The sequence below is a fragment of the Cryptomeria japonica genome, chromosome 5 (assembly GCF_030272615.1).
Source record: "Cryptomeria japonica chromosome 5, Sugi_1.0, whole genome shotgun sequence".
Classification (NCBI taxonomy): domain Eukaryota; kingdom Viridiplantae; phylum Streptophyta; class Pinopsida; order Cupressales; family Cupressaceae; genus Cryptomeria; species Cryptomeria japonica.
In genome coordinates, this window is record NC_081409.1 from 450,052,982 (window position 1) to 450,197,160 (window position 144,179).

The 144,179-nt window shown below is 37.4% G+C and overlaps 1 protein-coding gene across 6 annotated transcripts; it reads right to left on the reverse strand.

The window, feature by feature from the left end:
- Positions 1 to 16,666: 16,666 nt before the first annotated feature.
- LOC131060756 (sister chromatid cohesion protein PDS5 homolog D) lies at positions 16,667 to 117,916 on the reverse strand. 6 transcript variants are annotated; one of them, XR_009110437.2, is made up of 5 exons: positions 117,640 to 117,916; positions 115,957 to 117,543; positions 94,115 to 94,259; positions 69,669 to 70,417; positions 37,444 to 37,764 (listed from the first exon to the last, which is right to left on the reverse strand). XR_009110437.2 is itself a non-coding variant. In XM_057994171.2 (4 exons), exons 2-3 carry the CDS (start codon positions 117,498 to 117,500, stop codon positions 94,115 to 94,117), a joined length of 1,689 nt encoding a protein of 562 aa, XP_057850154.1. In that variant the 5' UTR covers positions 117,501 to 117,543; positions 117,640 to 117,916; the 3' UTR covers positions 16,667 to 16,690. The 6 variants fall into 6 exon arrangements, 5 of the variants coding, with proteins under 5 accessions (XP_057850154.1, XP_057850139.1, XP_057850119.1 ...); XM_057994171.2 differs by lacking the exons at positions 37,444 to 37,764; positions 69,669 to 70,417 and adding an exon at positions 16,667 to 16,690; XM_057994156.2 differs by lacking the exon at positions 69,669 to 70,417 and having other exon boundaries at positions 37,444 to 37,802.
- Between the last annotated feature and the right edge of the window lie 26,263 nt (positions 117,917 to 144,179).

A 144,179-nucleotide genomic window follows, 5' to 3' on the forward strand; every position in this document is an offset into this window, starting at 1 on the left:
TTGAATTTGTCAATCAGAACAGATACTTATTTCATATTTTTAATTGTGAATTTGAATTATTAGTAAACAATTGAATTATTAGTAAATTGGTTTCACATTATGTTGAACACGAAATGCAACAATTTGTGTCACAAGATCCATAAAATTATTTATATTGCAAAATTGTTAGAACCTTTCTACTATTCTACATTAAATGCTTAACATGATGTTAGAACAACATTTTTTCCATTTTTCCAAAATGCCAACTCCTATTAGGACTGCAAAATGTGTGGCTAAGTCATGTCGAGCTTTGATTCATGTCGTGGGTTTATCCTCTGGTTTTATGGAAGTATCTTTTCATGATTTCTGGTCATGTTCATGGTGATTAGGGTTTTGTGTTTGTTTTTTGCCTTAGTTGGCTAGTAAACTGAAGTTGTCGTGCATTGAAAATATGAGTTGTCCTCTCTTTATTTGTCCATGTCAACGTCTAGTGTGGTCAAATGGTTGGTCAAACATGTTTAATGTTTCATCTCTAACTCGCAGATCAATTTCATGTTTAACAATCTAAGTGGCAAGTTATCGAGTGTTGGTTTGGGTTTAAATCGTGAGGTCTCTAGCTTTTTGGGTGTTAGCATTTTATGTTAGCGAGCTAGAGATTGTTAATGAAATTGATTTGCTCGCGAGGTCTCAAGTTGGTCTGATGTCATGCATTATAACCACAAGAGTTAGCGAGTAACTCATTTCATACAGTTGTCGATGACTCTCATGTTTGTTTAATGCTAGCATCTTTAGGTCATGAGCTAGCTGTGTGTGTGAAAAAGTGAAATAAGTTTGTAAGTTGCAAGACACAACACTTCAATTAATTAATTACATGTATGGTTAGACAGATATAAGCATGAATATGAAACCATAACAAAACGACTAATTGCCTTCTAAAAGATGTGAGTATAAGATTGCTCTCAAATTTGTATAAGCAATACCAGTGACTAGACTACACCAAGACGAAGGATTTAATCTATATGAGTATGAGATTAAGATAAATGGATGCAAGATGGATGAATAGATTCAAGCAATATGGATTCAAGCAATCATGAGTAAACTAAATATGCAAATAATCTCAAAAAGCAAGCACAAAATCTTCAATGACTCCAAAGAAAAAAATTGTATAATAACAATAAATCTCCAGGGTGTTTTGAATGAGAGATGAAGGCTGAATTTATAGAGAATCACAAGAGAGATCAAGAAAAAGAACAATTTAGGATTAATTGAAATAATTGAGAAATCAGATTCAGTTAAACTTGAGATAGATTTTAATTATAGCTTAATTGAAATGCATTCAAATTATAAGTTCGAGTTGCATTGGTGATAGAATTAATTAATTCCATGCACTTGTGATAAAAATAGGTGATTCCATGTGATTCTTTGATTTATTCAAGAAAAGAGTCTTTTCAATGCAACTAAACTTCTTTTTCTCAAAAGCTTTGAGTTCTAATTTTAGAGAATGATTAATAATTCAATTTAAATGTTTTTCTGATTTCAAGTTGTTGGCCAATGCACACTCCAATGAGAATTTGTAGGTGATTGAAGGTATTGTCATTGATGGCAACCTTAGAATCATATGATACTGGTAGGCACCGGCACCGGCGGACTCTACATCGGCATACAGTTCATCGACACCGAAAAAAAAGATTACTGACACCATGGCTGACAGGAATTTTGTTTAATTATATTTTGTATTTAATTGTAAAATCCTTTTGTAAGCCGACATGGCGGATTGTAATATGATTCATATAAGTATGAGATCTTGTAGATCATTTAGGATGTAAGTATGGAAGGATTATTGTAGACCTAATGTGCAAATTGTAAGGCAGATTTTTGGATAAGGGTTTTTAATTATTACAGAGCTTAAACTGGTACTGAACCTAGCATAGCAGATGCTGATCTGAAGCAATACATGATATTGGATTTGTATAATCCATTTTTGTAAGTCAATGTGACTTCTTTTGTAACTGAGCAGTGAGCTCTAGGCACTTGGCCTTCCTACATGTGCAGGCCCCTATTGTATCAGTAATATTCTCTTATTGGCTAGTAAGTGAATATTGTGGGTCACAAATCCCACCGAGGTTTTTCCCACACTGGGTTTCCTCATTAAAATATTGTGTTATGGTGTGTCTTTGATGTTGTGCTTGTTGTTCTCATTTATTGCATTATTTTTGGTTTACCGGTACACAGTTTTGAAATGTTTTTCATGTTATAATTCAATAAAATTCATATACCAGTCAGATACCGATTCACACACCCCTCTCAGTATCTTTGGGAATCCTAACAATTGGTATCAGAGTCTGGTCCTCTATTTTCAAAAGCCTAACAACTTGAGGAATATTCTGACACCGGTAGAGATGGAAAACTTGAGAAAGCAATTGGAAACAGCTCTTTCAGACTTTGATGCAGAAAAGGTGAAGAATATCAAACTTGAAGGTGATCTGAAGGCTGCACAGGATATCATTCGAGGACTTCAAGAAAATATCACTATTGCAAGGAATAAGATGAGAGAACTTTGTGAAAAGATGCAAAATGATGATGATGAAAAAGAAACTCTTAATGACCTGGTGAACAAACTGAGACAAGAAAATAGTACAATGAAGAATGAGATGCAAGATATGACTATGAAATTTTGCCAAGAGACTGAAAATCGGAAGAAGAATGAAGATGACTTGACTAGAAGAATCAATGATGCTGCAAATGAAAATCTAAGACTCAGTCATGAGAATGATATGCTAAAGATAGATCTAATTCACTTAGAACATGACAAAACTGAACTCATGAGACAGAAAGATTTCTTGGAAAATGAGTTGGCTACTGCAAATCAACACAAGGAGAAATTCAAGAAAAGTTCAAAAGAATTTGATAGCATGCTGAAGAATTAGAAACCTAATGGTGATACAAATGGCCTTGGCTTTGAAGTTGGTGAAAGCTCTGGTACTGCAAACAATCATGATCACAGCAAACTGGTAAGACAACCTAATGCTTACAAATTTAATGGGAAATGCTTTAACTGTTACAAGTATGGTCATAGAGAAAATCAGTGTAGATCTAGAAATTATCACAACACTAATGCACCCACCAGTCAATGTTCTAAATGCAACAAAGTTGGTCACAATTCAGAAAATTGCAGAATGAATGTAAGATGTTATGTTTGTGGAAGATTTGGACACTTATCTAATCAATGCAGAACACATACCGGCATAGGATATGGGAAAGCTATTCAGAAAAACAATGTGACTTGTTATGCTTGTAACAAAATTAGACATATTGCAAAATTTTGTAGAAGTAAGACATCAAAGGACCCAAATTGAAAGGAAAAGAAAAGGTTGAAGAGGTAAAGCGATAATTCTCAAAGCAATGGATCAGAAAGTCAGATCAGAATGTTGATGGGAATACTCCTCCACCGGCAGAATAGAGTATCACTCCACTGGTAGGAGAGACTTCATCTAACTGAAGGAAAATCCTTTGGGGGTTTGGCAGCTAAATGAAAAACATGCTAATATACCCTCAGTTGATGGTAAGAAGTTAAATTACTTTTTTACCGGCAGATGAGTTAAGTTTGACTTAACCGGCAGGCATTAAATGTGGTAGTTGAAGAAAATAACATTATAAAGTAAGTGTTTTGGCTCCTTTTTCCATTCACCGAGCATTCAAATCCTCGAGAGCACAAAAATTTCTGACCGAAGGCATCCTTAGCGAAAAGTGAAGCAGTTCATCCAAGCACTCATCCTAAAGGCGGATTAAGGTATTTATAACTATGGCTTTGTCATTTGCACCTGAATTTATTGCAAACCCTACTGTGATTGAGGTTATCAAGCGTCCTAGACCCGTATTCAAACTGATTCCCGAAATTGCGAAGAAGGATGATACTCTAGGAGCATTTTCAAAAATACCTAATGGAGAAGTTTATGCAGAGGATCCTAGAATGTATATACATTGTCATATTGAGGAATTAGGAGATGATGAAATCAAGAACATGTATAGGACTATAATCTATGATGAAAATGGTAATATCAAACCGGAACACAAGGTAGTGGAAACCCTAGGTTTTGTGGATATTCTTAGCATCCCAAATATTCCTGAAGATGTAATAAGAATAGTCCTAAGCAGAGTACATAGCAAATTATTTTGGTTGGATTCCATCCATAAGATCACTAAGGAAGTTGTTAGGGCAGTAACGGGCTTACCTTCCACCGGTAGCAGGCCTGACAGAACTAAGAAAGTTTCAAATGACACTGTGATGAACTTAACCAGCACAACATTTGACAAAAGATCCCTAAGAGTCAATGATGTGAAGGACATCAATGTCAGATTTGTCAGTATGATTCTTGGCTATAAGGCTACACATGCAAATAGGTTAAACTCAGTATCCAGCCTATGTATTAAAAGTGCATATGACATGGTGAACAACAATAAAAGAATTGATGTATGTGAATGGCTTAAAGATGAATTGATAGACAACCTAAAGAAAATCAAAGGTGATAAGAAGGGAACTTTCAAATTTGGAAATCTACTTGTATGTTTAATGCTATACATTACCAAGGAAGTACCCGGTATTGGTAAGAAAGACTTTGGTTTTGATATACCGGTAGGAAAGCAATTGTTGGACATATTGAACTACATGGGAGATGACAGAGAGAAACATATAAATGAACATTTTCAATCACTAAAGGCTTGAATGAAAACAAGAATAAGACTATCTCAAGAAATTATTGACAAATATCAAAAGGAGATATGCTTTGTAATTAAGAAAGATGAAATTTGGATGGAGGCAGTTGTCCCTAGAACTCTTTGGGTAACCGAGATGGGATATGAGACTGATGATAACATAATTGAGACCTATGCAAAAGCCCTCCTTGAAGCACCAAAAGAACCATCTGAGGAAGTTTTTGGCAATGCAGAAACAATTGAGAGTGGCATCCAATCTCAGAAAATAGTCAAGAAAACTGAACAAATAGTTAGGAGAGGTTCAAGACAGGCAAAAGAAATAAAGGAAGATATTTTGAATAAACTGTTATCAAGGAAAGTGAGTTGGAAGGACTTCAACCGGAAGCTCATCTTTCACCGGTTGCAACTTCTTCTTAAAGTGATATACGATCTGAATTCAAAAGGGTAGTAAGGAAAAGAAAACCCTCACCGGCACCCTCACCTACACCCAGAAGAACAAGACAAAAGCAACAGGCAGTTAGGCCTCCAGCTAAGAAGTTAACTCCAAAGAAAAAAAAGGTAAAATAGGCTATTGCTCCACTGGACAAACCTCTAAATGAAATAACTGAGGATGGAAAATTGAAAAATATTAGCAAGTTGTATGGCACACTTTCTAATGATGATAAAGAGAGAATAGAGAATAGTGTCATTTTACACTTAGACATTTACAAGAAATTTCTGATGGAAATTGTTGATGATATACCCAATGATTTATACAGAAGGGTAGCTATTGTTGAGTTAGATAAAAAGATAAAGATAGAAAAATTACTTGCAGTTCACCCAGTGAACTCCACTAAAGAGATAGATGAATTAATCAGTAAAACCGGACAGTATTTTCAACCGGTCACCGACATGTAGCACTAATGGCAGGTAGAGTGAATGAAATCATTGAAGAAACTATAGATCAATGGGATATATTCTTTGTTGAAAAGGAGAAACAAGAAGAACTTAAAAGACCCAAGACTATCAGAGTCTACCAAAAGGACAAGGATAAGGGGAAAGGTAAGGTAGGTGGACCTCTGAGCCTAAAGATAACTGATAACTTGCCCCACCTCTTTCTGATACTCCACCGGTAGAAACTGTTGACACACAACCGGCAATAGAGAGTATGGAGACTCCTCATGAGGATACAAATCCGGAATCTAAAATTTTGTACACTATGAACATAAACACCCAAGAGGTAAATATTGTGGTAGATAAGGAATCAACTGAGAAGGCGGATGTGACAACAAAGCCACCAGCAAAAAATGTTGAAATTGATAACATTGGAATTGGGGAACAACAACAAACTAAAGAATCAAATGATCCCCCGGACACTAAAAAGGAAGAGACCATAGCTGTGTATATTGTTGCATCTACTGAGCCACCGGCTACAGATGTTGAGATTGGGGTTGAGACACAAACTAAACAATCAGTTGATCCCCTGTCTACTGGAATGGTGACTGATACTAAACCCACTGAGCTAGAGCAACCAGCTGACAACACAGAGAAACCAATTGAGATATCAACAGTGGACAGTACAGAGGTGTATACAAAGAAACCGGCAATGGATACCACTGGTAAAGCATCAGAAACACTGGTAGATAACATTGAGAAACAATCAGAAAAACCGGCAGACAAGAGCACAGTGAAACAGACAGAGACAAAAGTAGAGAAATAGTTAGAGTCACAGATTCAAAAAGAGACAATGCCACCTTCATCTGAAAAGCCCAAACCTTTGGTAGTGAAAATGCAAACTCAAACAGATCCTCCTAAGAAAGAGGAAAGCAAAGCTATCACTACAACCATCGTACTACAGATTGTGAGGACAGTTGGACAGTCATCCGGCACATCAATGATTGATTTTCAACCAACAAATGTGACAGAGGTACTCTTCAACTCAATAAAGAAAATAACAGAGTGTAATGCACAAGCTTACAAGGCTATAGATGACACATTACCAATTTTGAAAATGATAGCTCCAAAGTCTAACATAGATAATAAAGATCCTTTGAGCCAATTAGACACATTGTTTAAATATATAACCGGCAATCTAATTACACTGGACCAAATAAATGAAGACACATTCAAAGAGAAAATGAATAAGGAGAAAGAAAAATTCTTTGAGGAAATAGTGAAGAAGAATAAGGAACAAATAGACACCTTATTACCGACACTAGGAGAAACAATTTTGGATTTCAAGAAACTGTACAAAGATACCTGCAAAACTGATATTTTGACAGACATAGATTCAGAGATCAGTAAAGCATAAAAGGAAATCAACAATATTGTTGACAATTTAATAGGAACATCAGATTCATTTTTGGAAATTGAAAAGAACATTGTAGTCCTTGAGGAGAAAATTGAGAAGTTAGAAAAAGATAAAGAAAAGATAAAGCATAAGGCAAAGGATTTAAAATGCAAACTAGGCCCTAAACTAGATTACCTCATTTCTTTGAGAAAAGAAATTTTTGAGGCTCTAGTTCCAGGTCTTAAGACACCAAAAGAGAAAATGTACATACTCACCAGTACAATTCAAAGAACAAAAGTGGCATTAAAGGACAACGAGAGGTTCAGCGGCAGTCAAAATTTTGCATTGGCGGAAATCTATCATATTGTAACCCACCGATTACAAGGATCTAGGCAGGAACCACACTCCACTGATAGTGAATGAAAACCTTTGTCATTGATGCCAAAGGGGGAGTAGTGGAGATGATAAAAATGATCAGAAGAAAGACATCATCAGCTTAGGGGGAGCACACATTTTGATAACACAGTTTTGGTAAGGCAATTTTGGCAAATTCTTTTTGGACACTTTTTGGATTTTTCTCATGAGTGTTGCCATCAATGCCAAAGGGGGAGTTTGTTGGCAACTGCACACTCCAATGAGAATTTGTAGGTGATTGAAGGTATTGTCATTGATGGAAACCTTGCAATCATATGATACCAACAGGCACCGGCACCAACAGACTCTACACCGGCATACAGCTCACCGGCACTGAAAAGAAAGATTACCGGCACCATGGCCGACAGGAATTTTGTTTAATTATATTTTGTATTTAATTGTAAAATCCTTTTCTAAGTCGACATGGTGGATTGTAATATGACTCATATAAGTATGAGATCTTGTAGATCATTTAGGATGTAAGTATGGAAGGATTATTGTAGACCTAATGTGTGAATTGTAAGGCAGATTTTTGGATAAGGGTTTATGATTATTGCAGAGCTTAAACCGTTATTGAACCTGGCATAGCAGATGTTGATCTGAAGCAATACATGATATTGGATTTGTATAATCTATTTTTGTAAGTCAGTGTGACTTCCTTTGTAACTGAGCAGTGAGCTCTAGGCACTTGGCCTTCCTGCATGTGCAGGCCCCTATTGTATCAATAATATTCTCTTATTGGCCAATGAGCGAATATTGTGGGTCACAAATCCCACCGAGGTTTTTCCCACAACGGGTTTCCTCGTTAAAATATTGTGTTATGGTTGTCTTTCATGTTGTGCTTGTTGTTGTGATTTACTGTATTATTTTTGGTTTACCAGTATACAGTTTTGAAATACTTTTCATGTTATAATTTAAGAAAATTCATATACCGGTCAGATACTGATTCACCCCCCCCGCCTCTAGAGTATCTTTGGGAATCCTAACACAAGTTAATCTCAATTTAGAAGAAGAAATAATATCTCAAGTCTGATTTCTCTCAATTCAATTCTTTTATTCTATTTTCAATTTAACTCTTGCTTTGCATATTGATTCTTCTTTTGTAATAAATTAATTCCTTTTTTGCATGATTAAATGAAAAATTTATTAATTAATTAAATATGCTAGGATATTTAATAAATTAAACAGGATAATTGATCAAAATGATATTCTTGGAATGATTTAATTAAAATTGAGTTATTGATTTGTCATGTAATATTTGATGATTGAAGAATTAATAATGTGCTCAAGATTGATTTAATTGTCTTTGGTTAGGACCTTGGTGATGTTGTCGAGATTAGGGGCCCATCATTTAGGTGACCATTTTTAGGCTATTACATTTGCCCCTCTTTGGAATAATGTGTGAACAGGGCGTTGGTTCAAAGAATAGTTGATGTCTAGGAGATACTAGTTCTGAACTTGATTGATCACGAATCAGATGAATAGCGAGGTGTTTAACTTGATTTGAGGTGATGAAGCTAAACAGAGTTGATTAAAGCGATATCGATCCCAAACTTGATTGAACTAGGGTTGATAGAGAGCAAAGATACCGAACTTGAACTTGATTGATCAAGAAGCGAATCTTACTGATCTATAACTTGAATGAACTAGACACAGTGAGCGAAGATAAAATCGATCTTGAACTTAATGGATCAAGACACGATGAGCGAAGATAAACTATCCAGCTTGATTTGAAGCGATGAAACTGAACACCTGCTTAGATTGAGCGTGTGATCAAAGATACTCTTTAAACTTTTGATTAAGTTTAAAAGAATAATCAGCTTGATGAAAAGCGATGAAACTAATTGACATTAAGAGACTGCTTCAGATGAAGATGAATATCAGCTTGATTTGAAGTGATGAAACTGATAATACCCCTAGAGATTGATTTGATTCAGATGATCGAGAAATCTCAACTTGATATGAAGCGATGAAGCTAAGATGACCCTTAGCAATAAGAATTTGTTTTTCTTTAGTTGAAAAAGAATTTTTTTCTCGACTTTTGATGAAGATTTGAAAATTTTCTCGACTTTAAAGATGTGAGGTCATAAGGTCACGAGTATGCCCCCTCCAGAGCGAAATCGAAAGATAGCAAGGGTACACAATTATAAGCAATTGTTTAGCAATGATAATGATTTGAGCACAAAAATGATTCAGAGGAATTTTTGAAAATTTGGCGATGATTGATGAGAAATTGAGCGCAAAGTTGATTTATAGAATAAAATTGAGATTCAACATTGATTCATTAGAAAATGAGCTCAATTTGAAGAAAGAATGACCTTTTAATGAAAGCGCTAAGTGGTCCAAATTATATTGAAATTGACTAGGAGAATGATCTCAGATTTCGATTTCAATCCTGAAAAATGGAGTCAGGACAGGCAAATTACCTAAGGGTAAAATTTTCATGTCCATCAGAGCAAGTTGAAAAATTAGGGTTTTGGCTATATAAGGGGTAGAAGTGTCATTTTCAATTCATTTTAACCCTCCAAGCTTGAAAATTAAAAAAGCCTTATGTGAAGAAAAATGGTGGTTCCCACACAGGAGCATCGATTCGAGCGCAAGAGACGACATAATCGACCTCAGAACTATGAGCCAGAGGTAAGTGTCCAATCTTAATCCTCTTAATCATTTCATTTTTGAATATTTTTTTGTTGACTTTTTGAGTTTTTAGGCATGTAAAAGTTGGGCTTTGTCAATTTGTCGTGCGAGACGACATCCTGTGTCGTACAACAAACTACTTTGTATTTTTTTATCGTTTAAGTCCACTAGTTTTGTCGTTTCATACCTACCCTTGTATCATATGAGCTTATGTAAAAGAGACCATTTTGTCGTTCAAAGGCTTGTTTTGTGTCGTTTCAGAGTCTTTTCTCGTCCTATACCCAGTCTTGAATCATACGAGTTTCTGTCTCTACTGTGTTATGTCATTTGAAAAATAGTGAGCATTTTTTAGGGTGCAAACTTGAAAATTTGATTTTGCAATTGATTCTTCTAGATTTGCGTGATGTTTTACTTGTCTTATAGCATAATCTGAAATGTTTTCTGATGATCTTTTGTTTGATTCTTCCAGGTTCGACTACCTCACATTCTTTTTCAGATGTGTCTATCCACCGACTATAACATTAGTTCACTAGTTATTTGATGTGGATAGGGCACATATCGATTTATGTGGTTTTACTCATCTCCTTGACATGCCTGATATCGGTGTAAATCATGGGATGCTCACTGCGCTTATAGAGAGATTCCATTCTGAGCATAACACATTTCATTTGCCAGTTGGGGAGATGACTATCACTCCTGAGGATGTATATAGGATTCTCCAGATTCCATTCGCTGGGGATAAGGTGGATTATGATTCAGCACAACGTCCTAGCCTAATAGCTCTGAGATAGGTATTTCATGATGCGAACATTCTTACACGGTCTATCAGCTGGGATGACATGATGGCCAGGTACAGTGATCAGTTTCCACTGGCATGCATCTTAGCAGGGTTCATCAGTTGTTTTCTTATGCCGGATAGGGGACAGCAAGGTTTCTTATGCAGCTGGGGCAGGATTCTAGAGAGGCTTGTGGAGCACCCTCAGATATTAGGATGGTGTTCTTGTATTCTAGTGCACATATATCTTGAGATGCATGAGGCGGTTTACCGGGAGGGGAAGAGTATGGCTGCAGGGGTTTTGATATTATAGGTATGGGCTTGGGAGCACCTCCCAGTTTGCAGACCGATTATGGATGACACTAGAGATCCACGGCAGCCCATTGTTTATAGATACTTTGGATACATTACTCAGCCCCATCTGGGCAAGACAGAGTACTGGAGACGGTTGCTGGACAATTTGATAGTTCATATGGAGACCGTATAGGGGTCTTGAGCCTTGGGATGACTGGAGAACTGTGTGCAGAAACCTTTTCATGACTCGACCTCTCATCGGCAGATCAGTGATAGTGGTCGAGCAGTTTGTGGTTACTCGAGTGACGAGGCAGTATGGTAGACCTCAAGAGATCTCATAGGAATTTACTACATATGCGCGTTATGCAAAGGAGGAGAGACAAGGATGGGGACCTAAATTATCATACGCCCTGGGCATGCAAAAGTTGGCAGGATTGTAGCGGCTCAGGTGGGACTATTTAGAGGATATTGCAGATGCGGGGGTATTGCCCCAGTATAGGGATTGGTTCCAGTAGCATCCATTGCCTAGATTCATAGATCCGGCGGAGCAGGCACCTCTAATAGAGGAGATTGAGGATGATGCCCCTGCGCAGGCATGGGGAAAGGGACAGAGGCAGGGATAGAGAGTCGAGGCTCCGAGGAAAGCAGCAGGGTACCAGCTAGTGATAGGCAGCAGCAGAGAGGAGAGGGTGGATCCCTAGGGGATATTGGTGTCAGACTGAGTGGAGCTAGGGTACCAGAGGGTGGAGGTGAGGAGGAGCGAGTAGCTCCTAGGAAGGTGAGACAGAGGAGAGATGAGCAAGGGGGAGCCAGAGGCGGAAATGGAGGCAGTGATGGAGGTGGAGAGCCTATGAGGGAGCAGGGGGTGGATGTGTGGTCGATGAGAGAACGTTTGGCAGGTCTACAGTCACAGTTGACAGTGGCTCAGACACAGCTTGCAGAGTGAGACCGACAACTGGTGGAACTTAGAGTAGAGAGAGATCGTTAGTTAGCTAAGGTCATATCTAAGTGTGATCGTCAGCTGGTGGAGCTCAAGGCATAGCACAATCATCAGGTCGCAGAGATGAGGGCAGAGCGATACGCTTTGTAGCAGCAGTTTTTGCATCAAACCAGTCGGGCGGCTTATTTCGTTGCGGCTTATAGCATAGCAGTTCCTGTATCGAAGAAGGTTGTTCCATATTCCCAATATATGGCTCGATCTGAGGGATCTCGGGCACTGAGACAAGATCCTGGTCAGCAGGCTCCACCTCCTCCACCACCTGGCGATGAGGGAGAGGCAGAGAGCTAGATTTTTTTGTAGCTCTTAGATTTTTTGTAGACACACCCATTTTTTGTAGCCCTTACGATTCTTGCTCTGATGGTGTCATGCCCAAATTTTTGGGCAAAAACAGAACAACAATTTTTTTTTAAAACAACATAAATACATTAAATAATCTACATTAAAAATGGAATAGATAAGTTTTGTCTTAATTAAGGGTTAACTCAATATTAAAGAATGGTTTACTAAAGTTGATTTAATTAACTAAATCAATATGGCGACAATAATTAGAGAAGACTAATTATTCCCTAAAAGGGGTCATCACAACTTAATTAATTAATTAACTAAATTAATTAATAACCCCTAATTAAAATTTCTCCAACAATTGTTCAAGAGACATTAATTATCTCAACAGTATTTAAAATACTCAAGGTTAAAATAAATAATGTTAACTTATATTAAAAATAATTAATTGAACGAACGCAATTACACTTTTAAATATAACTAATAAAGTTAACCAATAAATTGAAATTTTGCCAAATAAATATATTTTATGCTAAAGTCAAACTTTTAAGTCCCCTTAGACATTTAAATTTCAACTATTTAATATTCGGCCAACAATGATCTCATAGGCTAAAATTTTACATTATACATTTATAATAAATTTCATTAATAAAATCCTCCAAAAGAATTTTAACCCAAACATCCATATTTAGTTAAATATGAAAGCTAACTAAAATTCTTATTAATAAACCTTGTTAATGAGATTAAATCACTTATGAGAATAATATTGCTATATAAATATGAATCCCCAATTTCAATTAAACCTTGTTAATAAAAGTCTATATTAACAATCAATTTTACCCTAGTCAATATTAGGGGTTAATTAACCCCACATATTGACTATAGATAAATGGGGGGAAAATTCTTTTTCAAATTTTAAAATGAATTCCCCTTCATTTCATTTTAATATTATTTAATTACAAACCCTAACTAGGCTTGATCTATTCTTATAACTTAATTTATTCTTTTTATTTCTTTATTATCAAGCTAACCCTAACCCAAAATTGGGTTAGGGCTGCTTGTTCTACATTCTTCTCTTCTTCTTTTCTTTTTTGTTGTGTGCAGGTGAAAGAGGGAGAACCAAGGGCCAAAGTTCTCGTGGGGGCCGAAGGGTTCATGATGGCGGATCTAAAGAAACCGAAGGAAGGAGGGCTCGGGTGGCCAACTGTGGCTCACCACAATGGCAGCCATGGTCGTCCACTATGGTTAGCCACAGTGGCGGCTGCAACTGCCCACTGCGATTTAACCGCAATGTGGCCACAGTCGCTCATTGTGGCTTAACCCGCAGTGGCGGCTACTAGCCGTCCACTGCGGCTTAACCTGCAGTGGCGGCTACGGTCGTTCACTACAGCTTAACCCGTAGTGGCGGCCGCTAGTCATTCACTACGGCTTAATCCGCAGTGCCAGCCGAGCCATCCACTGTGGCTTAACTCACAGTGGTGGCGGCTCCGCCAAAGGTAGCCCCCAAAAAAAGACAGACTTCATCCTTTTTTTTATTTTATTAATATTATTTGTTTTCTTACTATTTGATTTAAAAGTTGATATATATATATATATATATATATATATATATATATATATATATATATATATATATATATATATATATATATATATATATATATATATATATATATATATATATCTGTGTGTGTGTGTGTGTGGACATGCATAAATTTAGTATGAACCAGAAATTTAAAATGATAAAGTATTTCATTTCTAGAATATAATGTATTATATATATATATATATATATATGAGCATTTCTTTTTTTTAAATTAAGATATAAATATATATGTATATATATTGGAGAATATATATATATATATACTCTTAAATAGTTCATTTATCAAGTATTTTCAGATTAGAAAAAATTATAACAGTAATGGAAATTATTAACAGCTGCTACTATCTTATTCTAATAAAAAAAAATGTGTCAATAGCAGCAAGATGTAAAGCGGATTTATAGTAACTCTAAAATGTCTGTTTATTTATTTTGAAAATGTCTATTCATTTATTTCCTACTTAACATGCATTTACAGAATAGAAAGATTAGCAAAAAATGATTTATTTACAGCTGCAACAGAAATCTTTCTACTATACATGTTTTTTGGATTAAAAAGAAAACAACGGTAAAGATTTTATTTACTACTACAACCATTTTTTATTTTTTTTAAATCCAATCAAACAATAATAGCAAGATACAATGCATTATCAATACTAATTATTAAAATATCTATCTATTTTTCCTTTGTATTTGAACTATAGACATAAGCAATATTTCCTTTCTTTACTAATAACTGCATTACATATTTGAATATATTTCATTTCTTTCTGCATTAAATAATTAAAACAAAATAAAATATCATTTTCCAATCTTTTTCCAGCAACTATATCAACACATAAATAATCCAAAAATGCATTCATCTCATTTAAAGGATAAATACTTCAGGTTACAATACATTGCATTTTTTTTATATTTCATGGCAAAATTTAGTCAAATAAATACATTTTCTTTTCTGCAACTTAAATACAATAAGAAACTATTTTTCTTTTCTGCAACTAAAATACAATAGTAAACTCTTTTTTTCTTTTTTGCAACTAAAATACAATAATAAACTCATTTTCTTTTCTGCAACTAAAATACAATAAACAATAGGATCATCTCAAGCTTTTTTCTCCAATATTTTCCCAAGCAAAACCTGCAATAAAACTTGAAGGTTGTGACCATGGAGGCTCACCTCCCAACCTAGGCTTACTAGAAGCCACCCCCGAGCTAGGAGAATCAAGGCTAGACGGGAAACACACATTCAAACACATACAAGAAGAAAACTCATAACAAAAGACACTCCCAACCCAAGGATTAAACAATGTCACTTATGTGACTTTTCAAGTGGGGTGAAAGTGAACTAAGTACCTCGAGGAGAATTTTGCAAGTAGAGAACATAATGTCATATCAAGGCTGCAAATATAACACATCCACAAGTTCCAAACTTGTCCCTATAATCCCTTATGACCCGCAAGGCATACAAGCCAACAAAACTCCCCTTATGACCCTCATTGCATAAACAAATCACAATGCAGCAAGGGTCACAAAAATCTCTTGTGATTCACTCTCTTCCAAATAGAGTCTATCACTTATAAGTTGTCAAACAGCCCTTCACCCTAAGGCCACTCTACCCTCCCAAGGGTGAGTTTGGCCTTGAAAACTCTCAAAACAATAACATAAAAAAAAACTCAACCAAAACACATAAGGAAGAACTCTACATCTTCTTACACATATAAAAAAAAAATAATGGAAAACAATTACAACAACCTTTTCAAAAATCAACATCATACATGAGATAGGAGTTCAACCAACCTTAAATCTGCCAAAAGAGTAAAAAGAAGTTGTAGGAGAGCTGTCCAAATCCACACCTTTTTCCTTCAAGACTTAGCCAAAATCCTGCCAAAAGCTTACAAAAATTGCTCCAAAAATCTAAGTCTCGAAAATGCATAGTGGATGATCAAACTTCTCCCTCCCAAACTATTCCCTATGAAGACACTCCTCACTCTTTCCAATGCACTTAGGAAGGGTGAAGGATGTTCATTGGTTGGTCTTCTCAATACCTTACAGACTCTCTAACCAAGACACCTCAAAAAAGTCAAAAGCAATGGGGAAGAGCAATGCCACTCATGAGGAGGGTTATCTAACTTAGGAAGGCTCTTCTAAAGATGAAATTCGGCCAACTTGAGAAACTCAATTTTTGGGGTGGCTAAACAGACCCTAGGGAATGGGCACGTGGCTAAATTTGGCCTTCATCCATAGGTACATCATATGGTCCACTAAAAATGACCCTAAATTGACCCTAGGAGTTAGTTTAACCCCCTCTAAGTCCACCCAAAGTTTACCTACGGGTCAACCTTGAGTTGACCTTTTTAATGGCTCCCTATCCAAGGCTTTCTTGGGACCATTCTAGGATAACTGAAAAATAATATGTATTGGTAAAAACAATTCTTCCAAAAAGGGACATGTCATTGCCAACTCATCTTACAACACGTGTCAAGTGACACCACAAAAAGAATTACACATCACTAAAATACGCATGGAAAATGCCCCTTCTTTTTGAAATTTATAAATTAAACAATTTCCAAATTAAATATACATCCAAGCATAACATTTACAAATTAAAACACATTTACAAACGAGGTGTTGTCTCTCCAAATAGACAACCCTTGGTTTCACAATCGCACATAGGCCTAGGCTTGATTCTCCAAATAGTTTCCATGGTCACATGGAATAATTTTCCTGCACATGTAAGTTGCACATTAGTAATTCCAAAAATCACATATAATATTATCAAAAAAAATACAATTCAGACATCGCATACAATTTCAATTATAAAAATCAAATATCCAATTATCTGATAACATCCACATAAATAATCTACTAAATGGCATCATCATCATAATCATGGAATTAAATCACCTATAGAGCATACATCCATAATTGATAGTATAAATTTGAAGTACTACAAATCAAAGTAAATGACATAATCATATCAATGTTATCCACAACACGAGATCATATAAAATTTGAGTCCATAATGCATCAAAATATAGTATCCAAAATAGGTCCACCATAAAAATAACAGAAATGCTATGTCGGCTTGGGGTAGGGCCTCATAGATGGGAGTTTGTATATGTCAGTTGACATTATTTTGTACCCTGAGACTTTATTATTATATATACGAGACCTTGATTTAACTTCATTGTAGTTGTGTCAATCGATTATGAGATGTTTTCTATATGCTTTATTCTATATGTATGCATATCTTTTTAGTATGGATGTAATGCAAATGAATATAGATGTTTATTTTTTGTTTCTTTTCATATGCAAATAAAATGATGAAAATGAGTAATGAGTAATGCAAATTTTTCATTTTTCTATGCAATAAGATGAATGTAAATGAATGTATGAATCTATATAAAATGCTTGTGTATGCAGCTAACATTTCAATACACAAGTACTCGATCGGAGAAATGATGATACTTCCAACTCTCATTCAGAAGATAAAGAGATCATTGTTACCATACCGAAATCACTCTAAATTCACAAAATGCAGAATGAAATGCAAAATGAGATGCAAAATGAAATGCAACCTAAACCTAGTCACTGGATTTGAAATGCTTAAGTTTCATCACTGAGCGTTAACAAACATAGCACGCAGATCAGAATTCCTTTCTTTTCATGTGCAATATTAATTATCTTATCCGCAATGACCCTTTTTTCGTTCATATCCTTGGACAGATTGTGCATGGACCCGGATTGCACATTTAAAGAAATTCCCTCAAAACAGAAAAAGAAATGATGTGAACCTCCATGTAGCATACAAATAAGCGGAGTCGAAGTATGTGTGGCGATTTCACCTTGATGTGAACGCACTTATCATAGACACCTAGCTAATTAGATGTTTCCAGATCATCAGAATCATTCCTACAAGAAGAAAACAAAGAAAATATTATGCCCCCAATCCTTTCTCCTCTTAGTCAACATAGACTTCCTCGAATTACTCAGAGGAATAATAATCGAAAACCAATATAAAAGACAGCACACAAAAAAAATTTCATTCATATCTCAAATTGTTTAGTGATTATTTTCCGTTATGTTGTTTTGCTTGTTTACTCAGTGATAAAACTCTTCAGTAGTCAGGAGACAAGTGACTGACTCAAAGTGGACGACCAGATTTCACTGACGTAAAGTTGACTTAATTGATACTGCTTAGGACATGTAATGTGCTTTATCGATTAACCTAAAACTAGGACATTAATCAGTTTCAAGCCATTAGGGTTCCAACGAACCAGGATGTCACAAAAGTGACTATAAGATATGTACAAGCGATAACGAAGATTAATGAAAGTGGAAATGTCAACGTTGCGTTGATAGATGGAGTGCTTGAGAACAAAAGGTGTCTGTTTGCCAGGTTTTCACTTGCTTGACAAATATATTCTATTTTTTTACCAAGGTGTCTGTTTACCAGGTTTTCCAAGGCATTTTCTCTCTCTTTTTTTTCTTTTTTTTTTTTTTCAAGGCTTTTTATGATTTTTAGAATTTTTTAGGACGTTTTAGTTGTACAGGTTGTTGGAGTAGAGAATGTTAAGTGAAAAATTTCTTCAAATGGATGGTGTTAATCGGTTCACGGAGTTGTTCTCCTTCCGATGTTAAGAGTTGATAAGCACCAGAGCCAAAGACTGTAGTAACGATGTAGGGACCCGGCCAATTGGGTTCAAACTTTCCTTTGTTGTCTCGAAACTGTTGATTTTTAGGATTTTCTCTCAGAACAAGGTCATCAACCTGAAATTATCGTTATCGAACCTTCTTGTTATATCCTCTGGACATTCTCTTTTGATACACTCTCACATGATCAAATGCCACTTGCCGACGTTCATCCAGCAACTCGAGTTCTTGCAATCTAGATATTTTGTAGTCTTCGTCACTAACAAGACCTTGCAAAGAAACTCTTAGAAATGGTATTTCCATTTCAATAGGTAATATTGCTTCGAACCCATAAACCAAAAAAAAAGGTGTAGCCCCAGTAGGTGTTCTAATACTTATTTTATAAGCCCATAATGCAGGATTCAGTTGCAGATGTCAATCCTTCCCAGATTTATTCATTGTTCCGTGTAAGATAGTCAGCAGGTTTTTGTTATATATCTCAGCTTGTCCATTACCTTGAGGGTAATATACGGATGACCAGTGCTGTTTAATTTTGAATTTCTCACAGAGCTCATCTACATCTTTATTCTTGAATTGTCCTCCATTGACAGTCACGATGGATGAAGGTATCCCATACCTGCAAATGATATGGTTTAGGATGAACAGAGCTACTTTTTTACCAGTTGCTTTGATGAGCGGAACCGCTTCTACCCACTTAGTGAAATACTCAGTGGCAATTATAAAAAACTTGTGTCTGTTAGATGATGCAGGATATATCTGGCCAATGAGATCAAAGGTCCATTGCTGAAAAGGCCAATATGTAATGAAGGGTATGAGATCCCTAGATGGAGCATGTATAAGATTCCCATGTAGCTGACACTTCTCACAAGTTTTAGAAAACTTTATAGCATCTTTCTCCATGTATGGTCAGTAGTAGCCAGCCCTTAGTAGTTTCCGAGCTAAAGTAAGACCATTCGAATGAGATCCACAAATACCTTCATGGACTTCCGATAATGCACATTGGGACTCTTCAATTTCTAGACACCTAAGAAAAGTACTATCCAAACCTCGCCTAAATAGATCGTTAGCGATGATGACATACCGTGAAGCATTTTGGGTTAGGTTCCTTTTCTCATTAGGGTAAGATTTTCAGGGATAATTTAGTCACGCAGATAAGAGTAAATGTGGTTGTAGCGAGATGAGTCGTGTCTGATAATAGAACAGAATATTTGGGACTCAAGAGAATCATAGGCAGGGTAATGTAACTCTTTCACCAAGAACTCAAAGCGAAAATTAGATTCTTGTAACTTTGGTATGGATGCCAAGGTGGCCATAGCATCTATTGCTCTGTTTGCGGATCTAGGAATCTGCTGGAATGATACAAAAGTAAAATATTTCTTGAGATTATCCACCATTCTCTTATAAGGCATCAGTTTCTCATCTTGAGTCTGATATGTATCATTGATTTGATTGATGATTAGTTGAGAATCTCTATAGATGTGTAATTCTAGAACCTTCCATTCGATAGCCAGCTTGATCCCGTTTACCAGAGCTTCATACTCTGCAATGTTGTTTGTGCAAGGGAAAAGAATCTTGTAAGCCTTCGGGATTGAATACTTTTAAGGAGTAATAAAAAGTATTCCAGCACCGGAACCATGTTGAGTGAAAGACCCATTAAAGAACATCTTCCATGGTTGTTGAGTAAGGTGCATTATTGATTCATTTGGAAATTCTAAATGCAACAATTGAGTGTCTTCAAGTGGAGCATCAGCAAGTTGATTTGCAATTACCTATCCTTTGATTGATTTGTGTTCCACATATTCAATATCAAACTTTGTAAGAACCATGACCCATTTAGCCAATCTTCCTGTAAGTGTTACTTTGCTGAGAAGATATTTGAGCGGATCAATCTTAGCTACTAGCTTGATGGAATGTGCTAACATGTAGTGTCTCAATTTTTGTGATGCAAAGACTAATGTCAAGCATCCTTTTTCTATTATAGTGTAGTTCATTTCATAGGACACCAATGTTCTGTTGATGTAATATATAGCTCTTTTTTTAATTTTCATCTCGTTGTGCTAGAAGTGCCCCCAATGATGAATCGGTAGCTGATCTGTATAGAACCAATGGTTTGCCTTGAATAGTTGGCATCAATATTAGCGGATTAGACAGGTACTCTTTGATTTGTTGAAGGTGTTGTTCACATTCCTGATCCCAGTTGTAGATTACCCCTTTTCTTAATACTTTTGTGAAAGGTTGAGCCTTGTCTACTAGTTGAGAAATAAAGCGTCTGATTGACTGGAGACGTCCTTGTAGACTTCTCATTTGACTGATGTTCTTCGAAGGCAGCATTTTCATTATAGCTTGGACCTCTCATGATCAACCTCGATTCTCTTGTTTGAAATAATATAACCAAGTAGTTTCTCTGATGTTACCCCGAATGCACACTTTTTTGGATTTAACCGGAGTTTGAATTTTTCCATTTTGTCTAATATGAGGCCTAGCTCTTGAATATGGGTGGATCTCTTCATAGTCTTTACTAAGGTGTCATCAACAAAGTCTTCCATGTTTTTATGCATCATGTCATGAAATATAGTAGTTACCACCCTTTAATAAGTTGCTCCTGCGTTCTTTAGCCCAAATGGCATGACATTCGAGCAAAAGGATCCCCATGCACAGGTGAAAGTTGTCTTTTCTTGATCCCCAGGAGCTATTTTGATCTGATTATAACTAGAGAATCCGTCCATTAGTGAGTACATCTCATACCCAGTAGTCATATCGACTATCATATCAATGTTTGGCAATGGAAAGTCGTCCTTCGAACAATCTTTATTGATATCTCTGAAGTCTGTGCAAACCCTAATAGATTTGTCTGCCTTTGACACAGGTACTATGTTTGAAATCCATTCCGCATAGTCTATAGCTCTGATAAATCTAGCTTTTAGCAGTTTTTCTAGCTCAGCCTTGACTAGCAGTGCCACGTGAGGGTGCATCTTACGAAGTTTTTTGCTTGACTGGTTTAACTCCTGGTGTAATAGAAAGATGGTGCATGATAAGATCAGGATCCAGGCCTGGCATATCAGAGTATGTCCATGCAAAATTGATCTTCTTTTCTGAAAAGAGATTAGTGAAATCTTTCAATTCTTCTGTTGATAGCGATTGAGCTAAGTCAATGATGTGTGGTGTCTCTTGACTCTGAATGTTCACTAGCTGAGTTGAATCAATCAATATAGAAGACCTTTCCTGAAAATGACTTGGCAGTATATCAAGTATCTCACCTTCAAGCGCCTCAGAGAGGTTTTCACCCTTAGGTACGTCCTTTATTTTCTCTTTTTTAGATTCTGACACCGCCACAATGTGGTTTTCGCCATTAGATCTTTTATTTTTATTTATCTAATTTTTGCGACTAAGATACTTGATGTCTGTTTCAGCCATATTTGCACTTCATTCGCTGGTGGAAGAGTCCATGGGTTCAACTGCGTTGAGGTAATAGGCTAGTGTGTAGTCATTAACAAAAGTAGGTACGTTCATAGGTTGCTCTTGTAGACTACAGTCAATTAATTCAGGGTGTACCAAAGATAGAGTTTGGAGAGGTTCGAGTGAGTTCACGGTATTGTCATCACAACTACGAATTGAAAAGTCGCGCTCTAGAAATCTACCTTGTGCAAATGTCTCGAGACCAGGAAGAGTCAGAACATGATTATTAAAGTGCACGTTAATATTTGGTTGACCTAATCCAATAGACCTACTTGTAGCATCGTTCTCTACGCCAGACTGGACTTCATATCGTGGTTCGACAGTAACAAGATCAGTACACAGATTCTCATCATTTACATCAAATGATTCAGAGTTTTATGCTGAGTAGATATTGTCATAAATAGTACTGTTGTCAGAGTCATCAGAGTCATCGGATGAAGTTTCTGAGTCTTCTTCAAGTGATTAAGTGAATGTATGTATGGTATCAACACCAACATCTTTAATTCCGCAAGTTCCCTCAAGATTTGGTTCATTTATCATTTGTATCTGACATAGCTGTTGACATAACCTTGATGGTTTTGTGAGTGCTTGTCGTCTACTTTATTTATCTTCCTCTGGACTAATGATTGGTTCTGCTTCTATAGCTTCCAATTCTTCTTGTGTAGTCTCATACTTGATTTGTTCTGTTTTATTAGAGGAGTATATAATAAATGAAAAAATTTCTTGTATTCTTCCTTCTTTCAGCCTTCGTTCATAGTTTGCCTGTCTTTTTAGTCCGATTTCCTATATCTCCTTTTTTAGCTTTAAGTGCATCAACTCTTGAGTGGCATCTATGATATCACTGGAGTCTTCTAGAGTTTCTATAATGGATGTATCTGAGAGATGGTATGGACCCCATTCATACTCATTTGAGTCAATCTTTGAATCTTCTACTTGTTGCCTACCAGTGTATGTGATTGGAACTTTCAGGGGTGCAAACAATTCTCTAATTCTTTCTACTTCGTCTCTCATATCTTCTAGAATTTCAACTCCTTGTATTGTTGTAGCTGATACCATCGGAACTTGAGTACTGACTGTTTCTTCTCTCTTGATTGGTAGTTCCTCTTGTTCTTTTTCACACTCTGCTTGAGTGTTGACTTCCTGTGATGTTGAAGGCGATATCCTTTTCTTCCACTTAGACTTAGAAGCATGTTTTTGGTTTGATGTCTTTTCTGGATTGTATCCGTGTCCAACCTTATCATTTGTGGACTTTGTTTGCAGCTGAATCGATTCAATAATACCCTCTTTATGTTTGCCTAGGGGACCGGTACCTGAATATCCCATGTGTTGAATCATTTTGTAGTCAGGACCATATTGGGTTGGAGAAATCTCACAATGTCGTACTTCCTTGTTTTCACTATCCTCCTTGAAAAGCCATTTAAGAACAGCATCTTCTTCTATTTCATCTACCAGGCAAGTAGAAGACTGTATAAAAACGACCATCATATATGATATTCGGAGTTGCAGTCTGTGTCCTCATAGCCTTTGATGGTTTGCCCAAATGTTTTGGTGATGGAGGGAGAGAGACTAATGAAAGTATCGGTTCTATCTTGTAGCCATCCATACTAGTATTGGTAATTTTCAATTTCTTTTCCAAGTTCTTCTTCAGGGCTTCTGGACTTTCATTTGTAGAGGTTGTTCTATTATGAGGCACAAAGGTATCGGCACCTTTTGTCAATGCATTGCAAGGGAGATTTGTATCAGCAGGGATACTGACTTCAACTCCGTTATAAGGGAATTTTAAGCATTGATGGTATGTAGATGGAACTGTCTTCAATTCATGAATCCACGGCCTGCCTAGTAAGATATTGTATGACAGAGGAAGATCAAGTACCTAGAAAATGACATCTCTTTCTACAGTCTCACCCTGATTGGTAATAATACCAGACCTTTAGAGGTCCTTTCTTCTTCATCATAGGCTTTAATTGTTATTTTCTTGGCCGGATCAATGACATTTTCAGAAAATCCTAGCTGTGTAAGAAGACTGTAAGTACAGATATTCAACCTCGCGCCTCCATCTATCAAAACACATTTAACTCTGTGTTTATGGATCATGGCTTCAATATGCAATGGTTGGTTATGTGGATGATTTAGCGAGTTGGCATCTTCTTCAGAGAAGGTCAGATAATGAGGTGAACTCAGGTGACCCACCATAGATTGAAACTAGTCGATATTTAAATCTTTTGGGACATTAGTTGTGAGCAACGCTTTGTCCAGGATTTCTTTATGAGCAAAAGAGATTTTAAGCAATTCAAAGATGGAGATTCGAGCATTCGTTCTTTTCAGTTGTTCGACAATGCTATATCCAGAGGATGATGATGAAGTTAGTTGTTTACATTTATCAAATGTTGTATCTTTTTGTTTGTTTGACGAGGTTGGTAGGTTTGATGTTGTCTGAGTCAGAGTTGAAGAACTAGCTCCTTTGAGAGTGACTTTCTTTTGAGAACGGGTCATAGCATTTGCATGTCGTGATTCATGTTTTTTGTCTTTGATTATAATCATATTGCAATATTCAAGTTGGGAAGACTCAATCATGTTGATCACATTGTCATTGCTGGTATAAGTGTAATTTACTTTGGCACCTCCTTTTGCCTTTGAGGAATCACCTTGTTCGTAAACAGGTAAAGGGTCCTTAAAAGCTTTGTGATCAGCATTTGTCGGGTGATTCCCGACAACAATTTTACCAGCATCTATGAGATCTTGAATCTCATGCTTGAGCTTCATGCAATTGTTTGTGTTATGACCTTTGTTTCGATGGTAGTCGCAAATTTCATTTTCTCTCCGCGATTTTGTTTTGACTTCGAGATCATATGGCCTAGAATTATCTGGTAACGTTATCAGATCGTTTGCCAATAAAGTTTTGAAAGCGGATTTGTATGATTCTTCCAAAGGAGTGAATTCACGTCTAGGTTTCTCTTTAAGCCACTCTTTTACTTTCTTCAGAGGATTTTCTATTGCGGTTTCAACTACTTTGAGTGCTTGCATGCCACTAGCCAAGTTAAATATCATGGGCTTCGAGTTTTTTTTAACTATGTCTACTACTCCATCATTAACAATGTTTTTGTTGTTGTCTTTGCCATATTTCCAATATTTGTTCTTTTCTTTGGAATTAGATCGTGGTTGTGTTTCTTTCCAAAGTGAGATATCTCCCTTCTTTATAAGCACATCTTCCATCCTGAGGGCATTATCTACCATTTTGTTGAATGATGGGTGCACTTGCATCTAGATACTGTATTTCAATTCAGGGATCAGATTGTTGATGAATATCCATTTTCTTGGAAACTGGAATAGGTCATGAATATCTAGAGAACATTTTTCTCCATCGTTGGAGAAAAGTGAGAAAGGGCTCTCCTATTTTCTGTTTGGTATTGCAAAGTTCTATCATAGTGACTGGGTGACGAATGTTATAGGAGTATTGTTGTAGAAATAGTTGGATTAATTCTTCAAAAGTTTTTATTCCCATAGGTAGGCTTGAGAACAATTCCATAGCTTGTCCTCCTAAACTTCTTGGAAAAAGGTGCATGAGATACATTTGGTCGTGCATGAACTCCATACATAAAGCACAAAATTCTCTGATATGGTCTTGGGGATCTGAGTTACCATCATATTTGTCAAATTTTGGGATCTCCACTCGTAGAGGAAATGGAGGCATGTAAATGTTTTTGTCAAATGGAAATGGGCATATTGTGTCCAGAGAATATTGTTTTGGTGATTTATCCTTGTTTTTCAGTTCTGTGATCTCAGTTCGTAAGGCATGTAATTGTTTGTCTACCATTCATAATGGTGTCTCTCCTCTTTAGTGACGAGGGTCTCAACATTATAACCAATAGGAAGTTTAGCGCCTTGTTCTGCTAGTTCTAGAAAATAGTCTTTTTTTCTCTAGCTATGATAACCTTCATCATTTTTCGGAAATCTTTATCCTTTTGACATTTATGAATATTAGTTTCTAGAGGTTCAGAGGCTTCAGATTCACTTGATCAGGAGTCACTGTCAGTAGTATGTATACTAATATCATTGCGAGCAGCGTGTTTAGCAGCTTGTCTTTCTTGTCTTGTTCCAGATGTGATGGGAGATAAGGGTTGATCACAAAACTGGCATATCTGATGATGAAGATTTATTGTTGAGCGGGTCCTTTACGTAGAATAGGTTATCTTGATATGAAAAGGATTGCCCTTTGCCTTTGGCATCTTTCTTACGAGAACTTCTGGTTTGAATAGGCATTTTTATTGACTCATGTGACCTAAAGTTGTTTGTGATGCAGAAGTCAAGATCAAATTTAGAGCTAGTTGTTCGTTTAACGTACTGATTGAGAGAAGCAACTAAGATTTAGTCTGGTTTCAGGAAAGATCTATCTTGTGTAAGACGTTTATATAAGTTATCTAGTTTGATTTAAGAGAAGTGACTAAGACTTAGTCTGGTTTCAATAACGATCTATCATGTGTAAGACGTTATCTAAGTGACTCAAGTTTGATACATGGTTGATTGAACTAGTTGAAAGATGATCGACAAAATCATGCAACACAAATGGCAGAGGTACACTGTTTTGATCTGTTTATGCTCAGGATTATGATAACCAGTTTTATGTTCAATGTAGACTGTTTTAGGCAAGTTTGGTTGTTCTGTACTGACAAAATAAGAGATTTGTACGACAGGTTTTACAAGACTAGACGACAGTGTAATAGCTTCAAGACGATGACAATAGTATTTCGTACGAGTTGTTGCCTAGTACCATACGACATATGGGTATGTCTGAAACGACAAACTGATCAATGAAATGGTTTATCGTACGACACAGGATGCAGGCTCAAACGATAGTTCCCTAAACAAGACGACAGATAATAAGGTCTCATACGATACAGAATGCAGGCTCAAACGACAAACTGTTAGGATTGATGGAATTTCGTACGACATAGATATGTAACAGGATGATAAATCATAAGACTCATGTGACTGTTTACTGGACAGAGGCTAAATTCTGAGTTTTCAATGACTGAGTATGACAAGTTTTGAGGTGAACTGAGTTTCGACTAAGATAGACTAGTTTTGACACAGACAGAGTTTTGATCACTGAGTTTGTTTCTTGTTTTCTCCAATTTTGGTATTCTAGTTTTAGTTTTAGGGATGAAAACACGGAAAACATGTAATATGAATAATAACTCCAATCACAGCATGCAAACCCTATGGAAATTGGTGAGAGAAGAAAACATTTGCTTGTAGACTCAGGTACACACACAATAGCTAATCAGAATACGGCCATTGAGTCTCACGCAATGGATTCTCAACGCCATATTAGCCGAGTCCAAATGCTAATGGGGGCACGAAATGACAAGTATCTTGGGAGAGTTACTATCTCTCTTGCACAAAGATTATCCCCCCTTTTGGAGGTGAACCGGGTAGCTTCTAATTTTAATTAGAACTAGTAAGGGATTCTTTTGGCGCGTCGAGGTATAAACTCAATTAAGAGGTCTCTCAACCTTGAAAACCAAGGTTTAATATACCCGAAGGTACAGAGGAGAGCTATTCCCGAGCACTGCCATTGACTTGATTTTTATCAAATCACATTTATTTTATAGTGGGTTGAAGTACTTGGCGTTTAGTCGTTCCCATTTGGGTCGTTCCCTTCTCACCGGTCGTAATGACTATAGAGTTATTAGCTCCTCGGGAGGGCAGGGCCGCTAAAGATATACAAATCTCAAACTTAAAGAAAACACCTCAAGGGTATAGATTTCTGATTGTCTATAAAGACAAGAGCATACTCTCTTACCTCTCTGAATTTTCTTAAAACACAAAATACATATTTTTTCTTTAACCAGATAGCAATTTAGGTGCCTAAAAAATAATAATTTAAAAAATACATGATGTTTGGTTGATTCTCCCCAGGCAACCTGCAAAGACAACGAAACAGTAGTCATATTGTCTTTGTGCAACAAGCATATTCTTCGACAGGCGTTCTGCAAAAACTAATTAGGCTGCAAATATTTCTCAGATAGATAGATAACAAGCTAGGGTCAGCGTCAGTATAATCAAAATTGAATAGAGAGCCTGAAGAATGAAACCTGCTTTTTAACCAAAAATACAAATTCGTACGACAATTCTCACCTTGTCGTACGATAATCCATACCAAATCGTATGATACCTGCAGTTTGTCATTCTGGCATGTGAGAGATGTCGTACGATATTTCGCTGCAACTGTACGGCAAAAATCCGAAAAGTCAAAAATCCGAAAAAAAATAAAAATAAAAAGTTAGTCTTGGAGGCCGAAAAAAAAAGTAGTCTTCTGCCCCACGGTGGGCGCCAGAAATGTCTGTAAAAAAGTGAAATAAGTCTGCAAGTTGCAAGACACAACACATCAATTAAGTCATTACATGTATGGTTAGACAGATATAAGCATGAATATGAAAATCATAACAAATCGACTAATTGCCTTCTAAAATATGCGAGTATAAGATTGCTCTCAGATTTGTATAAGCAATACCAGTGACTAGACTACACCAAGACAAAGGATTTAATCTATATGAGTATGAGACTAAGCTAAATGGATGCAAGATGGATGAATAGATTCAAACAATCATCCGTAAACTAAATATGCAAATAATCTCAAAAAGCAAGCACAAAATCTTCAATGACTCCAGAGCAAAAACTGTATAATAACAATAAATCTCCAAGGTGTGATAAAAATAGGTGATTCCATGCGATTCTTTGATTTATTCAAGAAAAGAGTCTTTTCAATGCAAATGAACTTCTTTTTCTCAAAAGCTTTGAGTTCTAATTTTAGAGAATGATTAATAATTCAATTTAATTGTTTTTCTAATTTCAAGTTAATCTCAATTTAGAAGAAGAAATAATATCTCAAGTTTGATTTCTCTCAATTCAATTCTTTTATTCTATTTTCAATTTAACTCTTGCTTTGCATATTGATTCCTCTTTTGTAATAAATTAATTCTTTTTTTGCATGATTAAATGGCAGATTTATTAATTAATTAAACATGCTAGGATATTTCATAAATTAAACAGGATAATTGATCAAAATGATATTCTTGAAATGATTTAATTAATTAAATAAATATTTAATTAATATTGAATTATTGATTTGCCATGTAATATTTGATGATTGACGAATTAATAATGTGCCCAAGATTGATTTAATTGTCTTTGGTTAGGACCTTGGTGATGTTGTCGAGATTAGGGGCCCATGATTTAGGTGACCATTTTTAGGGTATTACACTAGCGACTTGACAGTTTGTGGTTAAGTTTTATGGTTATTGCCAACTCGCAAGGTTAAATGTCTTCAAACGTGATCAAACCGCGAGCTAGCAAGTGAAGTGCTAGCAGCAAAAAATTTGTCTTGTCGCCAACTCACGAGCTCAAGAATTGCTAAGTGCTATCAGAACGAGAAATGGAGATGTGCCACTGCCACGTGTCTCATCTTTTTTTAATGGACATGTAAATGATGTGCCATTGCTCGCACCTGTTTATGAAGGTAACATAAAACATTAGAGAGTGAGCGACTATTGATTTTTGTTGGTACTTGTTGGGTCGTTGTGATTAAGAGATAAATAGTTTGAGATTTTATGGTTATCGCTAGCTCACAAGTCCTTTGTCATCAAGTCAGTTTAAGTCGCGAGCTTGCGAGTACTGGGAGATTTTAGTTGTCGCTACCTCGCAAGATGTTTTGCACTTGACCATTTTATGTTACGAGGTTGCGACTGGGTGTGATTTTATGTTATCACAAGGTCGTGAGGTGTTCACAGTTAGTCGTTTTAATTTGCGATCATGCGATGTGGTTGGTATCGCAGCTTAGTTGGTTTGGTCGTTTGCTTGCAGGTTCCGAAGTTGTTTAGCATTTTATGTTGCGATCTAACAACAGGTAAGTTTTGGTCTGATTTTGTGGTCATCGCATGCTCGCGGGTTTGGAAGTCTTAAGTCAAAAAGTGTTGCGAGCATGCGATGGCGGTTAAGTGTCTTGTTGTCGTGGGCTCGCAAGGGTTCAAGTCAAGTTAAGTTTTGAATTGCGAGGTTGCGATGAAATAAGTTGTTTTGTTAGATTTGTAGTGGTCGCCAGCTCGCAGGTAAAAAAAGAATATTTCAAATGTTGTTGCGAGGTTGCGACTGAATGGCTTGATGAAGATCAACGGTTGTCGCTCACTTGCGAAATTCTTTGAGGATTTGTAAAAGGGGTTGCAAGCTTGCGATTAAGAGGATTTGGTCTAATTTTGTGGTCATTGCATGCTCGCGGGTTTGTAAGTCTTAAGTCAAATAGTGTTGTGAGCATGCGATAGCGGTTAAGTATCTTGTTGTCACGGGCTCGCAAGGGTTTAAGTCAAGTTAATTTTTAAGTTGCGAGCTTGCAATGAAATAACATTGTTTTGTCAAATTTGCAGTGGTCGCCAACTCGCAGGTAAACAAAGAATATTCCAAATGTTGTTGCAAGGTTGCGACTGAAGGGCTTGATGAAGATCAACAGTTGTCGCTCACTCGCGAGATTCTTTGAGGATTTGTAAAAGGGGTTGCGAGCTTGCGATTAAGAGGATTTGGTCTAATTTTGTGGTCATCGCATGCTCACGGATTTCTAAGTCTTAAGTCAAAAAGTGTTGCGAGCATGCGATGGCGGTTAAGTGTCTTGTTGTCGTGGGCTCGCAAGGGTTTAAGTCAAGTTAAGTTTTGAGTTGCGAGGTTGCGATGAAATAAGTTGTTTTGTTAGATTTGCAGTGGTCGCCAGCTTACAGGTAAAGAAAGAATATTTCAAATGTTGTTGCGAGGTTGCGACTGAAGGGCTTGATGAAGATCGACAGTTATCACTCACTCGCGAGATTATTTGAGGATTTATAAAAGGGCTTGCGAGCTTGCGATTAAGAGGATTTGGTAGCATTGTCACTAACTCGCCAGTTACTTTCCAAATTGTTATAACAGGTTGGTTGCGAGTGTGTGATTAAAGATGGGGAATGGCTTGGTCGCTAGCTCGCGAAGGAGATTGAAGGAAGTGCAATTCACCATGCAAGATTGCGAGTTGTTGCCACATGCCTAAGTGACTCCGAAAACTAACTGAGATAGAAAAGAGAAAAAGGGGTGTTAAGCAATCAGGGATTGACACATGGACTTGTTTGTTGGGTTTTGTAAAAGTTTTGAATGACAATTAGATAGAAGGGCATGAATTCAAATTTCACACCAGTACTTCAGCTTTGAATTAATGCCACAGTATCTAGTTCATCCAACTGTGCCAATTAATGAGAGAAGTGACAGCGCCCAAATACCATAAATTGCATGATCGAGCCGAGATTTTGTATAATTGCATTCTACCTTCGAGGTAATCCAGTGAATTGAACTCTGCAGCAACGTTGGAGAATTTGGAGTGTTGGGTGTGGGAAAATTTCAAAAAATTGGTTAAGTTTTTCTCCTGCAGCTAAAATGAGCAAGGCGATGACAAGTGGAGGTTCCAAGGCCAAGGCCACTGAGGAAAAGAAGGATAAGAAATACAAAGAAAAATTTGTAGATTTTCTGCCGGGGACTTCCATTGCTTTCAATACAAATGAAATGGCATGGAAAGATTTATGGAGCCAATGCATAAACCTGGCCACACTTTATTTGCCTAGTACTGCTCTGTTTCACTATTTCTTGAATAATAGGGTTAAGGGTGTGCCGATGTCAAACCCTTGGGATTTAAATATGGCAAAGTTAATTGTGCCAGATGTGTATGTTGATGTGGATTTGATCAAAGGGTTGGCCAAACACTATTGCCCAGTATCCAGGGTAATCAAAAGAAAGAACCAGTCTGCACTAGTTTCAATTAACAGAGCTAGCTTCGTTGAAGCTTTCCAGATTACTGATGTTGCATGTACAGATATAGATTTGGAGCGAATCGCAAAAGATTATGACAAATACAATGTTGTTATCAAGAAGCATGCAATGCCCAGATACATGCCTAGGGTGGATGGGAAACTAGTTAGAATTTCAGATAGTATCGAGCCACCATTTTGTAACACCCTAAAAATGGTCATCTAAACCATGGGCCCCTAATCTCGACAACATCACCAAGGTCCTAACCAAAGGCAACTAAATTAATCTTGAGCACATTATTAATTATTTAATCATCAAATATCACATGGCAAATCAATTACTCAATATTAATTAAATATTATTAATTAATTAATTAAATCATTTCCAAGAATATCATTTTGATCAATTATCCCATTTTAATTTATTAAATATCCTTGCATATTTAATTAATTAATAAAATTGTCATTTAATCATGCAAAAGGAATTAATTTATTACAAAAGAGAAATTAATTACAAAACAAGAGTTGAATTGAAATTAAACAAAATAAAGAATTGAATTGAGAAAGAAATCAAACTTGAGATATTATTTATTTTTCTAAATTTAGAACTTGAAATCAGAAAAGCAATTAATTGAATTATTGAATTGTTCTCTAAAATTGGAACTCAAAGCTTTTCAGAAAAATAAGTTCAGTTGCATTGAAAAGACTCTTTTCTTGAATAAATAAAAGAATTATCTATTTTTATCACAAATGCATGGAATTAATTTATTATTATTTCCAATGCAATTTGGACTTCTAATTTGAATACATTTCAATTAAACTATAAGAACACGCTTGGAGATTATTATCACGCTAATTTCCCTCTGGAGTCATTGAATAATCATTGTGTTTTTTAGATTATTTGAATCCATTTTACTCATCTATCATTGCTTACATCAATTATTGCTTAAATTGATTATTTGCTTGAATTATTCATCCATCTTGCATCCATATAGTTAATATCATATAAATTAAATCTTTCGTCTTGGTGTAGTCTAGTCACTGGTATTGCTTATAAAAATCTGAGAGCAATCTTATACTCACATCTTTTAGAAGGCAATTAGTCGCTTTGTTATGGTTTATTATTGATTGATTATTATTTACTAACCATGCATATAATGACTTAATTGAAATGTTGTGTTTGCAACTACAGACCACTTTTTCACACACACATTCGACATCACACTTTTCCACCATTATATGCATTGTACAATCTATGGATTATGCAGAGTGTTGGGTTTTGATGGAGATTCAACAGTGTCAGTTGAATTACTAATGATGGCTATGGACATTCAACACCCAGAGGTTAACAAAGATTATGATTATGTGGGCTATGTGGTTCAACACATTCATAATGCTCTAGTTGAAACTCAAAGTGGTGTACCCAACCCTACATTTAAGCATTATTCATTGTTGATGCATTTAATCTTGTTCTATAATGTTGAGTTCATGGATAAAGAATTGGAGTTGATCAAAGAAGAATTTGGTGTCTTAATGTCAATACAAAGATGGGCCCAGATTTGGGACAGTAGTTCTCCCCGTTCTTTCCTTTACTTTGAAAATTGGATTGTTTTGCCAATTATAGAAATGCTATGAATAAATAGGGAAAGATTGTCAATTAATGTTAGGAGAATTTTGAGACCTTACCAGCTTGTTCCAAACTGGTCTACAAAGTAGTCTATTTCACATAACTGAGGGAACTTTTTCTTTTTTGATAACTTTACTGTGATCAGAGTTTATGGGTGTCCACGGCCTCCCCATATTTTACCAAAATTTGTTCCAGTTAGGATTGCTTTTATGGAGTTTATTTGACAGTTGACCCTAGTTGAAAAAGAATTCCTTGAGAAACACAGGAAGAGTTCTTTTCTTCCTAGGCTTTGGGTTGTGTCTGATTTTACCATTGGTAGGAATTCCTTTGATGAAGTAAACAATTTCCTTAAACAGTATAGGTTGGTTAATGATGTGTCTAGATTCTGTGATCCTGAACAATTTATTAGACGTGCATTGGCAAAAATGACACCTTGGGCCACAATAAAGGACCATGAACCATTGGATGATGAAGATGTGGTTAGAAATTTGCTGAGAAAAGAGGAAGTACAAGAAAGGAGAAGAAAATGGAACAATTTGATGAGAGTTGAAGCAGAATTGAAAGATGCTGACCCTAGTTTTTCAGGTTTTTGCCCTGATAACTCGTACCTGGACAAGATTAACAGAATGTTGAGTTTATATGAAACTTTAATGGATCAAATGCCTCAAATTCCAGAAGTGGTTGCTCAGCAGCAAGACCCCCAAGATGGACAATCTTCACATGGCAAGAGGCCACTTATTGTGTTTGTTGATGATGTAGAGAGTGGGGATGAAGTTCAATATGTCCAAGTGCCCCCTACAAAGAAACAAAAAACCAAAGAAGTGGTTGCAATTGTGAGGAGAGACCCTGCTAGAGCAATTGTTACAAAACAAGGACACTACTTTCATCAAATAAGGACACATCTCAAAGAAGCAGGGCAGAATGAATAACAAGGAGAAACAAACGAAGCCCTTCCTCAAGGCTTTGATGAGTGTGTGATGTTGTCAAATGAGTTCATGAAAGATGATGACTTTATTAAGTCAGATGAATTTAAAAGTTTTTTGAGAAGGTTGAAACAAAATCAATTAAGACAAAATTTGATCATAGAGGAAGGAAATGTAGAAAAGAATGAGGAGATTGTCAAGGCACTGGAGGAATATGATCCTAACAGGGAGCAAATAACTATGGATCAGGCCAGACAATTGGTTACTAGTATGATTGTGATGCCTGACTGGGATATCCAGTCTATTTTTATTATTGATCAGATTAGGAAGCAAGAGGACCCATTGTTTAAAACTGAATTTGAAATTGGAGATGTAATAAGAGGATCAAGATTTAATCCTAAGTCAAAGACACTTGTTGCTTGGTTTTTGGCCCCTTCCACTCAAAAGCCCCACCTTGTAAATATTCAAGTAGAAAAGAACGCTGACAGAATGATCTGGAATTTGCAGAACATAAGTGACACGGAGATTGCCTCATTTTTTACTCAAGTTTCTTTCCTGAATTTATCAAAAACAGAGGATTTGTCAAGAAGATACACATAAGTATATAACCAATTGATTGCATTAGCTAAAAAATATGAAGAGACACTGATGAAGAAGTCCGCTCTGGAGGAAGAGTTAGTGGAGTTGAAAGAAAAAATTGCAAATGAACCCCCACAAAAAAGATTACATAACAAGTACAAGAAATACCAGCTGATGTGATAGCAAAAATGGAGGAATACATAAAGAAAATTGAAAAGCTTGAAAAGAAACAAAATGTCAAGGCTATCTCTATTGTGTCAAAAATTCTGAAACACAAGATTAATGTATTGAAAGAAAAATTGATGTTAGTACATGAATTGCACATTTATTTGAAAGAGGCAAGTAAAAACTCCTCTGAGGTTGTCACTTTTCTTGGACCTTTGTTCAATGTTTGGTCGAGAAGCAGATTAATGGATAAGTTGGATGATGTATAGTGACGAGTTCCCTCCCAAGATCAGTGACACTAAAGACATGGTGGAGGTAATCAATGCAGCTTATGCATTTTTTACAGGGAAGGATGTGCTTATAAATGAAAAAATTGCAAACATTTGGGGAAGGTTATAGTACATTGGTGCCTTCAATTTATGGTAGTAATGGAGAATTGAAATCGGTTTTTGATTGGACCGGTGAATTTGATTTGATTCTGGAGGGAGAAGAATAATCAAGCATATAGATGATCAGGTTGATGTTGATTTCCTTAACGGTATGCTTGATTTGTTGTTCAAGGTTGAGGTTGACCATACAAAGTTTATTGTTGAGGCCAATGCAGTTACAGATGTCAGATGGACAGAGTCAGTTGCAAAGTTAGAAGAGGTAAAGGCATTCAGTTGGTCAACAAACAAAGAGGTGGACAGGTGGCAAGTCATGCTAAAGCAAAAGAAGACATGTCAGGTTGTTACCCAAGATTCCTCAAAGTGATCCTAAGCTTGTTGCATCCTCATCTTATAAAAGGATTCCAAGATTAATTTGAGAGGGATGGCCACTTTTATTGATGTCATGCACCTAGTAAGGCTTTACCTTATATCATTGACAGTCTCTCTTAATAAGGCTTTACCTTAAGTCATGAATTGATTTAAAATTCTTCAATCAACTTTTCATTCCATGTTTGTAATATTAGTGTGATAGTTTATCTCATGGTCCACTTTAAGTTGCAGATCAATGAATGATATAATTCGCCCACAGAATTAATTTAATGCTTTAAAAATTATTTTTATTTGCCAATATATATTTTTTACGTTTTGAAAGAAGGTTGAAATAGGTTGAAATCGCCAATATATTTTTTTATGGTTTCAAAATAGGTTGAAATCGCCAATATTTTTTTTTTTTATGGTTTCAAAATAGGTTGAAATCGCCAATATATTTTTTTTTATGGTTTGAAAATAGGTTGAAATCGCCAATATTTTTTTTTTATGGTTTGAAAATAGGTTGAAATCGCCAATGCAATTATTATTTTGGTTTTAAAAACATTACAATTCACCCATGCAAATATTTTTTTTTGTTTTAAAAACAATACAATTCGCCAAGATTTTTCACAAACTTTGAGCGATCACGAATGATTCACCAATGGAGATTATTAATTTTTCTCCGTAAACCGCAAAATCTCACCAGTAAAATTAATATTTTCCTCGGCAATTATACACCTTTCGCCAGGTTTTTACACCTTGTCTGAGGGGGGGGGGGGGGGATGAGGGAGGTTTCTTAAAGTTTTCCCTAGATATTATTTTTGAGCTTCACTACCAAAGAGGATGACAATATTTGCAATAAATACACTTCTTACAACATTTGACTCTACTTCTCTGAGATTTGCACTAGAAATTTAATGTCATTTTCCCATATTTATGCTTGTTATGATTTTTACTATCAGAAGTGAAGATTCAAGCTTTCAAAAGGTTGGATGTAACTTCTCGATAAGTCTCTATTCAGGATAGGAAAGCCAGATCTAGCCAAAACAACTTAAAACAACAATCGGACAGGTATGCAGAAACCACTGGATTTAATCTAGTACCATTTCTTATAAAGAAATTGAGAATTGTATAATGAAGACTGTTTTCCTCCTCATGTTTTCCATATTTCCCATAAGGTAGCCAGAACAACCTTGATAGAATATAAATATCTCAACATATAAACAAAGCAATTCACATCAAGTATATTGCTTCCAAGTAGTTGCTCTCTTTGTAAACACTCTAGAAACGGAACTCCTTATTGCAATTAACATGTTACAACTTACAAGTCTTCGCAGATGATCCAACAAAATCCAAAGCCAATAGTGCATATATTTTTACAGAATTGTAAGACAGAAAACAATTCATAACTAAAGGCTTATCTGCAACCGAGTGCTCCTCTAAACAAGTACTAGTTTTGCATTTTATGCCTAGCAAATTTCAGAATTTACAATTTATTAAACATGCTGGAAAAAATTGCAAGATAAAAAGAAGAGACATGATTTTAGATAGAAATGGATAAGTGCTCAACTAGCTTGAAAGGCTAACTAAACAAGGCAAATATCAGATCCCCTAAATTGTTACTGAGGAACTTGAGGCAGCCTTTTAATTCAATACACTTTTTGTTCTATTCTGTATATATGGCAAAGGTATATTAATTGTACCATAAGAGCATTGGCTCACACACAATGGTTGTCTCAAACCAGAATAAGACATATATATTGGAGGCGTGGTTCGGAAAACACACATGTTGAGTGTTTTCCTACATGTTTAACATGCTACTTTAGCCACCCTCATCATTTAGTACCTGGAAAAGGCATCATCATGCCGTCATCACATTGAAAACTACACAACCATCATCAAGATCTTAATAGGCAATACAACTACTAAAAAACAAGTAAATTAAGAAATTAAGATACCATTAATAGTTAAAACCATAGCAAACTTCTGCAAGACGGAACAAAAAGAGTCACAATTCATATCAAATACAATGCTGATACATCTTCCACATTACTTATTTCACAGTTTTCTAGAATACAAGGTGCTACATTTTGAGTGATTACTTGCATTTGATCTGGATTAACTTAAGTGAAAGATGTCAAACAGTTATAATATATTTGAGAGGTTAAGGACAATCGAGGGTAAAAAGCTAAAAACTGTGAATAAAAAGGATGGATGAAAATAAAAACCAAATATTTGGAGCAAATTTTTTGATAGTGAGATGTGATACAACTTCACATTGCATCAGAGAATCAAACCAGAAAAAATCCACATGTTGCAATCATCTCACCAATGAAACCAAGTTCATAATATGTTTAAGTGGGTAGATTAAAATCAAAGGATAATGAGGATTTGGTAGTGAGGTGAAAATTTGCAAGCTATGATCTTAACCAAACTGTATTTAACAATCACAAGATTAGAAACATTCTACTTGTGTAAATGAATTTTTTGTACTCCTTTCAGTTGTTCAATATTACAAGACTAAATGATGTCACGCCAGTACGTATTGAAATTATAAGCAACTCTAAAAGTCGACCAAAAAAATTCAAATCTCATCTCCAATGTTTTCTTTAGCATTAGAAAACCTATCTTTTAACTGCCTACACTATTTCATCATGAAAACATGTAAACATCTTATCTGACCAAAAACAAAAACAAACTGAAACCTTTTTCAAAAATCCACAGGCTTTGGCAAGCTTTTTGCAAATAGTTAAGGCCTGAGTGATCCTGAGTTAATTGTCTTGGCTAAGTCATGATTTGATTATGATTTATCGTCAATCACCATAGAAAAATAAGTTCATACAGCTTCTTTAAGAGATGACAGAAATGAAATGATGATGTGGTATAAAAGATAACCAATTCACTTTTTGTAGAAGTAAATATATAGTTACATCATATGGCAGAAATAAAAATATATAACAATTAGAAAACAAAGATATTGAATGTAAAAGAAGGTTTGGTAGTCAATATGGTTAGGCTTATTTTGCAACACATATTCTATGCATGGCTGGGGAGGTCTCCGCCAACCTTAGTTTATTAAATAGTTCCACAACTTCAGTAAGCTAAGGCATTCATCCAGTTGCTTTCACATATTAAAGCAAATGTCAAGGCACACTAGTTTATCTTCATTACCTAAAAGTAAAACACATCACAACATTACTATCTGCGGAGATTTTTTTTAAAATGATCAAGCTTACACCTTGGTACTGGTGTGAAGGAATACTTAACTCTTGGAAGGTGAACCATAATTGTGACTTGAAAAGTCATGAATAGGAAGTGAATAGGAATGAGTGTGAGGAGTGAAGCACGTGAGAAAAAGTGTCAGAGAAGATGAATGTGAGGATGACTGTGCACTGGCAGGGATGGTTGGGCAGAAGGAGCTAGCTATGGATTTGTTGGTGACTAAGAATGGCGCAAACAACATGAATCCTGTGTAGGGATTCACCTGTACTGAAAGTAAAGAAGGTTGCATTTCACAAGAGATAAGAAACAAATGGCTAGGAGGATGTGCATAAGAGGATGCAAACATTGGACACATGGAGGATCATGACAGAAGACAGACAAATGGACACCTACAGTTACATGGGAGACATGCCACTTTGCATGGAACATGGTATTGGGCTTTTTCCCCAAAATAAAAAATCAAGTTATTTTTCTATTAAAATGACCCTTCGGAATTTAAATGGCAGATAAAAATAAAGGATGTTATGCCCCTTTGGAAAAATAAAAAATTGCATATTGTTTAGAGGTGTGATGATATGTTGTTTTACTATTTCTATTTCTTGTGATGGTGTGTTTCTGGCTGCTCTCTTTTATCCGTTCCTATTTGATTGTTGTCATTCTTCGATTTGAGAAGGAAGACTAAGAAAAAGGTAGGAAAGTTTAATAAGAATGCAGACTCTGCATTTTTTTCATTTGCCCATTGAAAACTTAAAGTTTTATGCATGCATTTTATTTCAAGGCCTTTCCAGGTAGAGGGGAATAGGTCTCAACTCAAGTACGGTACGTGTTAGTCTTGGGAGGAGGAAAACTCCTTTGGTAACAACCCTTATCTATTATTATGAAGTTAAAATTGTGATGAGTATGGAGAAGGGGAAAAGCACAACTGCCACCCCTTATTTTTTTCATACATAGGAAGAAGTTCTATTTGTTTATGTATTTAATCTTGGTATACAATAATAATAAATTAGAGGATGGGAAGTAGTAGGTTGCAGCCCATTTGAATATTCAATTAGTTGAATTTAATTTTATATATACTATGATTCGGTTGAATATTTTTTTTATGTATACAAACCACAAAGGATCTTTGTTACTTTCCTTGCCTCTTTCATGGGCATGTTTTCTACTTAGTGAATGTGTTTTATTCCTTGTACCACCTACGTTACTCTTCTTTATTGACATTAGGAAGCATGAAACCAAATTTTTGGGTAGGCAAGGTAGGATGTTGATGGTTGTAAATTACAAGCAGTTATATATGAACAGCAGGTATAAAAGCAAATATATTGTATTCTCTTAAAGTTTGGGTAGTTATGAGGGTGGCCAGCTGGAAAAACAGCACACACCCTCTAGTTTGGTATAGTATTAGGATGGATACACACTTCAAATGTTGGTTTTCTGCGTGAAAGTTCGTATTCCTATCTCATCTTCTTCATTGCTTTTAAAGAAAATAAGACGAAAAAGAAAGATCTGTTTAAATTTCTCATCTGTAAACATGTTACTGTATTTCAAGATTAGTGATTTTCTGCATGTATCTTCCAGATCATATACCTTTTGGATTCCATATAGGAAATGGCTTCTCGCCTTAATCAAAGCCTTGCATGGGGGAGTTTTGACAATATTTCGCAGCTTTTAAGATTGCTGCCATTCCTTGGTGAAGTTTGCATATTCAGATTGTGATATTATTGTGTTTCATTGGCTTAAATGTAACAAATCTAGTATTTTGATAGAAACTTATTTAATTTGCCTTTCCTTGTAAGAAATGGTAAGACTTTTGGACTAGATTGCAGCTCATGGGACTGCTGTTAAAATGTATTGGTTGATTTTAAATTTCAACTACAAGGATGAATTATAATTCCGTGCCTTAGTGGGAAATGTAAAGTGGAATACTACAGATTTGATCCTTGTTATGTGAAGTTTACATTTATCTAGAAGAGACTGTTTCCTCTATTTTTCTCCACAATTTCATATAGAAGTCTCCTTTGTCCATTGATGGCATCATATTGAGTTCACAATCCCTTGTAAAAGTGGAATCTTCTGTATTTCATTTTTGTTATAAAAACTTGATTAAAAGAAATTATATCCTCTTATTTTCTATTCAATGTTGTTTACTAGCCTCTTTTGGCCATTGAAGGCATCATATTGAGAAGCTGGCAACTTTTCGGCTTTCCTTTCTTCTAATGTAATGCTGCATGAAATTGGTGAATATGGATGAAAAGTTCACACTTTTTCATGTCTTGTTTGTACTTGTATTATTGCAAGAATGCTTTGATTTAATAGAGATGGTTTTAGTTTTACATGTGTTATGCTTTTGGGGAAACACAATTTTTAACTCTTTGATATGAGATGATTTCATAAGACTAATCATTATGAATGAAGGAGAGGAAGAGCATGGGAATGATTAAGATGAACAGTCATTCTCCAAGAGAGTTCCTCGAGCTTCCTCTTACCTTGGACAACTTAATTAGAATGGTGTTTTTCAGCTCCTTTATCATATCGGTTTCTTGTTTTCTTTTCATCATTTATCTTTATAGGTCTTAGTGGCATGTTTGATGGTTTCTTTTCTTTTTTTTCATTTTTGTTGTTTTCATTGGTTTCTTTTTCTTTGGGTTGCGTGAATAGGAGGCTTTAATATTAATAGCTCCTAGGAGATTGATTTGAACCTTGGACAGACTCCTACATTGGAAGATTGGAGTTGGAGTAGATAGTGGCAAAGAGATTAATTCAAGTATGAAGAAACAAACTATTGTTATCAGACCTAATCCTAATATGAATGGAGTTGGTTTCTTCTTGCTTGAAAACTCTTGTTATCCAACCTAATCCTAATATGTTAAGTACAGTGAAGAAGGATGAAGATAGAAAATGTTGCTATTTTTTTCAGTTGTTTATATAGAGATGCGTTGCCTTCCAAGAGGTCTTTTGATGATTAGTTGGCTTCTATGTGGAGCGAAAAAATGACAATTTATGTTTTGTTTTGTAGAATGATACACAAGAGTTATGTGTGGTGGTTTTTGAAAACCCTAACATGCAAAGGAAGATGTTGGCAAGGCCTTTCTGGAACATGGATGCATATATTTTTAAGGTTTTTGCCTAGGACCATGGCACTAGCCCTATACATGTGCCTAGTAAGACTTCTCCTAAATGGATAAAGGTGCAGAATGTTCCTTTAGAGTTGTGGTTTCTACTCCATCATGACCTGTTGATGTGTTTTTTACACACATGCAAACACAGAATAAAATACCAAGGTATCTTATCCTCTATTGAACAAAGTTATTCGAATGTTGAAGATTTGCCTAAGGATCAATCGAAATAACTCCAAGGTTCTGGTATGTAGGGTCTCTACGTGTCGATAAGCTTTGTTGGTATGATGTGATTATGTTGGGATTCACAAAGGGGACTTACATTCAATTGTCTGAATGCTTGATTAGCTGGAACTTGAGTCCTAACTACTCACTACGAGATGAACGACTAGGTGGAGTCCTACTGGGCTAGGTCTCACCATCAAACTAAACAATTTGACACCAGCTTAGTGCAATCTTCTAAGGGAATTTTGAAGATGTTCAAATCATCACCATCAAACACTGATCACCATTCAAGTTAATGCATAAACAATGGACGCATAACAATTTGAAGTTAAGCTCATTCAATGCCAGTTGACCACGTGTTGTGACCTTTTTCACACATCGCCCCATTGCAAATGGGGACCCTCTCTTTTCCTGCTTTCTAGGGTTTTTGTTAGTGTCCTGTGACCTTTTGCTGCAGTTTCACCAAGCCTTGTCCAGTTCAGAGCATTTCAGGCCTTGACATAAGTTATGTGATTCCGAAATGCGAACACCACCAAAGTGCTTAGAGAGGCCAAAGGACGAAGATCGCAATTGATTTAGAAAATTTGCTTTTTTTGCTTTTTCGGTTTTTCCTATTTTTTAGGAAGTTTCGTTTTTGGCATTTTTAGCCCAATCCCCGGTATGGCTATTTTTAGAAAGTTTTCCCTATTTTTTAGCGATGTCTGCTTTTTGCTTTTTCGGAATGGGAACCTAGGGTTTGCACTTGCACCACTGACCAGCTTCGACCGGGACTCAAAAATTCCAAGTTTGGACCTAAAAAGCTAAATCCCTAGATTTTAGGCTTTTTGCTTTTTCGGGATGCAAACCTAGGGTTTACACTTGCACCACTGACCAGCTTCGACCGGAACTCGAAAATTCCAAGTTTCGACCTAAAAAGCCAAATCCCTAGATTTTAGGGGGTGTGATGCCTCAGATGATCCACCTAGGCATGGATTTCAAATTTCAAGTTAATCCGGTTAAATTTGATTAAGCTGTGAAATTTTGAATTTTTTCTAAGAAATTTGGCTAAGTCTGGAATGTCATCCTGATCCTGAAATTTGACTAAGTCTGGAAAATTGGAGAATCCTCCAAAAACTAGATTTTGCATTATAAGTCTTGGAGACGTGAAACCACTCTCAAACATCCTGACAATATATATATGAAATATAACTTAAAGTATAAAGAGAAAAGACATATTGAAATACCACTTATACTTAAATGTTATATTTCATATATAGTCCGCCCTCTTGAGAGCCTCCAAAAGTCCGCCTTGAAGAGCAAAGGTCTGGAAGTCCGCCCATGTTGGAGGTGTCTAAAAGTCCGCCATGTTGGGAGGTAGACCAAAAGTCCGCCATGTTGAGAGGTGTCTAAAGTCCGCCATGCATGTTGGAGAGGCTATGAAGAGGGAGCATAGAACTCCGCCCTCAAGGAGACCTTCCTAAAACCCGCCTTGAGAGGCTTCAAAACTCCACCATGTCTTGTGGACTCTCCAAAGTCTGCCCAAACTTGTTGGTGAAGATGGTAAGGACATCAAAACTCCGCCCAAGCATGTCAATTGGTGGTCATGCCTCTTAAACTCCGCCCTATGCCTTGTGGAGTGAGAAAAGAAGATGTGGGAGCACTCTCCAAAGTCCGCCCAGCCTAAAGAGGCCAAGGTGGCCAACATTCTAAAGTCCGCCATAGGCTAGGAGGGTTATGTAGGAGCTATGCTTAAAGTCCGCCCAAGGTGGAGAGCCTTCTAAAGTCCGCCCAAGGCTAGAGGGGTCATGTGGGAGCACTCACCAAAGTCCACCAAGGCTAGAGAGGTCATGGGGGAGCTAACACCAAAGTCCGCCCAAGGTGGAGAGCCCTCCAAAGTCCACCCAAGGGGAGGTTGCTTGAAGTCCGCTTAGGGGATGGGTTTGAAGTCCGCCAAGGTGGGAGCCTAGCCTAAAGTCTGCCAAGGTGGAGAGCCCTCCAAAGTCCGCCAAGGTTGGGAGGCTAAGGAGGAGGAGTGATAGAAGTCCGCCCAAGTTGGGGACACCACCAAAGTCCGCCCAAGATGGGAGCCGCCACCAAAGTCCGCCCAAGATGGAGGTCATGTAGGAGCTCTCTCCCAAGTCCGCCAAAGTAAGAGAGCAAGGTAGGAGGTGCCAAGTTTAAAGTCCGCCAAGGGTAAAGAGAGCTATGAGGAGGGACCTTTAAAGTCCGCCCCATGCCTTAGCCAAAATTCCACCTTGATGAAGAGCCATGAGGAGAGACCTTCAAAGTCCGCCCCATGCCTTAGCCAAAATTTCACCATGTAGGAGCAAAGGCTAAAGTCCACCCCATGCCTTAGCCAAAAATTTTGCCTTGAAGAGAGCCATGAGGAAAGGTCTCCAAAGTCCGCCATACCTTGGAGAAGATGGAGATGAATTTCAAAAGTCTACCTACGCATTAAAAGTCAAACAAAATCAACAAGATGCCAGTGATGTCACAAAATCCACTGAGATTTCAAAATTAAATCCAAAATGAAGAAAATCTCTAAGGATTATTAAAAATCCTCGAAATAAATCCAAAATAGAAAGTTTTCAAAAGGAGAATATTGGAAGATTGATAAGGATTTCGAACTTAAATCCAAAATGGAAAGTTTTTTTTAAAGAGAATATTGGAAGATTAATAAATGTTTCGAACTTATAGCCAAATTGGAAACTTTTGGAAGATATTTTCTTCGAATTTGGAAACATGACAACACTTTCCAAAAGAATGAAGTTAAAATTGGAAACATGATTTGGAAGATTTTAAGGGTTTCTGATTGAGGATTTAACTTTATTTACAAATACTTCGTTGTAAACTTCATTTCTACACCAAGAAGTTCGAAAATATTAAGGAGAGCATAGTAAAATACTTTCAGTTTGGAGTTCATCTGGAGAAAGTTTTGGATATTGCTGGAAGTTGGATAAACTTTTTTGACAAAAGTTTCACAGATTTTTGGAGAAAGACAACCAGTATAAGGACGAATTATTGAATCTCTCCTGAATTTTTGAGTATTTTTGAAGGTCAAATTAAATTCATGATGCAGATTTGTGTATTTTCTGAGTTTTTCCAGAGTTTGAGAAATGATTTTTAGTGAATTTGTTCAAATTTCTAAGGGAGGAAAATCAATTTTTTGGCCAAGTATAAGAAATTTTCGGGGTTATAACACTTGGTGTTGGATTGTGATCACAGTTATCTTGAAGGTTGGAGAATTTACATGTGAAATCCCATTCTCATGGCTAAGTATGAAAATGAAGTGAAATTTTCCAAACACTTAGCCGTTCGCAGCCTCGATTTTCTTTAATCCAAGATAGATTTCTAACTTTTTTTCTTTGGTTTTACAGGTCGCAAGAGGAAATAGAAGCAGGATCATCATAGAGATCGCAGTTGGAGTTTCAAGCCAAACGAAAGATTGAGGACAAGTTCACAGGCAAGGTTCATCCGGGCATGAAGATAGCCAAAATTTGGCTAAGTATGGGAAATGTTTCACAAAGAAAATTCCAATTTCCTCAATCATGATGAAGGCATGTCAGGGTATCGAGAAGAAGGACATGATCACAGCGAATGCCTGAACAACTTGATCCCATCCTTTCATATTTGCAAGGGGTTATCTAGAGCTTTTACCCTCCTCCCACGCAACAGAAATTGGCAACTAAAGGCAGGATCATCACAGAAAACACAAATGGATTTTCGAGCCAAATTCAGAATTGAAGACAGGACCACGAGCAAGGTTCGTCTGAGTATAGAGAGGGCCAAAATTTGGCTAAGTATGAGAAAAACTTCACGATGGGATTTGTTCTCCAAATTCGAGGCACTTGAAAGAATCTCAAGGCATCAAGAAAGAAAAGTTCTCAGACTTGGTGAAAATATGGAAAAGTTAGATAAACTTCCAACTTCTTGAAGAATTTCATCTCCTGAAGGAATTAAAAAAAAAAAAGGACAAGCTCCCAAGCAGAATCAAATGGCGACAAGAAGGAATCAAATTTCCATACTTAGACGATTTCTTGACACAAATTGGAGAATTCAAGAAAGACATCCAACACGTTGAGGTGGCGCCTCGTCATTTTCCAACCAATCAAATCGCTCCAAGTCAGCATGTCCAAGTTCGATGAACCTGACTTATCCAGAAGCTTCTAGAAGGGCGCACTTCACAATGCAACAACCTTCTATTTTCATTGATGGTTCATATTTAGCAAGAAGGACAAGTGTCCCAAATGTAATTGGTCGAGGGTAGTTAGTTTGAGGAAACCCTAATTAGGGTTTATAGCTTTCAATCTAGGCCCTTGATCACTGTTTGATCTCGGCCGTTCATTTATTCATGAAAACTATATAAGGCTACCTCCTCTCATTTGGAGAGTGTGAGGTTTTTGATGTATTGTTGCTTAAGGTCATTTCCAGATAATATATTGCATGTGCGCTGCTTTCTAATCTCTATTATTTGAATGATTTGCATGGTTTCAATTGCCTCAACACTTAGTTAGAAATAATTTAGATTTGCTTTCATTGTTGTTAATTTTAATGAAGGATTTGATAAGTATCAATTGATGGTGTGTCTCCGCTCATACTTTTGGTAAATTGATGATTTCCATTCTACCGTGCAAAGTTAGTCTGAGCCCATCCACTGTGCATCCCAACATCTCGATCATAAGCACAACCCATTGAAGATTGCACCGGCCTTGGGTAGTTGTCCCTAGTGTGGCGAAGCAAGGTTTGGTTTCTCAAGAGCACCCAGTTGATACTGTCTCCAGAATTCGTAGGATTAGATTAGCCTTCCTAAACCCTATCTCTTTTTCCCTTTCTTTTGAAAGTCTAAATCCCAGAAAATTCCCCAAGAAAAAAAGAAGAAGAGCCTAAAAATTGCTAAATCCATCTAAATCCAGCAGTTCAAGAATACTTGTCAAACGTAAGTCCCCCTTGAAAATTTCAGCATACACTACCCAAGAAGCTATTCCACTAAAGTCGCTTGTTCGCACATATAGACCTTGGAATCAGTAGTGATTTTTCAAGAAAGGATAGAATACGTTCGGGTATCCTATCCTAATGTTTGGTAGATGATAAAACAGACACCAACACCACGCAAGGCGCACTTACAATTAGTAAGAGGCTAGTGGTATGGACTAGGCACATTCCACACGAGTGCACTCAACAATTTTCTCCATTCAATCTAATTATCTACCATCTAATATGAAGATCCAACAAGAAACCATGCATATTGCAAAAAAAAAACACATTTCACCATAACTTCAATGAAAAATGAGGTTTATTTACAATTTTGGGCAACAATCTCTTGCCTTCTCCTCCTACTCTATTCTAATTGCTATCTAAGCTTCTATTCTACTATCCTATTCACAAACTATTTACTATTAACCTTTACAAATGAAGAGCCAGAGCTTTATATAGAGAGCTCCTTACATTTCAATGGCTCAGATTAATGTGAGATCAATGGCCAAGATTTTACAATGAAAACCTTGATTAGGGTTTGTTACAACAAAACCTTTTAGCCAATGAGAAAATTACATTTAGTTTATGTGGACCAATAAATGTTGAGGGTAGGTACATCAAAGTTTGTGCGTCTATGCATGAGCTTTGTTCACTGAATCTAGACATGCCAATGTGAACCTTTCTGACTGGAGGAACAGTGGTTGGGATGCCACCTTGTCTAGTACTCTGCGATGGCATTGATTGATCCTCCATCGTCTTTAATGTACTTGATGAATGATGTACCCTTTCTTGACCCTCTTGTGCTTTATGAAGCTTTCTCTTCATCTCACATAGTGGTCATAGGAAGTCACGATCAAGTCACTCCTTCTCCTCTGGTAGCTCATCTCACCTTGAAGTGTTTGCATGATCTTTCTTCTAAAATCTTGTGATTTCTCTATGTGATAGAATGAAGACCTTGAGGATATCTCGTCCTATTGCTTGTAGCTATTGAGCACTTGAAGTCTTTCAATCTTAGTAGCGCTTTGAGTACTCTTCCCTGCATTTGAAGTATCCATGATGATAATGAAACTTGAAGAGGTCCTCCTCGTCCTGGCCTAATCTCCCTCCAACTAGATCTTGTTGACCTGAAAACAAACAAACGATAGAGTTAGGTGCACATAATATATTCATTCTAATATGGAATTTCTCATTTCACATCATCAACAAGAAGATACTTAAATCAATTTAGCTTGAAGTTAAGAGGAAAGAGCATGTTTATTGTCCTTGTTCAATCTACTTATTTCCCCCCTTTTGTCATTATAACCTTAGATTAGAACCCTCAGATGTGAAGGTATCATCATTTTAACCACCAAAAGGCTTAAGAGTAGGTATTGCTTTGGGTGCCTTGACAAGGTATATAGTCTCTCAGAAAATTCGCTTTGGTACCTTTGGAAGGTACATGCCCTTATCACCAAAGTCGCTCCTGTACCTTTGGAAGGTACATGAGCGAACTAGGGGTTGCTTGTAGTTTCTTCACCTCTTTGATGAATGCTTGTGATTTGAATGAAGCTTAGAATGTGGCAAAGCTTAGACCACCCTCAAGGAGGCCTTTAGATCATCTTCATTAGCAAAATACTCTCTCTCAAGGAATTTCGCTCCTGTACCTTTGGAAGGTACATGAGCGAATTTCTTCTTTGGCTCAATTCAATCCTCATTTCATTTCAAATCACCTTAAACTTGACTTTCCCATTCATTTCTCACCATGATCTTGCTAATTTGCCTTCACTATTGCTCAAAATGATATCCATTCAATGCCTTAGGTGAAAAATGAAGCCCTTCCAAGAATTTTGCTCCTGTACCTTTGGAAGGATCAAGAGCGAATTTGGCTTAATTGCTCAAATTCTTAACATTTTGTAATCACAATCCATTCAAATGCTTGTCTAAGGGTATATCTAAGTTATGTCCACCTCAATCAATGCTTTGTAGCATAAGTTTGATGCAAATTAGGGGCAAAATGGAGGCTTCAAGAGAATTCGCTCCTGTACCTATGGAAGGGACAGGAGCGAATTTGGCTTTATGGCTCAAATTCCTCACATTTCTTCATTCAATCTTGTTGCAACTTCCTTCAAAGACACGGATAGATCATTCTTCTTCAATTAAGGCGTGGAGCAAAGATTATGATCCAAGTTAGGACTAAGAGAGGAGATCTAGGGAAATTCACTCCTGTACCCTTGGAAGGGACAGGAGCGAACTTGACAATGTTGTTCAAATTCTCAACTTCCTCATGATCCGAGTGCATTCAACTTCATCCCCAAGCGCGAGTTCAAGGTAATCTTTCTCCTTAGAATGAGATTTTCATCCAAATTTATGAACAAGATGGAGGGTTAGAAGAATTCGCTCCTGTACCCTTGGAAGGGACAGGAGCGAATTTAATGTTTTGGCTCAAATTCTCCAATCTTCTTCAAGTTTTAACATTTAGGCTTGTTCAAATTCATTCTCAAGGGTGAGTTCAAGCTGATTTCTTTCCAATCCAAGCCTTAGAGTGAGAGTTTTGTCCACAATAGGAGCCAACAAGGAGCTTTTAAAAGAATTCGCTCCTATACCCTTAGAAGGGACATGAGCGAATTTGACATTTAAGTTCAAATTCTCGACTCTTTGACAAGTCTCCAAGTCTAATACTCATAATTACCCTCCTCCAAAGGGATAGGCAGGTGAATTCACATCAAAAAAGGCCTTGAAATGGAGGGGTCCATCCAAATTAAAGGAAGAATTCTCTCATTTGAAAAAATTTGCTCCTGTATGTTGGAAATATGCCTCGAATTCTCCTGACCAGTGTTCGGGTTGATCGGTGTAACTTACCCCGATGGAACAGCTTGTGGGAAGGTATCGGGTTGTGGACTTTTCCTATCAGTATAACTTTGGCCGCTGAACATGTTGCAGACAAGTATCGGGTTAGGTCTACCCGATGTATCCTCATTGTTTGGTTATCGGGAAGCAATGTTCGGATCCACTTTTGTGGTCATCGGGTTAACATCGCCTATCGGGTTAGCCATATTGAAGTCTTGTCGATGTCCCGATGTAGCCTGCTAGATGTTGTCCCGATCACCCGATGAAGTCGCCTTCACGTGCTTCGTCTATCGGAGGAGCACTATTGGAGTCTGGTCAATGACCCGATGAAGTCGCCTTCGGTGACTAGGTTGTCATCGGCTATCGGTGAAACAAGTTGGAAGCTACGCCGATGTCCGATGAGTTCAACTTCTTCTGACTTGGAGTGCATCGCTCATCGGGGAAACAGTTCAGGGTATGTTTCGATGACCCGATGAAGCTGCTTTAGGTGATCGGGGTAACTTTGCAGTACTATTGCCGATGGCCGATAGGGCCGATCTGTTTGGAACCTTCTTCCTGTGATCGGTTAACAGGTGAGCAAGTTTGGGATGATCGGACGATTGTCGCTATACCGCTATGTCAAGATGCACGAAGTTTATCCTCCACGACTTGGCGACCAAGGTGGGGCCCGACAAAGAAGAGCTTCATTCCGAGCGGTTAGTGAGGCCGTGCTAAGGTGGCAGGGCAAGGACCCTGGAGCCAATCAGGGGGTGCCACGTGGCAGAGCGCAGAAAGAGATCAAGGAAGATCGGACGATCAGGGTAGCTGTTTTGTTGTTTTGTCAATGACCCGATGGAATTGCCTTCGGTGATCGGGGTATCATCGGAGATCGGGAGAACTGGTTGTTTGCTACACCGATACCCAATGAGGTCGCCTTCGGCGATCGGGTTGACTAGATGAAAGTTACGCCGAAGTCCGATGAAGTCGTCTACTGCTGATCGGATATCGAGGTAACTTTTTAGTGCTGGTTTTGATGGTCGATGGGGAAGTATCTGACAGTGGATGGTCGCCCGGACCTGTTGACGTGTTTTTTATGACTACGTCGAACACAGAATAAAGTTGCCTAATGGTCACTTCACCCTCTCTTGATCAAAGTACGATTGCATGCTAAGATTGCAAAAAGTTCAAACAATCGACTCCAAGGTTCCTTTATGCTACGGACGTGACTCAGTTGGCTGATGTGATTGCTGGTAATCCAAAGGGCCTTACGTTTGCATCGTTCTTCCACTTCTCTGTTGTGGCTGGAACTCCATCATCGGATATGGCAATTCTGCGACGCTATTGCTTCGAACGGACTAAAATGAACTGAAAGTAAAAGGGAAAGGGTTTAGAAGGATCTAAATCTACTCCTAAGGGCAGTGATAACAATGAATAGTGCTTTGGTGGACAAATTCCAAATAAACCAAGCTCTGCTTCGCCAAGATCAACCACAACTCCGCAAGAACCAGTGCAATCTTCTGGGGATGCTAGAGGATTTTCAAATCAAGAAAGTACATTTGAATACCCAAAAATGGCGCAATCCAAACGACCATCCACAATCAAACTTAGCACAAATTTAAGGGGTTCAGGCTAACTTTACACTGCAACTTACAATCAGCAAGATGCAAAAAGTATGAACGATGGAAATTCATCAAAACACCATTACATTCTCCATTGAAATCAAAGCACTACACTACTTCTACTCTAAGTGAGGAAGGTGAAACCATGCAAGCTTTGAAAAAATAATTCAAGTGGACACCATCAGAGAACAATGTTTCACTATTATTTTCTCAAAAAACTTATCGCAACAATTTCATACAAAGCTCCCTCCCCCACAAATGAGGGGGGTCACCCCTTATATATAGGCCTCGGGCCATGATTACATGCAAACCCTAATTAGGGTTTTCCCTAAAAGATTCTCCACACATGATGCAACAAGGTGGGAATCTCCAATTAATAACCCATCATGCCCATATACAATTAATTCAAAAGTACCCAAAATAGCATCCACTGCGCATTAAATGCACCACCTCCTTCAAATTCGCCCAACGTGCGTTGAATATTCATCCATGCAAAAATCACCCCATTATGTCGTAAATGCTCCATCATTTCCACATGCGGCGGCTGCATGCAAAAGGAATCTGCCATAAATTCAACATGCAATGACCAGGTTGCCATTTGGTCAAATATTCTGGCAATGAATGCGCCACCATACTGCCATGCGTTCAATAGATCCTCGCCATGCAAATGGACTCTGTCGTCGTATATCCGCTCCTGCACATCTAGAATTGTTGGAGAGGGAAAATTCGATTCAGGAAGAATTTTCTTGAAGTCTCCTCAACTTTCCTTGCTTGAAGAAGGTTTTTCATCAATTCTGCACATTTCCTATTTTTTAGGAAAATTTCCAAATTAGGGTTCCACGGTCCAGGAGAGAGAAAATTATCCTACGAATCGAAATCTGTAAAACTTTTGAAATTTGGATGTGATTTGATGCCCGAGAATGGATTTTTCAATTTTTTTGCTGGAGGGGAAATTTCTTGTTCAGTTCATCCCTGATTCCTTCCTTGCCTTAGAAATTTTATGTTCAATTCATCCTTGGGTGTATTTCTTCCTTGCTTGGAATTTTGTCCCGAAGGAAGGAATTTCCAATACTTAGCCAAATTTTCATCTTTCTTGGAATTCTGTCCTGAAGGAAGGAATTTCCAACACTTAGCCAAATTTTCACCTTTTTCAAGAACTCTGTCATGAAGGAAAGAATTTCCAACACTTAGTCAATTTTTCACCTTTCGTGGAATTATGTCCTGAAGGAAGGAATTTCCATTACTTTGTGAATTGTCCATGTCTCCTTTTCAACATCCCTATTTTTTAGGGATCCTCCTAAAATTTAGGAGTCAGTTCATTGGATGGAGAATTCTGCCACGATTCCGAATCTATAAAATTTTCCACTCTGTTGAGATTCGGTGTCTAAAAATAGCAAATTCAAAAATTTGCTCTGAGGGGAATTTTGTTTTTTTTATTCCCTCCTTGACTCCTTGGATTCCATGCCTTAGGCAAAATTTCAATTTTTTTAGCTTGGGTGGAATTTTCATCATGTCCATGGATTCATGGATTTTTCCACTTGTGAATGCCTTCTTGAATTCAGCGCCCCAGCCCAGCCTTGGGCGCATTTTGGCTTTGTCCATGGACTGGTAGATTTTTCCACTTGTGAATGGCATCTTGGTTTTGGCGCCCCAGTCCAGCCTTGGGCGCATTTTCACTTTGTCCATGGACTGACGGATTTTTCCACCTGTGAATGCCTTCTTGGTTTTGGCGCCCCAGTCCAGCCTTGGGCGCATTTTCACTCTGTCCATGGACTGGCAGATTTTCCCACTTGTGAATGACATCTTGGTTTTGGCGCCCCAGCCCAGCCTTGGGCGCATTTTCACTTTGTCCATGGACTGACGGATTTTTCCACCTGTGAATGCCTTCTTGGTTTTGGCGCCCCAGTCCAGCCTTGGGCGCATTTTCACTTTGTCCATGGACTGGCAGATTTTCCCACTTGTGAATGCCTTCTTGGTTTTGGCACCCCAGCCCAGCCTTGGGCGCATTTTGGCTTTGTCCATGGATACATGAAATTTTTTCACAAGTTCCAGGCTCTTCGTCAAGATATAGATATGAAATATAACATTTAAGTATAAGTTTATACTTTAAGTTATATTTCATATATATTGTCAGGATGTTTGAGAGTGGTTTCAGGTCCATAGGAATCATAATGCAAATTCTGGATTTTGGAAGATCTTCCAAATTTCCAGACTTGGTCAAATTTCAAGCCATTTTCGGATCAGGATGACATTGGTGGATTGATGTGAATTTCTCGACTTGGATGATTTTCCATGCTTTCCTCTTCTGGAATAGGAGTTCCAAACTTAACCATTTTTTGACCCAAATTGTTTGCCTTCTGACTCTTCCGGATTTAGAAATGGTCTTCAGGAACGTTCAGTCTTCAGAGATATTCAGCTTTCAGTGTTTTCCTGCCAAAAATAGATTTTTCCAAATAGTAAGTGTTTCAAAATGTCAAGGTTTGGGAAAAATAGGTCAGAAAAGCACTTACTAAAAATAGAAACTTACTAAAAATAGAACTTACTAAAAATAGTAAGTTTAATTTTTGGCAAAATTAGACCAATCCGAGACTTAGTAAAATCCCTAAAAAATAGGAACTTTCTAAAAATAGAAAGTTTCTCCGTTTTGGCTCAAATTTTACTGGGAGGTTCCTTGAAGGGTCCTGATTCCAATTGTATGTTCATTTTTCTCGAAACCCTAACAGAAACCCCTAAAATCTAGGACAAAAGGCAAAAACCCCTAAAATTCACAAAACGAGTCCTAGACTTAGCCGAATTTGCTCAAACGAAAGGCAGACTTGACCAATATGACCCTCGAACACCTGCAAAGCAAAGAGACTGACGAGACTGCTGCGAAAAGACCACAAAAACGCAAGCCAAAAAACCAGGAGGGCCTAAAAAGAAGGGGGTCCCCATTTGCAATGGGGCGATGTGTGAAAACGTCACAACAGGACCGAAGTCCAAAAGACTAGTAGGCAGACACTTGGAATGTTTCTGTCGGTGTATTTGAATACGAACCGACCTGACTTCCAAATGAATGTGGGATAATATGTTTTCCACGAGTTCATGAATGGACAAGCTGGTACTCGATGGTTTTGTTCCAAGGCCGTTATACAAACTGACAGAGGAATGTTTGGTTTGACAGATGGCGGTTGCCAGAGATGTAATCGATGAGCAAAGCGAAGAAGGGTGTGCATGAAGGCTGTGTGGAGATGATGGTTTTATAAGCAGCCAAGTCGATGTGTATGAGGAGGTGAGAACAGAAATCTGAGATTAGGATCCGAAAAAGAGGATCTGATAACTTTATTGTAATCGTGTTGTTTACTGAATAAAGTGATCTCTCTTTGGTGGTGGGTTTTTTACCCGTAAGGGTTTTTCCCACGTATATTTGGTGTCTTTCTCTGGTGCTATTCTGTCTGGTTCATCTTAATCTTATGTCAGTGTTTATTTTAATGTACTGCAAACTGAAATTGAAATACTTCCTTGCTTGCTAATCCCCTTAGAATTGACGATAGGAGAGCATTTTCCACGCATGGCTTTCCTTACACTGTACCTTTGGAAGGGTTAGGAGCGAATTTGGCTTGATAGCTCAAATTCTTCACATTTTGTCAAACTTTCGAGTCTAGACTTGATATTAGGCATTTTCTAAGGATAATAGGTCAATTACATACCAATCGAAGCCTAAAAGTAAAAGAACTTCATCAAACTAAGGTAGGAAGTCTTCACTTATCCTTCGTGATTGCACTTGATCTTTGCTTCATCATCCATCAACCTCACCAACTCAAAACCCTTAAGAAGGCTCTTGACGACACTTGTTCTAACAACTCTCATCTTTATTCATATCCTTGACTTACTCTTAACTCAATCTCACAGGTTTCAAAGGCAAGGCTTATGCTAAGATTTACACCTAGACTCTTGGCATGATGCAATGACCTTATCTCCAATCAAGACTTAAACCTAAGACAAGCCCATGGAGTGATCAAGAGGAGGTTGTCAAAAGAGACCTTGACTTGGACCACCTACTGACCCACTACTCAAGGAGACCATCCTATCCTAATGAGCCTTCTGGAAACTTTTCAATGCAAAGATTAATAGCAAAGACCTAAACGACTACGCCAGGAAGACTAACCCTAGGAAGCAAAAAGTAGGGGTCCCCATTTGCAATGGGGCGATGTGTGAATACGTCACAACATGACCTAGGTTCACTCTTCCTCATATGAATACTAGGGTTGAGGGTTTTGTGCTGCCAAAGATTGATGTTCCTAGCATTATTTGCTTCCACCTGGAAGACAATTTTCATCTGTGAAATTATGAGGTTGGAAAATCTTAATTGTTGATTACTCTCCAAACAAGATGGTCATTTGAGAAAGGATCGTCTAGTTCTGAAATCTAACAGTCAGGTTTCTAGTGTTGATGTTATTACCCCCATTGAAGAGGAGGCCTTTATGAAGTGTATGATGAAAGTGTATAAAACACCCACATGGCACTAATGTTTTTTACTTTGGCAAGAAAGATTCAGCCTTGTTTGTTGAATATAAGGTCATTCTAGTTGCTTCTAACCCTCTCTTTGTTCCTTCTACAACGAATAAAGATAATAGAGAAGCTTTTGATTTTGAACCTAAGTCTAGTCTAAATCCTGTTGGAGGCTCTAGTAAGTTTTCTAGGCCTATTGTCTCTATCCTAAGTTCTTCCCTCCTCCCTAAAAGATGGAATCCCTACTACTTATTTACTTCAAGTTTTAACCAAACCAAAAGGTGGTTTTAAAATATTGAAACAAACCTATGAGGAGCCCCCTAGAGATGTGGCTAGCAAAGGAGAAATTTATGTATTGGGTGAAGAGTTGGGCACCCTATTAACCTATGCAAGTGTTGATAAAGGAAACTTGAAAAGTTAAGGAAAATAGATCTTCGTTATGCCCCTCCTCTCTTCTTGGAGTGGTGATGAAAGAGGAAAGATGAAAAAATTCCCAGTTATTTTAAGAGAATATACAATGGCCCTAATCCCTCGCGACCTCCCTCAAAATAAGTTTTTATTTGTGTTAGCTAAAATGTAAGGCAGGTTGGGCGTTGAGCTAGGTCGTGGAGATACCTACTGAGGGTATCGAAAAAAAATGTTAGAAGTTTGGACGTATTAGACAAAAGGGATGTTGTTAAGATGTTTTACAACTCTAGGAAAGGGATGGATTCTTTGTTACTTTAGAAAATTAAAGTTGTTGTATTTGTCTTGGATTGTGCCGTGAACTATAGTTGGCATAGTGCTTGTGTCTTTTCTATCTCTCATGCCAAGGGTAGATGAGACGATGCTATTACTTTGCTCCTTAATAGTATTTAATTCTTCTACTCGTAACAAAATGATTTGGGTTATTTTGTCTAGTCGTTTCTCCTTATATTCCCCAAACAACTAAATAAAAGGCTAACTTGTGGTATTGGCTAGCCGATAGTCTTTAGAGGACTCGCTAGATTTAATGTGGTGATTTCAATATGGTTGAGAATAGAGAGAATAATATTAGTGAGGCGAAGTTTGGATTGAAGAGAAATGGGCTTTTCTATTAGTCTAGGTTGAGGAGGGTTATTAGTGTTGTTGATCCCTTGTTCAAGAGAAGACTTGGAAGTTAGAGTATCTCGTTTACTTGGCATTGTACTTAGTTTAACGTACTTAGTTTAAATATCAAAGTCTCAATAAGAGGTTGTACTCTAGTCTGCATAGATTTATATTGATAGAGAGAATAATATTAGTGAGGCGAAGTTTGGATTGAAGAGAAATGGGCTTTTCTATTAGTCTAGGTTGAGGAGGGTTATTAGTGTTGTTGATCCCTTGTTCAAGAGAAGACTTGGAAGTTAGAGTATCTCGTTTACTTGGCATTGTACTTAGTTTAAGGTACTTAGTTTAAATATCAAAGTCTCAATAAGAGGTTGTACTCTAGTCTGCATAGATTTATATTGATAGACTTTTTTCTATCTCTAAAGTACTCGTTAGCATTTTGTGCCCCTCTACAACCCATCAATAATAACCAATCTAGGAAAATAAAAATAGGGTTTTTGATGCAAGGATGTACCACCAATGCTAATGGTTTTCCCTTCCCTGTGCTTCATCAGTCCCCAAAATTCAAAATCCAAAATTGGCTAAGTTGGGAGGTGGTCAGAGGTTCCATAGGAACTAGGTTCCCAATCCCCAATCCCAACTCAAGCTCTGACAAGAGGTGGAAGCAGGAGGAAGCAAAGGAAAAATAAAAGAAAATGGTTGGAGATTCCCTGGGAACTAGGAACCAATTATTCTCGATTCCCATGGAACCAAACAAAAGAAGTCAAACAAGGCCGAACAAAGGTGACAAAGGGGTATTCAACGATGCTCGATAAGTTTTTAAGGTGTTGAGAATCTCTAGAAAGGTAGAGACAACAAACCACAAGCCAAGAAAAATGGAGAGGAATTAAATGGGTAATGGTTCCTATTCCCAATTCCAACATAATAGCCCTGAGGGTCAAGGAAAAGCTACAGGGCAACTAGGGCAAAAGGAAGTGGAGATGAGAGAATGGAGACAAAAGAAGAATGAAAAAGGAAGAAAAGAGGAGAAGCATCAATGGTTCCGGTGGTTCCAAAAACCAATGAAACCTCTAACTAGTACCCGATTCCTACCCACCCTTAGGCAGGTTCTTGATGCCTTTTTCTTGTCGACACTATCTGCAGTAATTTTTGTGTACCTTTCTACAACACATTTAAGGCTCAATCCATCATGTTTGTAATGGATTTTAAATGTTTTTGGGCGCAATGTGAGGAAGAATGACCACACATTCTTATTTTGTTGTTGCAAATGCAAGATTTGCCACACCCCCATCCCCTTGATCGTGATTTTGCTGCAGTTTTTGAGGGCACATTTGTAGGTTCATTTATGTTGAAGCACACACGCCTGTAGCCTCTGACGCCCTTCGTGATCACTGTTTCACTTCTAAGATGAAGCATGTAGGCTATTAAGCCTCATTTAAAAGGGGGTTCTTCTTCAGTTTTCGCTTTCAAAGACTCACATTTTTTGTAACTCTGCAAATGTAAAACAGGCTCCATGCATAAAGCCTGCTATTTTACCTTCTCTCACTTCAAATGTGTTGTGCAAATCCTCTTGCCTTCATATTTGCATGAATGTTTCTATGTTTTCTAAGGTTGTATACAGTGTTAAATATGTTTGCAGAAGTTAATTATGAAGAAATTTGTCCTTCTTGGTGTATGTTAAACCCTAACCTCTATGCAATCCTCTAGGAAATAACATAATAGAGAGTTGTGTGAGATTCTTTAGCAGTATCGATTAATTCATTGTGTTGTAGTGAGCTGGAAGAATCACATTTAGTCTAGGTGCATCACCATTCATTCCCTTTCATGCAGTCCTCCTTACCCATTCCCTTGGAGAATCAGGAGAATAAAATTAGCCATAGGATTATTTAGTGTTGGGTTGGACCAACAAGTTTGATCTCACTTGCAAGGTCCCACAACTTGAAATCAATCCCAAGTTTCACTAGAGCGTTGAACAGTAGCTTCAACAAGGGTGCCATTCTAAGTGATAACAATACCTAATAAAAATGGACTTGAAGTTCAACCCTTTAACTTGTCTGATCACCATTTGGTGGATATTCATGTTGATTTTAACTTTGCCCCTAAGACTCTTGGAGATTGTTTTGAGGGGTTATTTTAAACTCAATGTTTCCTTGCTTGAAAACAAAATTTGCATGGATGGTATTCTAACTAGTAAGAAGACGGTGGATGCTCTAAATCCTTCCTCTTCCTTCATCTCCTAGTGGAATTAAGTAGTTGTTGCCTTCTAGAATTTTTTTGGGGATCTTACAACGAGACCAAAGCTATACAGATGAAAAATGCTATAGAGCTAGAGGAGTCACTTGTGAGGATTGAGGATAGACTTCAAGCTAATCCTAGGAATGTAAAGCTCCAAGCCCAATTAATTGAGGCCAAGAATTCTTTTAGGCATTATGAATCCTATGTTGCTTATAAAGCCAAGGTCAAATCAAGAGATAAAAGTTCAAAGTATTTCTTTAGGATCCTCAAGGCTAGGTGAGTTAGAAAAAGGATAGATGCTATTGAAGTTGGAGGAGTTCTTTGCTCTAAACATTTGATTTTGCAAAGCTAACAACTTAGAGATCTTTGCAAAGGAACTATCACTTGCAAACTTAATGACGAGGATGCAGGGTCTCTCGAAAAGTATATCTCTTGTGAGGAGATTGATTATGTGATTGAAAAGATGAAGAATGATAAATCTCCTAGGGATGATGGATTGCTTGTTCAGTTTTTCAAGGTTAAAAAGGATTGGTGCTCCAATAACCTCGTAAGTATGGACAAGGGGGCTATGCAAGTTGGGTCTTTGGCTTACAAGATTAATAAAGGTATCATCAATCTCATTACTAAGGAGGTTGAAAGACCCAAGTGAAGAACTAGAGATTTATCAATCTTCCTAATGTTTCATATAAAATCTTGGTTCAAGTGCTTACTATCATACTTCTTGAGATTCTCTTGCACTCAAACTAGATTTGTTCAAAGAAGATACATTCTTGACAACTTGCTCACTCGTTGGGAAGGGACATTTTGGGCTAAAGATTCAAGTCAAAAATGCCTACATGTTGCTTCTTGATTTTGAGAAACCATATGATATAACTGAGTGGTTGTTCATTATACTGATGTTAAGAGCTTTGGGTTTTAGGGACAAGTTTTGTAGAATGGTTGAGACTATAGTTACAAGAGTTGCCCAAAACTCATCAAACTTGGTGGGCAAGTCTAGAGGAGTCTTAGAGACCAAGACTCAACAAAGGCTCATGACTAAAGAAAACCCTAAAAACTCAATTGCAAATGCCATTCCTTCTGCCCACAACTGGAAATGATGCCCTTTCCATGAGGACATGCCAAATATGACAATAAAATAATGTCAAATGAGTGCAAAAAATCAAGTGTCGATTCGAAGTCAAAAATCAGCCAAACAAGACTAAATCAAATCCAAGTCCTATAATTATGGTTGAGACTCTTAACTTTGCTTTTGCATAAATTGATGTCAATGGTGCTTTAACTGAGCCCTTCTCCCTTCAAAGGTCATTTGACAAGGCTGTTGCTTGGCCCCAACTATTTTGTGATTGCTTCAAAAGTCCTACTTTACTTTTTAAGGGATTCCTCTATTGGACCCTCTATTAGAGCTCTCAAGTTATTGGATATTCAGTTTGCAAATAATACTTACTTGTTTCTTACCCTTGAGGCTTATAATGTTCATAATTAATCTATAGACTTAGCTTCTATTGTTCTACTTCTGGCTCTAAGATCTCTATTAGTCATCTTAAGTTCTTAGTTGGCCTAAGATACCTCCTCAATAGTTTGGTCTTTTTGGATGGTAGCGAGGAGAGCCTTCAAGATAGTCAAGTATTTGGGTATTCCTTTTCCCCACTCTCCCTCTTTGTCTGATATCTAAAAGTGTATCTTTGATAAGATAAACAAAATAATCATCAAGAGGCAGGGGCATTGGGTCTCCTTGGCAGGTAGGGTACAGATTTATCGAAAAGTGTTGTCTTTCTTGCTTTGTTTATTATGCTACAGCCTAGATGTTTTGTAATTCTCAGCTGAAGAGGATTCATATGATGATTAGAGACGTGTTATGATGGAAAGGGGCACAAGAAGAGGCATGCTGTTGCAAGGAACTACTGTTGTCTCCCTCAGCACCCAGGTGGTGTTGGGATCAGAAGTCTCAGAACTCAAGGAATTGTCATAGCAATCAGATGGATTCTCAAATCCATTGAGCCTTGGAAAATTTTAGTGAGAAATAAAATCAGCAGGGGTGTTCACAAGAAGACGAAGGATTGGATAGGGATCTACTCCCTTGATCTATTTTTTGGTGCATTTTTTGGTTAAGCTGACAGGGTTTGCAATTTTTGGGAAGATTTGGAAACCTTGGGAGAGTGTAAGACAACTTATTTCTGTTTGTGAGGTCTTTTCCAAGGGGATAACAGTTGTCAGGTATTTTGATCTCTTTAGTGGAGTTTATCTTCAAATAATACTACTCTGGCCCTTATTAGAGGATGCTCTGCAAGATTTTGGTTTGCTAAGGACATTAAAACTTTTGCTGATGTTTTCTATCAGAGCTCTCTTCTCACTTAGGAGAAATTGAGAGCTAAGTTTCATCTCCCTGGTACACATAGAAGAACCTACTCCTTGTTCGGCAGATCTTTGGATAAAGTGATCACTCATGTTAACCTTTACTTCAATATAGAAATTTGGAATACTGTCAAATGGACAGAGGGTCCATGCTTCCTCAAGGCCTGTGATAAGTTTCTGTATAACAGACTTTCTCCCAGGAGCTGTTTAAGTCTTTGAATGCTAAGCACAATTGAGTTTTTCTTGTTAATCAATGGTAACTTAGATCAGATTTGATTTGGTCTTCTGCTATTGATCCTTAAAAAAATATTGCTTTAAATGGTTGCTTGCCCATCAGAAGCTTTTTTGATAGGTTCCTGATTTTTTTGTAGTATCAATGAGCCCTGTCTGCATCTTTTTCTCTTGTGCAATTATGCTAGAGCTGTGTGGAGCAAAGTTTTCAAGGGTTGGACCACTGGACTAAGTGTCTTGATAAGTACTACATTTCTTGTATCCACATTTTGTTTGGCTGTATCTGATGTGATAGAAATTTGATTAAGTTTGTCGGGAAGTTTTGGCTTGTTTTGTCTAAAGTTTTGTGTTTTTTATGGAAAGCAAGGAACAATGAGGTGTTTCAAGGTCAAATAAGGTCACTTACTGATTTATGTCATGAGGCCTCTCTTTCTTATTGTTGGTTGCAAGATGACTGTTGCTGAAAGTGCCCAAAAAAGGCTGACATGAATTCCTTGATCATGCTTCTATATAAAGATGTCATGGGGCCTCTCTTTCTTGCTGTTGGTTGCAAGTTAAAATGTTGCTGAAAGTGACCAAAGAAAGACTTTCAGGTGTTCTTTGACCATGGTATTATGCTTCTATATAAAGATGTAATTCAGTAAAAGGGGCAGCTGAGGAATCTTCCTGTTATGCCTGGCACTGGCTCTTCTAGCACGGATCCTTTACTTCAGAGTCCTGAGAATGAAACCCATCTTCTTGATCTATTAATTGCTGCTGTTGATGATGCATGGAGTCAGCTTCCTAAGGATGAAGCTGCTCTTAAAAGTAAAGAGAAATGGATTATCAGTCAGTGTATCGTCCATGAAGCTTGTGTTTCTTTCGTTGATTGTTGTGATGATGAGGATGGAATTAAAATCCTTGATAATGAGTCAAGGGATGTATATATAAAAAATTCTGTGACAGAACTATCAAACAAATGAGCAATATCTAATTTTCTTTACTGTTAATTATCTGCTCCTGTTTTTTTGTCTGTATCTGATTTCCTTTGGGTGCCTGTACAGACCCAATTTTATTGATAGCATGTCCTTTATTTTTTTGTTAGATTGAGTATCTTTTTGTTCCTGGTACCAATTTTGTCTTGTCTACTATCTGGGGCTTCCCGTGGGCTCATATTGAATGAATATTTTATAACTTTCAGCCATATGGTAAAATAATCATTACACATGTTTTGGGGCAGCTGCTGCGTAGTTGACTCACACAGATCACTTTCAACCAGTTAAGTTAAAGGAGTTTAGAAGATGGGACATTCACAGTGATTCCTCACCTGGGACCCATACATTCAACACATAAGCTTCTCCTTAGTGCAGATGTTCATCCTTCCATGGTAGAGAGTGAGTAATGAGTTGCAAAATTGTGACAGCTTTTTGTGAGGCAGCTTGTTTCCCCTTTCTCATTCTAAAACACACACATATGTATGTGAATTGGATCTCCAAGGAGGGAATAAAAGTGTAGAAGCATGAAATGCTCATTTATTTAAGTCATTAACTCCTAAAAGTGTTAGCCTTGACTGCTAGAATAAAACACCTTAAAGTTACCCTAGCAAACTACCTAATTTTCTAGTCAAAGAAGGGTGATTATTTGCAGAATTCCTTGTGCTGGGTGAGAACAGTTCATTGTAGGACCCTAACACTTAACATGGGTTGGGTGAGAACAGTTCCTTGCAGGACCCTTACACTTTACATGAAGCGTAATGAGTTATAAATACACATTTCATCTTCAAACCTCAAAGGCCCATCTGTCCAAATTGCACCTTTTTCCTTGCAGTTATTAGTGTTTGTAAAAATTAATGAAGAAAGTGGCAATAAAACTCAAACTGGGAAAAAACAGCTTAACCCATGAATCCAAAAATTTGAATGAAGCTCATTCCAGCAAGTTTGACTGAGTGGAAGCTGTTGGGACTTGGAAAAAAAATTGAAAAATTTTGTTTCAAGAGTTTTAGGGAAACTCATCCCGTCATGTTGTGTTTTTCAGCGTGTTGGGGATGCTCTTGTTCCCATCCCTGTGGTTGATCAGCATCAACATCCCCAGCGGCCCAATAACCCGATAGTTTGCATGGTTCGATGGCAGTGCCTTTGGTATTCATTGGATGGCACTTGGTTTCTCTAGGACCTTGATGTTGTTTTTCAATCACCAAAATGAACAAGCACTATTCTAACTTCGGGATTTTAGCATCCCTCATCCTTGGTAGACAGACGTATGGCTGGGACCAATACTCCCATAGACAAGCATTATATTTCAAACTTCAGAGTTTTAGTCTCTCATCCTTGGTAAACAAGTATGGTTGAGCCTGGTAGACCAGTAGACAGGCATTATATTTTGGACTTTGGGGGCTTCGGGATCTCTCTTCCCTGGTAAACAAGGGCAGTCAAGCCTAATAGTCCAATAGTGTATGGATGTAAAAGTTTGTTTTGAGATAACAATGAGTTGTAATGTTCCATGACATTGGCAGGTAAGCAAGGAGGGGCCAATGACCCAATGGCAAAGGTATTTTATTGTTTTCTCAAGTATCGAGGATGGGTTTTCCTAGATCCCTCATTATCATGGTATGCATGTATGTGATCACCCAACGGTGTATTTATTGAGCCCAACAGTGGTGTGTCCTTAGCCTTTGTCAGAGGTAATTAGATCATAATGCCTACGTGCTATAGTGTTGACATAAAGTGAGCAGTCTATTTTCATCAGGTATGAAAATTTTAATGCCATTACCTCTCAGCTCTGGTAAGTGCCTTGAGGTCATTATGCTAAGAGGCAAGCTTGACAAGGGAATACAGGATAGAAACATTTAGAGCCAACTTTGTGCCATGGAGATGCACCAGTGACAAAGGATGCACAATGTGAGTGTTCTAAATGGCAAGCGATTTATGCTATAAGGGTGCTCATTTATTGAAACGTGCAGCATTATAAACAGCATTAAAGTAGAAAAGTGAAGTTCACTAGTGAAGAGGGATTTATTAAATGCTCAAGACACAAAAGAGGTGGTGCCATTCTTTTGCTTCCCTTATCTGCCAACATTGAATGTTGCTCTTCTCTTCGGGTACCACAAAATCTCTTTTGGCAAGATCTTCATCCCAGGCATCCATTTTGGGTGCAAACACATGGAGACCACTATTTTTCGTAATGCTAAAGTGTCACGGGCTAGGGTTTCACCTTGCTATGTATATGGCCGATATTTTTGGTCCTCTAAGATTCATTGGACAATAACAAGGCATAGGAATAGTAGAGGAATAATCCAAAAGGTATAAATACACAGAAAATCAACTTCAGAGTAGCTGTAAGGAGGCAAGGACAATGTCAAACCATTAAAAGGTTATTGTAAACATTGTTCATTTTTGTGTCTCCATTGATGTATGGGTAGATTCAAAAAACATACCAATTCTTCAATGTTTTCTTCAACGCATTTGTTGTTGTAAATGTAAACTCCATTTGATAAATGTGATAGGATTCTAAATCTATTACAACATTTTGTAATAGATCATCTTGTGTTTGCATATGAACTTGTTCAACTCATTAAGGGAGAACTAAGAATATGGAAATGGAAATAATGTATTCTACTTGCATTTAGATGCTAGATCAAGTTGATATTTATTAGTCTCTAGCCATCTCTCCTTGTCAACTAAGACTTTGTTACCCTTGGATTGGCACCGATCTTTCGTGTACTTGCTCCAGTGACAAATGCAAAACAAATCACTAAACACTTCCTTTTTAGTTTAGTTTTAGTCTATGCATTTCATGATATCATTGCATACAAGGAATAGAATTTATCAGTTTCTATAAAATCATGGAACTTGCCCCCACCTTGCAATAACTACAGTGAAGTCCAATCAGCTATAAGGAGGTCATATGGTAACTAGTTGCTCTCATGCTCAATGACTATATTACGAGTTGCCTCAAAAGTTTGGGTTTAGTTACCGTAGTTTTCAAATATTCGTTTTATTTATAGAAACCTCAAGGAATACCCTCTTGAGTTTTAGTTAAGCTCAAAGTTAGGAGGAAAAACCCACTCTCGTAGAGTCTGCCTTAAACCCTCCATTGTTCTATATATGAACCAATTTCACCCACTTGAAGAAACACTCGCCTTGTTAGTGGAATTCTATTCTAGGAAGTGAAACAATAATTTTGGGATCCAATAGAAACAATGGAGCATTACCACAACAAAAACTAGACTCAATTCCCTCATAGAACAGCTAGAAAAGCCCTTGCCAACTAATGGAATGAGTGAAAATTGCATGCTATGCATGCCTTGACACTAGGCCCCCAATTGTGTCTTGTAGGCCAAAGACTTAGTTAACCCTTAGTAACCAATCAAAAACAAAAGTTGTACAAAGCTTTATTTAGTTAAACACACTTTTCAGCCTCAAATTTTGCAGCTCTATAAGCTCATCTTGCACCTTTTTCTTGTATAACTCACATCTTTATGGAAGAAGAAAAAATCAAAACAGAATTTTGTATAAATGTTAAGATTTGAAATTGGACCGTGAAGATTTGTATAAATGTTAAGTAAACCCAAAATAAATAACTCTTCTTTAAACTTAGCAACTCTCAGCTGAATTTGCACACTTTTCTTTTTAATTCACAGTTTTTACAAGTCCATATGAAATCTTTTGTAAAGTGGAATTTTCAGAATTTTTCTTTTTGATTCACACCTATATAACATGATCTTTAACTAAAAAACTGGTAGCATATAGAGAGAACTATTGGGAGTAACCAGTCTCCTTATCTCACAACTTTTTCACAGATCTGAAAGTGAGAAAGCCATATTTTGTCCCTTGTATATACTAAAATAATGAGGTATAGCAATAAAAATTATTAATAAATTTAAGATATAGGTATAATAAATATGTATCTATATAAATCTATATGTATGTATGTATAGATAGATAGATATTTATGTTTATATGTACATATATATATACATATACATAAATGTACAATATGTATATACATATACATATGTACAATATGTATATATATACATACATATATTAGAATAGAATCCTTGTTTGATGTGTATCCAGGGTTATAACTATGCAGTATAAGTTGACATTTGAAAACACCCTAACAAATGGTTGTTACATTACTTTGCCTATAGTTGGCTGACTCGAACTTTGGCAAAAAACTCGCAAACCCCAAAATTTTGACTCGGCCAAAAACATAGCAACTTTAAAAATTGCTTAAATTTCTTTATAAACACAATTTTTTGCAAAATTCAGTGACAAGATGTATCCAATTAATCCATAAATGAGTACAAAAGAGTTTTCTATTAAATTTGATTGATTTGAATGCAAATTGAGTACAAAATCACATCATGATGTGGAATTTTGATGGTTGATAGCTTGATACAATAGAGAGCTGACAAAATGAAAATAGTAAATACAACATTTTACATATACCTCTTCCCTAATCTAGTGAAAACTAGGGGAAAAATTGAAGTTTTAGTCCTTGGATTTTGCTCTGGATCCTCGCTTGGCATAGAATGTTGTGGCTCGACCTCCATCCTAGTAGTAGATGGCAATGACTCTTCAATCTCATCAAGATCATCCAATCATGTATCTCCAATTGCACCCACATTCTCTAATACTATCTCTCAATCAAGAATCTAATCTTTAGTAAACAATGGAGGGTGCTCATCCCACCTTGTCCAAATCTTATAAGGATCTATTTCACCCAAATCAATGGGATCCTAAAATTTGTCTTCTACCCTTCTTTTGCACAGCCAAAGGTTGTATTGCATAAAGATAAGGTCATTGAGGTGCTATTGAGCTAATTTGCTTTTCTTCTTCATGTGGATGGCCTCAAACAAGCTCCAATTACGCTCACAATTGGATGAACTACAAGGTTGGCATAAAATACAATGGGCAAAGTCTTTGGAGATTTAGGGTATTTGCAACCCAATTTGTCCACATGAAATAAATTATTGAAGAGTTAAAAAGCAAAGTCAAAACATATTTTATCAAATTATCAATAGTTGTAAATTTGAAATTTGTAATTTGTAAAATGCATGTGATATAAAGACTCCAAATTTTATACCTGGTGTCTGAGTGGTTCTTCCTCAAGTAGCTACCTTTTAAGAAAAGAGCCTACCCCTTCCAACCCTATAACTATCCAATTCTTGGATAATGAGGTCTCTCACCTCAAGCATGGGTGTCATCCTTTCAATGCATGTTGTGAGGCCCTTCATAACCTCTCCATTAGGATTTGAAAAGCTAACTAAATAGAAAGAACAAGGATTGAGGAAGTACCCTATTAGATGGATGGGTTGGTGGAGTTGATTGTTCCACCTATCAATGATCTCCCAAATGGGATCAAATCTAAGGTTGTCCCCCTTGTAATATTTTTTTATGGACTCTTTGGCCCAATCCATGGCCTCATAAATATACCCCATTAGGTTTTGATCCCCATCTACCAAACGGGGAACTCTAACCAAAGGCTTTGACACTAAAAATTTACAAACACAAAAAGATTAAAGTTACAAATTTATAATGAAGGACTTGAATTTAAAAAACAAAATATTCAAAAATTGAATTTAAATTCAAAGTTTTGAGGTTACCTTCAAGGTCTTTGTAGCTCTTTGTGCAAAAAGGTTGTCAAAGACTATGCTTGCAACCCTCTCTCCTTCAAGCTTCTTTGAATAAGATGAGTCTAGCCATGCTTGACTCACAAACATTTGCTTCAAAGAAGTCAACAAACCAATAATGCTTTGCAACATTAAGAAAACCATTGCAAACCTTGTAACACCTGGTCTTATCAACTTTCTATTAGGTGTGATCTCGCATCAAATTAAGAACCCAAAGATGATAGTCAATAAATTTTGTTATGCCCTTTACATCGTCTACAACTAGTGTCACCCAATGATCTCATTTTGTTATGCTCCTTAGATTTGATCCCATTTTGTCATCAAATTTGCTTAAGTCCTTCAAAATAAGGTCAAGGAAATGTGTTACGCAAGGTGTACAAAAAAGTTTCTTTTGTTTGTCGTGGAGCAATCTCCCAATTGCCACATATGTTGTTGCATTATCCGTTATGATCTGTACCATATTCTCTATGCCCACCTCCATGACAACTTCCTCCAACATTAGACTCAATGTTTCTGCATTTTTTACTTTGTTATTTCAATAAAATCACCTCACCATTTGAAGCTACCGAAAAATTGATACTGGTGTGGTTTTTCGCATCTAACAACCTATCAAAAAGAATAGTGCAGCCATAGTTTTTCCATTGCTTATTATATTCTTCCACTATTAGCCTTGCCTTTTTGGTTGCATTCATGAGCAACCTACAAATACAAAATTTTAAACACAAAAAATAGCCAAAATTCAACATACTTTACTATAAATTAATGAACAAAATTTAGTGTAAAATTCAACATAAATTACTATAAGTATAAATTAACTAACCTCCCAATCAAGTCTTTATGAGAAGGCATCTTATAGCCTTTTCCCGCAACTATCAATGTAGTTACCAAATTCTCCCAATAAGGACTACTTGCCACATTGAAAAGAATGTTGTTGAAGTACCAAAAATCGGAACATGCCATATCTACATGTTCATGCACCTTCAAAGTTCCATCCTGTAGCTTCTAATGATGGTTCTGCTCTAGTTTTGTTTCTGGGCACAAAAAAACTATGTGGTGTGTGTATAGGTGTAGGCACTAGCACTCTACTTGAAGTAGATGAAGTGGAGGTCAATGTGCTTCAGATGAGTGGACCACAAAGAGAGCCTACTATGCCTTGACATGTCGTCTCTTCATCTGATTTTGGTTGCACTTGAGGACCATACCACTAGCTATGGATGCTGCTATGGCTGCCCTTGTCTTCTCCGTTTGCAATTTTTTCTCTTCTACCAATGCAAGTTGAGTATTCATCTCTCTTTTTACCTCTTTGGTAGTGTGGGTATAAGGCCTGGCATCACAATGAGTAATGCCTGCAAGATGGTATTTGAGGCAATTTATGCCTCCATGATATAGCTTTTGACATTTAATGAAATAATTGACCTCGGCATCTGTTGTTGCACAACATACTTCCAAGCAAATCTCTAGCTCTAGTAGGTCAAGTTCCTGTAATCGATAGTAGCACAAATGGGGAGCAGCCTGAAGCTGAACTTGATCCAAAAGCTTCTCTATTTGCCATTATATGATGTATTTAACCTACACATACAAAGTGAAAGCACAACATTTTAATTTTTAAATGTAGAAAAATTAACCTAAATTCAACATAAATCACTAAAATTCAGAATAAAATTAGTTTAAATCAATAACAAGTTAATATAATCTAAAGATTTTAAACATTTTATTTCCAAAAAAAAGGTTAAAATCAATAAAATAAGTTGTGTATGTAAAAAACAGTTATTCATTTAAAAAATCAGAAAAAAATCATCAAAAAATTGTGATGCATCTTTTAAAATTTAAATGCAAAAATACTACCTCATTTTAGCATATGATGAATTTTTTTAACCTAGATGCTGAATTTGCAGCCAAAATGAAGAAAAATGGTTTAGAAAGAAAAAAAAAACTGACCTATGCTTCAAATTCGCCTTCCAAATTCGCTTAAAACCCATTTAGGTCTTCACTCAGAGATGCAAAAAGCACTTTGAATGTTGTGTTGATAGTGAGAAGGGCGTTGGAGGTTTCAAACAAGAGAAATTGCATCTCTTCACAGTTAAAAAAAGGTTTTTATCTTTCTTTTTTAAATGACCTGCTTTTATTCCACGACCTATGAGTTTACGGCTCAAACTCGTCTAGTTTCTGGCAAGTACTCACCAAAATCTGGCCTGTACTCACCAGAAACTTGGCGAGTTTCCCGGGTGAGTTTTTTCGCTCGAAAACTCACCTTAAGATTTACTTGACAAATTTTCAGCAAGTCTGCCAACTATGCTTTGCCCCTGCACATTTTCCTCCTACAGTCCTGATTGGCATTTGGCCTCCACTAATGGTTGTGGCCCTTCTCTTGGACTCTTTATTGGCTTTGCTGATCCTATCATGGTTGCAGCTATAATATGTAAAGTATAAATTTACATTAGAAAACACGTTAACAAATAGTTGTTGCATCACTTTGCCCCTGCACATTCTCTTCCTAAAGTCCTGACTGGCATTTGGCCTCTGCACATGGCAGCGGCCCTTCCTTGCACTATTGTTGTCTTTGTTGATACTATCATGGCTGCACTCAGCCTGTCTGTGTCTAATCCCTTCACTGTCCAAGGCCCTAATCTTTCTCAGATACCCTCAGAAATCAGTGTCTGATCCATAATCGTTGGGTTTATAACCCTAGGAACACATCAAGCAAGAATTCCTTGCTAAGCCTACACCTTCAACACTCAACATAGACTGCCCTAATGCCTTATCTACTCGCAGCAGCAGAAATATTCAAATTAACAAATAAACAAGGCACACAATAAGCAAGAACACACAACAAAGGTACTCTTCTCATTCACTCTTTGTTGACTTTGATGATCCTATCATGGCTGCAGCTCAACCTGTCTGTGTCTAATCGCTGTAGTACCCCTTCCCTAGTCAGATTTTTAAAACCAGTTTGACCTTGGTTGACTTCTAAGTGGCTTTCTTGAATGGTTGATTTACCATGTTGTAATGTTATAGATAGGTATTATGCTTAATGTGTGTAACTGTAAATGTTCATTTCGCATCGATTCTTATGTAAGATTAGGTGCTCTTTTGATTCGTGTTATTAGCCCCGGGCTAACACTTTCATTGAAAATATATATGTATGCATGTGTGGTTCATGGTTGCAGCAGATTGCAGGTACAGTACCGCATAGGTACGAGGTTTGTCTCCACTTGGATTCGTAGGTTTGAGTGTACCTTACTGGTCCAAAGGAATTGGATTAGGTAGTCATAAGACCCTACGTTTTACTCTAGTCGTACTCAAGTGAGCGTTGTCAGTCGTCCGTCAGTTTCCCTTTTGGTTGGGCATGCGGGTCGTGTATTTGTTTGTCTTTCTTGGGTTGCGTGTTGTGCGTGTAGTAAAAATTGATTATTAAATCCCAAGTGTTTAAATTAGATTAAATATGTTTTTACGCATTTGTAAATTAAAGGGACCAAAATAAAATAGGAACCCTTTGTGTGATTAATCAATAATCAGATTGCTAAATTCATGTTTGTAGCAAGTTTGATTAAATGCTTATTTTAAATGATGAATTAATTAAGTATATGCATTTTGAAAAGAAAGGTTAAATAGTATTTGAAAATAGAAATATCTTACCCTCTTTGGCATTTTGAAATAGAAATGTTAGTTTTAATTCAATTGAGAAAATCAATTTTGAAAGAAAAGCAATTTTTGCATATTGAATTGTTTGGAAATGTTTTTATTTGAGAAAAATAATTTCAACCAAAAAAATGGATTTTTGGTCAAACAATTTCCTTTTAACCTAGGTTTTGAAAAATATTTGGAGGAGTTATTTTTGGAATGGAAAAATTTTGGGCATTTGTGGAAGAAGGAATTTCTTGAGCTTGCAGGTTGGGCTCTTCAGCAAATGACTTCCAGGATTGCATATGGAGGTAGGATCTTTGTTAATCTCCTTTGTTGTCAAGAAATTTACTGATTTTGTTTTGGAAGAAATTTGTATGTGGTTTGGTTTGATAATCTTTTAAATTTATGGAATGGCAAGAGTGTAATTAAATTTCAGAATTAAAACCCTCTTTGCTTCCTTTTCCCACTTCCAAATCAGACTCTTTCTTGTTCACATTGATTTCAAAATCAAAATTTGGGGGTTGGCTGTTCACAATAAAATTTGGTTAAAATTTCAAATAAATGCATTCAAATTCAGTTTTTAAACTGAGAACTATGTTTGTGCTTGGTTGAATGGAAGTGGATGAATGCTTAAATTTTGTCAGTCTGAGTTTTGAGGCATGCTGGTGTTTTCCTTTAAAAAAAATATATATATGAAAACAATATTTTATTTTTGGGAAATGTTCTCAGAAAATTTATGAGAGTACCCAGAAATTGGGTATATTGTGTTATGTTATGAAATTTAAAAAAAAAATAATAACCTTACCCCCCATGTGGCAGGGAAAACCCCACCACGTGGGATGGTAGCAGCACTACCCAGGGTAGCGATGTGCTACCATTTGGTAGCAGCGCTACCTATGCTAGCGTCTGCCGCCAAAGCATTCCCTTGGGGAAAGGGAGGCCCACGTGGGTCTACCCTATTATATTTGCTTTTTGTTTTTAACAAAAAAACAATATATATATATATATATATATATATATTCTTAAAATAAAGTTTTTTTTATTATTATTTAATTCAAAAGACTATTAAATAGTATTTGGTTATTATTTAATTATTAATTAATGTACATAAATAAACATATGTTAATTAATATTTAAGTTTGTTTTTATTTAAATGCAAGGAAAGTTTATTTTATTGGGAAAATGATTGTCTATTTTAGTTTCTTTTTATATGTATATTTTCATATTTGGAAAGTACATATTTGTTTTGCAAAAGATGAGATTAGATTATTTATTTCAAAAAGAATGGAAATGATGATTTTATTTTGAAAAATAAATATCAAATTTTAGTTAATATATATTTAATTATATCTTTGTATGTATAGCATATAAATATAATTATATTAATGTGATTTTGGGTTGAAAATCCATTGTGAAGTATTTATATTATTTTATAATGTAAATTGAATTATAGTTGAATTAGTAAACCATGGGCGACATGTACCTTAACGAGGTAAACAATTTGCAATCAATTTAGATCTATTAAAAAACTTGATCGATTTGTATTTTAGAGTGTTATGGAAAAATGATTTGGCATTATAGATTTATGTCAATGCATGTTTAATTTTCTGTATTCGCATTTGATTAAAAAAATGGCAAGCCCTAGATTGTGAGTGTTGGACATTGTCATATGCTTATTTTGTATCTGGTTATCTCCTTGATCTCTTGTATTGACTGTTTTCATGTGTTTGTTTGTATCTGGTCATGTCCTTCAATGCGAGTGTTGGGTGTTGTTACGTGGTTGACTATAGCTGGTCATGTCTCTAGTCAGAGAGTCGTCAGTCAATGCACCTCGTATGAGGACTTGTTTGCCAAGTGGGTATTCCTACCGTATTGAACTCCGTATGCTAGTCCTTGTGTATACCTTGGTTTTTGGAGTTTCGTTTGATTATGATCTAGTGTCATATGGGAGAGTGGCTTTCGAGTGGGGGTCGCGCCCAAAGTGGTTGCAGCGTAACCCATCGAAAGTGTGTCTAAACAAGTGATAACTTAATAGTTTATTTGAGAGTTTAATAGATAAAAACACTAAGTAAGATAATTGTGCCTCACGCATGGGATGAGGCCAGTACAAATTCGGAATGCAGTGAGAAGGTCTAAAATGGCAAACCAACAACCTTGTCTTCACGAAAGGATGTGTTGGGTCCACATGAGACTTGGATGGACCAGAGGTTCAGGAAAGGTTGCCAGGGTAACCTAGTAGATGGGGTCGGGACCTATAGAGGCCTGCCAGGGTAACCATACCAGGTTATGTGATGACACTTGTCCCTTATGTTCACTAGTGTGCAGTTTGTGTTGTCTTTGCTAGGAGCACTGTTGTGGAGTCATATATGGTTGTTTATGCCCTTGTGAGTACCTGATATTCATGTTAGACCATGGGTTGCTTATGATGGGTTAGTTTCGCGGGTGCTCCAGTTGTTCTTTTGTAATTGCTTCTTATCATGTTTCAAATGGATCATTTTCCTCCTTCTAGGATCATTCATGTATCTTTTGACCAATGTGGTCATATGTATTATTTGTTTATGTACGCCTTATTGGCAAGTTGTAATGGATGTGAACCTTATGTATTCTTCACCCTATTATTTATTAGAGGGGTTTTGCAGTTGAGCAGACCTGGAGATGTAACCCACTAAGGGTGAACTCCAATATCAATTTGGTGTTATGTGGTGTTTGTGTTCATTTGTTTTCCTTTTATTTAGCATGTATGGATGGCATTATGGTTAAAATGTATAATGTGGATTAGATGATGTTAATGTTAAATGCATGTATGTAGTTATCATATTAAATGCAGTAATTTGGATCATGAAAAATGTAGGTCAGCATAATGGAAAGTATTCATTAGCTTTTAATGCAATTAAGTATGTATGGAAATTAGATGCATGACATATGTTTTATTGTAAGATTGAACGTAATGTATGGTTAAAATGTAATGGATGAACTTAATCATGTTATCTATATTTTTAATCTACCGAACGAATTTAACCATTGTTTAAGTATAGTCATGTCATCGAGTTAATCAACTTAACTGTATTAATTAGCGTGAGTTGAGTTAAGTGTTGAATCAAGTAAGCACGTTGGGAAACTCTTTAGGTGTAAGTCAAGTCTTCCGTTGTGTAATCTGAACTTAATGATAATACAATGTATCATTATTTTGTTTTAACTTTTTTTTAAAAAAATATTTGCACTCTATCCTTGTGTTTTAGCTTTATCCCTTCGGGGTTTCCTGGCGGGGCATTACACCTTCACTGTCCTAGGCCCTACTCTTTCTCAGATACCCTCAAAAATCAGTGTCTGATCCATAATTGTTGGGTTTATAACCCTAGGAACACATCAAGCCAGAATGAGTATTACTCGCTAGGCCTGCACCTTCAACTCTCAACATAGACTACCCTAATCCCTTATCTACTTGAAGCAGCAGAAATATTCAAATTAACAAATAAACACATCACACAATAAGCAAGAACACGTAATACAGGTATTTAACTAGACAAAACCAAAATGGGTGGAAAACTCTACAAAGGGTATGTTGCAAGTGTCCAATTCACTAATCCAGTGTTACTGCATAGAGATTATACCATTGCAATAGTGATCACAGATATGTTCAATGTTTCTACAAACTCCTTTACCCCCTGATAGGGAGGACCCTAGATTGCTTGAGTCAGCTTGACTCACTCCAAGGCCTTTTTTCTAGCCTAACCTGGGAATGCTCCTCTCTATTACCCTAATCCACTCTAGGTCCTCACTACCGAGGTTTGTTACTCTGATCTTTGTGAATTCACTTTCGTAAATCCACCAACTCACTATTCCACTGAATCTAACCAGACACCTTGCAGGGTTTTACTCCACCATTAATTATACCTACAACTTCTCCTAAGTTGTGTTCTCCTCATGTTCGGATCTTCTCTCCCTTTGATTCCATCTTCTCCTGGTCGGAGGCTAACAGCCTAGACTCCGGTCTACCCTGCAAGTGATTTCTCTTGGTCACTGATACCTAGTCGGGCTATCATCAAGCTCGCCTAGGGCCAGTCTGTTGAAACGGCCGACGCCATTCCCAGGTCCGCTACAAATAGAACTCTATTGTTCATGGCTGGCTCTTCTTGACAACCTCCAATAGTCGTGTGGATCCCACGATGGAGAATCAAGATAGAGCCATGTTATAACTACTTGTCACCAACAGAAAACAAGAACAGAAAGACAACTTTATCTACAGAGTCGAGCTTGGCATGACTTCAAAATTGGAACTCACAAAACACAGAAAAGTAACATCTACTCTATCACACTGGCATTTAAAGATTTATGCCATTATTTACAGTTTACAAATAAAAATTGAACTCTGAGAAAAGAAACCAGATCTTCACATTGCTATTCAAAAGATGTTTGTTCCTGTGGAATCAACACATCCGACAATCCCAATCCAACCTCTTTCTAACCTCTTTACAAATTGCCCATTGGGTCTTTTATAGCCTCCTTGACATGTCATGGATCATCCCTAACAGACGAGATTGAACTCGACACAATCGGTTTCCTGCCTATAACTGACTTCGTACTTCCTTTGGCTCATCGGGATAGCGTCAAAACATTCATTCCGATGATCGATGACAGTTTACAACTCGTGCACCTTCTTATCGGGTTATTGGCGTAGCATCAAAACACTCCCACTGATATCCGATGGCGCGCTCCCAAGAGTATGTTGTTCCATCGGGTCTTCGGTGTAGCTCTAAACATGTTGTACCGATAGCCGATAGCACTCCAGACAGTATGCTTTCCTATCGGGTCTTCGGTGTAGCTCTAAACATGTTGTACCGATAGCCGATAGCACTCTAGACAGTATGCTTTCCTATCGGGTCATCGGGCGGCACGAAAACTAGTCTTGTCGATACCCGATGGCTCCACTCTGAGCTCACTCCACGCGCTCCAACCGCTGGCAACTTCATCGAGTTATCGGGGTAGGTAGAAAACACTCCCGCCGATATCCGATGGCTCCACTTCGGTCTTATGCATACTCATCGGGCATCACGGTAGGGTAAAACCGGTTGTTCCGATAGCCAATGGTAGCACTCCATATGCTGGTGGTTTCATCAAGACAAGTCTTGCTGAAACAAGAATTTTCAAAAGAAGACAAAAATGCACTCCAAGCTCCAAACAAACAACCTAATGGACTAGAACCAGTCCTTATGCCAAAATTTCCAAAATTGAAAAGGGTATTTGCTCACCCTTAGGTGCTCCTGCACCATACTCCCCACACAAAAAGATCAAGTCTCCCCTGGGGGGGACAAGGCGACATCAATGCCAAGTCTATTGAAATCAGATTCTGCAACCCAAGTGGCTTCGGCTTCAGGTAAAAAGCGCCACTTCATTAAGTGTTCCATGTACACGCCATGCCTCGTTTTCTTCTTCACCCTAGAATCCAAAATTTGTTCCGCCTGTGGTTTAGAAACGGGTGGTACTGGAATATCACTGAGACACAAGGACTCTTACCTATAGTTTTGTTGACACTGTCATTACAGGCAAATTTTGCCTGTGGTAGCACTTGATCCCACATCTGTCCATACTCTTTTGTCAGACACCTCAGAAGATTACCCAGTACTCGGTTAATGACCTCAGTTTGACCATCTGTCTGCGGATGATAAGCAGAACCAAAAGAAAGGTTAGTTCCCAGTCTTGTCCACAGAGTTTTCCAAAAATGTCCCATAAACTTCACATCCCTATCTGAAACTATACTGAGAGGCAGCCCATGAATTCTTACCACCACTTTGAAAAATAAAAGTGCAATGTAACTAGCATCATGCGTAGTCTTGCATGGAACAAAATGACTCATTTTACTAAACCGGTCAACAATGACAAAAATACTATCCAGACCAGTCTTGGTTTTTGGCAAATCCACAATAAAATCCATGCTGATGCACTCCCACGGTCTTTTGGGAATTGGTAAAGGTTGGTATAGTCCAGCATTTGAACTAGTACCCTTGGCTCTCTGACACACAAAACACTGCTCAACATACTTCCTGATATCTTTATACATTTTCGGCCAATAATAAAATCTTTGCACCAACTCAAGTGTTTTGTTCAGACCAAAATGTCCACTAAGACTTCCATTATGTTTTTCCTATATGAGATTTTCCCTCATAGATCCCCTTGGCACACATAACTAGCATCCCTTAAACAAAAGACCACTCTGCAATGTGTAATCTGCATATTGGCTATTGAAATGATTATTAAACTCACTGCATACCTTGTATACCTCAGAGAAGTCTTCATCTTCCCTATAAAGCTCCTTGAAACTCTCCACACCTATGCTCTGCAAAGTCACTTCTTGCACAGTGAGAAGTTTTCTACTTAAGGCATCTGCTACCTTGTTCAGCTGTCCCTTTTTGTGCTTGATAGTGAAAGTGTATGCCTGCAGGTATTTTATCCATTTGATGTGTCTATTGCTCAACTTTTCTTGAGAATTGATAAAACTCAAGGCTTGGTTATCTGTAAACACTACAAATTCTTTAGGCAAAAGATAATGCCTCCACTTCCTAAGAGCTTGCACTAAGGCATAAAATTCTAAGACATTGGATGAGTATCTCTTCTTGGCGTCATTCAATTTCTCACTATAGAATGCTATTGGTCTTCCCTCTTGGTTCAAAACAGCTCCTACTGCTATATGACTAGCATCACATTCTAGGGTAAACAACTTATCAAAACTTGGTAAAACTATGATGGGTTCGGTAGTGTTGTGACCATTTCACACATCGCCCCATTAGAATGGGGACCCCCTCTTTTTCTTAGGGTTTTGCTTTCCCTTGGTTAGGTTTTCTCTCTGCTTGCTAGAGTTTGGAGTGAGTGAGTGAGTGGTCGCCCGGGTTGGGTAGATTAGGGTTTCTCTCCGAGAGCTCGTCTTAGGGTTTCTTTCAAGCTGAGTCCAGCCTGGTTTTGGGAGGTCATTAGTTGTCTGCCTGGAGCCCTATGTTTGCCTTAGAAGAGCTTTTCCTTTCAGTGGAATGAGGATGGATAGACTGAGGAAAAGGGATGGTAAGTCTTAGGTAGGGGTAGGTTTGGAGTGATGGTTTTCTTGTCAAAGTCTTGTTTTCCTCCAAGTCCGAGTCGATTGAGCAGAGTCAGTGGTCAGGAAGAGATGGAAGTGGCGATTTTAAAAGTGGATGAGCAAATGCACTTGATGATGACTAAAGGAGTTTTGGAAGGATATCCAAGGTTTGAAGTATCAGAATAATGGAAGTTAGCCCGGAAGAGGAAATTAGCTCCTGACCCTTCCAAAGGGTCCAGGGTGAAAATCCTCATAACCCTCATTTCCTTCCTAACTCTGGCTAAGCTATTTGTCTCTAAGGCATGTTGGAAGGTGGATTGATGTACTCTGGCCAAGGAAAATGAATGAAGGCACTAAAAGGTGGGAATTTTGTCCAAATCAAGATTTTCGCTCCTGACCCTTCCAATGGGTCCAAAGCGAAATCTTCCATTTTTACCTTCCTTTGACTTTGAAACCAAGTTTGGCCTCGCCTAGACCCAGTTGGATGGAGATTTGTCTTGATTGAGTTGAAAGGAAGTTGAATTGACCAAGTTTGTATGAGAATGAGTTGAAAGGAAAATGAAGATCAACCTGGGAAGTGATTTTCGCTCCTGACCCTTCCAAAGGGTCCAGAGCGAAAATCCTTGGACACCTCAATTTCTTCATTGTTCAGGCCAAGCTTTTAGTTTCTAATGCATGCTTGGAGATGCTTTTGAATGTTCTAGCCTTGTGAGGATTGAAAGAAGAGGAATTCTAGCCTAAAACATGATTTTCGCTCCTGACCCTTCCAAAGGGTCCAGAGCGAAAATCCTTATAACTCTTGTTTTCTTCCTTGTTTTGACTAGGTGTTGGCATGATGGAGGATAAATTGGTATGTTCTTGGCCTGAGAGGGAGTGGGATGCTTTAGAAGATCAAGATTTTGCCTAGAAAGTGAATTTCGCTCTTGACCCTTCCAAAGGGTTCAGAGCGAAAATCAACCTACGACTCATTTCTTTCCTTATTTGGCCAAATTTTGATGTCCAAGGCATGTTGAAAGAGAGAATGGGCATATTGAAATCCTTAAGGATGTTTGAAAGCGTTGGAGAATGAAGGTTTTAGCCAAAAAAGGAAATTTCGCTCCTGACCCTTCCAAAGGTCCAGGGTGAAATTCCTTGCAAACCTATTTTTTTGACCTTGTTTTGGCTTAAGACCTTATCCCTTGGGTGAAGAATGATGTTTAGTTGCCTTCTAGAGTAGATTGGAGTTGAAGAGATGAAATATCAAGTCAAGGGTGAGATTTTCGCTCCTGACCCTTCCAAAGGGTCCAGAGCGAATTTTCTCAAAGCCTCTCTTTGCTCTCAACTTTGTGCTAGATCAAATATAGGCTAAGGTAAAATCAAGAAGGAGATGTCCCTAAGAGTGACTTCAAGTTGCTAGAAATCATTGAAATTGAAGGAATTGAGCCAAAAAGTGAATTTCGCTCCTGACCCTTCCAAAGGTTCCAGAACAAAAATTCTACAATCACTTGTTTTCCTTGCAAAATCAAGTCAACTTTGAGTCTTTGTAGCTTGGATGAGTGGATGGAGAGGTGTTCTTGCCCTTTTAAAGATTGATTGAGGTCGAATGATGGAGGAGTAAGCTCAAACCAAAGATTTCGCTCCTGACCCTTCCAAAGGGTCCAGAGCGAAAATCCTAGGATCGCCTACTTTCTTTGCAAGACAAGTTCAAATTTTGATTTTTATGGCCTAGATGGGAGTGAGGAGATGTGTCCTTAGTCTTGGAGGTAAATTGGAGTTGAATGATGGAGGAACATGCTAAAAACTTGAAAATCGCTCTTGACCCTTCCAAAGGGTCCAGGGCGAAAATCCTTCAATCACCTATTTTTTCTTGCAAAATCAAGTCAAACTTGGGTTGGATGAAAGAGGAAAAGTGTTTCATTGCCTTGTGATGTGGATTCAAGATGAAATGATGAAGGAATGAGCTCAAAACAAGATTTTCACTCGTGACCCTTCCAAAGGGTCCAGAGCGAAAATCCTAAAACACATCCTATCTTCAAAGAGTTTGTGCCAAGTCAGGGATACTCCTAGGATTGCCCTTGAATAGTTTGTTGCCTTCAAATATGCTAATTTCAAGCTAAAAAGTGAATTTCGCTCCTGACCCTTCCAAAGGGTCCAGAGCGAAATTCTTCCAACCACCTTTTTCTCCAAGATTTGAGTGAAGTCGGGCCTAGGCTAGAGTGAAAGAAGCTATTTGGAATTCCTTGGAAAGATTTTTGACCACAAAAGATGCATATTTTGAGCTAAAATTGGAATTTCGCTCCTGACCCTTCCAAAGGGTCCAGAGCGAAAATCTGGATAGGTCCTGTCCCTGGCTAGGTTTTTGAGCGAATTTGACCTTTTAGGCATTGTGAAGATCAAACCAATGTTGCCAAGAAGGGAAATGGATTCAATGTGAGGGAGTCCAGATGAAATGAAGTGAAGAAAGTGAAATTGGGTGTGAAAAGGCAAGCAAAAAGTGAATTTCGCTCCTGACCCTTCCAAAGGGTCCAGAGCGAAATTCATCAAAATCACTATTTCCCCATTGTGTCAAGACAAGATTTTGATTCCTAAGGCATGAAAAGACTGGAGGGAGGTTATTCAAGCCTTGCAACGTGAGTTGAAGTGAAGGAAAACAAGCAAAGAGAGAAATTCGCTCCTGACCCTTCCAAAGGGTCCAGGGCAAAATTCTCTAAATCAACCATTTTCCCCTTGTGAGAAGCTAAAAGGTTGAAATCCTAGGCTTTGTTAGGCCAAAACAAGCATATGCTCACCTCCCGAAGGATTTTGGAGTGAAAAAAATGGGGTAATTGAGGCCTAATCAAGAAAATCGCTCCTAACCCTTCCAAAGGGTCCAGGGCGAAATCCTTGAGAAAGCCTATTCTTCGCCTTGTTTGGGCTAGACAAAGAACATGAAGAGATGACAAGCCTAGGTGGTGAGGATTTTGACTGATGGAGTGAATAAGCCTAGATGAAAAGTTCAAATAAGCCTTGAAATAATTTAAGCCTCCATCATACTTTGAACATTCTAGTGCCTATGGAGAATGAGCCTTCATCAAACCTTGATCAAACTTTAGCATCCACTAAGCTTACTTATATCTTTTCATTAAATTTGCTAATCAAATCTCATTTGGGGGACTAAGACAAATTCGCATGAATTAAGGCACTTATAAATTGATTAATTAATTTTTCTAAGCCTTAAAATAAATAAAAAATCAACCTTTGGGCGTTGAAATTATCCTAAAATCAAAAAAATTATATTTTAGCGCCCAAAATTCATTATTTTTACCTATTTGTCAAGTCGGCCAGCTTGTGGAGTTTGTTTTATTTTATTTATTTACCTATTTGCCAAGTCGGCCTAGGGGTAAAGTGAAGTGAGCACCCTATATAAGAGGGGTGTGTTTTGAAATTTTTAAATCATTCTTTCATTTTCGCTTATGCGAATTTGAGGAGCAGATTTGGAGGTGCGAAGTTGAGCAGATTGGAGGATATTTTCCAGATCTTGAAAGCAAGTTGAAGGCGAAATCATTACTTGAAGGTCAATTTCCAGATTTTGGAGGAAACTCGAAGGTTAATTGAAGGTTTAATTCATCAAAGGGAAGAGTCTAAAATTCAGATCAAAGACCTCTTATCTAGCAAATTCCCATTTTCCTTATCCATTCTTTTCAAGGTTGATAGTTAGAATCAAGGAAGAGGTATGTATAATCAGATTTTTGAAAGCTTATTCAAGATTTAATTTAATTTTTCATAGCATGGTTAAGTCTTTCACAATCTGATTTAATTCATAATTAGTATCAATTTGAAAGTTCATAATTCTAAAGGTTTATCATATTATTTTCAAATTGTAATCTTCTTATTTCCTTGAAACGTCTCAAATCTCCTATCTTAAATGTCATGCTCAAACCTGACTTAGGCGTTTCTTGTAGGTATCAAATGACGACCCCCAAGGCTAGTGGATCCACTACCCGGCAGGCTCTCATCAAGGAGGATCAGAAGAACGATGAATTGGAGACCAGGATCGTGTCTAAGTGGAGCAATATCGGAGACACCAATCTAGGAAACTTCAATGTGAAGAAGTTTCTGGAAGCGCCTTACATCGGCAAGCCGTCACCTGTTGCGAAGAGGATAATTGAGAGTGGCATCATCAAGGCCGCAGGTTTCCCTCCTGCAGTCAAGTGTCACGAGTTGATGATCGAATGTGCCCGGCACTATGATTCACATTCGAGGACGATCGTAGCCGAGGATGGAACTGTCTTAGCCTACCTTTCAGAGGAAGCCATAAGTGAAGCCTTTCATCTCCCAGAGCAGAGAGACATGATCTACAAAAGTCTAGAGGAACTAGGTCTGTGTACGAGGATATCCTGATTCCTGCCTGAACTTCATCTACAAGAATTGGTTGCTCAAAAGTCGACCTCGCCTGAACAAGATTCCGAATACACCGCACAGAATTGATTTCCAAGAAGAATTCAAAGACTCGATAACCATGCTCAATTGGGTTACTGGTGCCTCTCAAGCCTTCTTCTTCGACAAATGGATGTTCTTCTTCATACGAGTGATTGTGCAAGGAAAAGGAAAGCTCAACTAGGCTAGAATCATTAGTAATAACCTGGACGTACAGTTGAGGAGGCTAGCCCCTACCAAGTCTTTTCACATGAGTTCATATGTCATATATTCCTTAGTCAAAAGTTTTGAGTACGCAGGGCTACCACACAGAGGAGTTTTTGGAAGAGGACCCGGAGAAATAAGAGTTTGTGATTCTTATATTCAACTACATCATCCACCAAAGAATGATTACAAGCTAATCAATGATACCTTCACGATGTATATCACCAGGACATTGCAAGGAGGGACTCACAATCAATTGTCTCTAAAAGCACAGGAGCTCGTGAAGAAGCATGGTGCATGGTTCATTCAGTTTCCAAAATTCACATACATCAGAGTTCATGGATGTCCTTCACCTCCCTACATGTTGCCGAGATATCCTACAGACAGAATAATATTACTTGAAGTGACTAGGCAGTTGGCAGCTTATGCTAGAGCATCAAGACACAAGCATGGAAATGGAATTCCCACGCCCATTCTACTGGGAAATTCAATTGAAGTGTGTCCTAATTCTCAAGCCGTGGAAGATGCAGAGGAGGAGTTATCTCTATATTCATTCACATCCTTTACCTCAAGGGAGAATTTCGATCCTCATGGTCATATAGAAGAGACAGTCGGGAAGAAGTACAAGCATGAGTTTCAAGTTGAAGACTTCTGGATGAATATTCAGGATGATATAGAAGTGAAAAGAAAGATGCATTCCAAGTTACCCTTGGATCTCATCAGGAAGTGTAAAGTTTACAGAGTAGCCGATCAATCCCAGGACAGTGGTAGATACCTCCAATCATCCTATGAGAAGGAAGATAAAGAAGTGAAGATAGATTGGAATGAGCCAGAGGTTTTGGACCTAAGAGCATTGATGGCTCCTGTGTTACCTTGTACTCGTAGATGGGTAGACACACAACATCAAAAGTTGAAGGAGCAGAATGTATCCATGACATTCACCCTGGAGACAAGAATAGAATAAGGAGAGGCAAGTGTGAGTGAGAATACTTCTCATTCCAAGGGTTCAAAGAGAAAAGAAGGACCTAAGAAGAGAGAGCCTTCCAAGAAGAAACAAAAGGTGAATCCTAATCGTCCACCAAGTACATCTTCTAGGCCTGAAAAGGAAGCAAGTCAAGGAGAAGATCAAAGGCAGATAGTGTATGAAATTGATGAGTCTATGGAATCCATGGTGCAGAATGATAATCGAGGTAAAGGAAAGGCACCTCAGCATTCATCTAGTCAATCTCTTCAGGTTGGTGCTAACGAACAACAAGAAGAAAAGAATGATGATGAAGCAACATCTCCTTTCAGAGAAGATAGACCTCTGCCTAAAGAAATACAAGTGAGGGAAAGGAAGTCTTCCATTCCAGATTGGCTAAAAGAAAGGCTAACAAAGGTAGTTGTGGTCGAAGAGAAGGAACAAGTGTTCGACTTGGAAAGTCTCATAGGAAGTTCTCATGAAGAGGTCGAAAAGAAGAAGGCCACCAAGATGTCAAAAGTAATTAGAGATGAAGCAGGATCCCGAAAGGTGCAGATAGCTACACCATTGGTAGACAAGTATGAGGATAAGATTCTAGCAAAAGAATATGATCTAGATACAATTGATCTTGGCCCACTTACCTCCGAGCAGGCTATGGAAGAAGCAGCTGATTCAGTGAGAGCACTTAACGACAAACTCAAAGAAGAAATGGAAAAGAATAAGAAACTAGAAAAGGAGGTCAGTGCTTGGAAGAATTATTTTAGCCATCTTAATCAACCTTTGAGACGACAAGATCCAACAATATCTCCTTTGCATGCACTTCCTCTTGAGTCAGTAAATGAGGCAGAAAGAATGAAGAGCTTAGCTCAAATCATGAGTTCTTGGATTGATGAATCTTACAAGGTTGCCATTGAATTTGCAACAAGGATGATGAAGAAGGTCCATCGGGCTATCCAGGTTCTTGAGATCATCCATAATCTATTGGTAATTGTGGATGCATTCGCTCACACTAGAGATGTTGTCATCCCGGTCTTGCAAGTGATAAGAAGGACACCAAGACAGGTTCTAGCACAAGAGAAGATAATGAATGGAGAAGCCTATAGCCTTCTGTAGTGGTCAACTTTGCTCCAGATAAAGAAAGTTCTTTTCAAAGATATCAGTTCCAGCCGCATTGAGGGAACCATCCACCCTATTCAAGACAAGGTGTTTGAGGTATTGTGTACGATCCTTGACAGAAGAATTGAGATCGAGACGGATGTAGACATCCAGGAATTGGAAGACAAGATCAGGATCATCTTTTGCAAAGAGGAGAACACAATCACCGAAGAGCAGCGAAATCAGATGCATTCTACTATGTTCCTGATTGAGAAAACAAAAGAGATAGAACTTGGATGGGAGTCGACTCTTCTCACTGCCTTTGATCAAGTCCTTCACTTGGAGGAACGGATGAAGAATCTTCCTGAGATTCCCATTGCTGAGATTGAGGCGATCACGTCCAGATTCATTGAATATGCTAGAAAAGAGTATAGAAAGAGGAACAAAGTTCTAGATGAGAAGTTGTTATAAAATGATGTGGCAACTTAATTCCTATTGGTCTATGTCTCCTCGTTATTTGTGCCAATTCCTATTGGCTATGGATTGATAGTGCTTATCTAAATGGGGACTTTTTTGTAACAAACCCTAATTAGGGTTTACGTGTCAAAATCTCAGCCATCGATCTTCTTTTGATCTAGGCCATTCATTGTATTTGAGAGTGCTATATAAGCCCTCACTCACTTCATTTTAAGGAGTTGAAAGAAAAAGTAAGAGAGAGAGAGGTAGAATTTTTAGAGTTTAATATTGTCAGCAGCATAGAAATAAGTAGTGAAGAGAGAAAGTTGAACAATTGTTGTTTTATTTGGCTATGAGATCAATGAAATATTGAAGTTATGGTGTTTTATTGCAATCCTTGTGGCTATTTTCATGGTTGCTTGTCTTCTTGAATCACTCTTAGTAGAGATAGCATTTGAGTTTTAAGTTTAAAGGACGAATGTTGTGCTTGATCTTTGGTAAGACTCACATTCCAAACCACTAGCTCCTTACTGATTGTAAGAACGCCTTGTGTGGTCAACTGGAAACATCGAGATTGTTTAAGAGTTCAATCATTGTTGGAGGCATTGATATGTATCTTACTGATGGTATCTATCCCCTTAGTGATTTGAAAATCATTGAATCCCCTTAGAAGATCGCACCAATTCCAGTGGAGTTGTAACCTCTTGGCAATACTGAAATTGGTAGAGTTCTATCAAGACCAAACACACTGAGTCATTCTTAGGATTAATTTAGTCTCGCCTCCTTGAAAGCTTTATCTTTTGATCTTTTTTGAAACATCAGTTAGCATTAGGAGAATCCTGTTTCCTCATTTGAAAAGTAGTCGCACGAATAAGCTTTCCCTGAAAGTACATAAGGCCCCTTGAAAAACAGTAAACACAACGACCACTGGTGCTTATCCACGAGTAGAGAACCTACATAACAGAACCCTGAAGTTTCACCGATTGATCCTTTTTGCGATATCTTCAGCATTCGGAAACTTTACTCAAGAGAGGATAAGATACCTCTGGGTATTTTATTTTGTGTTTGGTCGTGTACAAAATACACATCAACAGGTAGTTATCCTCTTTTTGAGCAACTCAAACCCCTAGTCGGCTTCTTTAGTCCACCTAAACTTAGTTTTCAACCCACCCTTAATTGTATCAAGAACAGGAGCACAAATTTCACTAAAACCTCGAATGAACTGCCTATAAAATTGGGCAAGTCCATGAAAACTTCTTACCTCAGTAGCAGTTTTCGGTGTAGGCCAACTCTATATTGCTTTCACCTTGCTAGGATCTATTTCCAAAGTACCTTGGGATACTACAAAACCCAAATAAATGAGTTCTTGTTTCATGAATTCACATTTTTCAAGGTTGATTGCCAACTGTTCCTCATGTAGTTTTCTTAATACAATCTGCAAGTGTTCAAGATGCTCTTCCTCTATTTTACTGAATATGAGGATATCATCAAGGTATACCACTACAAATCTACCTATGTAGTCCTTCAACACCTCATTCATCAACCTCATGAAGGTACTAGGGGCATTAGTAAGCCCAAACGGCATAACTAACCACTCATATAACCCCTCTATAGTCTTAAAAGTTGTTTTCCATTCATCCCCTTCTTTAATCCGGATCTGGTGATATCCACTCTTTAAATCCAACTTAGTAAAATACTTTGCTTCTCCAAGACAATCCATTAAATCCTCAATTCTAGGGATAGGAAATCTATATCTTATGGTGATTATGTTTATTGCCCGAGAATCAGTACATAGTCTCCATTTACCTCCTTTCTTGGTTGCTAACACCACTGGCACAGCACATGGGCTTATACTTTTTCTGATTAGACCTTGGTCAAGCAGTTCTTGTACTTGTCTTGCCACTTCTTTGTTTTGTTCAGGAGTCATCTTATATGCAGCCTTATTAGGCAGTGACGCTACGGGTATAAAATCTATTTGGTGACTTACTGCTCTGGGAGGAGGTAGTCTTGCAAGTGTTCCATCACTCACAATGTCCTTAAACTGTTCTAACAACTGCTGAACCTCTGTAGGTAAAACTTCTTGTTTAGTCTTCTCTGCTTGACTAGGTTTCACTAAGAGAGCATAATGTTCTCCATCTCCTTTCTTGAGATCTCCCAAAAATTCTTTTCCTCCAGCCAACAACACATTAGGACCACTAGTCTTGGTTCCTTCATCCTCTACCAAAGATTGAATCCTGTATGTCACCCCTTCCTTTGTGAATGCATGAGAGTTCTTTTCTCCATCATGGATAGCTTTTCTGTCAAATTGCCACGGTCTGCCTAGCAACAAATGACAGGCGTCCATGGGTAGAACATCACATAAAATTCTGTCAGAATATTTCCCAATTGCAAATTCAACCCATACTTGTTCATTTACTAACACATGTTGTCCTTTATTCAACCATGTGACCTTGTAAGGATGACTATGTGGCATGCTACTCAACCCAAGTTTACTTACTGCTTCTTCGGAGATGATATTGTCAGTTGATCCTGAGTCAATGATCACCTTACAGACCTTACCAAGTATCTTGCACTTTACTCTGAAAAAGAGACCTCCTCTGTTTAGGCTCTTCCTTAACCAGTTCCCTAATTAGTACCCTTCTAACCATCAGATTCTCACCATTCTCTGAGTCAAGATTTACTTCAGGAGACTTCACACTACGAGAATCCTCTTGCATATAATTGATTCTTTTCTCTGAATGTGACGAGGTTGCCTTCTCCGGACACCTATAGGCAGGATGACCAAAATTACTGCAATGGTAACACTTCATGTTTGCAAAGTATGAACCTCCGCCAGAACTTCCAGATCTACCTCTGCTATTGTTGTTATGACCTCTTCCTCTGCCATAGTTTCCTCTTCCACTGGATTCATTAGACTGCTCAGTCAATTTTGACTCTCCTTGTGATCTTATTTCACTTCCTCTGCCACTGTGGTTTCCTCTATAACCTTTTGAATCTCGGCCTCTACCTTTGCCTCTACTAGTGCCTTCATGTTTCTTCTTATTCTTTTCTTCTACTTTCAGGGCCAACTGATAACATTTGTGAACGGTAGTAGGACTCAACAAACTTATTTCCTCTTGTATGTTCCATCTCAGACCGTTAAGATATCTTGCTACTCTGATACTTTCATCCTCCATCACTTTTGACCATAGATTCTGGAACTCTTCAATGTAGGTACTTACATCTAACTCCTTTTGCCTTAGGTTTTGTCTTTTCCTATGCAACTGCACGTCATAATCCTCAGGAAGATAAGTCTCTCTGATTTTGTTTACCATCCCTTTCCAAGTAGAGATGGGGATCTTACCTTCTCTCTCTCTCTCATTTTGTATAAACATCCACCAAGTAACGGCAGCACCTCTCATTCTTGACTTAGCCACTTTAACCTTTTGGGCCTCAGTCACACCTTCACACTCAAAATGATTTTCCATTCCCTCTATCCATTCCATTGCCAACTCTGCTTCCATCTTGCCACTAAACAGTGGTACTCCTTCCAAGGATTTTCCACTCATTGCCTTCAAAGCCTTCAAGAATGGTTCTTGATCAACAACAAGGTCTGGTGCAGGGACTTCATCCTCTATTGCCACCATTTTACACTTCTCATCTATCTTCCAAGTCACTTCTGTTGTCTTGACTTCCATTACACCAAGTATCTGCTCCAATTGCTCCAATGTTTCCTTGAACAATCGGTTTTCCTCTTCTTGGTCGTCGACCTTCTTAGCCAATTCTACATTGGTCACCATCTTTACTCCTTCTGATACTAGATCAGTCTTGCACTCTTCACCCCAAGTCTTTAACTTGCTCTGAAACCAATCTGATAGGGAGGACCCTAGATTGCTTGAGTCGGCTTGACTCACTCTAAGGCCTTTTTCCTAGCCTAACCCGAGAATGCTCCTCTCTATTCCTCTAATCCACTCTAGGTCCTCACTACCGAGGTTTGTTACTCTGCTCTTTGTGAATTCACTTTCGTAAATCCACCAACTCACTATTCCACTGAATCTAACCAGACACCTTGCAGGGTTTTACTCCACCATTAATTATACCTACAACTTCTCCTAAGTTTTGTTCTCCTCATGTTTGGATCTTCTCTCCCTTTGATCCCATCTTCCCCTGGTCGAAAGCTAACAGCCTAGACTCCAGTCTACCCTGCAAGTGATTTCTCTTGGTCACTGATATCTAGTCGAGCTATCATCAAACTCGCCTAGGGCCAGTCTATTGAAACGGCCGACGCCATTCCCAAGTCTGCTACAAATAGAACTCTACTGTACATGGCTGGCTCTTCTTGACAACCTCCAATAGTCGTGTGGATCCCACGATGGAGAATCAAGACAAAGCCATGTTGTAACTACTTGTCACCAACAGAAAACAAGAACAGAAAGACAACTTTATCTACAGAGTCGAGCTTGGCACGACTTCAAAATTGGAACCCACAAAACATAGAAAAGTAACATCTACTCTATCACACTAGCATTTAAAGATTTAAGCTATTATTTACAGTTTACAAACACAAATTGAACTCTGAGAAAAGAAACCAGAAAACGATCTTCACATTGCTATTCAAAAGATGTTTGTTCCTGTGGAACCAACACATCCGACAATCCCAATCCAACCTCTTTCTAACCTCTTTACAAATTGCCCATTGGGTCTTTTATAGCCTCCTTGACATGTCATGAATCATCCCTAACAGACAAGATTGAACTCGACACAATCGGTTTCCTACCTTTAACTGACTTTGCACTTCCATCGGGTCATCGGGATAGCATCAAAACATTCATTCTGATGACCGATGACAGTTTACAACTCGTGCACCTTCTTATCGGGTTATCGGCGTAGCGTCAAAACACTCCCACCGATATCCGATGGCACACTCCCAACAGTATGTTGTTCCATCGAGTCTTCGGTGTAGCTCTAAACATGTTGTATCGATAGCCGATTGCGCTCCAGACAGTATGCTTTCCTATTGGGTCATCGGGCGGCACGAAAACTAGTCTTGCCGATACCCGATGGCTCCACTCCGAACTCACTCCACCGCTCCAACCGCTGGCGACTTCATCGAGTTATCGGGGTAGGTAGAAAACACTCCCGCCGATATCCGATGGCTCCACTCCGGTCTTATGCATACTCATCGAGCATCGGTGTAGGGTAAAACCGGTTGTTCCGATAGTCGATGGTAGCACTCCATACGCTGGTGGTTTCATCGGGACAAGTCTTGCCGAAACATGAATTTTCAAAAGAAGACAAAAATGCACTCCAAGCTCCAAACAAACAGCCTAATGGACTAGAACCAGTCCTTATGCCAAAATTTCCAAAATTGAAAAGGGTATTTGCTCACCCTTAGGTGCTCCTGCACCACCCCCACTTTGCTACCACACTTCACAGAAACGGGAAACTCTGTACACCTTCAGCTCTCTTCAAATCCAACAATGAGAATCTCTCTCTTGAGCCAACCAACCCTTATGTCAACCTCCTTTCTGCCCTATATCCTTTAATTCGAGCCCTCAGTTGGAAGATCAATTCTTCCCAACATTGCAAGGGTTGGTACTGGCCAACTAAATGGTCACCAAATATACCTGTCCAACCATCTACCAAACACGCAAGCAGGAAAATGAAACAAACTCCCTCTTAACCATAATGATCACTAGTAATGAAAGAAACGTCACCTGCCAAGGGCAGTAAACCATCATGACTCTAAGGTGGGGAAGGAATGGCTGCCAACAAAGTAAGACAGTGATTATCAGGGAAAATGTACAGCTACAGCCCTAAATAAAGAATCCACGCAACTAATGGTTGCCAAATATACCTGTCAAACCATCTACCAAACACCCAAGCAGAAAAATGAAAGAACTTCATCTTAACCATAACGACCACTAGTAATGAAAAAAATGTCACCTGCCAAGGGCAGTAAACCATTGCAGAATCGCTGCCAGAAAAGACAAACTGCAACTACCAGGGAAATGTACAGCTACAGCCCAAAAAAATGAGAACTAGTCACAGCTTTAACAAAATGAACAGCCCAACAACATGGAAGAAATTGGTCGCTGCCTTAGCTGACACCATACCACTAAAAATGGTCACACGCAGCCAATATAAAACCATCAATCCATTTGTGAAGAGACAAAACTGCCACTTTAAAATCTTCTGCCCTACACAACCTTACAACTGTTGCTTTCACCCAGAAATAACCTGCAGCAAGTATAGATATAGGTAATTGACAGCACATGAACTATGAGAATGTTCTGGACCATCACCATGATGCCCCATAGAATCAATTTCCAAAGCATACACCATCATTTCCAGCACTTGCAGCATTGCTCAAAGCAATAAGAAAATCTCACAATAATGATTCTAGCAGAAGAATGATGCCCAAACAATCCACACAAGATCAGGAACAACTCCCAGAAAGACTCTAGGCCATTTGGAGCTGAAACAAAACAGCTGCAGCAGCTTACTGTTCACAAAGCACATGCATATGGGCATAAGGTTCATATATTTTATACACTACGATGCATATAAATTGATGTAACAAAAATGTTGACATAACTTATTATTATCTATACTCGATGCCCTGAAGACTCAAACATGGGGTCCCTATCTCACCCACACCCATGCTTCATGCATCTTGCAAATAAGGCATCAACTAGACAAATGAAATCCATGAGAACAGATTGTCACTTAATGCAAAGAGTTTTCAGCATCGTGATGCATGTGACTGACTCTAACATACTTTGAAATATTAAACTTGAAATTCATAAAAAAGATATATGGCATTCTTTTCAGTCAATGATTATACTTTTCCCATTGTTTTCTAGGAAGAAATGGATTTTATCACTTCATGAATAAAATATTCACCAGAGGGTAAAAATTCCTTTGATTATTGTAGTTTTCATAAATAATGTGTAAATCAACTATGTTCATCAAGGAATTTTATATATATTGTATATTTATTTTACATGTTATTTTTTATAGTTGTTTTGACACCAACCCTTAAGCAGAAAACTAAGAATTAATTCAAAATAACAGATGCAAAAACTCTTTAAGGAGAAGAATTAGCTTATAAGGACCAAGAACTACCTGAAATCAGGATAATCACATTAATAAATATCAAGCAAAATGCAATATATTGAACAGATATTTTCTGGTTATAGCCTCGCTGGGCTTTGATTGTGTGATCTGCTATGTAAATGTTGCGTTGTTTTGGTAATCGATCATCAATTCAAAAAATATATAATCAAGCAGGAAACATAGTATTTTGTTCAAGAACCAGACAAAGTCTTCAGGTTCAAAAAAATTGGTACAATCTCAATCCAAAAGAATATTTTAGACATATTCCCAGTTCAAGGTTCTGCAAATGCACCAAAAATATTTAAATTGCTAAAATATGTACATATGCACATGCTTGAATAGACATTAAAAAACGTAAAATACACACCTATGGCTTCCATTCGATATTTTTCTGCCTATGGCCAGATAAGCCATCCCTACTGGGGCTGGATTGTAGGTCCCGTCTGTTCACAATATGGCCCTCTCTATTAGAATTGGACAGGCTATCTGTGGCTGAAATTGAATCTCTCAATCTGCAGTGAGCCAAAAAATGGTGAGGTCTTCATGTAGATTTAACAAGTGGGAATATTTATAATTTTTCAGCTATTAAGATGAGGTTATTCGGTCAATGATTAAGCTCATTTAGATACTCTCTTTAAACCCTCAGTCACACATCCATTTATTTCATAAGCAAAAGGTTTGATGCATCAGTCACACCATGCCATCAATATAAATATTTCTCAAGGGTTAAAAACTTAAAAGGTATATGTAAACAGTATATGCAACATAGTAGCAAAATGCTTTAATAAATCGCTGCTCAGCCCATTGGCAATCCAATTTCAAAAAAATCCTGCTGAAATTTTCTGTTTTTTCTTATGTACAAATCAACAATGGCAACAAAAGTCCGTGGCAAGAAAGAAACCAAGTGAGGCTAAGGGCACAGTGACCTGCAGTTTTTGCTAGTATGCCATGAGAGGAGGAATCAATAGGTTAAAACTCCACCTTGCTTGAATTTGTGGACTAGATGTAAAGGTGTGTCCTCAAGTGCCAAAAGAAGTGAGGTGAGAGATGAATGCCTTATTTTTCAATTTTGAGTAAAAGAGAACAGGAAGAAAAGTAACAAGTGATGCAATGGTAGCACTGATGAGTTCCAACCCCAAATCATCTACAAATTCTTTTATTGGCCCACACATTTAACATTCCTCCATTTATTGGATAACTGATTCTAACAAACTCAAATTGTTGATATTGAAGAAGTTAAACTGCTCATGCTGACAAAATCAAACAAATGCTACTTAAGTCATCTTCAAGCAATCTACAGTTCACTGGAAATTAGCCGTTCGGAAGCAACAATTTTAAAAGATATAACTGCACATTTGGTGCATGGCAGACCTTACTTCATGCATAGAGAATGGCAACAAACAAAATATTAAATACAAAACTTAAGATGACTTGAGGGTCTACAAGGCTGCAGTGGGGCGGCTCTTTTCGTCACCTCAAACCATTCAAAGGAGGGGAAATCAACAACCAAATTAAAAATATCAACTCTAACTTCTAACTTAATTCTAAAAACTTGAAAGTTTTAAGTTTTGAACTTTTACTTGATATTTGTATATTTTTTTGAAACGTTTTTGTTAGAGTAATCTTTTATTAGCTAATAATTATTTATTTAATTATTAGTCTATTATACGCTATGCTTAAGCTAAACTTAGGAATCTTAAGATTTTTTAGGGTTTTCTCCTTTAGGGTTTCAAGTATCCTTTTATAAGGATTCTCTCTTTGTATTTTCATAACAACAGTAATTATTGAATTGCATTCTTGTTGCACAATCAATATGACTCCTCTTTTCTGGATCTCTGAATTCTGGCCTCCATAGTTTTTTTGCTTCTCTCCTTCTGTGACAGGTTTGCATGTAGATGATCTTTGGGAGCTATAGAGTTGATTTTTCCTCCACTCCAATATGGTATCAGAGCTCTAGATTTGCATGCCCCTGTTCTTTTCACAAGAGATTTTGGGCCTTGTTCTTCAGATCTAAGTATTCGGGGGTTCGTGCAGTTGTTTTTTTCCATTTCTGGGGGTAGCTGATTTTTTGGTACATTTTGGTGCCAAAAGGACCTCACGGTTGGATTTAGGAGACCGATTCCATGAATTTTGATATATAATTCGACCTATTTCGGTGACAAGGGCATCTGGGCCATAATTTTTCATTGACATGCTTTACGAGGCACAAAAAATCCGTTCGGCTGTACCTGCAAATGCGCCAGAAAATTTTCGTCAATTTTATTTTTTAATTTACCGTACGGCTGTACCTGCAAATGCGCCAGAAAATTTTCGTCAATTTTTTATTTTTTTATTTACCCTCTTTATGCCCTAAAAGAGGGGTTTTTTTTTCTTTTGGTCGTAACTTAGTCAAACGGAGGCATTTTTCAACAAACCTTATATCGTCGGAAAGCTGTTTCCGAGCTCTATCCAGATCAAGAGGTTTGAATTTTATATTTAATTTTTTTGATGGTGTTTTTTGCTGTCAAAGCCAGAGGTTCATTTTCGCACTCTGGGAGACATAACTTGGGCATCCGAACTCCGTTTTTCGAAAACTTTATATCGTTGGAAAACTTGTTCTATGTTCTTTCCATTCATATGATTTTTCTTTCCAAATTCTGCTCCAGGTATATTTTATTCATTTTTTTGCTTTTCAACACTCTGGTGAATATCTTGGATGTTTCAGGTCCTGGGATCTTTTTTTTCTTTGAGTAGGATGTCTCGTCTTTGGTTGTACTTTCTGTTTCCAGTCTTTTGTCTCTTTTGATCATTGTAGCATTTTTATTTATGCAAACGCACTGAGATAAAGTGCCACTATGCATTGTATACTTGGGATCTTGCCCATCTTGTGCCTTATTGTACATGCACTACTTATAAAGTGCCATGGGGGGGTTGATGTTTGCCTTTTGTTTGCCATCTACCTTTGTCAAGTAAGTGTTCCTTCCACGACATTAGCCTCATGATGTGTGTCAAATGAGTGTTCCTTCCACGACACTATGTACTTTCTCTGCACCTTCAATGTTCTTGGTTCTTCGTCATGCAGTTCTTGTTGGCCATTCTTTTCAGTGTACCTGTCCCTCTCCCTTTTCAGCTTATGGGGAGGTTTGTCCTGTTGGTTCTAATGCTTCCTTGGTTCGATTGATCAGCTCTTCAGGCTTTGGTGTTTCATGCCATTTGTATCTTCGAGCTCAGTTGTTTGCCTTTGTTTGTCATCTGATTCGAGTAGTGTCATTTGAGGGCACTCATGCAGATTACAGTCTTCTCTACCTGGTCATGTTCTATTTCGATGGAAGTTCTTCAGATCAGCAGTTACTCTTCGACAGCGTTTGCAGTTATTTCATGCTTCAGTGGTGTTCTTCATTGTCTTCTTTTTGTTCCTATCTTCTGGAACACTCTTGTTTGGAGGCTTCTTAGTCCTTCACTTGAGCTTTCATCTCTTCTTGGAGAGGAGTTTTGTTCCCACGGGGTTTTCTCCTTTTTCTCCACTTTACAGAGATTTTATTGTACTTGGGTACCTCATCAGGCCTAATTGTTGGGACCCATTATTGCTTTCCTACATTTTTTTACATATTTTTTTAGTCCTTAGTTGTTTTTTAGCTACTCCCTAAGTTCATCTTAAGGGGAGTGTTAGAGTAATCTTTTATTACCTAACAGTTATTTATTTAATTATTAGTCTATTATACTCTATGCTTAAGCTAAACTTAGGAATCTTATAATTCTTTAGGGTTTTCTCCTTTAGGGTTTCAAGTATCCTTTTATAAGGATTCTCTCTTTGTATTTTCATAACAACTGTAATTATTGAATTGCATTCTTGTTGCACAATCAATATGACTCCTCTTTTCTAGATCTCTGAATTCTGGCCTTCATAGCTTTTTTGCTTCTCTCCTTCTGTGACAGGTTTGCATGCAGGTGATCTTTGGGAGCTGTAGAGTTGATTTTTCCTCAACTCCAATAGTTTTATTTGTAGATTTGTGGTGAGAGATTTACAGTGCTTCTACACCAAAACTTCAAAGGCTAGCTAAGTGTGTTTTTTCCCAACCTTGTAACAGTTCTAGGTATGAACACAGTTGAAGCCTATTTGAGAGCATTCACACCAAGGAGAAAAAAAAGTTGACCCAACAGTGCCTCGATGACCTTGTCTTCATCCAATACAACTTTCATCTTCAAAGCAAAACAGTGGAGGGTCCTTCTCATGATGCCATCAACTTGGATGACATTGATCCATTTACTAATTGGAATTGTTAGAAAACTTGTCATTGATGTCAAAATCAAATAGATATCATCAAATAAATGATGAGTTACAGAACAAATACTTACAGTTACAGATTGAGTTGATGATACATCTTCAGACAGTACAGTATTGTTGTTGTTGTTTGATGGATATGATCCTTTTGTGTTTTTTTTCTGCATTGTTGCATTGTTCTATCAAAAATGGAAACGGAAATATCAACTGTTTATGCATATCAGACAGAATATTGTTTCTGAAGATAATATTTGTAAATCGAAGACTTACATCTGCCAATCTATATATTTGATCAGAGTTTTGTTGTATTTGGTTAAATGATCAGTCATTGTGTTCAGACGGATTTGCATGCCGAGTATCAGAGTGTTCTGTGAAGTTTCGATCTGCATATTATTGGGTTAGTCAAGCGTTGTTTATGCACAAGATGGAATGAGGGTAATATCAATTGAATCACTGGTCTTCAAGATTCATCATCAATCTGTATAAAGATTCATCAATCTGTATAAGGAATATTGGGTCATTTAAAGATTGATTAACTGGTTGAAAGTAACAGTTATAACTGGTTGAAAGTAGTTACAACCGCCACCTATAGTTATGTCTTGTAAACTATACTTATCATTACTTGTTATTAAAAATGTTTTGTGTCATTCGATAGTATTGTTATAACTGGTTGAAAGTAGTTGCAACTTCTCATAACTGATTGACAGTTTGAAGGTTAGTTGAAAGTAGTTGTAACTATTTATAACAGGATGAGTGTATGTAATTGTTAGCTGTGTGGCATGGTTAAAAAGTTGGAAAAGTATTGAAGGATCGAACAGCTACAGCATTGAAAGTTTTTGAAAATTCATACTTTATGTGTTAATTGCTGTAGAACTTCTCTTCAAATGAGAAAACTTTGAATATGAGTGGAGCGAAATGTCATAAAGCAGGAAAGTAGAAGAACAGCAATACATCATTGGGTGTTTTGGGTGAGACTGTTTAAACATGTGTGAAAAGAAATTCTGACAAGTAACAGTATTCAATGTTACAACAATTAACAATATTCGGTTTGCAGAAGTTTATTTGCATATTTCTAATATTATGACAGTTGACAATATTCGGTTTGCAGAAGTTTATTTGCATATTTCTAATATTATGACAGTTGACAATATTCAGTGTGCAGAAGTTAATTTGCAGATTTCTAATGTTATGAAGAATAATACTGAACAGAATATCTGAAGAATGATAGTATTCAGTTTGTTAAAGTTGGCTTGTATACTTCTAAAGTTGCAAAATGTAATATTTCAGATTTCAAGTCTGTGATAGGTTATCTTATTGTGTAACATCCTTATGGTTGGTGCCCCAAAGATGCCGAGTTGTTGCTCAGTTTGTTAAGTTGAGATTTTGTAGGAGTTGGTGCTCTCAAACAAGGAATTTGGTGATTCTTTAGGGTTGTGTTGATGTGTGTTTTATGGACATACGAACACAGAATAAAATATCAAGGTATCTTATCCTCTCTTGAACAAAGTCTCTCATATGCTATGCTTCGCAATCAAATGAGACAACTCCAAGGTTACGAAATGTCAGGTCTTGACTTGTGGATAAGTTCAGTGGTTTGATGTGATAATGATGGAATCACAAGGGGACTTACGTTGTACAAAAATTCTCAATCTTATCATGGATTAGGATGTGTATGCCGATGACTTAGGATTTTGCACTGAAGCTCTTGATTCAATTCTAACAAGGGTTTCTAGAAAAAAGGGGGAAAAGGAATAGGGTTAGGAAGTCTATTCTAAGCCTAGTATGCAAGAAGTGGTGAACAAATTCAGTGGAATCAAACTAGGCAAGGTCTCACCATCAAGCCGAACAAATTTTGACACAAGCTTAGTGCAAACATCTAAGGTGTATTTCATAGATTTTCAAATTACTACCATCAAACATTGATATCATCCAAGTTGATGCATAACAATGTACGTATAATAATCGAAGTTAAGTTTGCATAAATTTCCAGTTGACCATGCACGGCACACTTACAATCAGCAAGAGGCTAGTGGTATGGATAAAAGGATTCCACACAAATACATTCAACAAATTCTTTCATTCAATTAACAAACATTGAAACAAATTCTAATCTAAAATTCTAATCTTAATTGGAGGAATTGAGAACCTTGAATGCAAAACAACACTTAAACAAAAATCACCATCAAGTCGAACAATGATTTATATTCAGATCTGCACCATCTACCAACAATTCTCAAAAGTCTCTCACTTACAAATGAGAGGCAATGGGGCATATATAGAGCCTCAAAAGAAATGAATGGCTCAGATTGATTCAAGACCAACGGCCAAGATTACAAGATAAAACCCTAATTAGGGTTTGTTACAACCACCATAATATTGGCCAATGAGAAACGAGGGTAAGGAAGATAAATGATATTTGTAGTGCCATGCGTCACTTATTCCCTCTTTGAATGAGCAATGACTTGGTACTCCTTTGATGGGACGAATGGTGACTAGGATGCCACCTCAACCTGCCTTGTACATTCCTCTTCTTCATAATGCTTGGAATTCCTTATGATACTTTGCATTCCATCCTTATGTTAAGGAATTCCCCATGAACTATTTCCTCCTTAATGTTTGGAAAATTTTCCAAATCTTGGAATCCTGAAATATTTCTTTCCTTGGCGCTCTTTGATATTGGAATTCCTTGATGTAGTTCAGGATTTCTTGATGTGAAATCCCTTTGTGCTCATGTCTTGGACTTGCTTTCCTTCATTTGTTCACCATCAAAGTGAAATCTTCTTCATGATTGATCTAGTCCTCATCTTCACCTTCTAGAATCTCTATCCTGAAATCCTCATCCAATGTTTGAAGTATCGATCTTCCTTATCCGCATTGTTCAAGTTTCCTTGCAATATGCATTTCACTTGCTTGTCATCTTGGAGTTGATCCATCATCATTCACTACCTTGAAGTGTTGATCTTCCTCATCCGCATTTGTTGTGTTGAAATGTTGATCTTCGTGCTTCCCTTCCTCGTAACAGTCCTGCAAAACAAATAAACATTGAATCAAACACCAGTATGATAAACTTTATTTCAACCTTGGTGGGAAATTCATCTACATAGGGATGGTTTAATCCTCAAAACCATCCACATTATCCTTGTCCATTCTTTCACTTGGTGGAAATTTGATGTCTACCTGGACAACTTCCTTCCTTTGTAATTTCATCCTTCAGTGGAAATCCGACCCTCATCCGGACTCATTGTCCTTGAACATCGAATGGAGTGGAATCTTGAACCTCATAGGGACTTTGTTCTTGACATTTGTCCCAACTTATGATAGGTAATCCTAGATTCCGATTAGAAAATTGTAACACCAATTCTGAAAATGTGAAGGTCCGGATTGAAATCTGGAAAATTCTCCTCAACAAAACCTGATTTTCAGACTTAGGATAAGTCTAATCACAATTGCTAATTCTAAAGACACCCATGTAAACTCAGAAAATCAAGCATTTGGAGCCCAAAAATGAGTGTCCGGGTCCAGAAATATCACTTGGAAGTCTGAAAACACTCAGAAAGTGACTGATTTTTTATATCAAAATTGTAATAGAAGTCTGTTTTCTGAGGACAAAGTCTGAATACGCCCTCCAAAGTCTGAAAATACTCATAAAATGGTGTATTGAAGTCTGATTTTCTGATTCTTAAGTCTGAAAACACCCTCTAAAAATCTGAAAAAAGCTCCAAAAAGTATGAAGACACACTGAAGATAATGAAAATCACTGGCTGGAAGTGGTCACAGCCCTGTCTCATGCTTGCACTTAAGTTGTTTCACCTTTCTGAGCTCAAAAATGGCCATGCCTGGGCATAAGTATGTGGCTGGAAATGAAGTTTTAGTCTGAAGATAACCTGGTATACTCAATAAAATGTCAAGAATGGGGTCCGGAAGTATACCACAATGCTTGGAAAAGGGTGTGGAAAAGTCTGATTTTTAGTTCTTAAAGTTTAAAGACACCCTTCCAAGGTCCAACAATGGCTGCCCAAAGTCTGAAGACAACCTGCAACTTCAATAAAACAGTCATTTAAACTTGTCACAGTCATAGGAAACACCTGTATTTGATGGATTTTACCTTCCCAAAGTGAAGATTGTCAAATCTAGGCACAAACACAGGGCTGGTAACAAATATCTGTCTGAAACAAATCTGAAAGTGAGGTTTCAGACTTAGATCAGCAATGGAGGCTCCACCAAATGCCCAAAAAAACTCATAAGGATGATGCACAATTGAACTTTCCCAAGTGTAGAGGTGGCTGGAGATGAAGAAATAAGTCTGGAAATTGAATTTTCCAGCCAACAATGGAGTTCAAATCACTCCCAGCAATGGCGAAAAATTATGATCCGAGTGTGATGGCAGCCTTCACACCTCAATGGAGCTCAACAATACCTTCAAATTTGCCCAAAACATGGCATAATCTGCCTCACTAATAAAATCGCAGCCTACCCAATCATGGCGCCACCTCAAGTTCGCAGAAAATATGGCTTAATCAGCCACCAATACTTGTTGTAGCTCTCCTTAATGGTAACGCCCAGGTCTGATTGGGCAAACAAACTCTTTAAATCTGCAACTTAGCTTCCAAAAATGGTGTCCAATGGACACTTGGGCAAAAATCACCCAGTTGGGGCCTTCAATCTGCCTTCAATCAACCACTTAGCTATCACCATCAACACTTATAATAATATTTTCATGCTGGTTGGGTCCTTTTATTCTTGTTCTCTCCTTGAAACTTCACCACACAAGCAATGTGGAATAAAAACTTGCCTTTTATACTTGCCTGGGAAAATCAATTTGCATTAGGAAAATAATTAATTATTAAATGATCATTGCAAATCATTAAATAATTGTATTTATTTTTTAAATAATCGTCATCATTTGTAAAAACAATTAAATGTGGGGTCAATTTTTTAAAATATTTCAAATTTAGATCAAAATTGACCTCAAGGGAAAGGGAAAAATCGCCCTATGTTGGGATAAAAATCCCAATAAAAACTCATTAAAAATCATTAAAATGCCACTTAGGGGAAATTCGATCCCTATTAGGATAAAAATCCTAACAAAATTTCATCAAACCTTGCACAAAAAGCCTCCAGGGGAAAATCGATCCATGTCTGGAGTGAAAAATCCAATTCAAACTTGCCACTTAGCACCAAAAAATCACCTTGGGGGAAAATCGACCCCAGTTTGGACAGTTATTCAGACTTAAAAATCATCAAAATCGTCATGGTGGAAATTCGCCTAAGGTCTGGAATCACTATCCGCATTAAAATCCTCAAAATCTCATCATAAATGCACTGGTGGAAAATCAATAGGCATCAGGAATCATCATTTTAGTCCTCATTGAAGTCATCCGCAGTCCTAGTGGAAAATCGTGGGTTGTCAGGAAGAATTCCCACACTTAGTAAAATTTTCATCTCTCTAGTGGAAAATTGCCCCATGTCTGGATAATGAGTTGAGGAAAAATTGGGTCCATCTGGAATCCAGTGGAAATTCACCACAAGTCAGGATTTTGAGTGGCGGAAAATCATGGGTCATCGGAAATGTGGGGGGAAAAGCACCTCCCATTAGGAATTTTGACTTTTTGACCCTTAGAACATGGATTTTCATCAGGAATTTGATCATTTTACCACTCAAAATCATCTGAAAACTTAAAATTTCATTGTTATGCATCGGGACTTAGCCAAATTCATCAAAATTTGAGCGAAACACGGAGAAACTTATCGAGATAAAATACAAAATCAACTTGAACAACCTCCTAGGAGCGAGAAAACAACTTCTAAAGGTCCTAAAACACCTTAGCACTTAAATATAACCGAGGACATTCAAAACACATATTTACGCTCAAATGTCAAGGCGAAATTGAAACTCAACACTTATCAAAAATAAATTAAAACCCTAAGGCAACCCCTAGACTTAGGCAAAACTCAAGATCACTCTAACATTTTGACATTTTAAACACATGATCCTATTCAAAATTCAAAAACCATCTCATTAGCAAAGGCAAGCACTAGGAAACTAGGCAAAACATCTACTCTTAACAGCAAAAAGTGGGGGTCCCCATTTGCAATGGGGCGATGTGTGAAGATGTCACAAGAGGTTGGTGCCCTAATGCTTTGTACACATTATGGATTTGTGAGGCTGGATTAGGACAGTAGATCCTAGCAGCACTTTTCACCATGGTTTTTCCCATTCTGGGTTTTCCACATATTTCTTGTGTATTGGTTTCTACATGTGGTTGCATTCTTTTCAGTTCTGATTTTAAGTTTATCAGTTTATCAAGAACACTTTAATTGATTAAGAATCTGAAATTTTATCTACTACTGATTCACTCCCCACCCCCCACCTCTCAGTAGTAGAATTGTGTTCTACAGGACTTTCAAAGAAGCAGATATCATGTTCACTAATAAAGATCTCACTAGATTGGAGGAAAAAGTAGTGGCATCAGAGGCATTGGAGAAAAAAGCAGTGGCGTCAGAGGCACTGGAGAAAAACATAATTGAAGAATCATTCACTCTTCATGATGATAAGGTAAAGGTAGTAATTTAGGTCACGACTAGACAGTACATGAATCTGGTGTATGAGACCCCACTTGTGTAAGCCCAACTAGAGAAATTTGTTTTCCCATTTACCTGTTTATTGTTCAATGAGATTTATATAACCTACCTACTCTGGATTCCAACATATGTCCTCTGTGAAGTACAATCAGTCCCACTCAGGTAACTAACAGGAAAGCACAACTGTCATAAAACTCTGCTAACTGATAGAAAGTATAACTGGCTGACACAGTTGTGTTAACTGATAAAAAGCATATACCATATATTACAATGGACCACACAAATATCCAGCTAACTGAAGCTCTTTCTAATTTGAGATCATAATGAAGAACCTTTGAAATCAGAAAAATGGTTAACATCAGTGCTATGTCTCTTCCCTTTAAATGGCAGGGATATGACCTCATGCTACCACATATAGTGTAGTTCTTGAGGCCTAGTGACTGTAAAAGAAAAATGTAAAAGCAATATTTATTTATTCTTCCATTGCAGTACCAAGATTTGTGTTAGATAATATTTATTTTTGCCAGATGGAATTTTAGTGAAACATTGTGCTCAACTACACAAGATTTTGCACAAAGGTCAAAAATTGGATTGCCATATCTGTAAAATTATCGACCCAGTATATTGTTTCCCACATTTGTTCTTTCCAATTGGTTGTTGACCATTTTCTACAAAATAAACCCATATGGGAAAATATGCAACAGGGCTGAAATATGCATAAATGTACTGATGTTTATGAGAGCAAGTTGGACATAGTATTTTGATAAGTACCTGGAGCTTCCTTGATCAAATTTTAATTAGCTTATAATTTTTCTAGGATTTCAAATTCTGTATATTTAAGCAGGTTCTCAAAAGACCAACTTTCATGTGCAGTCATTTCTCCATGACATCTCTCTCAATTATGTTGGTAGCAGTCACAAAGCAAGAAAACCCATAAAGCACTTAAGGATCTATGCAATGTTAGTACCAAATAGAAGAAAGATGCGAATGGAGCAACTGGGGACTCACACCTCAAAACTTGTTCTAATTTGGCAAAGCTTCTAGTGAATATGTTTCTGTGGGTCCCTGTTGTGACCATTTCACACATCGCCCCATTTAAAATGGGGACCCCCTCTTTTTGCTCGTTTTTGCTCGCCTTTCGATTTGCTTTTTAGGGTTTTGGTAGTTCGTCAATTGTCTGGATTTAGGGTCAAGCCTTAGGGTTTCCGTTACTATCTTTTCAGGCCAGAGTCCAGTCAGTCTTGAGAGCTTTTTAAGCTTCCTTTTGTAGGATGCAATTTTGAATGGAATGAATTCGCCAGAATGGTCTATTTTCAATTGGAATTTTGGGTGCAGAGTCTTAATTTGTCTAAGTGTTGATGATGAAAATGTGAATTTTGTCCAAATGAGTAATTTTGACCAAATTTTGAGTTTTTTTGATATTTGATCCCGGGCATTGGAAATGATTTGTTTTTGCCTTCAGAAGTGATTAAACTTGTGAAATCATGATATTTTGGCCTGTAGGAGCAAAATCGCTCCTGTCCCTCAGTGAAGGACCGGAGCTCGTTTTCAAAAATCTTACTGTTCCTGCAGGGTCAAGATGAATTTCGAATTGGAAGTGATAGAGAAAGGCGTGATCTTTCCGTTGAATATAAATTGAAGAATTTCACGAACACGGAAATGCCTCAGGAAGCAAAATCGCTCCTGTCCCTCAGTGAAGGACCGGAGCTCAAAATCAAATATTGCTTTGTCCTTGCAGGATTTTAACAACTTGACGATTTGAAAAGGTCCAAGGAGATGCATTTTATCAATTGAATATAATTGGAAGGCACAAACATGAAGAAAGTGGACCAAATTCCAAAAATCGCTCCTGTCCCTCAGTCAGGGACCAGGGCGAAATCCATTGTAGCTCCCGTCCCTCTCCCAGGGACCAGAGCAAAATTCTTCATAGGGCATGTACTGGGCAAAGATCAAGCAAGTTTTAGGATTGAAGGCAAGAAAGGAGGTGAATTGAACCCGCTGAAGATAAATTGAAGATTACAAAACGTCAACAAGGGATCCAAATGCCCAAGTTCGCTCCTGTCCCTCAGTCAGGGACCAGAGCGATTGTTGTCTTAGATGATTTTCTTGCCAAGTTACAACGAATTCCAAGGCATGGATGAGTGAAACGAAGTATAACAAGACCGTTGAAGATAAATTTTGAGGTTAGCAAAGCGAGATGAAGCCTACAAGACTAAGTTCGCTCCTGTCCCTCAACCAGGGACCAGGGCGATATGATGATTATGTTGCCTTTTCACTAAGTTCAAACCTCTCCAAGTCAATGTAAAGGGTGGTAAGGACGTTTTAAGGCATCTCAATGAAGAACAAAGCATCAAAGGTCACCAGTATTGAAAGATTTGCATCAAATGTTCAAGTTCGCTCCTGTCCCTCAGGAAGGGACCAGAGCGAAATCCTCATGAAGGCCTAGATTTCGAAAAGTTTATCAAGTATTAAGTGATTAGGAAGGATCAAGGGACTTCATCTTACATTATGAAAGTAATTACAAGTCAATAGAAGCAAAGACAAGCTCAAAACCTTGAAGTTCGCTCCTGTCCCTCAGGCAGGGACCAGAGCGATATTGACTATATTGGCCAAATCTCTCAAAAATCACGTTAAGTCAAGGTTATGCGAGATGATAAAAGGTCCAAGGTGTCTTTTGAAGATGATATACAAAGGTTTTAAACGTCAAATGAATACCAATTTGAACAAGGAAGCTATATCGCTCCTGTCCTTTGGACAAGGACCAAAGCGATTTTTATTAAAACGTTCATTTTTCCTCAAAATCAAGACAAGGCAGGATCGCACAAGATCAAGATAGTCGTTTGGAAGGCAATGAGCGAGAAGTTAAAGGTTAACTACAAAGAATGTTGATTAGAGCACAAGGATCGCTCCTGTCCCTCACCAAGGGAGCAAGGCGATAATCCTCCCAACATCAAAAAACGCCTTGTAGAAGTCAAGTGAGACAAGCATGGAATGAAGAAATAACATTATTGTTCGCCTTATGATGGAGATTTGAGATTTAAAAAGCAAGATCAAGGAGAAACTATGAAGTTCGCTCCTGTCCCTCTCCAAGGAACCAGGGCGATATCACATCTAGAGGCACTCCTTCGCACAAGCAAGTCACTCAAGTTTGAAAATCCTAGCAAAAATGACAACTTCAACGTAGGGATGAAGATTTTGAACGTCAAAAGCACAAGGATCGAGACCAAGTTGCTAGATCGCTCCTGTCCCTCAGTCAGGGACCAGGGCGATGAGGTTTGCATTCCTCCATTTTCAAATTTTGGCGCTAAACAAACATTTTGAATTTATTTTAAATGTTAAATTCGATGGGTTTTGAAAATTCAATTAAATGGCATTTAAAATTTGCGCTTGATATTAATTAATTAATTGTTTTTTGCCTTGTAAAAAAAATCGAATTTACTAATTAATAAACGATGGCATTTAATAATTAATTATTAATTATTAATTTAAAATCACATAGAGCGCTTGGTTTATGGAAGTCGGCCTTGTTATTTATTTAAAAAATCATTTTTAATTGCCTAATTTTACCAAGGTTGGCCTAGTGGTAATTGAGGTGTGAGCGCTTATAAAGGTTGGTGAAGATTTTCATTTTCACATTATCATTTTATCATCCACATTCAAGTGCGATTTGAGGAAGACAAAGGAAAGTGCGAATTGTGTTTAGAGAGAGCGAATTTCGTTTCAAGCAAGGTGGTGTGAAGTATCATCAAAGGGGGTGCGAACCTTAGTTTCATTTGTGCGAACTTGTCAAAGACATTGGAAGATCACGTCAAGGACATCCCAAAGGTGGCGAAGTTGCTATTTTGAAGAGGAGATCACGTTAAGGCCATCTAATATCAATTTTGCCTAGGCGAATCCATTTGTTTTGCATTTTAGAGTTAGCTCTCAAGGGAGGTATGGCGATATTGGTTTTATTGTTTTAAATTTTGAATCGTTGATCATCATAGCTTAAATTTTGAATTTTGAATTTTGAATTCCCCTAGCTCAATCGTTATTTAGGAAATGATAACTCAAAGACTTATCATGATGTTTCCTAAAATTTACTCTCTAATTTATGATATATATTGCAATATCCAGTTACTTATTGTGAAATGTTGTGTAGGTATGGCGACCCCTAAGGCGGGAGCATCCACCAGTCGTCCAGCTCTCATGAAGGAAGATCAAAAGACCAAAGAAGTGGAGACCAAGATCGTGTCGAAGTGGAGCAACATTGGAGATACTAACTTGGGCAACTTCAGCACAAAGAAATTTCGAGATGTCCCTTACATTGGCAAGCCATCACCTGTCGCCTGGAGGATAATTGAAAGTGGCATCATTAAGGCGGCCGGCTTCCCTCCAGCAGTTCAGTGTCATGAGTTGATGATCGAGTGTGCTCGTCATTATGATCCTCAATCCAGAACGATCGTGTCCAAGGAAGGAAACACTTTGGCTTATCTTTCAGAGGAAGCTATAAGTGAGGCTTTCCATCTTCCAGAGCACAGAGATATGGTCTACAAGAGCATAGAAGGAGCCAGGTCAATGTATGAAGATGATCCAGATGCTTGCCTAAGCATCATTAACAAGAACTGGTTACTCAAGAGTCGTCCTCGCCTGAGCAAGGTACCGAACACACCACACAGGATTGATTTCCAGGAGGAGTACAGAGATTTGATTACAATGCTCAACCGAGTCACAGGAGCCCCTCAGGCTTTTTACTTTGAAAAGTGGATGTTCTACTTCATCCAGGTGATAGTTCAGGGTAAAGGAACAATTCATTGGGCTAGAATGATTAGCCATTGCTTGGACGTACAGTTGAGGAGACTCAAAGCTACCAAGTCCTTCCACATGAGTTCATACGTCATCTATGCCTTGATCAGGAGCTTCGAGTACGCAGGACTACCTCACAGAGGAGTGATTGGAAGAGGACCCGGCGAGGTCAGGGTTTGTGATTCCTATGTCCACTTGCATCATCCGCCAGGAAGCAACTACAAGTTAGTTAATGATACCTTCACGATGAACATCACAAGGACGTTGCAAGGTGGGATCCACAACAGATTATCTCAGGATGCACAGGAACTAGTAAAGAGGTACGGTGCTTGGTTTATCCAATTTCCGAAGTTTACTTGTATCAGAGTTCATGGATGTCCTTCACCTCCATACATGTTGCCAAGATATCCGACAGACAGAATTGTGTTACTTGAAGTAACAAGACAGTTGGCAGCTTATGCGAAGGCATTCAGACACAGACATGGAAATGGAGTTCCGGTACCTATCATATTGGGCAATTCAGTTGAGGTATGTCCTAATGCTTTAGCCATGGATGACGCAGAGAAGGAGTTAGCTTTGTATTCTTTTTCATTCTTTGCTTTAAGGGAAAGCTTTGATCCACATGGATATATAGAGGAGACAGTCGGTAGGAAGTTTAGGCATGAGTTTCAGATTGAAGATTTTATGATGAATCTCTTAGACAATCTTGAAGTGAAAAGAAAGATGCATTCTAGATTGCCTTTGGATTTCATCAGGAAATGCAAGATTTACAGAGTGGCCGACCAAGCACAGGACAGTGGCAGACATCTCCAGTCATCCTATGACCGAGAAAGCAAATCAGTAAGGTTAGATTGGAATGAGCCCGAGGTCGTGGATCTGGATGCTTTGATGGCTCCAGTCTTGTCTTGTACTCGCAGATGGGTTGATGTGCAGCATCAGAAGTTGAGAGAGCAAGGCATAGCTATGACTTTCACTTTGGAAGAAAAGCCAGCCGAAGGTGGAGCTAGTGTAAGCGAAGGTAATCCTAATCCCAGAAATGCAAATGAAGGCAACCTTCGAAGTGCAAGTGAAGGCGATCTCCATCCAAGAGGCTCGAAGAGGAAAGAGAGACCTGGAAAGAGAGAATCTTCCAAGAAGAAACAAGAGGCCAGCCGAGATCGTTCATCCGGTACATCTTCTCGACAAGAGAAAAGGACACTTGAAGTGGAAGAGTCTATGGAGTCGATGGTTCAGAATGATAAAGAAGGACAGGTGTCTCAAGGGTCGCCAAGTGGATCTCTCCAAGATTATGAGCTACATGAAGACAAGAACAATGACGAGGTAACATCTCCTCACAGAGAAGAAGAAATATTGCATAAGGAGATACAGGTTAGAGAGACAAGATCAGCCATCCCAGATTGGTTGAAGGAAAGATTGACGAAGGTAATTGTGATCGAGGACGAAGACAATGTGATTGATTTAGAGAGCCTTGTTGGACATTCCCAGGAAGTGACAGAGAAGAGAAAGGCTACCAAGATGTCCAAGATGATTAGAGATGAGACTGGATCCAGAAAATTACAAATAGCTACACCGGCAGTAGATAAATATGAGGGTGAGATCCTAGCAGAGGAATATGATATAGAGACATTTGAGCTAGGTCCATCCACAGCCGAGCAGACACTAGATGATGCCACCGATTCCTTTGAGGCATTGAAGGACAAGCTTAGAGAAGAAATGGAGAAGAGTAGAAAGCTCAAGAGAGAGAGAGGTGCATGGAGAACATATTTCAGCCATCTCAATCAGCCTTTAGGACGTCAAGATCCAGCAAGATCACCTATACAGGCACTTCCCCTTCAATCAATTGGTGAGGCAGAGAGATTCAGGAGTATGGTCCAGCGTATGAGTACTTGGATGGATAAATCTCATACAGTTGCCTTAGAATTTGCAACAAGGATGATGAAGACTATTCATAGGGCTATTCAGGTTCTTGAGATTATCCACAATTTGATGATAACAGTGGCCGCTTTTGCTCATACCAAGGATGTTATCATTCCTGTCTTGAAAGTAATTAGACAAACGTCGAGGAAGGTCTTAGCGCAGGAAAAGATTATGGATGGAGGACCTCACAGTTTACTTCAGTGGTCAACCTTACTCCAGATGAAGGAAGTTCTCTTTGAGGACATCAGTACTAGGTGCAGTCATGTTGAGGAGGTGATCAATCCGATCCAGGACAGAGTATTTGAGGTACTACGTACCATTCTTGGCAGGAGGATCGAAGTTGAGACAGATGTGGATTTGCAAGAATTGGAAGATAGAATCAAGGTCATCTTTTGCAAGGACGTCAATATCACAGATGAGCAACAGGACCAGATGTTTGCTACCATGCTCCTGATTGAAAAGACTAAAGAACTTGAACTTACATGGGACACAGCTCTTCTAGATGCATTTGATCAGGTCATCCACTTGGAAGAAAGAATGAAGAATCTTCCCGAGATTCCAATTGCTGAGATCGAGGGAATCGTGTCAAGATTCATTGCATATGCTAAAAAGGAGCATTGGAAAGGGAATAAAATTCTAGATGAGAGGTTGTTATAGATGACATGGCACCTTAATTGTCATTGGTCTATGTCTCCTAGATTTTCGCGCCAAATTTATAATTGGCTATGCATTTAATGTTGTGCAATAAAAGGGGAACTATTTGTAACAAACCCTAATTAGGGTTTAGGTGTCATGATCTTGACCGTTGATCTGCTTTCAATCTGGACCATTCATTGTAATTGAGGATGCTATTTATACCCTCATTTTCATTTCATTTGTAATAGAGATAGTTAAGAGATTAGAGAGAAAGTTTGATGTATTAGAGAGATTAGAAGCAATTTTTATTTTTGTAGCAAGATTGAGTTTGAGGAAAGGAATTCAAGCAATTGTTGTACATGATGACTTTGAAATCAATGAAATATTGAAGTTATGGTGTTTTGTTGCAACTTTCTTGGTTATCTTCATGGTTGTTCAATTCATTTGAATCATGCTCAATCAAAGTAGTGTGTTAATTTGAAGGACATAGTGTGAGACTCGATCTTTGGTAGGATTCGTAATCCAAACCACTAGCTTCTTGCTGATTGTAGGAACGCCTTGCGTGGTCAACTGGAGATATTTGAATCACTTAACCTTCAATCATTATTGTATCTTGGATATGTACCTATGTGGTAGTATCTTTGATCTTTGATGCGTTGAAAATCATTTGTTACCTTAGAAGATCGCATCAATTTCAATTAAGTTGTTATTTTATGGCGAAATTGAAGTTGGTAGAATCTTGCCAAGTCTTGTCCACATGAAGTCATTCTTAGGGTTAGATTAGATTAGACCTCTTGCAAACCCTATCCCTTTTGTTATTTTTTGAAAACCTTCTTTAGTTTAGTAAGACTTTCGGAGTGTAAGGCCCCTTGAGGACACAGCAAATCACATCATACCGCTGGTGCTTATCCACACGTAGAGACCCTACTAACCAGAACATTGGAGTCATCCTAACTGATCCTTCATGCGAATCTTCAGCAGTTAGAGACTTTATTCAAGAGAGGATAAGATGCCTTTAGGTATTTTATTCTGTGTATGATGGTGTACAAAATACACGTCAACAGTCCCCTAGCCTTGTACTTATCAGTATCACCAACATACATGAGAGAAAGGTCATTAAGAAATGACTATTAAGGGATTGGTCTTCATAGAAATGACTTAAAAAGTGTTACCAAATTCAGCTGCGTTGGGTTAAAATCCAGATCAGTGTAGATTTATTGGACAGGACATATTTGTCCAGTTCACTTCAGTAATTTTTCATTTGAATTACATATTTTTTTGATCTAACATTGACTCAAGTAAATATTTCAAAACCCTGATATATATATATATATAACACAAAATCTGAATCAAATTTTTCTGAACCTTTTTGAAATTCCCAATTTTCAAATTTTTCAAACCCAAAAACTATGCATAACACACATTGGTTAAAATCCCACAAAATTTACAATCTAACAGTACATTTATGCTAAGCATTTTGTGTTTCAATCACGAACAGAAGAAAGCAAACTTCAGCTTTGTATTTGCATATCTTGTTGGTACTTGACTCTATAAATGTGTTCCTTCTTAGTTTAGTGAATACATGGAGATTAAGTCCGCATTCCATCAATGAATTTTCTAAACTCAAGCTAACAACTTCAATTTTGTCAAAAATGATACTGTAACTATCTATGAAGCAGCATGGACTAAAAAAAATTAAGTTCCTCTAGCTTTTGCAATCTTGTGTTATCTGACTACAGAGGCAATAGAGCAGATAGACACAAAAGCTATATTAAAACAAAAATGATCCTATTCTACTATCATGTCACCATTCTTCTTGGGGGGACCATCAGATTGAGTCTCCAAATATCATTTAGAATCACATCTAGAATCACATCTAGCTCTTGACAGCTTTAGCTTAGGCTTCACACAGGTATTTCCTTTTACTTTGTGAAGGCTTGTAACAGAATTTACAAGACTTTCACGAGGCTCGAGATTATGGGCTTCTTTTCTACAATAGATTTTACAATATCAAAAGACAAGGCACTTCAGTTAGCTAGCTATTTATGTTTCATTTTATTATATCTGTTCATTAAAAGGGATTAAAAATTTAATGTTATTCAGTTATATTTTCCATTAGTTGATGGATTTTTATGTCAGCTAGTTGTAAGTTGATGCTAGTGTTACCAATAGTAGGAATTTAAATCATCCGGTTGTATTTATTATCCCATCTCCACTAAGGGAACAAGCTCCAAAGAGAAAGTAACTATATTGGCCCTTGGGCCTTACAAGTGTTTTCATTTTTAACATGGTTCTTTGTGAACAGGACCAGGGAAATTTTGTTTGGGTCAAGGGCAACAACCACACTGTGCTTGTAAACTTCTTTGGTGTGAGTTGCCATCCCTCTCCTTAGGAAAGTTCTATATTTGTTCCACGTAATGCCTGGAACAGATATTTGAATCAATACTTCGTTTCTGTTCTCTTGATTTCCTTTTTAAACAGTTAGACTTAGATCTTTTGTCTTGCTTTTACAGACTTTAAAAAGAAAGAAGAAGAAAATAATATACGTACATTCAGTAGTTCCAGATTTTGATTCTTCATTTCACTATTTCAGATTTTTTTCCTAAACCATTCATTTTATGCTAGGACTTAACAGGTCAAATTTAAGTTTTTAATATCAACTGCAGACTCAGATTTTACAGATATTCAGATTTCTGCCTGGAATTCACGTTTCAGTTCACTTTTATTCAGATTTCTGCAAGCTCTACATCAGTTACAGAAGGTTTACACTTAAACACAAAATATGATCCTTTCAAGACATTTCAACACTCCTATGACAATGTTTTATACCTTGATTTTACACAAAATATGATTCTTTCAACACTCCTATAACAATGTTTTATTAAATGATTTTATCAAACAAATAAGGCAGAAATTGAAAATCTAATATTGAATGAATATGCAACAACAGCATCCCTTTTTTCCTGAATAATACCTCTACTTTTTGGGGTTCTGTCGAATATCATAAGTCTGATCAGTTTTTAAATTTTTTTCTTTTTAATACCATATTGTTATGGAAAAATACATGCGGGCTGGAAAGTTAAATGCGAAGATGATGTTTAGCAATTCCCATATTTCATTTAAGAATATTAAGAATAATCAAGAAGAAAAAGAAAAGTTGCATATAATCTCAACTTGACTTGTATTATAAAAGGCTCCCGTAATTCTAGATCTATATATATGCCTAGGTGTCCTCGTTAAAAAAATTATAAATACTAAATAATAACTGTAAAGAACTTAGGGATCATTATAAGCACTTGTTAATTATGAGTACAATTCTGTTTGTTTGGATTTGTATATTGGATGTAACCTTTCATGTTTGGCAGATTCTGATTTAACTTACCTACAAGTCTAGGCTTGTCTTGCAAGTCTCCTATACAGCTGGAAAAATGTTCTATGTAATACACAGGGTCTTTCCAGAATTTGGAGAGTTTAGGGAAAAAGAGTTCATGACAGTACTGTGTCTTTTTCAAAGCAGAATTTGAAATAAGTTAATAACCTTAGTTTTCCCTATTTTTTTTGTTTTTATTTCTACGAGGACTCTTGCAAATTCTAAATATTAGCTAAATCCCTTATGTACGGGATAAAACATAGTTCCTCGAGTGCAAAGTCTTGTCTACGGAGACAGGGTCATCAAAACTACAAATGTCGAATAGGAGGCACAGCATCTAAACCAACAAACAAAACACAAGGTTTTATGTCTTGAAAACATCCTAACAAGACCAGTCCTGCCTTTATCATAGCAGTTTCCACATGAAATGTCAAATATAAGATAAAGCATCTTAACCCACAATTTAGACACAAATGTTGTATGTCTTGAAATTTGAAAATATCCCACAGGGACTAGTATTATTCTTATGAAAGTAATTCCCACGTGTCTTATTTCTAACAATCGTGCTATTGTTGTGTATAATTCCAGCCAAAATTTGCATGGAGAATGTAAACTCAAGACAGTACTCAGTAATCTCAACTCAAACAAGACTTCTAACCTGATTTTCATAACGCTACGCTGCCTTCTAATTCCATGCTTGTTGCCAAGCACACTATCAAGATCCCAGCTTACTTGATTTTCAGCTTCTTTTTCATCATTACTTATTCCATAGGGGTGCTTTTCAGCTAAGTTGTCTACGATTCCCTGTGACTTTCCATGTATGTTAACCATGTCAGAACTTTCCAGCTTTTCGTTAACACTTTCATTACTGATCCTAGCAAATGCCTGCTTTCCACAGACATTCTGATAGATCCCCTCAACATTTGGCTGCATTTCTTCAGGATAGTGAGTAAGGTTTGGCCTTGACTCTACAGTTGTCTTATCCTCGGCAAACTGACAACCCTGATTTGAAAATTCCCTTTCAGGTGTTAGATTCGTGTCCAACTGATTGACGTGAATTTCAGTTTGCTCATTTTTATCAAATTTTTTTATCTGCTTTTCGGACTTCATTTCATTGACTTCCGTGGAGATAACAGACTCTTTGTCATCGCTATGTTGAACCTGTTTCCCTGCTTGAAGAGTATAGGAAATTTCTTCCTGTATATTGATCTCCTTTCCAAGTAAATTGTCAACCTGATCAAAACTTTGCCTCTCTCCCTGTCTGCTACCGTCCGCACCATCAATCTTGCCCAAATTAGCATCCAAGCCAATCTTCCTTTCAACGTCTTGAGCATCCTGGTGCCTAACGTGCAGCAATTCGCCATCATTTGCACTCACAATCTCACAATTTACATCTTTTGTGAGATTTTGACCAGAATGTTTTTGATTGAACTGTTTTGCAATTCTTGCTCTCTTTGATCTCGGTGCAGTCTTCTTTAAAATTAGCATCTTTGCCACCTCCTCGCAATCCATTGCCTTTGCTAGTATAACTTTCTCCTTCTCTGTGCTACATAACTTTCCGATTCTTCGCCCACTTTTCCTTTTCCCATTCTTGACTTTTCTTCTGGACTGATTAATCCTATCAGGACGCCGCACCCCCAGTTTATCTGACCAAACTAAAGAACTGGCTTTCCTAAACCTATCATCTGGGAAAAGTTGGATTTTGAATCTTTCTCGTGCAAGCTCAAGCCATTCCTCGTCGCCGTCATCATATACTATGTGGTGTCTTTTTAGGTTTCTGTCAAAAGACTCAACTGTTCCAGCATACCAGTCATCGTCCAGAGGCCAAAAGACCTTTACTCTAGTCCCAATTATTGTGCCTTCATCATTCTTTTTAATGATATTCTCAGCAAATGGTAGCTGATGCTTCCTCGGTCGTAATTCTCGAGTAGCAACAGACCAATCCTCAGCCTTTATCACACTCTGAGGGTATTTACCATTCTTCGAAAGCTCTAAGCTCACATTATCTTGTTCGACTTCCTCGCAAGCTATAGATTGCCTCCTCTTCTTAAATAAGTTGTCAACGGCCGCGTCTGCGGACCTCTTCCTTCCGCTCAAGGCTTTCATCTTCTTCCTAGCTTGCCCTAAAACCTTTAACTCTTCTTTACCCTTTTCTTTCCCGGATCCCACAACTGCTAAATTAAAACTGCGCTGCCCTCCCATTTCAGGGAAAATAATCCTGGCATATGATGCATTCACGAATTTTCTACGCAAGCAACTTGGCACAGTGAGAATCCTAAACAATGGATAAGATTCGGCAGAAATAACCAGAATTTGAGCAAGGAAAAGAGGGCTTACCTACCTTTACAGGATAGAAGTTTAAACAAGTGCAGCAGAGCATATGCTTCTCGTCAGCAGCTAAACGGTAGATGATCCAAATGCAGAAACCCAGAGAGTCCTCCAGACAACCGATTTCCTTTTACTTCACTAGCTAACTTGAACATTGAACCATAACATTTACGCATTTCAGATATTATATCCAAGGGTGAATTATATTTTATGTAGATCAGTACCATTTTATCCAAGGATGAATTGTATTTTATGTAGATCCGTACCATTTCTCAACGTATCTCTTTGCTTGCTTCTTTTCACAATTTTTTTAAAACTAGCAATTGAATCTGCTCATAGATTCAATGGGCAGCGGATAATCTTTATATTATTACAATAAAATTTCATTAGCAATAATAGGAATATATCAAATACATGTAAGTAGCATATCTATATTTTAAATAAATTGTTAAAAAGTAATATTTTTTAATGAAAGAATATTTTCTGTTTTAAAATAATTGTTCTTCCTACACACCTAATGATTTAATTTTAACAATGAGAACTATAGAATGAAAGTGTCATTTCTATAACAAGAGGATATAAATTAGTCTTCTAAATTACAACTTCGATGATTAATTGATAAAAAAAATACAATATCAAAACAATAAATATCGATTGAACAACTATAAAATCTTCTTTGCGAAAATGATGATTGTTATTATCTGTATTATTGAGCACTAAAAGTTTTACTTGAATGATGATATATATTATTTTATTGCCTCCTCTTTGTTTACCATTGTCTACTCTAAGTAGCTTGCAAGCGGATAGCGTTAGCCTATGTTTTTATTTGAACTTTTATATTTATTGCCCTGCGTGGCATATGTCTAAAACTTTGTTTAATACTGCTTTATATCTGCTAAACTTATGTAGAATGATCATAGTTTTTGATATAGGTAAAGGGTTGTAACTCTGTTGTTATTATGTGGACAGTGGTTTTGCCATTGTTTTCCTTGTTGTTCCTATGGGTCAGCCCCCTTGTTTTTTGGCTGCTTTTAATTTCAAAAACAACCAAAGGTATTGGGAACAACAAAAATAACACAACCCTACACAAAAGATATTGTGTTTACATTAGAGCAATTGTCAAATCCTTCTCAACAAGATTATATGATTTTGGGTTTATTTAATACTATGGCATAGCTCGAATCTATAAATTGCAACTTTATTATTTTTTAAATAAATTTTGGGTGTCTATTATGGGGCTCAAATCCAAAACACAAATAGGAAAGGCACACTACATATTAGATTGTAAGCTTGTGTTGGCAACCCACATAGAGGCATAACAAGCTAAAGAGAAAGCATAGCAAAAAACTGTTGACGATTTGGTGGAATTGATTATGTGTTGCATTGATGTTTTGTCATTGATGCCAACACTAGCTGTTTGGATACTTTACCGGCACCCTTCTGGTCTCGGTAGATTAAGTGGCTTCTGGTTAACTTGGATCTGACATGATCTGGTAGGCTCTGGTATTGTCTAGTGATGGAATTAGCTTGGTCATGATACTCATTACTCATATTTGGTTAGTTGGTTTTGGTCTGCAAATCGGATGCTATCTTGCTTGCTTAGAAGATTGATTTCTGGTTCCGGTGAGGGTGTCACCGACAAAGATTTTTGATGGAGATCTTTGATGAATTGCATAAGTGGTGTTGGTGCAACTTCTGGTGGAGTTCTGGGATGTTGTTGGTGATCATGTTCAAGACTTGGCGGATGGAGACCATTACTAAAGCGTGTGGACCTATACTTGATCCCGTTTGAACTAGGTTATGGACCGGCTTTAATGTAACGTGTGGATAGGACCTATTAATGTATTTCTTGGATGTCTTATGCGTTGATATTATTTGTTTGGTCTAAGGCCGACATGGTTTGTAATTATGTAATCAGTTTATTGCCTGGTGGTCGACCTAATTGTTTATGGTCGAGGGTTTGTATATATAGATGTAAGATCTCATTGTAGATCATCATGGTTATTGTAAGAGGTTATGTTCAAGGAATGTAATGTGCGAATAATGTAATATCATTCAGGTAGAGGAGTTGGTCGATCATTGGAGATCGAATTGGGTTTATGTAAGAGGATTTAGTCCTTTGGTATTGAGCTTAACCGGAACTGTACTCAGGCATAGGAGATATTATCTTTTGCAATTCAACACTTCTCTGGATTGTAATCTGGATTTATATTTAGTCAGTGAGGCTCCTTTTGTGAGGAGCGGTGTGCTCTAGGTTGTTGGCCTTCCTACAAGTGCAGACCCCTCAATTGTAATTCACATACTTACTGCAAAAGTATTATTTGATTGTGGGTAGGCTTCCCACCGTGGTTTTTCCCTTTACCGGGTTTTCGACGTACAAATCTTGGTGTTATGTGGATGGCTTTTACTATGTGATTATTGTTTATGCTTAATTGGTTTATCTGCTATTCTGATATTAATGTTTTGGGTTCTGATATTAAAGTTTAAATTGCTAATGGTTCCTGTAATCTGAGACAACTGATTCACCCCCCTCCCCTCTCAGTTGTCTTCCAATTATTTGAATTGTCTAACAATTGGGATCAAAGCTTTGGTCCTCTCTGCAGAAAGCTTAACCGCTTGAGGAAGATCCTATGGCGACTAGAAGTTCAAGTTCATCCAGTTCTTCTGGAGCTACCTTTCAAAGGGATATTTCAAGGTTTGATGGAACAAATTACATAGTATGGAAGATTCAGATGAAGACTCATCTAAGATGTCTTGGCAAGAAGATTTGGGAGATCACACAGAATGGTGTCACACCCTATAATCCGGGATCTGGCAATCCTCCTCCTGCAAACCTGGACAAGGAGCTTGAGAATGATTGTAGAGCAAGAGAAGCCCTCTTGTGTGCACTTTCTGATCAACAAATAATGGGATTAACTAACAAATCGTCTAGAAAGGCTATATGGGATAAGTTGGAGACTCTTAATGAAGGTGACCCTACAGTGAAGATTGCTAAACTTGATGGCTACCGGGTAAGATATGGAAACCTGAAGATGGAAGAAGATGAAAGGATTAATGCATTCATGGAAAGGGTAAATGAGATTGTTAAGAGAATTCAATGTCGTGGTGGAACTCTGAGCGAAGATGAAATTGTTTCTAAAGTCCTGAAAGCCCTACAACCGGCTTACAAAATGAAGGCTATTGCTATTAATGAGTTGAGAACAATGGCTAATACATATGTCAACAAAGATACTTTGGTTGGGAAACTATCTACTTTTGAGCTTGAAGAATTTGGACCTTCTGGAGCTGTAAACATTGAACCTACTTTTCATGCATCTACATCTACAACCGGTAAGCAAGACTGGAAAGCTTTATATGCAAAGGAGTTGGAAGATATGAAAAGAGAAGATGATGAGTTTGAGCAACTTGAAGCACTATTTGCTAGAAGAGTACCTAAAGGATTGGTAGGAAGTGAGTATGAAGGAAAAGCACCTTTTAAATGTTTTGCATGTAATAAGATTGGTCATTTTGCATCTAGATGTCCTGAAAGAAATTCAAGATTTGAAGAAAAAATTGAAGATCATTTAAGCCTAACCCTCGATATCAAAACAAGTATAAATACAAGAAAAACAGAGACAAATCATGCTACATAGTGGATGAGGAAGGCATTACTGATTCAGATGATGAACCGACAAAAGACTCTGCTAGTGGATCTGACAATGGGAAGGAATGGGTGTTCCTGGCTATCAAGGAAGATGATCTGGCACTGGAAGAGAATGTACTCGAAGAGAAGGTACTTTCTGCTAAAATTGAAGACAAGGATGAATGGGTAATTGACAGTGGTTGTTCACATCATATGACTGGAGATAAAGGGAAGTTTATGTCTTTGCAAGAATTTGATGGTGGTCTAGTTAGATTTGGTGATGACAAGGCATGTATGATCAAAGGAAAAAGAACTATATCATTGGATGGTAAGAACAATACTGACAATGTTTATTATGTTGAAGGTTTGAGGCATAATCTTTTGAGTGGAGAACAATTGGTAGATAAGGGATTTCAATTACAGTTCAAGGATGGGAAATGCAAAATCATTAACAGATCTGGCTTGGAGATTGCAACCGGTACACAAACAAAAGGTAATATATTTCATTTGAACTCTGGTGAGAAGACATGTTTGATTAAACAGATTGATGAGAGTTGGCTATGGCATACAAGGCAGTGTCATGTGAACTTTGATTGCATTGTGAAGATCAGTTCAACTAAGGTAGTTAGGGATATACCTAAGATTATGAAGCCCTATAATCCAGTATGTAAAGAATGTCAAATGGGTAAACAGGTCAGAACCTCTTTTAGAAGTATACAAAATAAATCAAATGATGTTCTTGATCTTATTCATACTGATTTGTGTGGCCCTACTAGAGTTAAAAGTTTTCAAGGTGGTAGATATTTCATGCTAATCATTGATGATTATTCTAGAATGATGGGTTACTTTTTTGAGAGAAAAATCTGAAGCATTTGAAAAGTTTAAAATCTTTAAGGCTAAAGTGGAAACTGAGACAGGATTGAAGATTAAATGTTTGAGATTAGATCATGGTGGAGAATTCACATCCGATGAGTTTAATAACTTTTGTGACAAACATGGTATAAGAAGACAATTTTCTGCTCCCCGGACACCTCAGCAGAATGGAGTTGTGGAAAGGACGAACAAAACTATCTTGGATGTTGCTAGAACAATGATGATGGAAGCTAGTCTACCTCATATCTACTGGAGAGAAGTAGTGAGTACAACGGTTTATACATTCAACAAAGCACATATCAAGGAGAAACTAGTAAGACACCTTATGAATTATGGTTTGGCAATACACCTACATTTAAGTATTTCATAATCTTTGGTAGTAAATATTATATCAGGAGAGATGATATTATTTGGAAATTTGACCCTAGATGTGATGAAGGCATATTTCTTGGTTATTCTAATGAAAGAAAAGCATATAGATGTTATAACAAGAGATTGCAAAAAATTGTGGAGAGTGTTAATGTCAAAGTAGATGAGCTGAACAGAGGTCAAATCAGAGTTTATGAGAAGAAACTGACAGTGGAAATGATTATATCTAAACCAGTAGCACCTTTAATGGAATAGAGAGTTGAACCAGTTACTTCACCAACATCAGAGAAATCTACAATAACTGAAGAACAAGGAAGAGGAACCGAAAGTCAGAAGACTCCTAGGTATGTGAGATTGAATCATTCAAAAGATCAAATCATTGGGGATAAGAGCAATGGAGTGATGACAAGAAGAAGACTGGCAACTAATGAGCTATGTTTAATTTCACAAGTAGAACCAGTATCAGTAATTAAGGCATGTAAAGATGAATATTGATTGAAAGCTATAGAAGAAGAACTAGATCAGATTGAGAAAAATAACACATGGACCTTGGTTCCCCGACCTAAAAATAAAAATGTTATTGGAACTAAATGGGTTTTTAGGAATAAATTGAATGAGGATGGTCAAGTTATAAGGAATAAGGCTAGATTGGTTTGTAAAGGATATTCTTGTTGTCCTCGATTTCAGCATGACCAAAATCGTGAGGCAACCCTACAAAACTGGTATGTTTCGTACCTCACGACCTCTAAGAGAGTTGGATTGACTCCGTTGGTTAGCTCATTTAGCTTTTCACTTTTTGTTTTTATTATTTTTAGGTTCTTTTAGATTTGTAGTTTTACTTGCAGGTCTGACTTTAAAGTCCGATCTGCAGGATCCTTTCTTTTTGAGGAAATTTGCACATCAGACTTTAAAATCCAATGTGCAAAATTTTGGTTCTACCCCTGCAGATCAGACTTTAAAGTCCAACCTGCAAGGTCTTTGCATCTACACATCGAACTTTAAAGTCCGATATGCAGGTTGATTTGGCAGTTTCTTGCATATCGGACTTTAAAGTCCGACTTGCAAGGGTTTTAGTCCTACATGTCGGACTTTAAAGTCTAACATGCACTGCACAATTAACATTAATGAGCGCATTTATTGCTAATTTTTGGGGTTATTTATTAATCTTTTGAGGTTATTTCTTCATTTTGTTTTGATTTTTCTCCTCTGTGTATGCCCTCTTGCTCCTCTCCTCGCAAATTCGACTTCGATTCATTGCCAGTCACTTGATTCTCTTAAGCCGCGTGGATTCAGGTAGGGTTTTTGTTTATTTTCTAGTTTTTCTTTTTGCTTTGCCCTTATTTTTCTTCTTAATTTCCTTTCGCATTTTTTCTGTTGTCGGAGGGCAATCGAACATTAAAATTCGATTGCTCTTAAACCTTCTCTTCGGGTTGAGGGCACATCGGACTTTATTGTCTGATTGCCCTTTGATCCTTTTTACTTTCCCCCTCTCCCCTCGCCTACACATCGAGCTTTAAAACCCGACATGCAGGTTGATATACGGAGATAACTCTCCACATATCAAACTTTAAAGTCCAATATGCAGGAGGGTAAACCTCACATATCAAACTTTAAAGTCCGATATGCGAGAGGAGATTGTCCGATTGACATGTTGGGTTTTAAAACACGACATGTCAATCGGTTTGCCTTCCCCAGCACATCGAACTTTAAAGTCCGATGTGCTGGTCTTTCGAATGATTTATCTTTGCACATCGGACTTTAATGATTTTTCCTAACTCGCACATCGGACTTTAAAGTTCAATGTGCCGATGACTTTCCCCAATTTGCACATCGGACTTTAAAGTCCGATATGCAAGTAAAGATGTTTTATCCTTGCACATCAGACTTTAAAGTCTGATGTGTGCAAATTTTGACTCCTAAGGTGCAGATCGGACATTTTTCCCTGACCTGCCATTTTTGACAGTTTTGCTCCTGTCGAAGAAGCTAATCCTCAGTGTTGAATGCAGTCATTTGCAAATGTCAAGACCCTCTCACGACAAATCAGAACCTTCTTCGAGTCAGTTGGAATCTTCACCGGGTAAAACATCAGCAAATAAGATAAAGTACAAGTATGATAAGTACTTGAATTTGTACCCGAAAAGTTCAGTAGATTCAAACATCAAGGAGATTAAAGATACAAAAATTGGTCATGTTAGTATGCAGGAGTTTATTGATCGAGTTGAGAAAGCTTCTTCCCACCTAAGAAACTTAATCAAATCTGAGTTGCATAAATATGCTTCCTTCCCAGTTGTAGCTCATGATCTGGATTTTGTACTTGCAGTAGCAGATCACTTCAATCCGAATACAAGACGGGTTAGGGATGTTAATCAAAATGTGATCATGACTTTGGATAGTGTTTTCTTCAACAGTGTTTTCAAAGGTTCTTCAGTCGAGGAAGTAGCCGACATTTCTCAAGAAAGTGCTCAGGAGTACTATGAGAAAAATGAGGTCAAATACAAGAAAGTGATCAATATAGTGTACCTCTCTGGTCCTATAAATTGTACCACCTCGCGATGGCCTAAGTATTTACATAGAAGTGACTTCAATGAGGAGTACAATGATATGGTCACCATGTTGCCAAGAGTAAAGGGTTTAAAGGATTCTCATTACTTTCAAAGTTGGATGTGTTATTACATAAATATAATCAGGAAAGGGGCTGCTAGGATTGATTGGGGTGAACAAATCAGTGATGCACTCTGTGCACAGTTGAAAGAAGTCAAAGTGACATTGAAATTTTATATGACCTCTTACCTGGTTTATGCAGCCGCTTCTGTGAGGCAATATCCAGGTTTATCTACCAAAGGTGACAGGAGATTAGTACCTGTCTGGGAATACTATGATCAACTCACGATCAAGAATCAAAGTAGCCATTTCAAAAGAGTTAACGATGCTTTCTTCATTGTGTGGATTTTTATGTTTGATAAAAGCCCATAGAAGAAGAGATTATCAGAGGCTGCATATAATAGGGAGTCTCATTTTGGATGTGTTTTTCTTCAGTTTCCAACATTCACTTACATCTAGATAGGATGTTTCTCAGGTGAACCTTTCATTTTGCCAAGGTATCCTTCTGACAAAATCATTCTCATGGAGTTGTGCCGACAACTAATCTATGTGCACGAAAAGTAATCGCAAGCACATAAGAGCGGTTTGAAGTTCCCTGAATCTATTGGCAGGTCCTCGGTTTTGACAAAACCCAAGGCCAAGAACATGGAGGAATAAATGCAATGGAATACTATGAGAAGATTCAAGGCACAAAATAATTTTGCTTTTCGTGGCATGAAGAAAAAGCTCAAGAGAAGTTACTTTCATGTTTTTAGATTTGAGGATGTATGGGCGGATTGCCAAGATGAAGAAGGCATAAGAAGGATGGATTTCAGTCATCTTACCCTGGAGCAGATTGAAAATTTAGATTTGGAAAAGATCCCAATGACCGTGGAAGACACTAATGGCATAATAGACCTAGTCTATTATGAAAAGAAGATTGTTGACTCTCCACTTCCATCGGTGCAATAGTCGAAAAAGGAGAGTAAGTCTATCACTCAAAGAATCTCTCCCATTTTGGCAAACACCAATGCATGGTTGTTAAAAAAGTATCTTAGAATAAAACAACTTCCTTCTAGTTCTGGAGATGACGATAATAGTGATGGTCTGGTTGGTAAGACAGCTACGGCTAAAACAAGAACCAAGGGCAAAGCAGATCCACAAGCACTATCCTCGGCCCCTGCAACACAATCTAAGGGGAAAGGACCCAAAATCAAGTTCACAATTAAAGGGTCCAAAAAAAGTGAATCATCTTCAGCAGCGCAGGAGACAACCACAAGGGAACCAGAACAACAGACTGCTAGAGATACTGAAAAAGAGAAGAAGGTGGAAGAAGGTGAAATTTCTCAACAAGAGGAAGCACAGGTTGAAGAAACATCACAACATGGTGAAGTTAATGTCCCGGCCACTTCACAGGCACCAACTCATTCAGAGGTGATTATCCATTCCATCGATTCTGATTCTGATCAAGAGGAAGAGGAATTCGATGGTGAGGACCTGGGCATGGACATGATGCAGTCAGAGACTGCTCAACAATTTTTTGCATTATCCAACTTTTCCAGTCTGGATAATATTCCTTCAACCACCATTGAATCTTCAATGTTGGAGTTTCCTGAAGCTATGGAACAAGCATTTGCAGAACAACAGATGTTGACTTTACCTTCTACGATGGTCATAATAGAAATTCCATCTCTGGTGAGCACTGAAGTTATTTCTACTATGCCGGTCATAACAGAAATTCCACCTCTGGTTAGTACTCAAATTGTTTCCACTGCACTTTCCACTCTCTCCTCTATGGCAGTAACTGAAGAAGGGTTAGTATCAACAACTGTTACTACATCAGCAGGTATATCACTGGATACTTCAGCATAAATATCAATAACAACATCTACAACCACTGCAAGTTCAAGCCAGTTTGCTCCTGAAATACCAAGTGAGACTCGGCAAGAAGTTACTACTCCACCCGCCATAATTACCACCTTGGATGGAGGTAGTAGCAACTAAGAGGAAGAAACAGGTAATTTCACTTGATGAGTTTGATTTTGAGCAGTTGGTTCCTCCAAAGCCCAAAGGAACAAAGAAGCTGAAGACTGTCTCTCGGGTGTTAGTAGACTCGACTTCTAAAAGGAAGTATGTTGAGGTCATGGTACCATCATCAGATAAGAATAAAGATGATATACAACCTGAGGATTACACCATGCAAACCATAGAGCTTGGGGTGGAGACGCATGAGAGTGTTAAGTTGGATTCTCAGACAGCTTTTAACTCTTTGTTATGGAGATTTGACCAAGAGAGGGATGAAAAGAATGAATTAAAACAGAAATGTGAACAATTGACTAATCTTCTTCTGAAAGTTACACAATCCTCTTAGGAAGTTGAGCCCATAGGATCCTCAATGGACACTGAAGCTCTTAAGAAAATTGAACAAGTAGGAGCCAAGGGTCGAGTGGTGGACGAGTGGATTGCACGACTAAAGTCAAAAGGGTCTCATCTCCTAAGTTCAACAGTTGGGTTATTGGCCAATTTTGAAGTGATCCAAAGTCAGATGCAAAGTGTCAAAACTTCATTATCTCAGGAGATTGAAGATATTGAGAAGAATACAATCCTTTGGAGCAAAATGGAGGACTTCATAATAGACGTCGTCGTTGAAAATAAAGTGGTTCCTTCAAGGGAAAAAAAATTCCAAATCTTGTCGCTATTATCTCACATGAAAGAGATAATAAGGTTGATGATAGCAGAGCTGGATCGAGAGAGGAAGGAAGGTGATGATGAGATTGATCTCATTTATGCCAGAATTGCCGACCTTCATTGTTATCTATATGATGACAATCATAATCTCGTTACTAGTGATGCCATCACGCAGGAATTTCTTTCCTTAATGGATCATTGCACGAGACAAGATTTCTCAATTGGTGCATTCGATAAGTTACTGGAGATCCAAGTCAGTTTTGAGGTCCTCGCATCCATGTTGAAGGACGGGAAAAAGAAATATGTAAAGGCCGAGGATACAATTTCCCGTGTTTGTGTAATCAAATATTCTACCCCAATGTCGAACCAAGCAGAGATGGAGGCCATCCTGACTAAGTTCGAAGAATTCCACAAATCAAATGAGGAGGAGAAAGATGAATAAAGTGTCCCTTTTGGACATTTTCTTTTCATGTAGTTGCATTGTTAGATACTGCAAGTTTTCTCGTAGTTGTATAATTTCTTTCTGCTATAGTTGTAGTCAAGTGGGACTGTGTAGTTGAATTAGTCAACTATGCCCACATTTTTCTCCACTCTTCTTATATATAAGGAGGACCCTCATTTTTATATTTTATCTTGAATTATGCTAAGCAAAACTCTGCCGAATTTTTGCCTCAACTAAGACTTTGAGCTTTTGTTGTGAATATTTGATCAAGCAAATAAAGAAAGCAATTTTATTTGATCCCAAACTTTGTGTTGTGTCAAAAATTGTTTATATGAGTTGATGTTCTTATGTTCATGACTTATATATGTTCTTTAATTTCTTGATATAGGAGGTATTGTTAAGTGGGTAAAAGAGCTCCTTAATTGTGAAAGTAGACTTTGTGCTCCTTGAATATTTAGGAAATTTTTTATTGTTAAGTGATTAGTAATAGGCTTTGTATTGCTACTATTGCTTGTAGTTTTAAGGATTAAGGAATTATACTTGAAGACTTTGAGCTGCAAGTTGAATTCCTTACCATTGTGATAATTAGTTAAGTTAGTGTTATATTCAAGAAAGACTTTGTGCTTCTTGCTTATAAAACCTTGGTATAGTTTGTTGGATTAATTCGTTCATTTCCTTAAGTATCAAAGTGATAGGGAAATTGTAACAAAGTGGAGGGAGAATACATTAACTTTGAAATAAGAGAGTTATATGCCCGAAACTAAACCACAAATTTTAATTTCTTATTAATTAGAGAAGAAATTTCAAAGGGAACCTCCCCTTGATGAGAGGAGAGATTAATTTCTGAACATAGTTGTGTGTGAATTATATATTTTTTCATTGGTACGCTAGTGACAAAATATTCACCCAACAATTCTCAGAAGGAAGGAATTGATTATGGAGAGACTTTTTCACCTGTAGCTAGGATTGAAGCTGTAATATTATTTCTTGCATATGCTGCTTATAAAAACTACAAGATTTATCAAAAGGATGTTAAATGTGAATTTTTGAATGGGGATCTTGATGAGGAAGTTTATATTGAGCAACCTGATGGTTTTTTACTATCAAATGATACAGATATGGTTTGTAGGTTAAGGAAAGCTTTATATGGATTGAAACAAGCACCTAGAGCTTGGTATGCAAGGTTGGATAAATATCTTTTGAAGCTTGGTTTTACTAAGGGTAGTACTGACAATAATTTATATTATAAAATCACTAATGATGATATACTGATTACTGAAGTATTTGTTGATGACATTATTTTTGGAGGTGAAGATAAGTTATGCATAGAGTTTTCTAAGAATATGGAGAAAGAATTTGAGATGTCTATGATTGGTGAGATGAAATTTTTCTTAGGTTTGCAGATTACACAAATTGACAAAGGTATTTTCATTTGTCAAACTAAATATGCTAAGGAATTGTTGAAGAAATTTGGTATGAGAGATTCTAAACCGGTAAGTACTCCTATGGTTACAAGTGAGAAATTGACAAGAAAACATGTTTCTACACCGGTAAATCCTACAAGATACAAATATATGACTGGAGGTTTGCTTTATTTGACTCGGACTAGGCTTGAAATTATGAATGTTGTTTTTATTGTTTCATGATTTCAGAATGATCCCAGAGAAAATCATGAGATGGTGGTAAAAGGGATTTTTAGATACTTGCAAGGTACATTTGAATATGGTTTATGGTACCCTAAGGATGATAACTTTACTTTATGTGCATATACAAATGTTGATTGGGTTGGAGATGTTGATGATCAGAATCGGTGGAGCTTTCTTTCTTGGAAAGGAGTTGGTTTCATGGATCAACAAGAAACAGTTGTGTACTTCTTTATCTACTACCGAAGCTGAGTATGTTGCTGCTACTACTAATTGTACACAAGTTTTATGGATGAAGCAAATGTTGAAGGATATAAAGGTGGATTGTGATGCACCGGTAGTTATTCACTATGATAACTTTGCTGCTATTGATATATCAAAGAATCCGGTATTTCATTCTAAAACAAAGCACATATTTATCAAGTATAACTTTTTGAAGGAGAAGGTGGAAGCAAATGAAGTTAGACTTGTTTATGTGAACACTAAAGAACATATTGTAGATATTTTCACTAAACCTTTGTCCAAGGAATCATTTGAGTTCATGAGAGACAGATTGGGAGTTTTTGCCCCTCCGCTAGAGACTTGATTGATGCGGTTTGGCATCAGTTTGACATGCATTATTAGAGATACTATTCATTTTGGCACTGATGTGGGATGCTACTTATCAGGGGGAGTAGTCAGCTTTGTGATTCAGAGGCTTATGTTTTTGCTTTGATATTCCTATCAGATTTTTGGCATTGATGTCAAAGGGAGAGCGATATTGATGTGAAAAAGAAAGTGAAAGGGGGAGAGATATTGATAAAGAAAGTTCAGAGCTATATGTGGGAATTTGTTGGTTGTCTTCCACAAGGGGAGACTTGTTTGGCATTTCTTGGTTCTTAGATGTTTTTCACATCTACTGTTACCATCAATGCCAAAGGGGGAGATTGTTGGCCATTTGGTACAATTGAGTATGTGTTGCATTGATGTTTTGTCATTGATGCCAACACTAGATGTTTTAATGCTTTATCAACACCCTTTTGGTCCCGGTAGGTTAAGTGGCTTTCTGGTTAACTTAGATCCGACATGATCTAGTAGGATCTGGTATTGTCTGGTGATGGAATCATCTTGTTCATGATACTCATTACTCATATTTAGTCAGTTGGTTTTGGTTTGGAGATCAGATGCTATCTTTCTTTCTTAGAAGATTGATTTCTAGTTTCGGCGAGGGTTTCATCGGCAGAGCTTTTCGATGGAGATCTTTGATGAATTGTGTAAGTGGTGTTGTTGCAGCTTCTGGTGGAGTTTTAGGATGTTGTTGGTAATCATGTTCGAGACTTGGCGGATGGAGATCATTGCTAAAGCGTGTGGACCTATACTTGGTCTTAGTTGATCTAGGTTATGAACTGACTTTCATGTAACGTGTGGATAAGACCTATTAATGTATCTCCGAGATGTCTTATGTGTTGATATTATTTGTTTGGTCTAAGGCCGACATGGTTTGTAATTATGTAATCGGTTTATTTTTTGGTGGTTGACCTAATTGTTTATGATTGAGGGTTTGTATATATAGATGTAAGATCTCATTGTAGATCATCATGGTTATTGTAAGAGGTCATGTTTAAGGAATGTAATGTGCGAATAATGTAATATCATTCAGGCAGAGGAGTTGGTCGATCATTGGAGATCAAATTGGGTTTATGTAAGAGGATTTTGTCCTCCAGTATTGAGCTTAACTGGAACTGTACTCAAGCATAGGAGATGCTATCTTTTGCAGTTCAACACTTCCTCGGATTGTAGTCTGGATTTATATGTAGTCAGTGAGGCTCCTTTTGTGATGAGCAGCGTGCTATAGGCTGTCGACCTTCCTGCAATTGCAAACCCCTCAATTGTAACTCACATACTTACTACAAAAGTATTATTTGACTATGGGTAGGTTTCCCACTGTGGTTTTTCCCTTTACTGGGTTTTCCACGTACAAATCTTGGTGTTATGTGGATGGCTTTTACTCTGTGATTATTTTTTATGCTTAATTGGTTTATCTGTTATTTTGGTATTAATGTTTTGGGTTTTGGTATTAAAGTTTAAATTAATAATGGTTCCTGTAATATGAGACAACTGATTCACCCCTCCTCTCAGTTGTCTTCCGGATATTTGAACTGTCTAACAAAAACTACATAGACTAACACACAAACAAACCTTTCATTCACAACCTTACATGGCTTTAGTAAACAATAACAACAAAACAATGGATACACCAAAAGAAAGCAATGCCAAGATAAAAGTACATGACTAGAGAAAAGGCTTCCATCCTACACCACTACATTATAATAAATCAATGACTACCACCTCAACCTTCATCAATACTAGAAGTATTGATCTCCAAGACACACCATGCAAGGTAGGAGTTCATTTTCTATTTGCAAGAGTCTACAACTATTACCACATACCACCTCAAAAAAACTTGTGTGGTGATAATTACCAAGTGTTTTATCATAGCTCAAATGCCCACATCACAACTAGTGTCCACCTATAAAGGAAGTGGATTGACATTGTAGCAACTAATGAACCCCAAAATAGAAAAATAATTAACATTCAGATGTCAATCTCCATAAGTCGATGTCCCCACCTTCCATTACATCTTTCCCTCGATCCAAAATGAGAGAAAGAACTTCATCTACTTCTTTGCTCTCAAATGATCTACAACAAATGGAGCCAATGGAACAATGTTCTCATGGAGAAGAGGAGAGATAATGTTAACATCAATATGGGCCTAGTGAAATAGTGCTAACGAGCTATAAAGGGTGATTTGTTGGATTATACGGGTGGTGTAAGCATTGATCTAGTCATAGTGAATTATGCATTTTTATCCACAAATAAATTTCAACCCATAAAGAATAAAATCTTCATATTAATTCTTAATAAAATTGCATAATCTATTAAGAACAAGCAATAAAAATTAGATGGCAGATGCATCCCTTGTAAAGTTTGAAGGAGATATATCACTAATAAACAAGTGTTCTTTGGGACTTGTTGCAACATCAACCAATGAACAATCAATTCAACCAATTTATTCACTAGTCATCCTATATACCCCAACCTATCACACAGAAGCTTATAATCAGTCTTGAAGTTTCCACAAGAAAATCAAGAAGGTTTTGTTTAAACTAAGTTCAACATTCATTTCTATGTAAAATGAAATGCTAATGACCTTTCCAAAGCCAACTTGATCCAAAATTGCACACACATTCTCTCGCACAAAATCAACTCCAAGGACTACAATTGTCGTACAACCGTCTTATACCATTTTCATAGCTCAATCTACTATTACTAATAAATCTAAAATTTGGATATGTGGCTGCTACTATTTGGCAGCTACAAGAACACCTTGGACCTTTGGATCCATATAAAAATGTGCTACAACTCTAATTTTTGTTTCCTTGAGGACAATAACAAGTTCTAAAACCTTTGATTTTCACATGGGTAATTTATAGTACAAGATGGAGAGGTTTACAAGAGAACATTGATCTTCTCTATTGATTCTTCGATTAATGGTAGTTTCAAAAATGATTCAGGAACCAATCTTCTACTATCATTGGTTATAAATTGCAAACGTCAATTTCAACCACATTAAGTTATTCATGATTTTAATTGTTGGCAATTGACAACACAAATCACTAAACCACCAACATCTAGAAAAAAGCGTTCTCCACTTTCTTGTAGTAGATGATTTTTTAGGTATCAAATTAATTCAAGAGGGATTTTTTTACATAGATATATTGCATTCTTCTATAATTGATAAATTCCTCTCAACGTAATTAGAATTTAAAATTTTAATCAATGAAACAACTTTAATTATAAATCATTAGAATTCAAATCAAACAATATCGCTGAAATTCTATTCCCATCTACAATTTGTTAAAATTAAATTATATTATGTTTGAAATTTTAAATTTCTTGTTATAGTTGATTTCAAAAGTAATGCAATTTAGAGGGTGTGTTCGAATTAAAATACATTTCTTTATAGGATTTGAAATTTTTCACCAATGAAGGGTAAATGGCTCAATGGTGGATCTAATCCCACAATAATGGCTCTCAAACTTGAGAAATCTTGATTTCTGCTGAAATCACATATTTTTTACAAAATATAATGATTTAAGTCTTGAGAAGTTCCATTTGAAGGATTTTAATTGAAGAGGGTTAAATCAAATATGCATAGATCAAACCCACCTTAGATAGAACCCCTCTAGTCTTAAATCATACTGCAACAAAGTCTCTTTTGCACCTATCAAACTGTTGAAAAAAATCCACTTTTATTTTACCTTTTGGGGGATCAAATAAATTCATTTAGAGGTTTTTTTTATGTATGTAGACCTTGTTATAAGCATTCCAAAAAGTATAATTTTGAATATATTTAATTTCGTTATTATATTTATTTTTTATTTCTTGTAGATGTAAGATTTTCACCAAATATTAAGGTCTTTGTTTCACACATGTGGAAAAATAATAAAATAGAGAAAAAAATTCTAAAATGTACCTTTTCCCTAGGTATTGATATCCTTGTTGCAACAAAAAAAAGAAGTTTCAAATGCATACAATTTTTTTTATGAATGGTGACATACAACTCTGTCCAAATTATTATTACTTTCATTTCAAAAATTAATTATAAAAAATATATCCAACAAAAAATTATGAAAACATATACATGCACTTGATCTTAGTGTGAAAAATGTATTTTTTAAAAATTAGAATTTTTATCCTTTCTATAAAATAATTGATGCATGATAACATAAATGTCACTTTTGAAAAATGTTGATTACTATAAAAAATAAGTTACTAGAACTTATGTAAAAAGATTCATAATATGTTTCTAATTTTTTAAAAATACATATTTAAAATCTGCACAAAAAATCTCACAAATACATAGTTTGCATCATATTTGAATTCTTAAAGGTTTAGGAGCTATAAGTGTCATAAAGCGAAGGTCTAGTGCAAAATGCTAATATCACTTTTTGATTTGGCCAAAAAGTGGGAATAAGTAGGTTCTTAGTTTCAATGTCATGTATTCAATAATCTTATTGATATACTGACCTATAAAGGTGATGAAAATGGGGCTTACTAGTCTAAACATACAAAGTAGGAATCAAACTCAATCACATCAACATACATTGAGGAAATAACCAATAGGCCAAGCTACAAACCCTTGGGAGAATTGGACACAATGATTGGTTACTTCCTTGTAGCTCTTTGATATGATTGATAAGACAGAATGACGAAATACAAGAACTAGGTCCAATGATGCAAAATTGATAATAATTAGCATAAACAGTAAGCTATAGAACAAATATGCAAACTTTGAGAACAAATCTGGAAATAAACATTAGAGAGGAACCTATGTTTGCAATTTGAGCCTAAAAGTGCTAGAATATGTCAATAGGTGAATTATTCTTCAAGGTGTCTAATGCAGATATCGAGAACAGGTTTAGGATAAGGATTTCACTCGAAATATTTGCCTAAATTTTTGTTAGAAAAGTGTCAAACACCAATACCTACCATTGCCTAGGGTTTTCTACTTCTTCAAAGCCTATATATCTTTATATTAGTCTACTTTCAAAATCTAACGCTTTCTAGGGTTTTCTACGTCTTTTCAACAATTTGTGAATGCTTTCATTCAACAATTTCAAAATAACATTGATACTAATACTTTGAATGTTGTTATTACAAAACTCTGAAAATGAGTTACAGGTCTGCCATTAAGCATGAAAGCGACAAAAAGTCTACAATACATGTTGAAAGGAAGAAATAACTCATATTCTGAGTTTTGTAACATCAACGTCAATGATTTGATTATGTTTTTTGTCATTTATGTATGAAATCCTCTAATTTTGTCTCATTCAATCAGTATTTGGTATAATGAGATACATGATAGTTGTATGTCTTAGATTGTGTTAGTTGATTTTGATAGCTTGTAATTGTGAAAACTAGTTGTTTTCCTTCAAGAAAGCATTAGGTTCAACCCTTTCTAAGAAATACTTATGCATCACATGTTTAGTTAAGTTGTGAAAGATTCAAATCTATTTTTTTTAAATGTATTGTGAATTAAACAAATTGCAGATCTCAGCTAGATTTTGGTCCATCACCTCCTAGGATAGGTTTTAATTTAAGCAGTTATCTTTCTATCCCTTTTCCCATCAAGTTAGTTTTAGGAGGTATTCATCAAGAGAACCAACTCACTCTAGAGATTCACCTTCATTACAAGAAACCCACATGCTCAAAGGTGTTTCCATGTTTCACAGGATTGCTGAGTTTTATACTTAGCATTCAGGGTGCAATTCTCGTGACAACAATTTTTGGCATGCCCGTTGGGACAGTTTTTTCCACTCAGTTCTGATTTTTGGTGTGAAAATAAGTATTTCCAACCTTTGGAGGCAAGATCCACACACACCTAGTGTCTTCGAGCTCAAATCTATAGGTTTCAGCAGTCAAAGTGCTAGTATGTTCCAAAACAAATCTATTAATTTTGATTTCTATCTCTTTAAATGCATAAAGATGTGAAATTTTTCAGGGAAATACATATTATTACCTTCATATCATGAAAATGTTGTCTACGAGGTTCCTTATCAACCATATCTGAGTAACCATAATGTTGGTTTTAGTCCAAATAGCCATGTTACAACAACGAATCAACATACTAAATATGCTTACCTCCCACCCACCCTTACTCAGTCTTCTTAGCAACCTAATCAAGTTTACAACCAGTCTCAAGAAGACTATTTTGTTCCATATCAACATGATCACATTCCTAACCAACTTCAAAACGATGAGAATTTTGAGGTTGCTAGCATCAAAAGTATAAGGCAAAACTACAACAAGCAGATGGATGAGATCAGGAGATAAGAAGAGCCTGATTTATAATAGGATGAGTGGGCTTTATCATGTCTATATTCATAAGCAAGAAGAGTTGGCTTACTAGGTCTATCTTCACAATCATTAATTTGAGATGCAAAAGAGGAAATTTGAGGAAAAGCTTGAACAATAGATTGTTGCAAAAGAGGGAGTTCGAGGAAAAGCTTAAACAACATATCATTGCAAAAGAGGTGGAGATGAAGTTATTATTTTCCAAACTAGAAGTTCCTAAGGTTCAGATATCAAGTTTCAGCCAAGGTGAGTCTCCTAGATCTTCCAAAGTTAAAATTCCAAGTTTTAGGAGTAGTTCTTCTCTTTAAGAGTCTGTTGTTGAACAAACTCATCCTGTAGAAGAAAATCCTATAACATTTGCATTCCCAAGTTTTAGGAGTTCTCTTTCACTATAAGAACTTGTTCTTGAATAAGTACATCCTTATGAAGAATCTATACTCAAGGAAAAAGCTCAACCAGTTGGTGTCTTTCCAAATCCATTTTTGAAATGGACATACCTATGTTCAATACATTATGCTTTATACTGGATGCACCACATGAGCTAGTTCAGTCTACAATCCCTCTGTTAGCACATATTTTCCAAAATACTTTGTACTATATATATATATGCCCTTTTTCCTATCATTCAAGTATTTACTTTGGGTGTTTTATATGCAGGAGCATTTTGAAGAAAAAGGTGTTGTCCAAAGATTAATTGGTTTTGCCAAAACCCCCAAACCTGCGCATATGGAATGGTGGAAAAGGCTTTGGAGACTCTCAAGTGTGTTGCGCCAGAAGAGGGAAAGCCTTTATCCCACATTGTTTGTGGGATAGGCTCTTTTCATATTTAAACCCCAGGTGACTCGCATTATAACTGTCAAAAGACAAATGGCTTTTGACAAAGTGCTTGCTCAGCACTGGTGGGCCCCCTGTGTGTGTGTGCATCTCAAAGCGCATAAATTTTACAGTAAAAAGGTAAGTTAATGACCGAGCATGTTGGGCGGATCAGACAAAAGACCAAGAAGATCCGATGGTTGTCGTTATACCGCAAGGCAAAGATGCACACTGGTTTATCCCCGCGGCTTGGTGACTAAGCACGTGCTGAAAATGATGATTAATGAGCATGTAGGTTCAGATGGATCAACAGAGATCAGGGAAGGTCTAACAACGGTTGCTATACTATGATAGAAACTTGCATGACCCATATCCCCTGCGACATAGCGACTGGCGAGGTGGCAGTTGAGGTGGCAAACAGGTGGCGTCCAGGTTGACTCAAAGAAAATCAGAGGTTGACACGTGGTGACACGTGACAGAAGGGAGGCAGAAAAGGTAAGATAAAGGCCGAGAAGATCAGTGAAGATCAGACGGTCGAGAGGAAGATCCAAGGGCCATCGCTGTACGGCTATGTGAAATTGCCCGACAGTTAATCCCCGCGACTTGGCGACAAAGTGGGCCCAAGTCTGGTGGCAGGTCCAGGTGGTGGGTAGGTGGATCCACTGGCAAACCAAATGTTGACACATGGTGACTGAGTGGTGGGGCCTGCTAGAAGGAAGTGGTTCAGAAAAAGCCTCATTCCAGAGGCGAGTCCAGGCCATACTGAGGTGTCAGGACATGGACCCCAGAGCCAATCAAGGGGTGCCACATGGCAGTTAAAGAGGGTGGTTAAAGTGAAATGGTGGGTCCGACAATGTTGAGTTTATCGAACAAACACTATCTGCGATGAATCTCAAAACAGACTCACCGAAAGCAGCAGTTTCATCGACATGAGGTTCATCGGAGAAATGTTAAATTTCAGGATAGAACCAAAAAACTTACACCAATGGATTGAAGCAGCCCGAAAAGGAGAGTAAAGTGTGGGAGGACTTGTTGGGATAGCGGAGACACATTGCTAAATTTATGCCGATGCCCGATGGGTAGAATGCCACAGAGGGCGGATCTATCGGGGTAACTTCTAGCATTGGAATAGAGTAAAATAAGTTATTCCAATACACGATGAGGAAGTTAAGGCGGTTGCAAAGAAGGAGATCTCATTGGGAAGACATGTTGATATAGGCGAAGGTAAGTTTTTATGTTTGACTTAATGAATACCTAATTTTCTTTCTCTCATGCAGGATTTGTTTATCGGTAAGACAATGGCATTGAGGAGTATACAAGCGGAAGAAATTACGGGAATGCTTGAGATCTTAGTCCTTGAACTTAGTTATTTGTCATGTTGTAATTACATGTCTTCAGTTGCAAATTAGGTAGTCATTAGGAATAGACGCATCGGTTTGAAGCTTGTTCTCATCCCTTCAGTTATATATATAACGGGATACCAAAACCTATGAAAAGGAGGAGGAATCAAGAGAAAAACATACTGCTGTAAGTACTAAATGTCATTTTGTATTAGGGAAGTCTATAGGAAGAAGAAGTATCATTTTGTGCAAGCAATCTGTAATGGAGTATCTGCAAGTGCAGCTTATGTATGCAATTATTTCCTGAAGATTAATATACAAGGTTCGTTGTTTCTTTTTCAAAATATTGTGTACACTTTTGTGTTGATGATTATATTTGTCCTCTTGATAAATTTGTTTATAGATTTTCTATGATGTGAATCACATGTCGTTGCATTAAGTGAAAGATTGAGTTCTTATTGTTTGTGTAACACATATTGAACCTTCATAGTTGATGAGAAATTGTCTCTTGATTTGATAAGATATTTTGTCCATAAAGTGTCATATATATCCCTGGATAGAGGCACTGGTCTGTTATTGATCTTTTAAGGTTTTGATCTGTACGCATTCAAGGTCCTTGATAGAGAAACGTTCTTCCCAAATCCTATATGAACTGATCTATGCAGATTTCATTTAAGTCCTGAAAGCAATCTCATTTTCAATATACATTCACAATCATTTCTTTTCAAAGCATTCAGTTAAAGCACATAATAAAGCATAGTTGCAGAACAATAATTTGCCAGTTGTGTAAACTTGCTAAAAGGTTTAAATCCACTATAAATAACCTCTTTTATGCTTGAGAGGAAGAGGCACACCCACCTAGGTTCAATGGACCCTTAAGTGCAGAGGGATTTGGTCTTTGACCATCCCTGTTCGTTGGCCAAGGCTGATTGGACTACTTGAGGATTTGGTAAGTCTTTTGGTTTTCCAATCTGTGGTTTTGGGGACCAACAAATTGGCAACTTTGCTAGGGAGAGATCACACGAAGTTTTCAGAATCTTTGGTAGTTTGTTTCAGACTCTACTTGAGGAGAGATCCTAGAAGATCAGTTAAGTTGGTAATATTTCCTCTTAGGAGGTGGCGACTCTACATTTTAATACATGAATAATAATTGGTATGTTGAGAAAATAAGAGAAACCACTAAGAATTTGTCAATAAGATTTATGCAGGGGAGGAGGTCTTTGCACAAGGGAGAAGAAGATTTTGTTCAGTTGAGTCCCAAGAAAAGGAACAAAGAGAAGAAATCAAACATGAAGTTTCAAGGACACAAGAGATTTCCTAATAGGGAGGAAGATTCTTCATCTGCTGGCAAATCTGAAAATAGGGAGGAAAATCCTTTCTATAAAATAAGTACAAAAGACAATAGACATAGTCATGATGAGATCTTGACTGAGGAGGACAAGCAATTGGATGAAATCATACTTAAAATGGCCGATTCAAATGATGATGAATCCAAGATGGCAAAATCTCTTAAGAGACAACTGGATTGGGTGTTGCAAAAACTAGGAATAAACAAATATACAATTCAAAGCCCTAGGTCAGAAGAAATTGAAGACAAAAGTAAAGGTGAAGAAAATAGGCCAGCATTTCCTAAATATAGTCCTCCTCATATGAGAAGAATAGAGAAGCCTTTTGTAACTTATGATAACCTGTTATTAAATGGAACTAGAAGATGGAGGGATAGGGATCAAAGTGAAGAAAGGCAGGAGGATGGAAGAAGGAACGGAAATGGGGGAAATGATGGGAACTAGAATAACACAAATAGGGGTAACCATATAGGAAATAACGGGTATGGCAACAATCAAAATAATGGACATAATATAGGTAACAATGGAAATTATGGAAGTGGCAATGGTGGAGATAGGAACAACAATAATGGCAATGGAGCTAATAATGGAAATAATGGCAATAATAATGATGGTGGAAACAGTGGGAACAATGGTAATTATGGCAACAATGGTGGATTCAATAGAGGAAGTATGAACAATCAAGGCAACTATCATGTCGACAGATGGCCTATGATCATTGAAAGATACAGACAGTTAGATTTCACTGGCATTGTTGGTTATCCAAATCAAATCACTAGTGATTTAAGATCAGCAATCCCCAAATTCTCAGGGAATGGAACTGATTCAGTAGAACAACATGCAATTAATGTAAAAAATATCATTGAAGAATTTGAGTTTCCTCATGAGGATGTATTCATGAAGTTGTTTGTTCAATCTTTCACAAAAGATGCAGGGGAATGGTATAGGAACCTTCCTGATGGATGTATCAACAGTTGGGATGAGTTTGTAACATTGTTCTTGGAAGAATTTGGAGATCACAATGATCCTTCATTTGTGTCACATGAATTAACAAGTATAAAGAAAAATCAGAATGAATCAGTTGTTGAGTTTAATAAAAGATTTAATAAAGTATTAAATAGAATACCCAGAGATGTCAGACCTGTTGATTCTTTTCTGATTAAATTTTATTTGAGTGCTTTTGAAAGAAAAACCCATTATGAGATTTTGTTTCATAGACCTGATACTCTAAAACAAGCATTCAAGATTCCTGCTACTATTGATAACAATAGGAAGGTTGCTGGGAAAATTGCTAAAATAGATGATCCAAAGTTATACAATCCTAGGGTTCCCAAGAAAGATGACCTTACTCAGATCATGGACATGCTTAAGGACATTAAAGGTAAACAAAATCTTAATGAAAAGCCACCATACAAAAATAATAAGCAAATGAATTTCAATAGGCCCAAACTCGATGATATGCCTTATAACACCAACTGGAAGGATGGGAAGCCAGTAAAACCAAATCCAAGTAAAGAAACTCCAGATCCATTGAAGAGAGCAAATAACTTTGTGGGAGATTTTCCATGGTGTGAGGTTTGCAACCTTCCCCATGATGAAAATCAATGCATGATTGCACAAGGTCTGATGGAGGATCGACATCAAGAAGAGGAATGTGAGCCTACAGTTAATGTTCTATCATCAGATCCTATGTCGGGTAGAGATGAGGATTCATCTGAGGAAGAGAAACATTTAGATATGCAAAGGATGAGAAACCATCAGCAGTATAACATACATCAGGTTCTTTCTGATGATGATGAAGATACCTCTGCCTTGAGAAAATTGTTTCAAGAGGAAGTAGTGCCTTCTTTGAGAAACTTGACTGAAGAGGAGAAGAGAGCATTCATAATGGTTGTTGTTGCCCAGGCCAAGAGCAATTACCAGCTGAGAAACAAAATAGTGAATCCTGAGCAGGGGAGGTCTGCAGGAATATTCGCAAAAGTCTCAAAACAAAATGTGAACAAGGAGGCAAATTACAAGAGAGGAAAAGAGGCTCCAAGTGAACCAGCAAAGCAGATTGATGCCCCAAAGGTGGTCAAGCCTATGGAGAAAAAACAAATCAGTAAGCCTCCTTCAAACCGTGGAACTTTTATGTCTCAAGCATTGTCTCAGGTAAAAAATTGTATGCCTTTGCTTGAAGTGATGAAATTTCTAGATTACAAGAATGAGACTTTGAAAATCATATCAAATGTGGGTGATGACAATAAATAAAATCCAAAATCAAAAGAAGATCCTCCTGTGGTATATTTAGGCACGTCCATTACCAAAAACTTCGCACATGTGGATCCTTTTAATTTAACATTGCTTATAAACAATAAGATGGTAAGAAACTGCATGATAGACTCAGGAGCAACAGTAAATATTATGCCAGAGGATGTCATGAAAGAGCTAGGAATGAAGGTAGATACCCCTTATGGAAAATGTTATGTGATGGATAATAGGTCAGTCCCAGTGGTCGAGATCATGAAGGATATTGAGTTTAGGTTTCCAGCTTGTCCATACACTACCTATAAAACAAATGTAACAGTTGTGCAAGTACCTGCGAACTATGGAATGCTCCTATCCAGACAATGGTCAAACTTGGTAGGTGGATATGTGCAATTAGATCTATCGTATGCTACCATCCCGGTCAAAGGAGCAGAGGTAAGAATCAACAGAGAACCAAGATCTCCCGACCTCATAGAGGAAGTTGATCCAGATCAAGCAACTTGCTTTTGCCATTCCAACATGGACAACTTTCAGGTAAGTATTTCTAAACCTTTAGAAGTTGAAAAAATTGTAGAGGCTATTGAACACAATGAAAGTTTAATTTGGAAATTGTATTTTGATGGTGCCTGCAGTAAGGATGGGAATGGAGCAGGAGTTGTGTTTATTTCACCTAGTGGAAAATCTTTTAAATACTATTTCTCATTGGCTTTTGAATGTACTAATAATATTGCTAAATATGAAGCTCTCTTATTAGGACTTAAATTAGCAAATAGGCATAGCATTAAGTTACTAACAATTTATGGTGATTCAGAATTAGTTGTTTCACAAGTTAGAGGCAAATTTGCTGCAAAAAATACAAAATTGAGAAGTTATAGGAATGAGGTTTGGGATTATATTGAACTTTTTGATGCTTTTTTCATTAATTGGACTGAAAGGTCCAATAATATTTTGGCGGACTTTATGGCTAACCTGGCAGTTAAACATAATGATATCCCTTTTGATGATATTACACAAGTTGAAATTAAAACAAGACCATCTGTCCCTGATAATGTTAAGAGTTGGCAAGTGTTTGATGATGACAGGGATCTGCTAAGATTTCTCTTTTGTGAAGATCAGTATGCAAACTAGCAGATTGATTGGAATGGACTTGTAGAAGATAAGGATGGCACAAAAACAGTACTTGGGTAGGAGGTGTTGCAGCTGAAGACAAATAAAATCCCGAAGGGATTGGTAGAGCTAGAAAGAATGCTTGATGATAAAGACATGACTAGTTTTAGACCTAGTTCAGGAGGGTGTGAAGGTGTTAAAAAATTAAACTTGGGAAGTGAGAGCAATCCAATAGAAGTGTATATTGGAAAAAGGCTCACACCAAAGATTAGGACAACATTGATAAATTTATTGAGGAAGTATAGACATGTCTTTGTCTGGTATTATGATGACCTTAAAGCATACAGAGAAGACCTTTTTCAGCATGAGGTACCGTTAAAACATGATGCTAAACCTTTCAGGCAAAAACAAAGGCCTATAAACCCTACCTTGGCTTTTAAGATGAAGGAGGAGTTAATGAAAATGATAAATGTAGGGATTATTGAGCCTATAAGGCACTCAACATGGGTGTCAAACTTAGTACTAGTACGAAAGAAAAATAGTGATATTAGGTTATGTGTAGATTTTAGAAATCTAAATGTTTCAT

Coding starts and splice junctions, on each gene's coding strand:
- LOC131060756 (XM_057994171.2), bottom strand. CDS start 117,500: ATGGGAGGGCAGCGCAGTTTTAATTTAGCAGTTGTGGGATCCGGGAAA. Junction 94,260..115,956: donor CGTAGCGTTATGAAAATCAG/GTTAGAAGTCTT, acceptor GGCTCACTGCAG/ATTGAGAGATTCAATTTCAG.